Source organism: Nipponia nippon, unplaced genomic scaffold, assembly GCF_047370975.1.
Source record: "Nipponia nippon isolate SJK-2023a ecotype South Korea unplaced genomic scaffold, ASM4737097v1 scaffold_11, whole genome shotgun sequence".
NCBI classification, from domain to species: Eukaryota; Metazoa; Chordata; class Aves; order Pelecaniformes; family Threskiornithidae; genus Nipponia; species Nipponia nippon.
In genome coordinates this window covers 12,860,948-13,005,126 of record NW_028262302.1, presented here as the reverse complement: position 1 = coordinate 13,005,126, position 144,179 = coordinate 12,860,948, and the positions used below count along the sequence as shown (strand labels likewise).

The 144,179-nt window shown below is 42.0% G+C and overlaps 2 protein-coding genes across 3 annotated transcripts in view; both read right to left on the bottom strand.

The window, feature by feature from the left end:
* The window catches only part of PSMC1 (proteasome 26S subunit, ATPase 1), a 9,431-nt gene extending 1,490 nt beyond the window's left edge, over nt 1-7,941 (bottom strand). The window contains exons 1-9 of one of the 2 annotated variants that reach the window (XM_087747499.1): nt 7,827-7,941; nt 6,841-6,894; nt 5,890-5,986; nt 5,348-5,472; nt 4,632-4,817; nt 4,302-4,430; nt 3,279-3,375; nt 2,914-3,103; nt 1,324-1,475 (exon numbers count right to left, since the gene is read on the bottom strand). In XM_087747499.1, coding sequence (XP_087603625.1) covers nt 1,324-1,475; nt 2,914-3,103; nt 3,279-3,375; nt 4,302-4,430; nt 4,632-4,817; nt 5,348-5,472; nt 5,890-5,986; nt 6,841-6,894; nt 7,827-7,829 — 1,033 coding nt within the window. In that variant the 5' untranslated portion in view covers nt 7,830-7,941. Of the gene's footprint in view, nt 1-1,323; nt 1,476-2,913; nt 3,104-3,278; nt 3,376-4,301; nt 4,431-4,631; nt 4,818-5,347; nt 5,473-5,889; nt 5,987-6,840; nt 6,895-7,439; nt 7,459-7,826 lie in introns of those variants that run through there. The other variant, XM_087747500.1, reaches the window with a different exon arrangement.
* Nucleotides 7,942-68,711: 60,770 nt separating this feature from the next.
* KCNK13 (potassium two pore domain channel subfamily K member 13) lies at nt 68,712-138,621 on the bottom strand. The gene is made up of 2 exons (XM_087747496.1): nt 138,238-138,621; nt 68,712-70,129 (listed from the first exon to the last, which is right to left on the bottom strand). The coding sequence occupies exons 1-2, from the start codon at nt 138,572-138,574 to the stop codon at nt 69,237-69,239; spliced, it is 1,230 nt and encodes a 409-aa protein (XP_087603622.1). The 5' UTR covers nt 138,575-138,621; the 3' UTR covers nt 68,712-69,236.
* Between the last annotated feature and the right edge of the window lie 5,558 nt (nt 138,622-144,179).

Sequence of the window (144,179 nt, the reverse complement as noted above, 5' to 3'; positions counted from 1 at the left end):
GACACCGCACCTGGGAAACAGGAAAAGCCTTCCTCGAGTCACATATAAATATCAAAAAACCCGACATGTCATAGAACAGAAAAGTATTAATCAAATACTTCTGTTCTTGTAATAAATTTTATTCTACTTTGAGATTACATTTAGCTCTGAAGTTTAATTTTCTGCTGCATACACATACACGCACAAAATAAATCACTGTGGCAACTCGAAGAACTCTTCCTCCCTATATAACCAACCTCGCCCAAAAAACCCCAAAACAAAACCACAAAACCCGAACTGAAGAAAGAAGGTTTTGCATAAATAGTTCTGTCGCAAGTCCCTACCAGATGTTTCCTCTATGCCAGCAGGGACTTTGGATGTTCTGGTACTCATTGTTCCAACTTTAATGAGCAATCTTTTTAAAGATATTTTCCATCCCTGGATCACTCCTGTTTTTCTTTAGTTTTACAGTATCTTTCCTAAAAAGGGTTGATGGCACCACATGCGATATTCCAGACTACCACACACCATGGTAAAATCAGTCCACCGAGCTGCTAGAAGTGCCCTGCTTGCTCAAGCAACGGCTATAATTTAAATACCCCATAGGTGTAGGAAGTTTCCTTCCAACAAGTTTTAGATCACCTGAGCTTGTCTTTTAACGCTGCTATAGTATGACCCCCTCTGTACTCTAACAGCGCTGTTTCTGACTTGGAGGGGGTAAGGCTAAGATGAGGGCAAAACCAGGCTTTTTTGAAAAAACACAAACACACCTCAGCAACTTCGTACTGTGGAGGGTTTTTTTCTAAACTCCTGGAGTCCATGCAGTCTAGTGACCGTTCAGAGTAGTTCTTGGACAAATCTTAAACGATCTTTGCTCCCCCTCTTACCTCTGCTACTTGTCGGTAAGGAAGCAGACTGGTTCCCTTGCATCAAAATCCAGGCTCTCCCTGCTAAGGCTGAGGTTCTGATCTATGAGGCACAAGTGGTGCTGCCCTGCCTTCCCCAGCTGCTCAAGACGTTAACGAAGTGCTGCTGCTGCACTGCAGCTTGCCTTAACAATTACTTAAAATAGCTTGCCATCTTAATACAAAGGAAGAATATTCAAGTTTTTTATGTATATCTAAGAGGAATTAACACATCTCTTCTCTTCCATAGGTTTTTCTCCCATTTGGAAGCTTGTGAATGGGTTCTGATTTTAACAGACAGATACACCAACACAGATGAGATGGTGAATAAAGACAAGGCAGTAACTTGCAGTCTTTTTACCAGCCCGTGTTTGACAAGCTACAACAAGGCCTTTCACAAGAAAAGTGACTTAAGCATGCACAGCGGGAAGTCTCTTACCTGGCCGAATTAAAGCTGGGTCCAGTGTTTCTATTCTGTTTGTAGCCATGATGACTTTAACATCTCCCCGAGAGTCAAACCCATCCAGCTGGTTCAGCAGCTCCAGCATTGTACGCTGGATCTCTCGCTCACCACCTGAATTTGAGTCATACCTTTAAGAAAACAACGTAGTCAGAAAAAGCACTATGCAAATTTAAGAACATACTTCACATAACTGCCACAAACGTATAAACAAAATAGTGTGTGGTTGGTTGTTTTGGTGGGGTTTTTTTGGGGGGGATTTTTGTTGTGGTTTTTTGTTTTTTTTTTATACCCATAACAGATTTTTTTTTATTTAATGTTCACCCATAGAAAACAAGCGGGTTCTCAGAATCATATTGTGACGTCTAGGTAAGCAAAGAGACACTGAACTATTCTTGTAGCTGGGGAAAGTAACAGCAATCATGTGAAGGAAATGTGTCCTTTTTCCATGTTTGTTGTGCATTTGGAAATCTTTTTCCCCCCTAACAAAACAAACAAATGAACGTAAAAAAGGAAAACCCCCTAAATCTTAAAAGCACATGCATCCACTTCATAGGAAATACAGCTGGTCACTCACTTTTGCATTTCAGAGTTTTTCCACAGGCACACGCCCTTCAGCCTTACTAACGCGGATCCTGGTTTAACTCTGCTCTTCCCGAAACACAGGCACCAGTGGCTGCGTTTCCCTGCTCAGTAGCTTAGCCATTTCCTTTTGCTAACATCAGACCAGATAACCTACATCCAAAACAGCTCACCCATGTTTAGGAGCAGTCTGAAGCAACGTAACATTTACGAAGAATTCCGCATGTTCTGCACTTCACCATCAGTCCAATCCTTTCTATGTATGCTGAGGTACATGGGGCAGAAGCTGCCTGATACTGGGGCTTCAGGCCGGCAGCTGTGTAGTAATACGTATGGGCAGCTTTTTATTTGTTTGTTTTTTTGGTTTTTGTTTTTTTTTTTTTTTTAAACATTTGACTACTATGAAGACTATTTGTATCAGACAGTTCCAACCAGCCTATGGAGTTTTCAAAGTAATACAACTTGGATACAGGCTGCACAATAGTTCAGTGTGGCATGAGCAATGCTTCTCCATGACATCACACTCTAACTTACCATATACTATTCTAAGAACATATGTATTTAGCCACCTACCTAGAGAGGCAAACAATAAATGGGTATATTCTGTATTAAGCACACTGCTTTACTGTTAAATCATGAAAGCCAATTACTGTAGACTTGGGTTTGCGCTTAGAGGATACCACACGGACTTACGCACAGTGTCTCTGTTTAAGACACTGTAGTAGAGATGCTACCAGGTAGCAAGAGAACAGAGGTTAAGTCTCCAGTCGTATCTATTTAATACGAAAAGGCTGTGAGATATTTTAGTTTCAAATAAGTCATTTAAGTTTTACTTGTTAAAAATGCTTGTATCAAAAAGAGTATGACGAAAATGGCAGCAGAGCTAAGAAACTGAATATCAGTATGGTTGCAAAAGAAGTGTTTCTAGTAAACCTTTTATCGTCCCTGGCAATACGTGTGTGTGAAGCGGGAGCTGGAATACCGCACCTCTTTGTACCAATGGCATCAATTTCATCAATGAAGACAATCGAGGGCGCATGCTCTTCAGCCACACGGAACAGTTCGCGCACGAGCTTTGGACCGTCGCCCAAGTATTTCTGTATAAGTTCTGAACCAACCACTCTCAGGAAGGTTGCTGAAGTTTGGTTTGCCACTGCTTTGGCTAGTAAAGTTTTACCTATTTTTAGTTGGAAAGAAATACTGTAATTAGGCTGCAGGTCAGAAAAAAAAAGTGTTTTAACAAAACAGTCATATGAATTTTATGACAGACTTAGCAATGTTTCCATACTAAGCAAGCATAATTTACTTTACGTGTGTTGCCTCAGCACGGTTGTTACTGAACTGTAAGATACCTGTGCCAGGTGGGCCATACAGAATGACTCCTTTGGGTGGCTTTATACCCATCTCTTCATAATATTCAGGATGGGTAAGAGGAAGCTCCACAGACTCCTGCAGCACAAGAAAAACAAACCTGAGTTTTTATGAAAAGGGCGAGCGTTCTCCACAGAAGTTCTGTGGAGATCTCGAGAACAGCATTAATAAAAGCAACGAAAGTGAAAAGAACTTAACTAATTTCAAGACAGACCTTGAAAAATACGTGTCTCTGCCGCCTCCAATTCTAAGGCAGACAGCTACTCTACCTGCACAGGTCTTCCTATTGTTTCCACCTGACACGTGGAAGAGAAGCAGTGAGCGTTCCCCATCCACCAACCTAAATGCATCGTTCGGAGTGTAGAACCCAGGAGTTACTGACTCCCAAACACTCGTGGAGGACCTTGGGGCGGGGGGACCCTTTATGAAAGGCTGCCTTCCACCATGAGTTACCAGATACTACAGATCAATATTTTTAGAGCATTTGTGATTTTGGATGCCAACCCAAAGCAAAAAGGTTGAGTTTTACCAGGGTTCAGATAGAGCTCTGCTGGTAGGAAAACAAACAAACACAAAAAACCCAACTAAACAAATGCAAAACCAAAACAAGCCAAAAAAGCCTCTACCCACCAAATCCTTGGACTGCACGGCAACAGACACTCAAACCAACTTCTGCTCTTTTTACAATTTAACTCTCATCTTGCAACAATCAATAACTTCACATGTTGCAAAATAATAAGTTATTGCACTGATTTTATGAGCTCAGGCCTCTACAGATTCCACAGCAACTGTGAAAGGCTTCTGTGCGTACAGTTTGTGAATGGGTACGCTACCCACTTAAGAGATTTGGGTCCGTGAGTCCAAAATCAAATGAAGGAATACACTAGCAAGATACAAAAGAACACGACGCACAGCAGCTGGTCCTGCTGTTACACTTTCAAGCTCCCAGCACAACAGCTACACTGCTAGCTTACTTAACAGTGTAAATTAGTACAAGTGAGTACCTTGATTTCTTGAATCTGGTTGTCAAGGCCACCAATGTCAGCATACGTTTCTTGAGGAGCTTTCTCCACTTTCATCACAGTAACTAAAGGGTCTGTGTCATCCATCAGGACTCCTATCACAGCGTGAACCTAATTCAGGCATTAAGAGTTGTCAAAGAAAGCAAGCAGAGTCATTAATACAAGCTCAAGCCTAAACCCAATGCCCATCTGTTTAGGTGCATGAAATAAACAGCATTAGCTCTCAGACCTTATGATCCTGTGTTCTCAGAAAAAAAGGCCAGTTAAGAACAGGACAAGAACTTGTGCTTCATTTTATAAAAAACAACTCACCTTATGATTTAGCAAAACAGAGCAGCCTGGCTCTAGCAGATCCTTGTCCACAAAAGACAGGATACTGACATAGTGTTCCGATCCTACTGATGTGGACACGATAGCGTGGTTGTCATCAATGATCTCCTCCAAGGTACCCACGGACATCGGTGTTCCCCTCAGATCATCCACCTTGGATCTTTCTTCCTGTTGTCAAGAAGAATCCCAGAAACAACTCAAGAACCCAGGCAAAAACATTCTTGTACAACACTGGCTCAACAGCTCACACCAAACATAACGTAACCAGTCTTGGCTATTGTTGTTTCACTGCCCCAAAAGGCATAAAAGCATAGGCCAGTAACAAAATCCACTATTATTTTAGTCCTATCCTATGGACACTAGGATGGACACTATATGGACGTGCATAGCTAGAATATTCTTTCTTTCTTTATTGATGGATATCTGGGAGATGCACTTTGACAGACCACTAAGAAACAAAAAACCACTGTGGCCTCATCTGTAGCAACCCATCCTTGGACTAAAACCATTAAACCACTAGAAAGAAGTCCTCTGTTTTCTGGACAGTAATTGAGATTTAATGAAGAATTGTAATATACATAATACGTTTGTATTGACTTACACATTCATGGCACTTTATCTCCATTGCTTTTGTATGAAGTAGCTTACATTAGAACACTTATTGTAATATTAGAAGTAACAGTTCACTCAAACCTCACCTCTTGTTTTTCTTCCAAAGGTTTCATCTGTTCTTGATTCCTGATAAATTCTTCCTCCATTAAGAGGTAATCTTTAATTCTCTCCAATTTCAGCAATTTGAGCCTGCACTGTGTGTGAGGAGTCACTGTAATCAAAGTGGAATCACAATATTTTAGACCAAGTTTGACACGGTACCAACTATTCACTAATTCAGTACCAGAAATTCTGCTCTATTTTCTGACAATAACTCCTATATGAGCAGCAGACACTATTTTACTTGTCGCACTGTAATTCCAGGTAAAAAACATTTTGAAAGATAATGTTTCCTCTGCATTCCTCCTCATTTCAATTTCTCTCTCTCTTACCCAGGAATTCATGGGCTGCATCTTGCATAACGATAGTCTTATTTTGTATTTTTACGTTACCTAGAAATAAAATTACATTTGGCCTTCTGTTTAATCATTTGCGAGCTACGTACAGCCATATCCAGGGGAGAGGAGGGCTCTGCACTTCTTGAAGAGCGGACAGTCCACAGGACTGCCGGGGCAGGCAGAATGCTTACCCAGGGGGAGTTTGCTGGCAGCATCTGGTCCCTTTGTTTTCTTCTTCTTTTTCCCCACTCTGGTTGGAACTGGAGGTTCATATTTCTTCTTCTTATCCTTATTCATGAAAAGAATTCCATGGGAAAAAAAAATAAATCAGGATATTAACAATGAAAAAAATACACAGAGATGTTAGGCACACAGACAGAGAGAGCTGCTCAACTTAAGATGAATGGCTACACAACAAAATTGTCTCCTGTATGATAAATAGCGAGAAGCCCCAAAGGAATATTCTTCATATTTTTTAAGAAAGTTCAAAAATTTCTTATCCTGCTTATTTTACATCCCTTTTTATTTAGATTTCTGCCAATTTCCAGTGAATATAGAGCATAGAAGGCTGAAGCCTGAAGTAAATCACAAACAAAATTCATACATGAAAGGATGAGGAAAATGCTGAATCTGAACATTTCTATTGCATTTTAAATCAACAGGGAACATGCATGCAGTGTGCCAGCTTAGACACAGCTTGCCATGTACATTATACTTCCATCTCCAAAGAAAACTGGAAAGGTCTCTAAGGATCCACGACATGAAGTACAGACCTCATGCAGATAACAGCATAATGTCATTTTCAAACCAAAACCAGTTATTTAAGTGACAGCTTAAAGGCAACTACTCTTTCCTAACCCAGATATAGTTTTATTCTTTTTAAAAATAAATTACCACTGCCAAATAATTTCAGCATTCCATTACAGTTAAGCCCCCTTTTATATTTTTGAACAGCAACCCGTTTTCTCCAGTGTGCACCCAGAAGAGAGAAAACATTTCATCAAAACTAGCAAGAGTGTAATTTTATGCAGTTCTGAGTACAAGAATGAAAAAACCCTGTAAGATAAAGTCTGTTGCAGCCAGCCTCTGTACTAGCACACCTGCAGTTCATCCTACAAGCAAAAACATTTGGTTTTAGTTACCTTGTCATCCTTCTTGCCACCACCAGGACCATGTCCACCACTCTGACTTTGACCCTAAGTAAAAAGAAAAAAACAAAACCAAAACAACAGCCAAATATAATTACACTACTATGAATCTTGAGACATAAGGACCCTTCAATGTAAACAAATGCCATAATTAGACTTCTCCTATCTAAACAAAATACTAATATATTCCAATTACTTGTCAAAAGTCAGTGAATAAAGAAAAGCACGCACTTAGGAGGCAGGGAAGGCCAGGTTGGATGGGGCTTTGAGCAACCTGGTCTAGTGGAAGGTGGCCCGGCCCATGGCAGGGGCTGGAACCAGATGATCATTGAGGTCCCTTCCAACCCACACAGTTCTATGATTGTATGTTTATCGGTATGTTTTTGACTCACACGGCATTGCACTGTCTTGCTACACTGCAGTTTTAGCTCATTCCTTGCTAGTGTAAATTAATGAGCACCGCTAAGTACCGTGTACCATGAAGAGTTCTCCTTCACTCTCCGATCAGCTAATTTACCCGCCCCTCCTCCCGCAAGGACAAACCGGTACGGCTGTCGGCAGGGACCTGCCACCGCTCCCCGCAGGCGGCCCACCTCTCCGGGGCGATGCCCAGGCCCCGCTCCCGCCTGGCGGGGCCCTGCAGACCCACGGCTACAAAACCACCTTTCTCCTCCGACAGCGAGCAACGAGGCGAGCCTCCCGCCGCAGCCAGCCCCGCCTCACAGCCCTGCCCGGCCTCAACGTAACCGGCCGCGCTGCCCCCGCCGCTGCCCCGCCGGGGGCGGCCTAGAGGCCCAGCGCCAGCGGTGACTCCGCAAAAGCCCGGGCGGCGGCGGCGGCGGGATGCCTGAGGAGACTCGCGCCCCCCACACCCTCCCGCTCTGAGCTCGGCGGCGGTGCCGCCGCCGGCACAGCACGGCCCCCCCACCGCGCCGCACGGCCGCCGGGACCCGGCGGCGGGGAGCGGGCCGCTGCCTCACCATCCTGCCTCGGCGCCGCGCCGGAAATACCGCCCCGGCGGCGCCCGGCGACGGACGCGGCGGCGGCGTCACTACGGGCTGCGGCGAGGGCCAAACCCGGCCGGCGGCCTGGGCGGGGCACAGGCGGGGCGGCGGGTCACGTGGCGCCGCCGCGCGCGGCGGCCGTTGGCGGTTGCCTGTCCCCTCCGGCGGCCCGCCGGCCGCCCGCCCCCCGTCCTCCCGGCGGCCGCTGCCCCCGCGCCTCGCCGCCCCGGCCTCGGGCCCTGCCCATTTACCCCGCGTAGCCGCCCGGGCGGCGCAGGGGCCGTGCGGCGGCCGTTGGGGCTGTCACGCCGGCACCGAGCAGCAGAGGGCTCCGTGCCGCTGCAGCTGCCCGCCGGGCCAGAGCGGCAGCCGCGGCCGCCGCCGTGTGCGCCGCCCCCCGCAGGTGCGCGTCGGCCGCGGGGGTCTCGCTGTGTGCTTTGAAAGGCCCTCGATTCAGCAGGGCTCTGGGTGCCGGGTGGTGGTTTCCTGCGTGACGTTACACGTGAAAGCCGCCCGGCTTGCTGTTGTTCCTGCCTGCGGGCGGTTCACATCGTGTCTGAATTGGTCCTCTTGAGTGCAACGAAGCGTTTGCTGGAGCAAAAGTCATTTCTGTCCCCTTGGCAGACGCTCTGTGGTCACATCTCAAGTATTGCTTAAGTTGCAATAGCTGTTGAATACAATTTCAGATTAATAAGGCTTCTCACTTTTCTTAACAGAAGAAACACATTGTGATGGCTAAGCGGAGAAGACGTTTTCAAGAGTCTGCTAACAGCAGCTTTTGCTTCAAAAGTGTGAAACTGCCTTCTCTGCCATGGAAACCTAGAAAAAGGCAGAGTTCTTTCCCCAGGGGATATTTCTCAGATATTCCTACAGATATTCAGATATTTCTCAGATATTTCCACACATATTCCTATATTCACGTCAAAACAAGAAGCTCCTGATATGTATTAAAGCTCATAATAACCAGCTGCCACAATGTTAATATCCACAAAAACGATATTAAACCCTCTGAATATGCTGGGAAAGTATGCCTTAATCCTGGTAGTTCGAGTTACCTCCCTCAAGCACTGCTACTTAACCACCGAGAGATGGGTCTTCCCGGAAAGACCAAAACACTCTGCTTGTGCTGTGCCACAAGTGGAAACGTTAAAGCGTTTGCAGCTCTGCCTGCTTTGTGTGCCTGCTGCGGGAGGGCCCTGCTCCCGTCGGCTGTCACGGGAGGTTCTGTAAAGTACGCTGTCATGGAGAATTCATCAGTCACAACTTAGCCTTGCACGTCCTGTGAAATCTGCTTTTAATGTGTGCCCTGGCACTGTGGAAGAAGGTATGTGAACACTGTAGAGGATGGCAGCTTTAAAGCTCGGGAGAGTAGCCTGAAGTATGGAAAGGAACAACGCCATCGATGGAAGGATCTTCTACGGAGAGCAGGTCTGGGCTAGTGTACTGAGTACTCCTTGCAGCGAGTGGTTTCAGAGTGCTACTGGTGCTGGTTGTTCTCTACCTGTAGCGTGAGCTGCCATGTGTTTTGACTGTTCCGACAATATAAACGGGCATTCATTCTGTGTATAAAATGCCAGTAGCTCTTCTTCCAAAAGTTTGTTTTCCTGTAACATTTTTCCATCTGTGTTTTCAAAATAAATGAAGGCATCCAACCTTGTTTTAAAGTTATTTGCAGAGGGATTAACCAGAAAAGCGTCTCAGTAATGAAAGAATGGAAATACAAATCAAAGAATGTATGTCTAGAAATGAAATCTAAGCTTCGGGAGCTTTAACTGCCAGGAAAGGAGAGACACTGTGACCTTTCTGCTAGGACTTCTTGCTGTGAGCTGACCTGTGTGGGAGTGTAGAAGCAGAGCAGGAAGAGCGGCAAATATTCTTTGTGACCTGTGTTTAAAGTTACAGGGTTTTTTTTCTAGACCTGATGCTTCCTTCCATCTCTTGCATCAGCTAGTCAATATAAAAGCATGACTTTTTTTTGTGTGTAAGAATTGCTTTTCTTACAGGTAGCACTGTAAGAACACTGGTAAAGTTTTCAGGAGACCCCTCCCTCCAGCTAAACATAACATTTATACCTACAATGAGCTCTACCAATCTGTAATATTCCTGGGGAAATGCAGTAGAAACTTTCAGTGTCTGCCCTTGACATTCCCAAAGCTAAAGCACAGATTGAACACAAGCACGTGCTCGATCCAGAACCAAACGCCTGTTCTGGGTCAAGTCCGGTTTATGCTGTGTCCTTGCACCTGAGGCCCCGTCCTTGTTTGGGGCCCGCAGCGGCTGCTCCCTGTCAGCCCGCCGCAGAACCGAAGTGCCTGCCTCCTCTGCGGAAGTGCTGGCTGCATCGCTAATCAACGTGGGGATCTTCAGATGCTTTCTCTTCTTTGGGCTGAGAACTCTGTGACAAGATATTGCAGGGCTATATGGGGAGACGGTATGGAAGGACAGGGTCTTTTGTGAGCATCGCTGTCAGCAGAAAGGTTATAATCAAGATGAGGGTATAGCCTAAAAATATTTATATTCTGCTTTCACCCTATTAACCAGCATATTGATGATATTTACATCGGCCACTGTTTTCAGTGTAAAGATCAGAGTGTTCATGAAAAGAGCCTTCACTTTAGAGCAGTCAGTAGGATGTGGAGTATGTTTTGCTCTTTGCTTGGATGTTGTTTTTTCTTTCACACTTTCTCTAGAATTCATGTCTGAGTAGGGAACTTTATTAAATATTAATGTAACTGGCTGGGCTGTGTAGAAAGGTGTGAGGTTTTGATCATTTACTTTGGTTTGGTTCCATTTGTTCACAAGGGTTACCGTTTTGCACTGTGGATTTAATCTGAATTTTCTATTATTTTTATTCTTTTATGAATTAGCTGCATTTTTGTTATGGTATCAGCTGTTCTGTAACTTTTAAGGACGCTTGGAATGGAATGAAATGAAAACAGATGTTCTTTGCTTTAATAACATTCACTTTATGGAATTTACTGTCTTACAGAATTGCATCTGTATTTCTTTTAACCTTACAGTATCCTCAAATATATGCAATTTTTCCTCTCTTCAACCTCACTTCAGATTCAGACATACCCATATTTATTTAGAATTATACCTGTAATTGGTAGTGCTGGTTATGAGTCAGATTTCTTGTCACTTTTTTCTTATAAAACCCTGGTTTTAGTGGCTTGTAGCTTTGCAGTCATTTGAAGTGGGAGAATTATTCATTATATATTGCTCATAAGCTGACCAAAATGGTAGGGGTGTAGGGTGAATCTAAAAGCTCAGCTTTGCATTTGTGAGCTCACAAGACGTATCTGTGGCAACATATCTGGTTTTGTAGCCTTTATAAATATTAGGAAATTATATATGGGAGCAAAAGTAAAAGGATGTTGTCAAGATCGTCTCCCCGCTCATTCGGTTAAATATATGCTGTGGAACAGCTGTGGCAGAAAAAAGGAATCACAGAAGGGAAACGCTGCGGGTTTTGAACCAGCTTCCTGATTTGGGGCGATCTTGTTAATGGCCTCTGATCCTTGGGGTCAGTAATGCTGGGTAACTGTAGGTGCTATAGGAATGCGGTTCGGTAGCCTGGCTGCTTGTCTTAACTTTCCACGTCCAGATTTTTGGTTTGGTTGCAGAGTATGGATAATGTCAAATTAGGAAGTTTAAACAATAAATATCTTTAATGGTCCAAGTGACTCTCATTTTTTGTGTTACCTCACTAGAAAAAACCAAAAGAGCGAGCGAGCAGGGGTAACAGGAAAGAACACACAGTCCTTGTTTGCTAAAAATGAACATAGCCTTGGGGGCGTCAAAAAGCTTCTCTTCATATCAAAAAATATTTGTTCAGGGAGGGTGGGTTTTTTTGTGGTTTGTTTTTCTTAGTGTTTTCTACTCCCTCTTCTTTATTCTGAAGTAAGCTTACTGCTGATCTTCTAGGCATATCGTAAAGCCCCCATCTCTGTTCCCAGGCTTCTGAGGAGGAAGAGGGCAGCTGAGGGCTGGGGGAATATTGGGGTTGGGATTAGTACATGGCAAAGAGGTTTATTTTCCCTTTGCACATAGAGGAAATTACTGGGATTGCTCATGTTGTTGATGTTAATTTGTCTTTCTTAATATATGTCTAGGCGCCTAGAGCTTTTTATGTTTCCATAAATTTAAATAAACAAACCTACAGATAAGAAAAAGATTAATCTTGCTATTGTAGCTACATATAGTGGGTTACATTTTCAAAAGTTGCAATTTGGACTCCCTCTTTTCATAAGTGGGTTATGATCTTACATCCCCTTCAATAAATGAATAATGCAGGTTATTAAGGGCCATTTGGAAAAGATATTTTTTTGGTTTAAGTGTGTATGTGTCTGAGTACGCAATTAACCATTAAGTTTCTGTGCTGCTTACAAGTTGTTCAGACATTTTAGCAAAGGAAGGTATTCCCACCACCTGCTAACTGGCAGGGAACTATGTGAAGGGCAGGTATTGCCAGGGTACTTACTCCTTGTAGGCTCCCCACAGAATCAACTAAGAGAAGTTTCTCCCCCAGTTCAGAATAAAGCTCATCAGCTTCTGGAAGAGTCTTTTACTTCACATTGCCCATCCAGGGAACTAGGGACAAGGCTTTTTTTAACTAAGCTGCTCAAATAAGTGCCTTACGTCAGGCAGCATGATTACTTCCTCCTTCTCCCATCACCAGGACTCAAATATGATTATTTTAATAATAGGAATGTCACCTTCACCTCCATTCTTTTCCTGAAGTCTGTATTGTGCATTTGCACCGGTTCATTTTCCAAAAGGAGTGGAAGCCTGTTAGCTTTGGCCCTAACGACATCAATGGCTCTCAGCTAAAACTCATTTGGTTTGAACTACTGGGTGTGTACCAAGATCAGCATCCTCTGATCTGCAGTGACTCTGCTGCATCCCCAAGGCACAGAGACCTCTCACCCCGCCTCTCTTTCCCTGCACATAACCGCCATGCTATTACTCAAAAGAAAAGAGTGAACAGCAGCTGAGGGCAACTCGCCGATTCCTCATTTCAGTGGAGAGCCCCGAGATGGATCCCCAGCCTTAGTCCCGCTTTATGTTCGTGAAGTAGCACAGGCGGCTGTCACAGGATGGAGGATTAGGACTGCAACTACGGGCTGATCCCTCTAAAACACTAATGCGTGTTCCCACCAGTGGTACCAAAGACTCCAGTGAGACTGTTTACCTGCTCAAATTGAAGCAAGTGCCAAAGTGGATAGATTCTACCGTGCATTGGAAAGGAGATGCTAAAATAGAGGAGAAATCCTTACAGTCTGACTTCCTGAAGAATTAGAAAACCGCATTTTCTCTGCATGGTTAGGAATAATCTGGGTGAACTTCATGTTCTCGCATATGAAGTTCTTCATTCACACAACCTGAGCTAGCATTTATTGTATCCCTAAACATTCTTACGCTTAGTTTTCTGTTGCAAAATTTTATTTCTTGACCGCAACCACATTAAAGCAAAATTATATGTCTCAACAGCACTACGTATGGACTTGATTACTAAAGTTTTGTTTAGAAGAAGATCAGATAGGAAAGGTCACTGGGAGCACTCTTTAAAAGCAGCTGATAAGGTTTTGTGCGCTTAATTTTTGCAATAACCAGCTTAGAGATTTATTATTTAAACTTGGAGTATACTATAAAATTTTCTGTGAAGAGAGAATTAAGGTTTTTTAATGCTCATGGAAAGGCAATATCTTACTGGCCACACAAATCTTAACCCTCCGCCAAGAGGGAGGGTCATGAAGGGTTATTTAGCAGGCTGGCTGTTTAACTTCACTAGCCATCTTAACAGATTGTGTAAAAACAAAATAGTGCTGCACGCGTTTCTTTGGTTTTCTTGGCCGTACACTTTGGACCGCACTCTGCCATGGGGCCGGTGTCCGCAGCTCTCTGGAAGGCTGCGGGGCTGCGGAGGTGCGTGGAGGCAGGAAGGGCTGTTCCCTAAACACGGAGCTTCGACGCGGGGTGGGCTGAGGTGCTGCCGGCAGCCGGAGTGCCTCACACGCTGCGGCGTGTTAACCTGCAGCAGCTACCGCCACGGTCCCTGTTATCTGCTGGCTTTTCTCTAAGAGCTTGGGCTCGCCCCTTGCACCCACAGGTGGTTTTCTGGTCTTGAACCACTGCTGGTTACGGCGTGGTGTGTTACGGTGACTGCCAGACTGACCTTTCCTCCCTCCTAACCTGAGCTGGCAAGACGGGCACACCTACACAGAAACCTTCTGGGTGAGGTTTTCTGACTCATGAAAATTATTTCCGCTCTCACCACAAAACTCCATTTGCCAGTCTTTGCATTTATAATTCAAAAAATTTCTTTGTGCTACCAAAATTGGCTGATAGTGGCTTTAATCTGTCTCATTCTTTTAGATTAGGAGGTTACAGCTAATCAAAAACTCCTCTTCACTGAGAAGTTTTAAACCACTTTTAAAAAAATACTTTTTTTTAGTCAGAGGAAATCTATTTCTTGTCATGAAGTCTAAGGGCCTAGTTAACAATTTAAATTTCCAAGTTACTTATGTTCTTGAAATATGAGAAGTTTCAGATTATTCCTTGCTTCCAATAAAAGTGATGATAAATAAATTAGAAAAGCAGAATGAAAATTTAGAAAAATTCTTAAGCATTTATTTCATTTTGGCATGTTCATTTTTAACTTTTTAAAATAAGTTAGTTAGCTAAAATTTATAAACAGAAAGGCATCAACAAAACCCTTTTTATTTAAAAAAGCAAGTAGAATGGGTTGACAATGTTGAAGTTTTTCCCTAAGCTTTTCCTGCATAAAGAAATTAATTGCAACAAACCCTTTCTATAGTCTTACTTTTTGGGGGAAAAAAAAAACCCACAACCAACAAACACTTTCCAAAGAAAAATGTCTAACCAGATATTCCTAATTAGCTTTGGGAAGAAGTGACTAGCTTGTTCATTTTCCAGATCAACAACAACTTTAAATAAAGCTGAGCAAAGCTGGTTTTGGTACTGCAGCCAAAAAGACCAAATTTAATACATCAAAGATTTATTTGAAGGGCAAATGATGCCAAGTTGAATGGAGTAGAGGAAACAATTTCTCTCTGCAAAGGCCACAGTTCATTCCAACATATCGTTACAGCTGGAGGAAGGTATTCCACTTAGATGCGTATATTTGCAAGAGGGAGATCAGGAACTAAGGAAAAATTATCAACCACTGAATAGCAAGAATCATAAGGAAATATAAATATATGTTTCTTGTTTAGCTTAATAATTATTAAAGGGACAGCTGAGCAGTACAGCAAATGTTCACTCTCAGGAGCTGGATTAATCACACTGCATTTAACTACAGTGTAAACAGGATGCCATAATTTTTACTTCCCCTTTCTGTTCTAGGAGTTGAAGTGTGCTGGCATGTTGTAAAATATCTGTCCCATACCATTTCCCTGCTGGCTGCATTGGGGGTTGATTAATGCCACAACCGATATGTTTAAACCTATATTTCTGCAGTATCTGTTCATTTGGATAGCTCACCTGAGTTTCCAGCTACTGACTCATCTGCATCACTTTATCTTCAAGTACTTATTCCTCTGCACAACAGCTCCCACTGATACGTGTTGGTGTTGTGAAGTCTGTGTACCACAAAAAGCAGACTTCTTGGAGCAGGAATTATTTGGAATTGGACAAGTACAATTCAAAACATCCGAAGTGAGTGGACGCTTTCAAAAGTTTTGGTAATAAAATTCTTGGGAACCTTTCAGTGCTGTAGCAAAGTCTGACACCTTGAAGACTGACTCACACATGTTTACCGAATACTGCAGAACAAGTCATTATATTAAAAGTTATGCTTGTAATATACTGTGTCTTCATACGGTCTCATTTGGAAGTCTCAAAGCAACACACAATTCCCCTAAGTTAAACCTCATATTCTTGTAGGCAGGCAGGTAGGTGAAGGAGGCTGTCCAGGTCTTATCATCCAACAGCTGAAGTGAAATTACTTCTCGCTTAGGGTAAGCAGTATCAGACTCGCCTCATTTGCCTGGTGGCAAACGCATTCCCATAAGTGATGGTAAAGTTTGGCCCAAAGGGCTCCAATGAGTGAAAGCAGCACAAGAGCAAAGTGGCACCCTAAACCAAACTGAAAGTGAGTGTAAGAAGAAAATGCCTTTCTCCCTGTTTCTGAAGCAGTGATGGGCAAAATACTAGGTAATGTGGCTTATTAGTTCTCGTATTTCTGTAAGAAAAGATCGTGTAGTACTTCAGCAGTGAGCAAAGAACGATGTTGCTATGGTGACTTTTTGTTGCGTGGCAAATGTAATAATCAGTTGATTTGTTCATCAGGTCTAACATATTAGCCAGTCTATATTTTGTAGGGCTTTTGGTAGCATTATGAAAGCTGATACAAAAGACTGCCTGATGAGAAAACTACTAAATTTGGGGAAAAGAGAAGCGATGAAATACAGAGATATCGTCTAAATGAGTTCTTTACCTGGCCAATTAATAGTTGCTGATGTTGAAAAGATGCCATCAACCAGCGCTCCTCAGAGTCAACCCATTGATATACTAATAGTCTAGGATGGTTTTAACAAACTGAATACTTCATCATTAATTACATCAACATTCACATAAATCGAGTTTGTTCCAGAACCACTTTGCAGGACTCAGTCAACTGATGAAGAGACACTGAAATAATTTTCACGGAAAGAGTAAAACATGAAATAGGCTTTTCCCCTCATTTTACAGAAAGTAATATTTCTGAAGACACATATGAATGCTTTCTAAATATTATGCTGACTACTACTTAGGCTGTGAGTATAAAATCCTTAGACACTGATAGATGTTTGCCAAGTCTGTGCGCTTCATTGAATTATTAACTGCTAATGATTTGTATGTTTTTCCTCATGAAAGGGCAGAGTTGTTATAATTACTTATCTCATGCTCCAAGTGCTCATGCTTTGCAAAACCCAAGAAAGGCGCTGTGCCTGCTCCATGGGGCTTCTCCTCACAGTGCAGTGCAGGAGGGCGGCCAGAGGGTAAAGCACATCAGCGCAGACACACCAGCAAAGGGTTCGTCAAAGACAGTAGTTTTGAGGAGAGACCTGAAGTCAGAAAGCACTTAGGGACAGTCCTGAAACCCACTAAAGCGGATGGAAAGAACAGCTGAATCTAACAATGAATAGCGTAAGTGGACTGAATGCACTGGAGTATTAAAGGGAAGCAGAAAGTAGAGAGAAGGGAGAGAGCTATCACCAGTGTAGGAGAATGGGAAGTCATTGTCTGAGACATCAGAAAAACAAGCAGAAAATCTTAATGACCCTAGTAACCTAGGAGTCACTAGCTCACCACCTTGCCGCTGGAACTGAGACGAAGATATGTTGGTTTTAATTGCTCCTCGCTGAAGTACTGGTTCTGCATTAATCTGTTGGCTATAATGTAATCGCTCCTGTCTGTCATTTCCTGCAGCGCTGTAATCTAATACTGCACAAGCGTCTCACCATGTTCACATCCTCTATTGAATAATTGTGGCTTCGGTTTCATGATGCATAGTCTGTTCAATCAGCCTGTAATTGCAGCGCTATCTGGAGGTATGGTTGATATACCTATGTAATTATGTTTACTGTTAATGATGCAAATTGAATCTGTTGAGTTAGTGAAATCAGTCATCCTCACTGGCAAGCAGCGGTTTCTACAGATGATTTCTTCAGCTGCTGAGGGACTGTTTCTTCTAGTTCCACTTTGCTCCTTCACACAAAAAATACTCTTATTGAAAGATAACTTTGAAAATAAGAACAAAATCCCCATTGTGGAAGTGTCAGCACTTAATATAATTGAGGCTGTGCAGAAATCTTGTCCACCCAAAAGAGCTGGAGAAGGCCCTGAATTCGGTGGAATGAGTGTGGTACTGGCATGTGAAGTGAGAAATGAGAAATGCATGAATTCCTGTTTGCTTTGGGTATTGCTTCATACGGGCTTTTCTAATAATGGGCAGGGCGATGAATTCAGGAGTAATTGGAGATGCCAGCCTCCTCTGGAAAAGCATAGGAGACCTGCAGGTGCTGTGGCTCTGAAGCTGTAGTTTGTCTTCTCCCAAGAAGTCTGTTGAAAAAACTTTGTCCCTCCCTGATACAGATTCTTTCCCCCCAATCCCATATAAAGTCAGCCTTGGCAAAGGTTTTCAGATATAGGTTTATAGTTAGTGAAATTGCCCATATTCCCTGCTGTAAAAATAGCTCTCTACTTCAGTTTCCTTCTTTTTCATTCACAGCAGTTTCCTTCATACTGTATTACTCAAATGTTACGTCTATCAGGATAATATACTTCACATTCTAGTGTGAAGTGTTTAGAGACTGTATGAGTTTGATTTGTAGGATTATACTGTTTTTCAGCAACATCAAACTGCACTGGGGTCATACCATGATATTTTGGGTGTCATCTCTTCTTTCATAATCTTCTGTTTTAGAAGCTATGCTGTTTACTCTTAACTGCATTTGAAACGTGTAAAATCACCTGTTGTATTAGTGATTTCATGAATGCCAACATGAAGGCGTTGTAATGCTTTAACGACGGGCTGATACGCACAGTTCTTAATGTCAAAAGTTACACCAAAAAAATTACACCACATCACTGTGAGGACAGCAACTGTCTGTGCTGTGATTATTTGGTAGGATTTGTCTGTATCCCCTCTAACACAAGAGAAAGGCTTCAACCAAAGATACATAGAATTATACAAGTTAGAGGTAGAAGAGACATTACTTTTTGCAGAATATGTTTCTCCATCTGCAGAAAAAATTGATGTAACCTATGAGAGTACCCCCCAGCTGAGTCTGAAGTGACCTATCTGGCACAGGCTACACACGAATCAGCAAGATGAAAAAAATCCCTAGTCCATTTTCCTGCTTTGATCGCTCTTAACACCTAAAGACAACTTTCTGCAGCAGCAGTATATTGCTGGCAGGTCTCACATCCAAATAATGATCCAGCCCACACATGTTTCTAAATGCAACTGCATCATGGCACAACTGTGGCTTCGGGAACCTCATGGAAGTGTTCCAGTTAATTAAATACGAAACCGGAATAGTAGTTACAACAATGTCAACATATTCTGCTGTCAGCTCTTAAAAGGAGAACTCTTTAGCTCATGGTAAACCAAACCTCCCCAGCCTGAGAATGAAAAAGGCAGATGCCCACTCAGAGAAACAATGGTCCCTTGCAAAACTAAAAGAATTCCAGCTAAAATGGTATCTTAAACACCATTGTGCGCCATTGGCAATAATTATACAGGACTGTATCTGTCTTTGGATCTAAAAGTATAATTTAATTTAGAGAAATTGATGTCTTCCCATGACTGATTGTACTTTTATTATCAGTATCTGTGAGTGTATGTGCTCCATTCACCGGTGCTTCCCTGTGATCAGCTTTAGAGATAACATGGTGTTTACCATATGTCGCCAGGATTCAGAGTAGAAAAGCATTTGCAATTTCAAAAACTGCCTGGTGTTGAGTGTCAGATTTAAGTTGTTTCTAATTAATTTCCTGGAGGTCTGGTTAGAAGTAAAATTCGTTAAACGGTTTAACATTTTTAGACTCTCATTCTCATTTCAGTGATTCTCAAATAGAGATTGCCAGCAGAGATCTTCATGTGTATATGTGCTTTTGTCTTCATGAAGAGATGTGCTTTTTGCTCTAAGCTATCATGTTTTTCCCCGTTGTTACTCATTTATTGTTTGCTGTTGCTCTTATTGACAGTGCACATCCACGCAGTGGTCATACAATCTAAGTAAACTGTCTCCCTACACAGAAGGGTCACAGCTGCAGAGAAAAATAAGTGAGACACTTATAAAATATAGGCCAGTTTAGCTCTATCCTAGATACATGATAAAGTGAGAGACTAAACAATGACAGAGTGATAATACAAATCACCAAGGAGGAAATTCATTGCAAACCCAATAATAAAGAGAAAAAAACCCAAACCAACTAAGCAGTATCTAAATGTGTGTCTGGGTATACACATGGCAAGGCTTGAGAAGAACAAAATAATAGTTTGCAAACACTTGAAGCATATAACCACTAAGAAGGGAGAGGTAGTATGTAAATCAAAAAGAAGCAGAACATAATCTTAACTGCACAAAAAAAGCTGCCTAGAGATGAACCTGTGGAGTATTCTTCTAAAGAGAGCATTGGAAATCTAGATCCTAAAGACACGTAAACGGACAATGAGCCAAATGTCTGGGCACACACCATTGGCAATGGCTCACCCTGGCCCTGCGTGGCTCCGGGTACAGGGCAGGGACTTTCTGCTTCCCAGCAGTATGTGGCATGTCATTTCCTTCTGCCGAAGCCTGCTTTCTTGGGACTTCCCCATCAACACGAATTGCTCACTTCGTGGTCTTTTAAGGTCAGGATGCTCCTTTTGTAAATGAAGAATTGGTCATACAGTATGAATAACATTTGAAAATGGATCTCTTGAGCACATTTAATTGAGACTGAATACAGCACTGTTGCAATAAAGTAAACTCAGTTCAGCCTCCAACAGCTGGGAACACTGCACTTTTTATGTTACACAGTCCCAGAGCTCTCCCCCCTTTTCTGCATTCAGGTGGTTGTTGGAAACCATTTGTTGGTACTATATTATAGTTATTCTGGGCAACTGTATTGCCTACGGCTCTGTAAACTCCCTGAAAACAATTATAACGACCCTGCGTACAGCTATTTACATAATGACTGTGGAGTTTTCTCGGGAAGTGCCCTCTCAACATGCAAATCTCTCCTCATGTTGCCTGTGTGGTCCCTGAGCTCCAACTCTCCAAACATGACTTCAGGTTCTCATGTGATGCAAAAGTGCACAAAGGAAGAACTGTCAAAAATGGAGCTTTCAAGGGGTGATGTTATTTTCTTTGCACAAAATTCATGAGTACCCCTCAAGGCACACTCCCTCCATCTTCCTATCTCGCAGCCAGCCTGCTGGGCCCACAGGCGTGGGGCTGGGGCCAGACTGAAGAGCCCTGCCCAGCTGGTTGGAGTTGGCCTTGGCCAGCAGCTCTGCAGGGGGAAGAGCCTTGCTGGCTTCTGTGGGGCAGGATTACAGAAAAGATTACAGAAAACAATCAAGGGGAACGTACCAAATTTGCTATTTGTTCCTTAGCAGCACTATCAACCTGTTTTATACTTCATTCTTCTGTCCAGTCTAAGCTTTGAAGTTTCAGAATATTAGTAGGGACTTCAGGGCATTTTCCTAATAAATCCAGACTTGTGGCTTTTCAGACTGAAGCGTAGTTGCTACTTTGTAAATTAGAAGCACTTCCAAGTTGGTGTTATAGCAATTAAATGGGAACTATCACTGTTTCCCCAAAAGCTAGACAAGAGCCCTCTCCCGTTGTTTTTGATTTCCACTGTTATTCTACCTCCACTCTGCTCTGAACATGGGGCTTCGTATGGAGATAAACTGGTTTTCTTCTCTACATTCATTTGTCTCTTCATTACATCTTCTTGATAATGAGACACTATTTGCCTTTTTTCCCTAACATAAATGTCATTCCTCTGGAGCAATACCTGAGTCCTTGGAAGTGAGCATCCCAACAAAGGTGAAATCACTGCCAGGGCTTGGGTAAATGCAAACCATATTATTTACAAACTGATTTCACAACAGTGAAGCAGGGCACTCCTCTGAAACCTAGACAGCAGCAGTGTTCCCAGAAAGCCAGTAAGTCTCAGGAATGAGCTGTGATCATGGAGAGCGAAAACTTCTCCATTTTTTATGCTGGTCTGTTCTTTAGAGATGCCACACTTCTTCTATAGCAGATAGTACATAGCGTGTCTTAAACATGGCACACCACCTGTGGATCTTGTTCTGGAGGTCCTGACTTTTTCTATGCATTTCCCAGGGGAGCCCACACACCCACGTCAAGGCCATGACTTCTAAGAGGTGACAAGACACAATTCACAGTCATGTGACTCCAGAGGATTTTGGTGGGTGCCTGAAGCCCAGCTGGGCATTTACCCATTTGAGGATCTAGATTTATGGCCTTTGTCTCTATAGTAACTACAAACTGGCCTGTACTGGTATGAACCATACCCAGGCAGAGGAGAAGCAGGCATGTTACTGTAAGTAATTATGGTACCTAGGTAAAACTCTTAATATTAAATATCTGTTCTTTAGCCAGAAGAATCTGTAGCCTGTATAGCCTTGGTCTTTTTCACTTATGCTAGATCCCAAACTATTAATATGCTGTCTTTAAAATATAAGGAAATTTAAAAAGAATCTAATGTGACTCATTGCTTTGTAAGGAGACTGTCTCTCTTTTATTAACTAACTACAATCTCTGTCTCCCCAAGGTATGTGGAGCAGCTTATCTGTCTTTCACCTCATGACTGCGTTATTGATTGTATCACAACAGGATAAATGGTATTAAAATAAATGGTACACAAATGATGCATTTGTACAGTGAATGGCAACACTGACAATTATGGCTTGTACGGACTTCATTGAAAGTCTGCAAATTGTTCAATATCATAAGCAAGACAAACTAGAAGCAGGAATCTCTAGAGCAGGTGGATTTACTACCCCAACCAGATGTATTTTTCAGAGATCCTATTGCCAGTTAAAAAGTGATTGGCTATGTAATTACGGATATGATTACGAATATTAGATCAACAGGCTACAATAATCATGGTAGCCAGATTTTAGTCTCTGGCAGAAATGAGATTAACAATTGAGAAGTCCTCTCATGGAGACTAACCAGATTTCCTGTACAACATAAGCATTCTTTATTAAGCTTGTCGAACGAAAAGGCCACAAGACATCCTGAAATAGCAGTTCCAAGAAAACTATCATTTCATCTATTTTTCTTCCTTTTGAATAGGTCAATGTCTGATGTTCCCATCAGTTTGTTCTATAGACTACTCGCGCAGGGTGGAAGCGGAGCCAGGTTTGATGAGTGATCCAGACATGGCAGGGAAGGTAACAGAGCTAGATCACTGCTAGGTGAGGTATCTCATCTAAATCTGGAGCAGGGCAACTCACACGGGTTCTGGACAAGCAGTGGGAGGCTGGTGCATGGGCTGTTCAGGGCAGCAGCCAGGTTTGAATTGCAGTGTCAGAAGTCACCAGTGTCCATGCCAAGCAGGCAAAGGTTTTGTCTGAAGGCGGTGCAGCCCCTGGGAAGGCAGCCAGCACCATTCACTTGAGAGTCTGCATGTTCATAGCCCTGGGTACCTTCTGTTCCTGCCAGTTTGCAGAGCCCAAACACTCTCCCCCTCAAGGATGCTAAATCCCTTGTAAGAGGCTCTTCTCAGAGTTTTCTGCTGTCTCCTCCTGATAATTTTTCTGTGCAGGCTGCTGACAATCCAACCCCATGCTAACAACTGCTGGCTGCAATGCTTGTGTGTAACATTCACAGCACTGCCAACCCCAAATCCCAAAGCCACGCTGTAAACACCGAAGTGAGAATCACAATCTTTTCCATGATTCTTAGAAACACATTTCAATAGTCCCTCTGCCCTTCAGTTTTGTGACCTTACAGAGTGCATCAGAAGCTTGTGTTCAAGCTTTTCGTTGTGACCATGAGAGAGTACTTTCTTTTACAAAAGAAAGTGGAGATGCTCATGGATCACAGTAATGCAGGGGCTGGGAGTTCCAAGAAAAGTGTTCAATATCCTCAATACACCAATAAAATCAACAGTGCTGACAAAACCCATGATTACTGCTGATCGCTCCAGGAGCAAAGTGGAAACCTTGCAAGGCAATGATAAAACAGTAAGGACTGGTTGGCTAGACAGAGAGCAACAATAACTGGAGCAATGAAAGGAGAGGCAGGGGAGCAGAGCTTTATAGGGGTGTGCTGCCTGGCTGCTGGCTGAAGTACAAAAGGATTTCAGCTGATTCCTGTCACCTGTAGCCAGAGAAGGTATTTCTAGAAGAGGAAAGTGAGTCTGGAAGAGATGTGTAACAGTGAATAGAAAAAAATGGGACCATCATTTCTTTTTCATCATTAGCTTGTGGTAGGAACATTGGAAAGTCACTGTTTACCCCACTGTCACCCCAAATAAAAAAGGAGTGTTGGGCAGGCAGAGGTTTGACATGTCCTCAATTAAAACAAAACCAGAAGGAATATGACATCTCTGTCTGTGCTGTCAGACTCCTGGGAGGAGGAAAAAATTGCTGGAGGAACCCTTAACCTTTTACTTGCATTAATGTCCTGAGTTTGTAAACAATTCTATTCCTCCCATGGTAAAAGAGATGCAATGGAGGAAAACAATCCCGAGAGTTTCAGTTCTGGGGTGAGATATCTTGATAACACTACGCATCCTCTGGAGCCAGCCTAGCCAGGCTTCCCGGGGGCTCGGGACTACTGGAGAGCTCCTGCACTTGCTGCTGGCAGCTGAAAGACAGTGTCACACAGAAACATGAGTGGCCAAGTGGTCAGAAGGACCAGGAGGGCTTCTTTTTTCCTTCTCCTTCCCAACTCCATGCATCATGGCTGCACATACTCACTGACAACTTGGTGACTCAGGATTTCTATAGGTGCTGAAGACAGCCTGGATTTCATCCCTACTGTGTGACCTGGGAGGAGGGATGCACTTCTAAACTGGCAGAAGAGTTCAGTTTTCATGACCCTATCTCTCTTTATGCTTTCCCCTCAGCTCATGTGATGGCCAGGTGTTCCAGCTGCAAAATACCCTAAGGTATCAGGCATCAGCCCCAGAGGAACTGGGCATAGACAACTCACTCCCCAGAATGGCTGCTGAGGAGCAACCAGCTACTGAAAGCACCAGACCCAGCAGCCACCTGGAAACTTGTAGTGACTGGCCCAGAGGGAAAATCGCTGACTGCCACCCCTGTGCTGCCAGCCCTCCAGAACAGACAAGCAATGAGGAGGAGTGGAAACGTACACAGTATCACCCATGGTGTGTCAGGTAACTCCCTGCACATGCTGTTCAATGATAGGCATACATGCAGTTGGGTCATTTGCCATACCAAGGCACTAGCTCATTGATTTACTTTTCAGTGGGTGCACTGTTGAGAAAAGGAGAGATGAGACTTTCCTCCCACATGGCTTGTTGCAACTGATTATTGTAGCAACTCACTGTGAGACCATGGAAATTGTCAGACTAATTGTCAGATTTTTTGTATTTAAACACAATACCTGTTTGGAACATGTGAGCTGTTTTTTGCCTTTTTGGCCACCTCTGTGTTCTCTCTGGCACTGTGGAGAAGCTCTCAAGTCCTTTGTCTACAGAGCTAATTGAAAGTAAACCACCACTGTCTGAGCATGAATGCAACACTCGGGACCAGAACTGGTTTTGCTCGTTAGGCTAATTCAACTTGCTGAAAGTAAGTTTACACCAGGGCTGACTGTAAGAGTCTGCCTGCAGTAAGCAGCGTCCCGGGCTAAGAGCTCAGATGAAAGTCCAGAAGCAGGACTAATACAAATATTGGAAGTTTTCTCACTAAAAAAGTGGAAGTCTGTTACAGGCCTTTTAGTTAAGCTTAGGTGCATGGGACCAGAAGCATTTCATGCTGCTTGAGGATTATGTTATTGAACAGCTATTGTTGCAATTAGACTTAATAGAAAAATCCTCCTGAAAGCCTATTGCAGTTCATTGTCTGAACTCTGCCTTTAGCTCAGTTATTCATTTCCTATCTAATTACCAAGTCATATTTCCTCTTTGATACAAATCCCCTGCTATTTTATCCCTTTATAAAGAGCTAGTCTGAATTTTTACATCCTTACTCCTATATACCTAACATGTAAATTGCTTCAGGAATTAACTTGGGGCAGTTGGTTAAGCAAAGCTCATTAATTTACTTGCCTGGATTGCCTACACACTTCTCTGCAGCTGGGAGTGCAGGTGCAGACAAACACTGGTGACCCCATCCTACAAGGTGCTAAATACTCCTCTCTGCCACACAGCCCTGCTTTCACTGCAACCAACCTGGTAAGCACCACCACAGTGAGTACCTTCATTAGCAGCCTCTTCAGAGAAGGAAAATACCAAGTTAGCTTTGAAACTGGATTCATTTAGCATCAATACAGGTGTTTCTCCTGACTGCAGGATGACACAATGTTTGGGAACTATGGGAGGATTTGCACGACTGATGTTGATCTGCAAGCCAGCAGGTATCATTTGATGCTCTCCTTTCCCCTGCTCACTCTCCCTCTAAGTAACACTGTTGGACTCCTTTTCTTTGCTCCTTTTCCAAATTATAGGAACATGGGGTGTCTCTTTGTGCTTTCTGCTCCCTCACAATCTGTGTGGGAAATCCCTAAGTAGAAAAATCCCTGGAGGCTGAAAGACTGTATGGAGATACTGTTTCATCAAGCCCCATGGACTTCTGCTACTGACTGCTGTTGGAAGCACGACTAGACCTTTGACCTGACCTGACCTGGCATATCTTCATTAAGGTACCTTCCATGAGTGGGTTTTTCTTAGCTTTTACTGCATTGTGATATAGAGGCTCGTTTGTATACACAAAAATGTTGAAATGAGCATATACTGCTACTGCAGACACTCACGTGTATTTTTCTGTGCTCCATGAGGAATAAAAGCTCATTCCTAGCCACAGAAAGCATAGCACTATGCAATGAAGAAGCCTTTTTGTTCCATTAACATCTTTGTTTTAGGAAGACTACAAGGGATCTGTGTTGGGTGAAGTTGGTTGTTCAGTGAAGGGATGCCCAGGAATGACCAAACCCTGCCTCAAGAGGTCTCTGGTTTGCATGCTGTTCCTGAGGTGCAGAAGGCAACTTGTGGGACAGGAGACAAAAGGCGTTCGCAGAATGTGCTCAATGGCTTGGTTTCCTACAAAAAGCTTATCCTGACACAGGAGAACTGAGGGAAAACAGCACCTGCCCCTACCATGCAGGCTTATGAGGGGGAGAAAAATGGGTTAAAGTAATCTAATCCTTTCCCCCGCTGGCACTGGCAAGTGAAGCATGTGCTCCCTTAAATCACCAGAGTCTGCTCAGAGCAGAGCTGTGTTCCTGTCTCCTGGGCTGGCAGCCACAGCACCCGTCTGTCCTGAGTCAGGCAAGGTTAATTCCTGTCCTCAGGAATTTTAATTCTAGAGTCAAGCAAAACTTTATCTTGTGCATCAAAATCAAAGCACTGCCAAGCAAATAACACATTCCAACAAGTTCAAAAAGCTGGAAGGGGCTGTTTGGGTCATGAAACCCAGTCCCTACGATCCCGGGCAGCTGCACAATAGGCATTTAATCCACTGCATTCTCCAGAGAATCCCCTCTCTGCCATAGCTCTGGCCTGGAACTATTTCCCTATATCCTGTGGTAAGTGTAACCTCTTTTGTACACACTACAGACTGTGACATACTGTGGCAAAAAGGCACAGGAGATATGGAGAGAGTCAACACAGCCTGAGGTCCCTGCAGCAGTGGGGCTTTACTGGGTGAACATGCCAATCTGATCTACAAACTGATGGCAGCTCATCTACCCTTCAGTTTGGGTTTTCATCTACAGATTCTTCCTTTTGTCACTTGGGGACAGGGAATTTCAGTGACTGTTTTCTCCCTGTAAATTGCATGGATGGTTTTGTTATTGTGCCTGTTGCCATATTTGTGCTTCTGGTTAGAAGCTGTCAAACAGCTTCTTACCCGAGCACTTCTGATTGCAAATTCCAGATTGTTTACTTGCATTTGATTTGGTTTCTCACACAAAGCCACAGCCAGAAACCACGTCCACAAATGAGAGAACAGGGCTGTGTTGCTAATTAGCACCCTGTCACTTTATTATATTTTACCAAGCCTAAGCTCGCAGCACAAGTGGCCACATATACACTCTGCTCTAAATTTGCCCAAGAGATCAAATGGAAACTACAGTGGTTCTTTCTTTTTCAAAAAAGGGAAAATTAAAATTAAAGCGAATGTCAAAGATGCTCTGAGGCCTTTTGTCTCACTTAACAATACATTATTCCTATTGATTTCATCTAGAGTGCATGAAGTAGGTCTAAGCCGCAGCACAGAGTGAATCTGAAGTCTGTCAGGAGGGAACTGGTCTGTGGAAAGACAAGATGATGGGCAGATGAGCATCAGCCCCACGTTCCCCAGCACTGCAAGCAAACTGCAGGGGCACCCATTGCCCAGGCAGCTAACACTGGTCTTTTGGCAGGGGCTGGGCTAGAAGGCATGTGTGTGGAGGGCAGAGAGCCTGTCACAAGCAGAGGTGTCTATACAAACGCCCACCCAGAGGAAACTATATGACAATGATGAAGCACAAGGGCAGTGCTGACGCTCCCAGCCTTTCAGTTGCCTTTCTGCTTTATATGTTAGCCCCACAGAGATCAGCCTGAGCTTCCCGGGAACACACTTTTTCCCACAGCTGGGGTCAGGGCAGCCACCTCTCTCCCTGCAGTAGCTGGTTGTTTTCTTCTCATTAGGATGGAAAGCACGAGAGTGGTAATACAAGAGCTTTTATATTTTGTTGACCCCTGACTTTGCAGCAGCTATTGTTACTGTCCTAGCACCAAGGTGCAAACTTGGAGGTAGAGATGCAAGCTGAAGGAGTAACTCATTCCCGTAGCAGCAACCTCCACGCCTTCAGTGTGGAGTGAGGCACGAAGGAAGCAGCACGCCACAGGAGAGCAGCTCCCAGGATTTTGTAGTACAAGATGTTGGTGCATCTGCCTGTCCGTGGGAGATGCGAGAGGAGTTAACTTTGGGGTTAACTGCAGTGAACCACCTTATGTCTTTTTCATACCTCTAGAAATCACTCTGAGAAGTTAGCACAAGTACATCCTAGCAGGCGTGTGTGCTGCCGCTACTGCTTGTGATGCCAGCTGGGGAGAGCATTTGGATTTGAAGCATCTAGGAAGGACTGAACTGCCTCACGATTCTGGGACAGCCATGCTGTGAACATCCTGCACCCCAGGTCCCCAGCTGCTCTGCAACATCTGTTAATTCTCACAACATGCCACGGTGTTGATTTTTATTGCCTTGTTTTTACAGGAATAAACAGCTTGAAGAATAGGTGACTGATGCTAGAAAGACAGTTCTATTTTGTATAATTTTACTAAGTTTGTAGATCTTCTTCTTAAACATTGGAGGAAATTTTACATATTGGTGCAGAGCTCTGGAGCTGGGGTACAGACAAGAATGCCAAAAAGGGATCAGCAGGGTGCAACCACCCCCCGCAAAGTGTAGCTACGTTGCAGCTGGTAGCTAATGGTGCCATCCGTTGGCACAATGTGGAGAATGGAGGCTTTTAGAGAGAGGATTTCCCTGCTCAAAGGCAAAAGTACTCACTTAGATAACAAAAAGGAGCATTCATGTCAGTCTGATGCCATTATGTTTAATGGAGCTGAATGTGTGACTTCTGCTGAAATAAAAGTCTTACAGCAGTGGGAGAGAGAGACACACATTTTACATTGTAGCAGCCTCATGGGAAGGAGAACAAGGCTATAGATGCTGCGAGCCTAATGACAAAACTGTGGTCGTTTTGTGCATTGCACAAGTGAACATGGGATTGATATTTACATAAATTCTCTGGGAGAGCTGAGCAAAGGCGGAGTGACTGGCTTCCCCGCTAGCATGGCCCAACAGGCGCACGCGTCTCCGGCTCCCTCTTTCCTTTGCAATTTCTCTTTGCTTCCAATGTCATGCCGTTGCAGAACCCGTATTGTGAGGGCTTGGTAAAACTAACGTGCCCACCAAAACAACTTCTCTCCTAAAATTTCAGATTTTTTTAAAATGAATAGGTTAATAAATTATTGCTTGGATTCTCTGGTCAGAGGGGTAAGTATGAATCTTCCTTTTCCATTCCCATACACAGTCTACATTGGACTAATGCACAGTGGAAAAGTGGAAGCAGAGAGAACCGTTCCTCCTCCCCCTTACCACATGGTCAGGGTCTCACTCTCTGGCCCCACACTGGATCTTGCAGTAGTGTAAGGTTTGACTCTTTCTTTTCCCCACTGAAAGTTTATCTAGCTAACACTGACCCTCTGGTCCCAATTTTTCTCTCAGCCTTTCTCCACGGAGCAAGACTTGCTAGCATGATGAACAGTTAGATCCACAAAGGATTCATGTGTCCAAAGTCAAAAAAATGACCACAGCTTGACAATACAGAAAGCCTGAGGTGCTGAACTCTAAACACAGTTGCTGGCCAGCCTTGGAGGTGCACGGAGTCATTTCCATGGTTATGTCCTCAAAGTGGGTCCATAAACAGCTGCGTTTCGGCTGAGCACCTGGATTATGCCTTGGGACATTTAGGTGCTGCTCCAGCTGTTTTGTCTGCAGGTGTTTCTGGAGCATACCTGGTTGAGCTTGGGACAGAGCGGACCTGGGAGCAACAGGACCTCCCAGCTACCCTTTCTCCAGTTGTGGCAGTATCAGTAGCACTTTGCACACGCTATTAACACTGGTTTGCCTTGGATGTCAAATAGACATGCTCTTTTTCTGCCTACCCACAAAAGCATATACAAATTTGTACTCATAGAGGAGATGGTGGAGTAAGAACAGCTAAAAACAGCCTCTCATAAAAGTTACTCCAAATCCTGGTATTTATGGTCTGCAGATTATAGATATGCTGCTACTCTCCCAGATCAAAGTCCCATTCATAGCCCAATTAGCAACTGTAGCCTTGCTTTTCATGCCATGTACATGGGCCAGACCAGTCGTGATGTCGGTAAAGGGCAGGAAACATCCCAAACTAAATGCAAAATAAACATTAGCCTCTGGTCATCTTCCAGAGTTGGGCAGCTGGAATCAAACCACATGATTCGGACCATTGTCAGAGGAAATAACATAGCTACCATCTGGCTTTGTAGCATGGCTCACTGCAATCAGTCTTTCCTCAGTGCATTTTTTTCACCGTACCGTTCAAGTAAATTTTGGAACAATAGATTATAGTGTGACTGCCAGTCAGCTCTTTTCCTTCTCTTCTGTTATAATTATGGGTCTCTGTTCAGTGACTTATTACTCAAAGAATCTTTGGTTTTTCACGACTATTTAATTAAACCCATTATTTTCTGAATTACAAATCACATTTTCAATTTCTCCACTTATCAGGGTGGCAAACCACTCGATTAGTTTTACAGTACAGAATTCCCATAAGGTCTGATTATTATAGATCAGCTCTGCATCACTGTGTTGCATCTGTCATTTGAGGCTCAGTCATTTCAATAACCAGCAAGAAAAGAAAGCATTTTGTATTTAAATGACATCATTTTGGTCCCAGTTCAATAGAGCATTTAAGCCCATGCTTATGGGCTAGGAGGTCACCAAGACTCAGCATGTGTTTCAGCAAATGAGTGATGCATTGCTGTGTCAGGGAAGGCCCTGAAAGAGCTCAGCTGTATGAAAGCAGCATATCTGCCCTTTACAGCATACGTCGCACAGGAGAGCTGCGGTGCACCTCCAGCAAAGCTGCTTATCTTACAAGTATTACACAGATGCTCTCTGCGGGAGTTCGGGGATGCTGGTAGAGTCAGCAGCAGCATTTTCATCTGATTCATGTTTCTGAGGGTCTTGGCCCCAGATCAGTATAGCAAGAACGCACGCTTAAATCTCACTGCAGATAACTGGGCTGAAATCCATGCTGACCTGAAGGTACATGCTAGCTGGTATTGCTGCCTCCCACTGCAGCCCTGCAGGGCTGTGTGTTTGCTCTCCTGTACACTTCAGTGGGAGCTGCTGGAGCCCTACAGTGTGCAGTTGCTCGCTCCTACTCTATGGCTGACAAAACACATTTTTTTCAGAAATATATTTATTTCTTTGCTAGCTTCTGTTCAGAGGAAGAAGGGAGAGCCATTAGAAGCTGCTTTGTGTGTACCCTCCGCAGCACCATTTTATCCAAGTGAGGTGTACCATGGCAACCGCCAATGCAGATCTCAGGGTGTGGGAAATCCGCTGAGGACTGGCAAAGCATGTGAAAACTCATCTGTGCCAAAAGGTACCAAATGCCATTCAAAACCTACATATTACTGTGGCAACCTGTAAGAGACTCAAAGGTTGCCACCCAAATTAACTCACTGTTTTATTAACAACTGTAATCCTTGGATCTTACTCAGTTCCTTGCAGTCAGTAGACTAAAATGCTGTAATCGAATTAAAATCCCAAAATTCCTTTTCGACAGTATGGACAAGTTACTGCAAAGCAAGATACCATGTGAGTTTACAGTGTGGAAGCGTTGGGGACCTGGTTCCTTGACGGCAGGGGCTGAACAACCTTGCAGTCCCTACGGGCTGGGCAGCTGGGGTGGAGAGCCCCAGGAGGCTGCATGTTCGTATCCCAGCGTACTCCCTGGTGATCGGCCTGCTCTGCACTAGCTGAGCTGTGAAGGAACAAATGTGATGCTCATGTCATGGGAGCAAGCCTGGGAATGGGCTACCAGATCTCCTACCCAACCCTGCAACTCTCTCCTTTGGATCAAAGAGGACAGACATAAAAAGTTTTCTTCTAAGAGGATGAGAAAAATGTTTTTTGCTTTGTTTGTGTTTTTTTTTTCTGTTGGTAATACAGAATTCTAACTTTTTTTTTACTCAGGGAACACCTCACTCATCCTTGCCAGGAGGTACTGTATCAGTATAGCATTATGAAATTAGCTTGTATTTGATAAGATGTCTCCAGTTCTTCAGGCCACGGGTAAATGTTCTATCAAAAAAGGAAACAGTACTTTTTTTCCCTTCACTTATTTATTACTGGTATGACTTACCATGGGTATAAAGGCAGATGATCCACTGGCATGAAGACCTATTTAAACATTTAATCTGTATCGAGACATGGGTCATTCAGTGATTTCATCCCTATGGATCTCAGCTTGACCTTTCTTGTGAAATTCTGTGAGCTCCAAGGATCACAGTGTGCTTTGTCTGGGAGCTTGTTGCTCCCATGCAGTGTACTTGTGCCTTGAAGATTACAGTCAGATGCAGAAAATACTCATTTAGCGTACTGTATCCTGAGCCAGATCCTGCGAGGACACCACATGCTCCCACAACTTGCTGAGATTCTCATTTTGTAAATCTCTCAATGGAATCATGCAACAGCTGCAAATTTAGGAAAAAAAAAAGAAAGTCTTGTCATTTGGATCCCACTGTGAGCCTTTTGCAGGTCTTGGCTTCATTGGTCTGGCTTAACTCCCCTCATTTGATGAATCAAAGCATCCACTTCATAAAGAGAGGAGTCCTGGCACAGTGCCACCAAAGCAGTGAGATGTATTTGGGAATAACCGATTGGGAGCAAAGTGATCTGACTTCTGTTTGGTTATAGTCAACAGGTCAGTGTGCTGCCATCGCTTCTGCAGGACTTTTGGTTTTGTCCAGGGACTTTCAAAACTAACAACATTACAGTAGCAGCTACTATGAGAAGAGTTTTTGCCTCTGATGCTTCAACAACTAAGCACATTGATTCCTGAGTGAAATGCACTCTGCTGTTGCATCATGTAGGCTGTATTACCAGGGTTTCTCCTGGATGAGACTCCATTTCCTACTCTCTTCAGCTTTTGTATTTATTAGTCTTAAGAGTCTCAAAGTCTTCAAATCATCAGACAGAAGCTCAAGAACAGACTGGAATGGAGTAGAAGTTAATATACTGTCTCAATAATTATACTCATTTGGGAAGACAATTTGTAATTACTTTCAGGTCCATAAAGATAAATCAAAAGCACTTAATGCACAACTGCAATGCATAAATGCTGTTTATTAGCAGTGCTTTTCTTCTGTAGGTTTCAGTGCATCCTAGAGAAGTAAGTTACTGCAAACCATTCTATAGATAGGAAAATTGAATTACAGAGAGCTTAAGCTACCTTTCCAAACCACTGCTCTGAACCAACGTCATCCAGACAAAGTCCAGGCTTTATAATTCCGTATCTGATGCACCACAGTGCACGAATTACTAATCACATATAGAAAAGCAGCAGGGTTGTGGTCCAAGCCACAGATTTCACATCTCGGTTTGGAGCCCAGCCTATCTATTTCCCAAGCCTCGGATGAACTGGTCTGTTTGTGTGGGCGGGTGTGCTGGAAGTTCCCAACTGAAGGCCACTAAATGCAAAATTCAGTGCAGCTTGAGTGCCGAGGTCCAACTTTGCCGAGGTCCAACTTTTCCAAGGTCCAAGGGAAAATGAGAGTGAAACGGGTAGTCTGTGTCTTGATTTGGGTCTGGACATCTAAAAATGACCATCTAAAGCATCTAAAGACTCGAGATTCATCTGGACTGAAAGTGAGCTGGGATCAGAAGATACATCTAAGGGTGTGGTTTTGCACTTTCTCTGCTCCTCTCTCATTCACCAAGGCTCTGGCTCCCACAGGACCTTTTGGTGAGGGCCACCTGGGATTTCTGCTGCTCTGGTGAATAGACCTTTCTTTTCCGCAATGCTAGGAGCGTGGACAAGAGCCCTCCCTTCCTCTGGCAGCAAGCTGCTGTGCTGGTCTGAGTGGTCTTGTCAAGCTGTGTCCTGAGACAGCTTGCACTTCGACTGACTATGGTTTGAGGGTCTTTAGAACTGGATGTATTGTCTCATAATGCAGAATCAAGCATGAAGCAAATCACCGATCTGGTAAGAATTTACTCAAGTAGCTGAAGTTCCTTCAAAGTATTTTCACAAATAAATTTGCACTGGCAGGCTTGCCAACATTGTATTTTAATCTCCATGAAGTCATGAAGCCTTATTCTGTGCTCTGGCTAATTTAATAAAAATGCAGTTGCATGTATGTGTTGGTCAGTCCAGGGATGAAGTATTATTGTGTGATATATGGATCTGCTGTTAATGATTGCAGACCATGATAGTGGGTATGATTACAAGAATACTTCCTACAGTGTCTTCCAGCTGGATAATGCTGGGTAATACCCTGCAAGGGGATTCAACAGCTAACCTGTTAAAATTGGAGAGCTATTATGAACTCAGATAACCACAAAAAATGTAACATATTTTTGCACCCTCACTGAGGAAAGAACTCAAATAACTCACAAAAGAGAACCATGAAAAAGCTACACAGCCAAAACATGTACATTGATTTATTCATTGTACAGTGGGAAGATAAACATTTGTTTGCTTTTATACTTCAAGCACAACAAGCCTCATTAGAAGTCTGTTCACAGCTCATAGCAAGCTATAGACTTAAAAAGAGTCAGTGTATTTCAAGGGAGGTGTAAAGGCCATTGTCAGTCAGCAAAGCTATAATTAATCATGATCATATTCTCTGGTGACTAATTGGGAATTAAATTATTATATTATTCTTGTTTTTCAAACAAACCATGGCAGCTTTAAATTGCTGAAGGGAAATATTAGCTGTGATCCTAAGTTGTTGAAATGCTGTGATATATTCTGGTATTTAGTGTTATCATTTCTGTGTTTGAGAACATTTACTGCATATGGCTTACTCTTGAACAGATGGCAGGAATTTTTGTTTCTGAATGTTGCTCTGATGGTGGAGGGTCAAGAATCCCTCAGTTACAGCAAACCATTGCAAAGGGCAACAGCAATGGGAAAGCAAGTATGGTTGTTTTCCTTTCCTGCACAGGCAACCAACCAACTAACCACCTCCTCTCTGCACGAGCTGGAGTGTGTGCTTGTGGTGAGACAGCCACCCACTGCCACTGGCCGTGCACCTCTGCTTCCCCCCGTGGTACATGTGGAAGATGGAGGTAGAGTTAATGGGATAAATATGTTTTGGCTACACAAGTAAGATGACAATTCCAGCGATATTGGCTTCATTAGAGGCATCTTGTTGGGCAACACTTGTTTTTACAATTGAAGATTTACTCTGTCAGTCACAATAAAATCTTGATGCAGTCACGAATATGCCCAAGTATAGACCCTGAGAAGAGGATTCTAAGGCTTATAAAATGGGGCCCAACAGGTGACTCATTTGTCTATTTGTTAGAAAAAAATCAAAGATTTCTGTTTAAATAACATCCAGTATTATTGGTATTGTAGGAAATAATTGCCCAGACAGGCCCAGTGGTTTGGATCAATGCAACAGCCATTATATCACTGGGTACGTTCTGTAATTATTCTATATTTAAACAGTGGCTAGAGTCTCATCCCGCCAACCCCATCATCCTGATCAAAGCTACCTGCACATAATGAGCTCTCTCAGAGTCTCCCTTCTCCTGCCATATACGCTGCCGGCAAGCCTTGCTCTCCCATTTCTCACAAGCCCAAGTGCACTTGCTTTTTGCATCAAGTAAGTTTTCTGCCCAAACAGAATACAGCTGCTGCACTGTGGCCTCTTGCCTGAACGCACATGAGGAGCTGCTGTTCTCACACCCTTCAGCAGTGCTACACCATCTGACCTGTGCAATTCAGCTCCTGCTCCTGCTGCCTCCCTCCCTGCGCATTTCTTCACTGTACACAATCTGTCCCCATGTCCCAGACTGCCTCCGTTCCCCATCTCACACAACACAGCAGTTCCTGTACATTTTGGACCATCAGCCTTGCTTTTGTTCTCATGGTATGTTTTAGGAGAGGTCGTCCTCAGCTAGGCGCCAAAAGGGACTGTGGGACTTGCTCACGGCACACAGCCTGTGACACACATAGGCTGTTCCAAGGAACTGGCTGTCCTGGGAAGAACCCGTGAGAGTGATGCATTTTTCCTTCCCTGCACTGCGCCTTTCAGTGCAGGTCACCTTGCTCATCTCTCAACACAAAGACCACAGCAGAAGAGGCCACCATGCTGCTGCTGTTGTCACTCTTTCACTTCTAATGACAGGAAGGAAAGAGAGTAAGAGGGAAAGCAAACCCAGCTTTTGCTGCCTCCCACCAAGGAAGCTGCGCACTGCGGAGTGCCACCAGAGCAGCAGAAGGGCTGCTGCAGGGGAGGGCCGGAGCGGGCAAGCACAGATGCACATATGGCAAACTACGGGACCTGCAGCTGTTAGAGGCACTGGTCAAAGCACCTCGCTGAAGGGAATGGGGTCACTGCTGTCAGTGTAGGGCATTTTGGTGTATTTATCTGAGGACAAGACTTCCCCTTTTTCAAATTGCCATAGAACAAATTGCCTGCACAAAACAAGAGGTTTTGGAGGCTTTACTCAGAAGGGAAAGACTTGCTTCTTGCCAAGCACACATAGCTTTCACCTGCATTGCCTGATTAGCTTCCTACAATGCAGTCTGTGTTGTTTCAGAACCTGATATATCCCATATCCGACAAAGTCATTCCTGTTTCTATGCCATGCTTCAATTGCCCCAGTTTGCAGGAAGTATTTGGATGTTAAATTTGATTTAAGCCATTATGTTTCATTTTTATTGAGAATCTTTGACTCACCATTTATTTAGCTACTTCAGTTGCTTGTATGGCAGGTTGCCCATTGCCAAGGCATCTGAGCACCTCATCATCGGTTTAAAAATCGGCAGACTGACAAGCCCCAAATCCTGAGAGACTGGGCCAGATTTTACAGGCGGTGATTCATCTTTCAGTTGACAACTTCCAGCTGCTGATATTGGGAGGTTTAGTCCTCTGTATTGACAGCACAAATATCTCAGCCAGTCTTAGCCATTTTATGTGATATGAAAAGATAATGTCTAAACTAGCTGATCCCTGATGCAAAAGGGCCTGCCAGTGTTTTTTGGTAATATCACAAAGCCTATGTACTCTCTCTGGTGCCACTGATAGCCCTTGACGTCAGTGAGAATGGAGCAGAGGCAGAGGTGTCTGTGTGTGTCATTTTCTTCATCCATGGTATCAAGATTATGAATCAAGACTGAACGTGAGGTGTCTTGTAATGAAGCAGCATGGCTGGCAGCCGCAAGGAGGAGCATGCATGGGGCTTTCCTTACAGCCTCAGAGACCCAGAATCAGTGAGTAGGTTGTGGGAGATCCTGGGACTGATTTCTAATTATCCTGATGGCAGTCTACTCTCCTGACAGCGCTGTTGAGAAGCAGAATCATTTCACTAGACTGTAAAATGCATGAGCAGCAGACAAGATTTATGACACATGTGTGAGCAATGAAGTTGTTTTAGTAGTTACAAACATTGTCAGATACAATCAGTAACTGAGATTTTCCAAAATTAGGGTATTTTTTAAAGTTATCCTTAGAAAGCCTCACAGCCATTAAAAAGAACTGCAAAATCAAATTAGGGACTTCAGAGTAAATCCACAAAGCATAGTTAATGTTAGTTGTAGGCAACTATATAAAACATTTAGATTCTCAAAATGAATGTTCTGTTACTACCCAGCCCTTGAGGACATATAAAACAGATCCAGTAAACACACAGCCTATGAGCATGTGGACGACAACCAAGGTCTGAGTGGCATCCAGCCTCTTCAAGCCTATGAACTGGTGGTAGACGGAGCACTCTCTGACCCACGCCACTTGCACAACCTTCATCCAACAAGCTAAGAGCATTACAATTGTCAAAACACCACATGTTTGGGAAATGGTAGTGCAAAGCTTTTTGGGCAATGCTCAGGGCAGTCTCCGTGAAGATTTGCTACATCCTATGAGAGTGTACTTAACACAAGCCATAAAGCGTATGGGAACATCAGCGCCAAAACTGCTAAACACTCCTGAGGCATTGCCTGCTGTTTCTGGTGATTCCGGCTCTCCTCACCAGCTGCTGCGATGGCTGTGCTGGAGTGTCAGCCCCGCATGGGGCCATGATCTGAACTTGGGGCTGCTCCTGCACAGCCTCCTGACCCCACCAAATCTAACTTTTAAGACAAGGCTGACAAATAGGCACTAGGGCTGTGGATGCCGAGGGGAATTTGCAAGCTGCTATTCACATCTGTGCCTGCACAAATACCTTCGAGAATCCAGGCGTGAGGCTGTCCCCTGCTCACAGGGCAATGCACACCATTTCAGCCTCAAGAGTCAATGTCACAGAAGACAAAAAATCAATAGGATGACTGAGCTGCAGGATCTGTGTCCTAAGAGTTGCATAAATTTTATAGCACAAGTGACTACTGATGTAAACAGCTACTGAGTTGTATAAATCCCTGCACAAATGTTTTACAGGATTCGGCCCCCAACTGCCTGCTTAGTGCCAAAAGAGTTGCTTGTCGCACACTCTGACTTCTTTTCTGCACATTTTATTTTTCATCATTGTATTTAAAGTACATAGGAAGAAGATGCTTTAAAACTGTTTACATTACTCTTTGAAGCATAATTAATATTAAATTTGTGCAGGATGATGAAATAGAGCAGAAAGTGACTCTGATTTTGGATAAATTCATTTCCTAACACCTTCAGTTAGGGATGGAAAAACCAATTTTTTCTGTTCTACAATCTTTTCTAGTGTTTTATTCAAAATCCAATTCAATCACAGCTACATCTAGGCACACAGCCCCCACAGAAGCCTGATTATTGCTAACAAAAAGTGAAAATCTGTTTTCTGTCCCCCTCCCAGGAAGGGCTGGTATAATTAGGCTGCAGGGAAAGGATTTGCTCTTTCTTAAATTTGGTTCTTTCACTAGTTATCCCTAGGGTAGCAGTACAATTTTTTTTTAAAGTCCTAGCTCAAGGATATTAAAGTTACCTCAGGGAAAAATAATTTTATTGGATAACTATCCAACAAACAACTAAAGTGATTTTCTGCCTCTGGACCTGTCTGCTTGCCTTCTTTAAATTAACAGCTTCTCAACTCAAATCAAAATACTTTCTAGTGTAAAAACCACCCGTCCTGTTTAATCACACCTAGCAGGGTGAATAGTTCACTTAGTAGGCTCAATAGGAAATCATTGTAAGCATCATCTGCAGCTGGAGATGATGGTTGCTCCAGGGCTCTCTGAAAGTCTTTCCTGTCTATGTCTTTCTGAGTCACAAAGTGCCCAAGACAGCTGGAAGCTTTCTGGCAGTGGCAGAGCAGACAGGGCAGTGGTCCACGAGCCAGGAGAGCCAGGTGCTGCTTGCTGCAATTTGCCTGTTGCGTGGCCATGGCCAAGATACTTCTTGCCCTATCTCCTCCATGGGTTGTCTGCTGCTGGGACAGAGTGTTTGTGCAGCAGGGGCTGGATGCAGCAGAATGAGCAAGGATCCCTCCTGAAGCCATGGAGCAGAGGAACAGGTTTGTCTTATCTGTCAGAGCTGGAGGAGGCCTTTCCACCTCTTGGAGGTGTTCACAAACCAAACACTAGCTCATGAAGTGAGACTGGGGACAGCTTTCAATATCCCCTAAAGCCTGGGATGTTCATCTGAACAATTCCGAAGTTCTCAGCCTACAGGACAGAGATGGGCAGCACTCAGTGTAACATTGTTCCCCGCATCATGGTTCTTCCTTACTGTTTTCTTCCAAAATTCTTTTCTCTTTCCAAACCTAAAGTACAAATCATAAGGAAAATATAGTAAAGGGGGGCAGGAGGGACAGCTACCTGCCAGGAGTCAGGAGAGGAGAGTCCTTGCTCTGGAGCAGTAGCCAGGTCCCTTTACATACAAGGAAAATCATAGAATCATAGAATATCTCAAGTTGGAAGGGACCCATAAGGATCATCAAGTCCAACTCACTGGTCCTTGCAGGACTACCTAAAACTAAACCATATGACTAAGAGTGTCATCCAGACGCTCCTTGAACTCTGACAGGCTTGGTGCCATGACCACTTCCCTGGGGAGCCTGTTCCGGTGACCGACCACCGTCTCAGGGAAGAATCTTTTCCTGATGTCCGATCTGAACTTCCCCTGACACAGCTTCATTCCATTTCCTCATGTGCTATTGCTGGTCACCAGTGAGAGATCAGCATCTCCCCCTCAGCTGCCCCTCTTGAGGTTGCATGAGGCTGTCATGAGGTCACCCATCAGCCTTCTCTTCTCCAAGCTGAACAAACCAAGTAACCTCAGCTGCCCCTCCTAAGCCTTGCCCTTGAGGCCTTTCACCATCTTGGTCGCCCTCCTCTGGACACACTCGAATAGTCTGATGTCCTTCTTATATTGAGGCACCCAAAACTGCACACAGTACTTGAGGTGGGGCTGCACCAGTGCACTGTAGAGTGGGGCAATCACCTCCCTCGACTGGCTAGCTTTCCTGTGCTGGATGCACCACAGGATGTGGTTGGCCCTCTTGGCTGCCAGGGCACACTGTTGACTCATATTCAACCTGCCATCAACCCAGACCCCCAGATGTCTTTCTGCGGGGCTGCTTTCTAGCCTCTCGTCCCTCAATTTGTATGTATAAGCAGGATTACGCCATCCCAGGTGCAGAATCTGGCACTTGCTCCTGTTAAATTTCATACAGTTGGTGATTGCCCAGCTCTCTAGTCTTTCTGGATCTCCCTGTAAGGCCTCTCTACCCCCGAGGGAGTCCACAGCTCCTCCTAGTTTAGTATCATCGTCAAACTTACTTAATGTACATTCAATTCCTGCATCCAGATCATTTATAAAAACATTAAAGAGCATTGGCCCTAAAATTGAGCCCCCAAAAATCCAAAGAGTTTCTCATAACCACACAGAGCACAGAGATTTAAATAATTTTCCAGCTTATCTTAAGGTATTCACTTTAAGACAGTCTTTCTAAGCTCTGTACTAAGCTACCTCACTGATGAAGTGTCAACAGAAGATTCAACTTTCACAGTTTTCACAGTAAGCTCAGTTTATACCTGCTATGTATAAGTGGTCTGTCCCATTTTGGCTTGATTTGTTAATGCTTTTACTAATGTAATCTTCATCTCACCTAGGCTGTCCGGTTTACTTGTAAATAGGAAAATCTGGGGTAATAGCCTGTTCAGAGAAAATAACACTTACTCTTAGTGTAACTTGCAATTATTTTTATTAGGTAACTCGTGAAGAACTTGGAGAAGAGAACATACCTTTGTCCTAATATTCTTCTAATTTTCTTGAGACAGATTAAAAAAAATCACAGAAGGGGCATCACATTGTAAATGCTAAGAAAATGTTCCCACTTTTTGTGCCTTGGAGTATCTTTTAAAGGAGAATGTCTAACACAAATTCTATTTAAAAATACCTAACTGAATACCTACTGAAGCTGCTAAGCCAAGCACAGATCTGTTAGAAATTCTAGGTTATCTGATCATGATTTTCTCTCCTTATTCAGATGCATTAGGCTACAATTTTTTACTTTATATGAGTTTTGGAAGAGTTCAATAGCCCCGGTTAGAGTCCTATCTCTACAAATAAACTATCCAAACTGTCTATTAATGCTTATAAAAACAAAGATCAGGCCCGCTCCCCGGCTCCAAGCAGATGAAGCATACCTACATGGGTATGTCAACAACAAATTATGGCAAATCAGTGTAATTCCTTTCTACAAGAGGGAGAAGAGGTAGAGACCATATGTCTTTGCAAAGCTCTGATGCCATCTTTCCACAATATATTCATAACCAATCTAGGGAAATGTGGCCCAAATGAGACTGCTTAAAAGTGAATCAGAACCGACTGAAAACTGTGTCGGAGACACGTGCAGGAAAAGGGGCTTGGTACAATTCCACATTTTCATCAGTGAACAGGTGAGAGTTAACATTCCCTTTTCGGGATGAGCACTACAGAAGTCATGGGATGCTTCTGAATAACGCATGGCAGAAGCAGTCAGGAGCTGAGGGCAGAGGCACTGAGAGGGGTGGCTCCCTCAGACTGTGGCTCCCTCACCCTAAGTTCTCTGCAAATGGCATCATAAGGCTTTCTGTCTTACTGAGAGCAAAGGTAGCTGTTGCTCAACCAGGACAGACCTGCATTGCAGAAATAATTCTAAAAGACCATTATTTTATACTTTTCTTTGAATACAAGAAAATGTGTGCATCAAATGTCAGGAGTGATTACAGTAATTAGATGAATGATTAGGTCAGATCAATGATTGCAAAGCCTCACAGCAGCTTACTGATTAAATGGAATAAATTTTCGACCTAATCTTCCTCCATCCAGCTTCAAAAACACAGCTAATATTTTATGTAACTAAATTCCTTAAACTTAGGGGTTTGGAACCTAGCCAGCTATCTTTAAATGAGATGAGATTATCTAACAGTATCCTAGTACAGTTTTGGAGTGCCAAGTTTATATTGCAGAAGGAGCTGTGCATGTAATATTAATAGTGTGCAGAACACTTCACAGTGGTACATAGCTTGCCCTACACTGCAGAGCTCCTGTTTGTGACGGTACATAGCAAAGACAATTTGGGAACCCCTGGTGTAAAATTAAGGAGTTGAAGTCCAGAGTAACAGCCTGTAACACTAATGATGCTCATTAACACTTCTCACTCATCATTTTGCCTACAGTAAGCTATGACATACTGCAAACATGGGATTAAATTTTAATGAACAAGTGCCCAAAACTCCCCCTTCCCTCATGTTAAAACTGGAAAGCTGAAGTGACTATGTATTTGCTGGGGCTCAGGGGAAATATGTAACAGTATGTCTTTCCCAGGGACTGTCACATGAGCTTAAATTCTCCTTGTTTGACTTAACATTAGTCAACAGCCAATTTCATTACCCATCAGCAAAACTTGGAATTGTGCGTGTAGTTAGGGCAGTGATATAAGGAGACTTTTTATAGCACAGAACAAATAATGCAGTATTAAACTACAAGTATTTTTACCAAGAACTTTTTAGAACAAGAGCCAAAGCTGAGAAAACTTGCTTGAAACCAAGTACTGATGGCAGACTGACTGGAGCACACCAACATTGCAAGTGTCTGTGCCAGACACAATTTCCAAAGCAATCTTGTGCTGCCTTGGAGTGTCTCATACCACAGTGTCAGCCTTTCAGCCCCTAAATTACCCATACAGTGTATATGTGTGTACAGATTTCTGTACTTCTTGACAGTGCTCAGAAGCTACCTATTTGGTTTTTTTACTATGCCAGGGTAACACTGGGGAGGACAAAAAGACCTTGGCTTTGTTCAGTAGCAGGTTACATATGGGTTCCTCCAGGAGCAAGACACCTTCACATCCGTCTGAATGGGCCACCTGCACCCTTTCTCTATGTGTGGAACAGTGTCCTACTGCTACTCAACGTATGGCTTTGCCATACAGCTTTGTAATGCATAGAACAGTTTTTAAGCTGAACATTTTGCAGGTTCAAGCCCCGATAGGCTCAGATTGCATGTGACCCTGGGCAGCTCATTAGTGCGTTGAAGGCGCTGTTGACAGCCATAGAGGAGGATGCTTCTTCCCCCTCTCAAATGCTGTGGTGGCAACTGGCACCAAGAAACCAAACCAGGTGGAAGTGTATAAACATCAAAATCAAGTTCCAGCTTTCCCTAGCCACTTGCAAGATTACATAAATCAGTATATTGCTGCTTCCTCTCATGCTTGAATCTAATGGTTTCATGCCCACCATACTATTAATTTTAGGCCCGCTAGCACCTCTAAGTGATCTGAGCTGGGACAGAATGGGAGCATGCAGAAATGACTGTTTCAAAGCAATAAAACTATCCTTTAGATGAAGGATGTGCATCTCTCATACTATGAGAAATCAGAAAGCAATAACTGAAAAGCACAGTACAGTCAGACACCTTAAAATGAAATTATTAATAATTTAGTCAGAGTTCATAAAACTTAGGTAGTTTTTCATATGAAGGATGCTTTCTCAGAAGACAACAAAATGTCATTGTTCTTTTTACTACTGCTCTTATCACTTATTGAAGTAGTATCATATGTCATCTTGCCTTATAAGAAAAATGAGTGCTTTTCCACCAACTTTGCAAAGCATGTAGCTGAAAGGGATACAGGTGTTTACACAGGTGTAACAGAAAATAATTTATTGGAAATGAAAAATGTGTTTTCCCTGCAAATTTGAAAGGATGGGGAAACAGGCAAATCAGTGAGACTTTTCTGGGCCAGCTAGAATATTGTATGATGAGAGTGAAGATGGTGAAGATGGTTCAGTGCTTAAGGTCTTGAAGAGTTTTGATCAGGAACCTTTTCCACAGAAACATCCCAGTTTTAGTAGCACTGGCCTTATGCTCCATTGCTTTTCTTTTATGCACTTTGTGTAGATGTTTAAAATGTTACACTCAACCCATGAAACTCCAATGCATGGTTTCTTTTACCCAGAACAAAGTAAGACAGTAACATCCATCTGAGCAGGACCATTCAATATTAGACATGACAATTTTCTAAGCAATATCAATTGCACTGTTTCTGGACATAAGCTACATACTAAGTGAAAGACATTAAAGAGAAATTTCCCAGATAAGCAGATTATTTCATAGTTATTCGTTAATAGAATTCAGGCAGTCTTCTCTAAGGCATCTTGCACTGATTGCTGCCAGACACAGATTTGAATACACCATTCATCTGATCCAGTATTATATTATTCTCTCCCCATAAAGATAAATGATAGTCCCAGTTGTTTATTCTGGGATTTTTTTCAGGAGGTGGGTGTGTGGCATGAGACAAGGAGTTGGAGGATTTATGGTTTTGAGGTTTTTGCCTCAGGATGCTCCCTACCACCTCTTCAAATGCATTACATTTTGAATAGAAATAGTTTAGCTGCACTTTAGGGAAAAAAAAGAAAATTACCACCAAATCCAAAGTATTTCCACCTTAAAGGCATTGGAATTTGGAATTTAGGTACAGCAAAATAAAAGAAAATTATTACATTGTGATAACATTTTCCCTACACAGGTCTTGACATTCTTTAAAATACTGATTCTGAAAGGCATTATTTTAAAAGAGAGACTGACATGACAACAGATTTTGGAGCCAGACACACGCATGTTGGAGTTGGATGGGATCACCATGTGCAGGATGTCTTTATACAGCTTAATTGAGTAACAACAGAAGCAAAGCTATGACAGGCACCAGCACTAACTTGCACAAGCCTGCCAGAAAACTTTGATATTAACTCTCGCATCTAGGGCATGGCACAATGTTTATACTGAAATTGTTATTGAGACTCACTGGACTGTCACTACAGTGACTGCAATAACAGAATTGGTAGCAGACCTCAGAACCAGTGAACTGCAGCCCTTTAAGTATGATCCCGTAATGTCCAGCAGTGAATGAAAGAAAAGATAAAGCGCAGACAAGATGTCTATCGGCATTTTTCACCTTGCAATAACTAGCTCAGGAATAATTCAGAAAGATGCAATGGTTCTGAAGAATCAGAGGCCTGAGATATCCCATCTGTTGGAGTGTAATCTAATTACCAGATGACAGGCTACTCTAGGGCAGGTCTTTTTCTCCCTCTCTTTTATTGCAGCTGTATTACATATTAATATTTGTATAGAATATTTAAACAGTCACAGTGCAATAACTTGACTTCTTAGGTAACCTAGCAGGTGAAGTACCAGGTGTTCAGACCCTGTTCCTGTGGAAATAAGTGTCTATATATGAAAACTGGACTGTCAGCAAGATACTCATTGGGAGAAGGAAGAGACCAGCTTGAACACTTGGGTACATGTGCAACTTGAAACTAGATCTCTTGCAACCTGAGCTTATGCTGCAACCATAGGAGCTATAAGATCACTATCAGGGCTAGCAATAAGAGACAGATTTTATTGCTCAGTTGTGACCATTTGGCCAACATCTGAATTTTATGACTGAGACAATTAAAATGGGCATTTTTTTCTTGTCAATGTACTGCTCTGTTAAACTCCCATTACCTGAGAAGATAATTAAGGAAAAAAGTGAAGTACCAAGCAGTAGGTCACCATGATACCAGGAGTTGGCTCTGAGCAGAGGCAGGCTCAGGAAGAGCATTCCCACCCAGATGGAGCTGTGCGGCAAGAGCACAAACACAGCTGCAGAAGTGCCCAAATGGGGAATGAAGCTAGTGGGGCTGAAGGCTGCATATGACAAATGCAGGCAGTGTAACACACCTTACAGCTGGGAACACGACACTTACGTCACTAGTTCCCAGTCCATACAGGGAAGGGTAGAGAAAGGATTGGAAGTTATATGGTGAGAACAGAGCTGGCCTAAATGGCTTTTGCAGATATAGTCTGTAGTTGGCAAGGCCAGGGAAGGTTTGTTTAGTTCTGCATAATCCATAGCTCAAAAATGTCTCACTAAGCCCAAATGTTGCAGAAGTGTTTCTACATCCATTATGAAATGTTGGCACAAGTGTAGAGCACTTGAAGGAGAGAAGGAGATGGCACATCTATCCATTGGAGCAAAATGGAACTGAAGCAGACAGCTGCTGCTGTTTCATCCCAGTTAGCAGAAAAAAGTGTCTCCAAGTGACATCAGAGAAGAAATATTGTTGTTCAGTAAAACAGATTTTCAAACTCGCCATTCCAAGTAGCCTGTGTTAACCATAGGCAGCATAGCACTCGCCACCATAATTCAGCTGCCTCTATATGAATGCATATTTGAAGAGTCCAGTTAGTTAATGGGACATCCATAAGGAAGAGGAAGTGGGAAGCAACAGTTTCCTTCTGAAGTGTTTATCTGAGGAGCAGAGAACACAAATGGGTGATTTAGTGAGAGATGGAATTATCTCCCTCCCCTTATGGGCCCCATTTTGTAATCATTAGAGCCAGGTTGCTCTCTGAAGGCTCAAAGCACCACTGTGTCTTTTTCTCTAGACTCAGATAATTTTTGCCGAGAAAATATTCAGTTGAGCCACTTGAGATTGATGAGATTTCTGAGTCTTGTCAGGAAGAGATGTAGCTGCTATACTTAGTGAACAGATACTGCAGGATCTAACTTTGATAAGCAAAGACAGTGCAGACTGCTGAGGAAAAAATAATTTCTGTAGCTCATTGGCTTCAAAACACTTCATTAATAAATACAGTTTTGAATTTCACTTGTTTTACATTCAGAACAGATGGCCTGGCAAGGCCTAAGGATGTTTAACCAGGCCCTGTCTTTACCACAACATTTGCACTAGCGTAATGATTAGCACAAAGCCACTTGGCTGTTTCCAGTTCTGATCCTTGCACACATGACCTTTACTTTCAATGTCGTAGAAGGATTTTCTTCTTCCCTCCCCACAACCCAAACCCTTGTCCAGTCTCCCTACACATAGCCCACATTCGGTATGTCGGCTAGAACTGGAGTTGGATCTAATTACTACTTCTCTCAGATGGATCAGTTTGTTGGCTTGAATGATTCCTTACCAAACGTGAGCACAGGCCACTCCAGAGAAACACCAGTAAGTATGATGTAAATGCAAAACACTTAATACACTTTATCTAAGCATGGATGTAACCCATTACTGTGCATGGTTACATTTAATTCTCCGCCCTAAGAAGAGTGAGGTAAAGTGGACTGGAAACCAATGTTCTCAGAAGAGATTCATCAAGATAATCACTAGTGACAACAAAAGAGAAATGTCTTAAATACACCAGGGAACCACCTGCACTGTGGTGCTTTATTAAAACAAGTGCTAGTAAGGTGTCTAAACCGACTTGTCAAGAAGCAGAATATCTACAAATTACCTTGCAGCTTTGTGACATATTCTCAGAATATTAGAGCTATTATAGATCAAAGCTATTTTAAAAAAATGTGTGCTTAAAGTAGTGCTGCTTTGGAGATAATTGTGCATGTACAGTAGGTGTCTGATTATATATTTAATGGCCAGACACAGGTATTCTTTAAATATTGGAAAGTGTATTATTTGGCTTGCTCTTACATTTTTGCTGCAAATGGAATTGCTTGACTTCATGCTACATTGCTAAAGCTGGAGCAAAGTTAACTCCTATTGCCTGAACAGAAGGTAAGTGCTTTTGAAGTAGGATGATCAGATTTTGGCCACTGTCACTGAGAAATTTCAGATGACCATGACCTGTCGCACGGTGATAACCACAAAGTGCTAGATGGACATGGGTTTCTTAAAAGGCTTACAGTTAAATGAAATTCTCATCCCTTTTCCTACTACAGATACTCTGTTACTTCTATCTCCAGGCCATGAAATGGTAGAGTAAGTAATTTTAAGTATTTTTACCATAAAACTTGTCTGCTACCAAGTCATTAAGAGGCAAACAATTCTGAAAATTGGGAGGAGAGCTACACAGCAGTAAAAACAGGGAACGCATGAAAAATGATTATGCAAGGTGAACATATTAAGATTTGTTTAGAGCTAATACAAGGCACACTCATACATGCAAAAGATAAATCATGCAGTTTTTGAAGGAAGTTTAGCTGAATATGTCTCTGGGATGTATCTCAATCATTCCTCTTGCACAGTCTGGGCTATGAGCTTATACTGGGGGTTTCAGTTCAGCCTCATTTCCTAGACTGCTACAGATACAATATGAAAAAAGCATTGCCTTACATAATGCTGCTGTTTAATCTATTTAGTATTATCATTCTCTTAACATTTGGCTACCATCCCAGAGAAAGCACATAGATAAGGGAAACATTTGCAAAATAAAGGAGAGGCCTTGGAGGAGTTAATTCAAATAAGCTAAACTGGATTCTTTTGTGCAGGAATCTTAGAAAATCCACTTGCATAAATTCAAGCAACTTTAATATCTAGGAGCAAGCTGATGTTTTTACTCTAGGTATGACAGTAGCATATGCAAATAAATCCACTGCTAGTTTTTAAATTAGCTATCTGGACAACAATGGCAATGAGAACACAACCCTTAAATGTATTAGCAGATTGCCTGTACATACAGCAATTGCATGGGCAGAATCCCTAGGCACTTTGTGCTCTGTTTCTCGGCTCACAATAAAACCCAGACTGCCAGATCTTTACTCTGCAGTTTTCCCTACTGCAGTTATGCCTGAAACTTCTTCTCTGAACATACTCTGGATCTCGTCAGTGTTGTTACTTTTACAGTAACTTCCTCTTGGAGGGCAAAACCAATATCCATGGTTTTGAACTGCGCGCTTATAGACTTGCAGAGATGTGCGCTCCAAAACTGCATAGACATCTTCACCTGTAAAACTGGCAATTCCAATGAAAAATACTAAAGTTTTGTCTACGGCAAAAGACTTGAGTTAAAAACACATGACTCAATATAATTTTTTCCTGTAGCTGTTCCCGGAGAAGAGAGAATGAAGTATTCTGTATTTTCTGCAAATAAAGAATGGAAAGGAGAAAAATGCTTCCTTGCTCTTTTTGAGGTCATCTGTCCCATCACAAATTCCATTTAAACAGGCTACAAGAACCCCAGTGTAACAATCAGGGAGAAATGGAACCTTCAATCATCTCCTTTTCAATCAAACATTTTAATTTAGAAGCAGAAGACTGCAGTACAGGAAGATGTGGAAACTCATTCTGTTCCTGTATATCAGATAATTAATTCAAAAGGGTGCTACATCTGCTATATGCAGGGGGAAGAGGGAGTGCCATAAATGCAGAGGAAACTGCCAGCGTACTAAGTAGCAAATTTCCATGAGTGTCCACAGATTTCTATCAATCTGCATATGCAGACTTCCTCTGAGCACAGCTTCTGACATTCAGATCAAAAATAATGGTCAAGAGAGGTAAATGAGACCACTTACATTTATTTTCATCAGCAACAAGGGGTTTTACATTATCACAGTGGCACTGGCATGCTATGAAAACCTCTGGGTCAATCAGGAAGTAACAGGAAGTAATCAGTAAATTGCAGGAGTTTTAAAAGTAAAAAAGAGGACAAGTTTAGCAGGAAGGTCCATGAAACTTGACGTGAAGGACAATTCTCCCCCCAGCTGCTCTCAGTATTGGTAAAAACAACTCCATTCTCAAAAGTTAGTTTAAGGTACTTGGCTACCCCTTAGAGTAAGAACAAGGCTTTCAGAAATGATTAGAGTAACCAGACAAAGAAAACATAGAAATTGAAAAAAAAAAAACCCATCCAAAATCTGCCTCACTACTTCATTAAGACTATACTAATAAGCACTAAGAGGAACCAGTCACCCGATAAATGTCAGAAGTAACACTTTTAATTGGAAAAATGGTAGAACTTGTGGTTATTTCATCTGAAGACTGAGATTCTTAGAACTTAAAGATCGAAAACAAAACCCCAACCAAAGAGGTTACTCAATAAAGGAAGCCAAGTTAGAATGCAAACAAATGAAAAGTACAAAAACCATTGCATAGCCTCTTCTATTATCTTCCATTATCATGCTAGTGCGCTGGCCTCGTCCAAAGATCTAATCGTCTGGACAGGCTTTCAATTCTGACTCTAAAGTTCACTGGAATTCATGAAGATTCAGTGTCTGGAAGGCAGGATCCTAAACTTGGGATTTGAACATACCAAAAAGAGTAAGAGGACAGAGCATGAATCTTGGGTACCTGTAGCTTCCCAGAAGCTCTTCTAGTCTCATTGGCATTGATATGAGGGAAGGGTAACATCAGGTAATGACAAGCTAGCATCATGTACTCAAAGCTATTGACATCAAACAAGCCTGCTGCTCAATGTAGGGCACACCACATTCCTAACAGTACTTGTTGGTTAGTATCGATTGCACTGGAAATGAGGAACAGGGAGAGGAAATGAAAAGAATATTAAGTTCAAAGGCACTGACAGCCAATGAATAAAGAACAACCAGATTCACGCCGACATTTACATGCATTTGTCCTGTCTCAGCTTGCTAAGTACTTATCAGGCCTGCTCCATCATCAGTCCATCATGCCTCAAACAGTGCACTACAGTCAAGATGAAAATGGTGCTTTTTTTTTTTTTTTCCAGCTAGCACAGCAGAGTTCTTCACCACCCGAGGTATTCATTAAAATAGACCACATAGAATTTTATGCCTTAGAACAAACTCCCTCTTGGTCAAAAAAAAAAAAGGCAGTGGAGTAATGTCTCAGCTGTGACATTAGTTATTGCCTTTCCTCTGTATAATTGTGCTAGGAAGACAAAGAAACTGAAAGTGTGAAACATGCTGAGCAGAGGCTACAGGACTGAGCTCTTCCACAACCTATGCTGCAGCTCTCGTTCCCCAGCTTTCCCTGGTCATGCATCAGTGGCACATCCAGAGACTGGGCTTGAGACCTACACTTACCTCCAGGTTTCCTTCCAGAGAAAGTGGTGGTACCAGTGAAGGGGGCGATCTGAGCTGCTCTCCAACAAGCCTCCAGCAAGGCCTGGTGTGGAGGAAAGGGCGACCTGAACTGTGGAACATACTAGGGAGAGCTCTTGTCCCACCATCTAGACTCAGGCTCAACAATGATCACAGCAGTATCACAGAGGTTAGCTTTCAAATATATAAGTACCTGGAAGCACCCTTAACAGACCTTTGCCCCACCAGTTTGGCTAATTCTCCTTTGAAATAATTTGAATTTTTTTGTCACTTATTATTTGGAGAACATTTCAGGCCCATAGTAACATCTTTTTAAGACAGATATAACCCAAAGAAAGCAGTCCATGACCCTGTGACGGAGACACTAACCTGGGATATATGAGTCTGCTCTTTAGAAGAACAAAAATCAGGTGTGATCATTTGTTTCCAACAGGGATTTCAATCTGAATATTTGTCCTCTGCTTACACAAAGCCAATGCATTTTCCTGCAGCATTTGTTATCTTATACCAAGCAAAGCAGGAGGAGAGGCCTTCAGGAATCTGTAAAACACAAGGCCCAGGTTATGCTCTAACAACGTAGATCATTTACTTTCCATGTGGGAACTGCGTTCTCCCCCCACTCACCACTGATACTGTATTTGTCAGGAGCACAAACTCAGCCACAAGAATAACTTCTGAAAAAACAGAACTGAAGACATAAAAATTGTCTTAATTATAGTGAGTCAGTTTCAATGAACAGAAACATCTGCCTTTCAGCAAACGGCATGCATGGGAGCCGTATGCGTGGATTTGATACATCGCATAAAAAGGGACAAGTGTCTCATTTAGCTGTTTGCTGAGACCATGAGAGTGTTTTGACAAGCTGTGCTAACATACTAATAGACAAGGTTAGAGACACTCACACACAAAATGGCCTGAGTCCATGACAGGCAAATTAAATTAGAGAGCATTTAATTGACAGGCTCTCGTTTCGGCAGTGAGCGCTGACTGTCTCTCCTGTCACAGGACATGGCGGGGCCTTGCAGTGCGAGGAGGGAGGAGCCACGGCGTGCTGCGCCACGCCGAGCACATGGCTGGTGAGGTCTGGGACCATCACTGGTGGGGCTTCTCTGGGGAACCGAAACTGAGCTGAAGCAAACCACGAACCTTGTCATGCTCTTGCTGCCCCCTGAGAAGTTCCTGCCTAAAATGGCTGTTTCTCAGCTCCACCAGCTGAGAGACCCATGCCTAGGGGCAGCCCTGGAGCTCTCGCCCTCACCGGGGCAAACCCCACATGAGTCAGGGCACTGAAGGCCTCCCTGGCCCTGACCAGCCTCCCTCACCCTGCCCACAGCCCAGGACGCCATGTCAGCCCCCCAGGCGTAAAGTGACACCACAGCAGGGCCGGTCTCCAGCTCCCCACAGCCCTGCCCAGCCATGGGCCCATGTCCTGGCCTGGCCTTGGCCCAGCCTGAGCCCCATGGCCCTGCCTGGCCATCCCAGGGCCGTATCTGACCTTGATTCTCTTCAGCGGGGTCTCATCCAGACACACCTCACCCTCGGCAGGTCTCGGCAGGGATCTGTCATGGTGCCTCACAGGACTGGTTTTCCCTCCAGCCTTCCCCGCTGAGCGCAGCCCTGTGGGGCACAGGCCAAGGCATGCTGCTCCCGTGAGGGACCGGCTCACCGCTGGCTTTCATCCCAAGTGTCAGGGGATCGCCTGGTGCCTGGCAGCTATGGGGGGGGAGCAGGCCTGAGTGTGGGGCTGCTATGGGGGCCAGGCTGCATCCCCGTCATACGTCAGGAGCAACAAAAAGCCCTCTGGCTTGAAAGGCTTGAAATCGCTGCTCATACAGCAGCCTTTTGACTTGTGCAAACACTTTTGTGTTGTATTCCAAAGTGCCAAATCCCACCTCCAACCACTAGCCATAAGTTTCTGTGCCTTGTAGCAGTGCTGCTCATCCTGCCCTTACACACTCTGAAGAGGTGTTTGCAAAAAAACCATGTTTCCTAATGTCTGCTGGTTTGTAGTTATGTACTTGCTTAAGCAAGTAGTCATTTTGGTCAGTGTTACCTGAAAAAAAATAATCCACGCACATAATGATAACATTGCTATCTTTTATTGAATAGAAAAATATCAGTATCTTAATTTTTAAATAACTTACAAACGATTTCTGGGCACGAAAATAAATGGATTACATGCTATCAATACTCATAGCTTCTCATTTGCAGGAGCCAAACTCAGTGACAATAGTGCTTTTATAGGGTCAGATTTTACACTTCCTTATTGCTTTCAGCATGCTGCACCAATCTTTCTAATAGCTGGTCGATAACTGAGTATCTCTCAATGAGAAAGTGTCATCGAATGAATAGGTAATTCAAGAAATAGTGGGAAAATCACTTTGAAAGACTTGAGTCTGATAAAATGTGAGTTTTGAATGCTATATTATCACAGTTGCCCATCTTCATGGAACATTAGCCTAATCTCTGATGCTAAGCTTACGTACCAATTCCACCCCTCTGCAAAAAGCAAACAGCTGTTAAAGTAGAATAAGATGATGGAATGTAACACTTAAAATGCAATCTAAAAGATTCATACAGCTACATATATTAGCACGCTAGTATTCCTTACAGGTCTTTTAACATAAATGTACTTCTACACTGTACCCCTACTGTTATTCTAATATCTACCTGCTGCAAGAATCAGAAATGTGAGCACTCCAGATGGCTTCGGAGAGAGCAGTACATTACTTGAATGGGAAAGAGCTGGCCTAATATTTGGGCCCCACAGTGCCAAAGGCCAAATCCTTCCCTGGTGTAAATCTGTCAGTTTACCCCCACCTGAAAAATCTGTTCATGAAAGTGCTTCGCCCTTAAGCAGTTCACAGAATTTACCAAAGCTGAAAAGGAACTTGGTAGTTTGCATCCATTTGTAACAAACCTGTTGCTTTCCTGAGCATTTGTCAGTGGAGGAGAAAATCGTTACATGTATGATATGGTTGCAGTATATAAACATACATTTTGCTTTTTCAATAAATATTCTGTTATGGGATCTATATTGATTTTAGCACAGATATATTTCTAAAGTAAATTTGCTTTGCTCATGTACTTCCTGAGCAGTTTAGTAACATGGGAAACAGTGTTTAGGAGTCCTTAATGCCACCTGCTAAAGAGAAAAGTGTAAAACCTTCACATGCACTTTTTATAAAAATTCATGTTTTCCAGGAGAGGGCAATTTTTTCTTAACATTATTTGCCTGGAAGAATGATGATTCAGAAGCATTCAGATAGCACAATTATTATTTATGTAAACATCCATTTTTAAAATTCTGCTGCATTCTTCACATGATTATTGTTCTGCATTAACTAAACACAATCTTAAAAGTGCAATTTTTTTCCTTTTATTTGCCTTTTTTTTTTGGCATTTTAGTCCAATCAATTCCTTTAAAATTATTTCAATATAAATAACCAAATGGGTCCCAATATTTGTGCTATTCCTTTTATTCTGCAGGTGGTAACTCTGCTGGGCACCCTGGGACTTGAGAGAGACGCGTGAGCCTTGCTCCTGTCGTACCTGCGTGGGAAGGAATAGCTGCCCCCCTGAGCACCCGGCGGAGCTCGTGCAGAAGGACTGGCTTTTCTCCGTCGTGCCCTGTGCCCCTTGTTTTTCCTCTTCTTTCCAGTCACAGTATAAGCAAGACTCACGCTTACTTCATGACTCAGATCTGCAAATAGTCCTGACTTTCTGTTTTCCTATGTGCGTGCCTTGGAAAGAAACATTGAGGGACCTTTGATTTGAATATTTTTAATTGTTTTTCCTTGGGCTTTATTTTTTCTTGCTTTTGTAATCATCTTTTTGTCAAGCTATTGCAATAATAACCAGGATGAGGACATATATCTGATCTATATAGCACAATAACACATCTTAATACAGTTTAACATGCTACTTGTTTTTCACTTGCTTTGCACCTTGAGCAGATGTCATCATTCATCTGCCCTTGGAGATACAGGCAATAGCTTTTTTACTTGTCTCTATAAATATAATTCAGAACCCAGCTCATGCAGCTTAATGTTTTCCCTTTAAAATAGAATATACTCAAGTGTTTTCTGGTATTACATCTGCTAATAACACCGTGTTTCTGGAGTACCTCTGAGTTCTCTGTAGCTGTATGTATGCAAAATATTATTCTTTGTTCAGATTTTCCACTGACCCTGAAATATTCTGATATTCTTTCCTGGAATACTCTGATTAGTTATTAGAGTATTTGTGCTGGCAGCTGGACTGGGTCAGATGCAGATTCCTTTCCCCTCATCACTACACCTGTTCAGTATTAGAGGTGTGTCATGGTTACAGCCTCCTGCTCACCCTTTTTGTTGGTCATGAGCTGGGAACACAACTGTTTGGACTCTTTGAAAGCATTTTGGTTATTTTCAACCACATTTGATGCAGGGGTAGAAATATGAAAGAGATTAAATTTCTACAAATTTTGTGAAGATAAGTGCCTAGGAGAGAAGTGTGCCTGAGGGAAGGGCAGGGCAAGCTGTTCCCTGGCCTGTTAGCAGCCTGCCCCTCACCGCCAGCTTAGGGTGTGCTGGCCACTGGGCTGGGAGCAATGCAGGAGACAGGGGTATTAAAAATGTGGAAAATAATTAGGATATCATAGTGGGCTTGCTATGGCTACAGGAAGGAGCTGAGACTATCTGAATATTTGATACTGGATATCCAATAGGGGTATTGGATTAGGGTGTCATTGGGAATAGAAAGAAAGGGGCTGGATTGCTTTGCTGGTCGTACAGGGAATACGTGGATGTTACAGTCGTTGCAGGGAACAAGTTTAGGGGACATCAGTCATATGTATGCAAACAGGCATAGTTAGTTCCACTGCTCACAGGAAAACTTGCTTATGGTGATTTTTGCTGGCTATGTTAGTAGAGAGGCTTTTTAAGTAAAGGACTGTTTGAGCAGAATGTTACAATTTCATCCTAAAGCTCTCCTAAAACTGCCCATCCTTCTGAGCATCTGCCCCAGGAACGTGCAGGGGGTCTGGGCACCTGAACTGCTGGCTGGGCAGTGAAACCCCCATTGGAGGCTGGGCAGAGTACTTGCTGTAAAACAGAGTTACTGGAGGTACTACAAGGAATGGGTATTTTGAACACCGTTGTACCAGTTATAAACCTAAGTAATCCTCACGTGACAAGATGCTTCTATTCACATGGTTCCACCGATTCAAGCAATATGTATTTATTTAACCACTACCGAAGAGTTTCTTCCATTTAAAATGAATTAAGGACCTTTCAACTCTAACAGAGGCCCCTACACATGAAATAGAAATATGGACTAAATAGCAGCCTTTGCTGCTGCCACGGTGCTGCGGCTGGGCACCCTGGGACACGGTACCTGGGAGGCCCCCAGCACATGTGGCTGCCTGGCGGCCAGCCCACTCTCCGGGAAAATCAGAGCTGGGTAACCAGGAAAACAAACCACAAGAGCGGGGAAATGCCTTGCTACTGCAAACACAGCAGCCCTTGTGGGGTGAGGCCATGCGTGCCTTCGAACCCTCCAGGCACGGAGGAACCCCAGCTCAGCGTGGGGAGCAGGATGTGTGTGGTGGCCGTGTTCATGTCGAAGGAGGCATTTGGGATGACACGACCACATTGCCCACTTTCTGTGAAGCTGTGGTATAAGGGGACCGTCAAAGCAGGCTGGTGTTGGAAACATAGCCACTGTTTTAAAGTGGCCTATGGAACCTGACTGAAAATAACTCTAATTTGAGGCTCAGTCACCTAAGTCATCTGTGTCTTTTGGAAATGTTATTATTTGGGAGTGACCCGGTCTGTTTAAGATACTTAAGTCCTTCTCTTCCCTTTGGAAGAATACTCCGTTTCTTTAATAATAACGCAAACATGCTTTGATTACCACGTATTCCCCTGCTGTCGCTCACCATGGCAATAGCATTACCAGGATGCTGCATGCAGCGGGCTCTTTCACTTACACACTTAGGGACAACTTCTTGAAAAAGCAGCCCTAAAAATTTCCCACTTTACCATGCATCTGAGAGGAGACCAGTGCTTCCCTTTGAAGAGTCCCAACCTACATCTAGTGCTCATCAACATCCAGTGTCAATTCCTAACGGTAGTAAGAAAATGAGGAGTATGTTTAGTGAGTTCTCATCACTTTCCTCTCTGTGGCCCTGTTCTACATTGTCTCTGTTGTTTGCTATTATTATTAACTTATATTTCCTTCCAGAGGCCCCATTTAGGTCTGTGCTGTTCTGTGCTGGAAACTGCTTATTGCAGTTATTACTGTTGCCAAACAGCCGTGATACAGCTCCTCTCATGAGCCCATTCAAAGTTTATCAAAATCGAGAGTGATGGCTTCACTGTCTTGACCTACTTCCTACAAAGAGGATTGTGTATATTTAATGTCTAACTCTCTAGGGTTATGAGAGGGAGCAGCACAATTTCCCTCCAGCAAGCCTTAGCTCAGGCCAACTTCCCTGCAAGGAATATTTACCTATGATGGGTATCTGATGGGAAGGCAAAGTACATTTTACATGTGTTTTTTCTTCTGTTAGACAAGCATTTGCTAGTGGACCAGGAGCCGAGATGCCTTAGAGGAATAAACAATGAACTTGCTCACATTTGGCATATGCATTACAAATCCACAAGGTTTGTTTGGGAATTGAAGCAAGGAAGTTTCTGTGATCTGCTGGTCACACGGCTCTACTCCTGCTGTCCTCTCACGGAGATCAGTGCTTCACAAAGATAATTGACAGCCTGACACATCAAGGGAAAATTGTACTTACGATACAATGTCACATACAAAAAAAAAAAAAAGTTGTTCTGTGTTTCAGTACTTTTAGCCAATCAGGTTAAATATGTCTAGCATAATCTCACCTAAAATAGGATTTGATGTACAAACTTAACTTAAAATTGAGCTCATATTTATAGGAAAATGTTCCCTGCTGATGTTTGACTTTTTTTTAATGGCTTTTAATCAGTAGAACAGAAATACATCATGTGGAGGGAAAACCCCAGCCCAAATCCTACTGTATATTGCCAAAGTACTTTTGTATTTTTCAGACTGAATTCTTCCAGGTGATCTTTCAAGTAGTTTCATCTACTTCTGTAGCACTGGGAACACAATTATTTTATAAGATGTATCTGTAAAAGGACAGAGTGGAGTTTTGTGTTGGAGGTTTGGTAAATCAAGATTTCCTTTTGTTTGATTTTAAATTTTAACTTCTTTTTACCCTACTAATCAGTTGTGCAAATTCACTCAGATCTGAAAGCTAAATCTTTTCTGGCTCCTATGTCACGACTTGGAATAAAAATATTGCAATTGCAGCTTGCTGTCATTTACACTTGATGAAACTAAAACAAGATGAGTGCAAAATTGGTTGGGAAACCGTATTCAGACAACAGTATGTACAGAGTGATAGTTTAGTTTCAGACTGGAAGAAGGTATTTACTGGGTTCTGCAAGACTTGCCCTGGGTCAATATTTTTATTAATAACTTGGATGATGGAATAGAAAACACAATTTTTAAGTCTGAAGATGATCCCAGGCAGTCAGAGGTGGCAAAGATGCTGAAGGAATAGGATTCAAAACAAAATGGGTATGGGAAAGGGATCTCAAAAAAATAGAAGCAATTCAACAGCAATACATGTAAAATGGTAGATAGGAATAATCACCTGCATAGACTGGAGGCACTACAGTTTAGGTAACAGTTTTGCAAAAAAGAATTGGGCATTAATAGCACATGACAAACTGAAGATTAATCAACAGCATTTTAAAACAGCAAACATCAGCCTAGAACCTAAATGAAAAGGATATTGTATAGAATCATAGAATCATTTAGGCTGAAAAAGGCCCTTAAAAGATCATTGAGTCCAACCATAAACCTAACACTATTGGCACTGTTCACCACTAAACCATGTCCCTAAGTGCCACATCTGCCCTTCTTTTAAATACCTCCAGGGATGGGGACTCAACCACTTCCCTGGGCAGCTTGGTCCAGTGCCTGACTACCCTTTTGGTGAAGAAATTTTTCCTAATATCCAACCTAAACCTCCCCTGGTGCAACTTGAGGCCATTTCCTCTCATCCTATCGCTTGTTACTTGGGAGAAGAGACCGACCCCCACCTCGCTACAGCCTCCTTTCAGGTAGTTGTAGGGAGCGATAAGGTCTCCCCTCAGCCTCCTCTTCTCCAGACTAAACAGCCCCAGTTCCCTCAGCTGCTTCTCACAGGACTTGTGCTCTAGACCCTTCACCGGCTTCGTTGCCCTTCTTTGGACACGCTCCAGCACCTCGATGTCCTTCTTGTAGTGAGGGGCCCAAAACTGAACACAGTATTTGAGCACTTCTTTAAAAAAAAAAAGGTCGATCAACCAGACAGTCTGGAGCATAATAGTGCAGCTAGAGAAAACGTCACATAGGAAGGGGATTTTTCTAGTCTGGAGTAGCAAAGACTGAGAGGAGATATTGTAAAAAATAACTTCCTTTGGAAAAGGAAGGGAATATTCTGCTCTTCATATTCAGCATGGCTAGAATGCAAACAATGTGCCTTAGCTGTAGCAAGGGAGAGTGAAATTAAGCATTTGGAAAAATGTTTAAAAGTAAAATTAATGATGCTCTGCAATAGGTTGCCTGGGACAACTGTGGAATCTCTAACACTGGAAATCCATTAAGAGCACAACAAAAAGTTCTCTGTTTTCTTATCGTCATAGACTGTGGTCTGTGGATACTAATTCTCGCTAGACCTATTACATGGCGTCAAAGAAGGACCAAATCTTTTGCAAATATGGTGACACATTTCTGTACTTTTTTTTTTTTTAAGCACAGGGCCTTTAAGCCTTGGGCATCCAAAGAAGGTAACAGAGCTCAGGGCAGCTAGCAAAGCAGCTGATTGAGCTATAAATAAAAAAAGTTAAAATCCTGGCAGATTAAAGGGATCTTTTTTTTAGTGATGCTAAAATATCGCAACACTCTTTTTGATGCTTTGCAGGACCTGACATTTCAGGAATTTGTAGAAAGAAGGTCAGAAAATCTTACTGCTGAAATGAAATAATTTCTCAATCAAAGACAACTACTTTTACTAAAAGCTAGATACATTATAAGGCAAAAGCATAGATCTGTCTTCACTGGACCACATAAATCTGTTTTCCCTTTGGATCTGTGCTGTGAGTCTGGGGAGGTGTAAGCTCTGTTTGACACCTTCTCAGCCGATGGGACATTTGGAACATCATTCCCTCTTTGTGCCTCACTTTCTTTTCCTCCTGACCTGCTTTGTGTGGCTTTTCTTGTATCTAACAGGTTGCGAGCCTGCCTCTCAGGCTTTTTCTCAGACGGAGTGCTACCATCAAAAAGTGAAGGAAGTCGATTCCGTGTGAGACCTCTCCCCCTTTGGCAATTTTGTTTGAAACTGGCCAATGTTTAACACAGAGCAGAGGCACACAGACACATAATGTACAGTCTGATCCCATGCACTTCATTTCCATAAGGCATCAGGCAAAAATGCTTTAAGAACATCTTATTTTTGCCTCTGGTACCGGTGGGATAAATTCTACTCAAATGCCAGGGAAGTCATGGCCAAGAAGCTGATGAGTCAAAAATCTTCAACATCTATGCCATGGTTGTGTTTTATAGCAGCCGTGAAGACTAGTCCTTATCAGAGAAAGAAAATTGAAGTCAAGACTGTTGTTTCCCTAATACGTGGGGAAGTCTGGAGTGCTACCGATTGTTACTGTGCTCACAGAGCAATGCAGACCCATTCATTTATGAAATTTATTAAAAATATAGTAAGCCAAAAGCAACAAATATTGATACCATGAAGCCGAATCAATTTATCAGCCTTTACTGAAGGCATCCATAGAGAACATAAGCATCCATGCAAATTGCAGGCCAATTGGATTTACAAAAAGAGGCAGCTTTTGTACATTTTTGTCCCTTCCAGCTGCCAAGTCAAAGACACTTCTGCTGCTCTCCATCCAAGTACCTGTACGTGATACTTTAATTCCAACTTCCTAAAAACTGTCTCGCTACTTTCAGTGGAAGCAGAAATGAAAAATAATAAAACTACATCTTTATCATTACATTTAATGGATGAGGTATGGCTCTGAATCCATATTGAATAAAGAGGTGTTTGTTTTACAAAAATCCTTTTTTGACAGTGAGTCCACTTTCAAGTGCAATATTCAACAGAGGCAAACCCCACGGTATATTTGGCTAGGAGAAGGATTTGATGAACTGAGACAAAGATGAATGGAAAGAAAAAAGGAGGGAAGAGGATCTTGTGGGCATGGACTGAGGGAAGAAAGTGGAGGGAAAGAACAAGCTGACACAGGCAGTCAGCACAGAGCAAAACCTGCCCTTGCAGAACTGCAGGAAATTTCAGGGAAAATGTGATAATAGTCAGAGTTTTCCAGCTGAGGAAATGAGTGACTACCAAACAATTCTTAGAGATAATAATCTGGATACTTTCAATAAGTCTTCCTTATAAGTAGATTATTATTTTGTAGACCAAATAATGGTCCCTGGGTAATAAGCTGGTGCAGAACACAGTACTGCATGAGGAGAATTAGCATTTGCACAGCTGGTGGTAAAAGCAAAGCAAAAGGCTAGTCAACATTTCTTTGGATTATTTTGCAAAGTGAAATTAATTTTTGTGAAAAATGACAGATACAGAGCCCAGTAGCAAAGTCTCCAATGATTTCAGTGGAGCAGAATCAGTTCCTGAGCCAAGAACACAGCCAAATCCAACGTGCAGGGCCAAGCCAAGATGCCATGGCTGCTTGCCAAAGGGGTAATACCCCTGCCTAGGAGCCTAGGGCTGACAGACTTGAGTGACCTTTTCCGCCCTTGCCATCTCTAATAAGACCGCCAATAATAATGATACCTAGGGATCAAAGTACCCATCTGCTATGTATTAGGCTGAGAAAAGCAGCTGCCGAGATGCTATTTACAAAGAAATGTGTTAAACTTTGAGCTAAGTATTTGCCCAAATGCAATACCTGCAGAGGAAGGGTTGGGACTTCCTCTGGGTAGGGGGTGGTGGTCAATCTTTCATGAGAAGGGTGCTTTCAGCACGCTGTGAACAGTGTGCTACACGCAGAAGCAGCATCACCCAGCAAATTACAGGCATTTGCACTGAGATGGGCAGGAAATAGCTGGACCTGCTTTGGAAAAGGAGTTGGAGACTAGATGGCATCCAGAGGCCTCTTCCAGAGTAAATTATTCTGTGAATCTCTAAACTGGTGGCTCTGGACAGCATTATCTCTGTTTACTTCTGGCCCTGTAGACTAGATGCAGACAATATGACACCCAGAGGTTAATAACCAGCAATTGCTGCTACTGCAGCAATATTGACTCTCCTGATCACAGAGTGTCTCCCTGACCATTGCAGAGATGTGAGCAATGGTGATTCCAGGCTTTTTAACTCAAACAGACTTCGCACAGCACCCACTACTCAGACCATCAGCTAGCTTCCAGCATTTAGAACAGGTGAACAAATACAACTTCAAAGTTCTTTGATTTGAACGGTGACTATTCACCAATAAGACCAAACCTCTTCGCTGAGCTGGAGGAATTAAACTCTGATGCAAACTTTGAATTAGCAAAAAGAGGAGGACTTTAGAAGCTCCAAGCAGTACATGTAAAGGTTATGTAAAGTTATTTTCATTTTTCTTCATGTGCATCTTTTTCTTCTAAAGATATCAAAAAGCAAGGTTAAGTTTTCTCAGGTAAGACCACAAACAGAAAACAACACTGACAGTGTCCTATTGCTTTGACGGGGACATAGTTTTGAAAGACATTTCAAAAGATGAAGTTTGAAAACTAGGCCATCTTGCCTCTCTCTGGGAGCTTCTGCATGGACACCTAGTAGGAAATCCATTTGGAATCCAGAAACTGGCACACTTGCTTGGAAAGAGAGCCCCTTAATTCTAATTTTAATTAAACTTTCCCTTTATAAAAAGATATACATATAAAGCTTTCCCTTTATAAAAAGAGGAAAAGGATATTTCATTTTAAACAAATTCCACTAATATGCCTCTCAAAATCTTTGCAAATTTATATTCTTTATTCTATTATTGCAAATTGTTTCAAATCATGAAAACTGTAGGCAAATAGTAGAGCGGAACTGTAGAAAAACAGAATATAAATTAATGTCTCTGTTCCACAAGGTTGTTCTTACATTTACTAATGCTTTTAAAAGTCTGCAGTGACAGGGTTTTTCTCTGCTTTGATGTGAAGCAGCTCTATAAACATGGGCCATATCAAAATGCTTCTGCCTACTTGGACTTGAAGTGTCATTCTTTGTGTTCACACTGTGTTTCTCTTGAACCTGATCAAGAATAGGACTGTGTTGGTCCACTTAGATGAGCAATGGCTTTAATTTTCCTAGTGAAATGTGATCTTTTAAGCAGTGAGCACGGAGTACTGTATGGGCATTGTTGACAAGAGATGTTTGGAAAATAGGGAAGAGGGAAGGGGTTGTGTTCTTATTTCCTGGATTAAGCAAAACACTACTGTGAAAGTTCTCAAATAGACAGACTGTAGTGTGTGTATTTGGCAGTATTTTCAGCACAGGGGAAAGACAACGCTTGGTGATTCTCTACAGCTTGTACATGAAATTGTACAAAAGAACGTTACTACTTTTTGAAAACTCTGAGGAATTACAGTATTAGTTAGGTTAGTGACCTAACTCAAAACAACAGAGAATGCAAACTGTATTGATTGAAATGCTGACCCTTCTCTCAGCTAAGGCTCACTGAGCTGCTGTTCCCAGAGCGGGGACATCAGCAGGTCATAGCAAACAGCTCCACTTCCACAGCCGTTGGAGAGGAGTCATCCAAACAACTTAATACCCTCCACCTCCAGAGGAACTTTATTCAAATATAGTGTTAATCAGAAAACTCTTTCCCCAACTTGACCTCTTTCTCTCGATTAATTCAGTCTGAGAAATGGAGATGGTTTGTTTTTCATGCCCAGCCCAACCTTCTCTTTGTTACTCAATTTATGAATGTGTCAAATATAATTAGAACTGGCAGAGGCCAGGATTAAATCAAACAAACTGTAAACATTGCTTGTGCTATTTGGTTGATGCAAAGCTTTCACTGTAAAAGGCTTTTAAATAAATGAATTCAGCTATTACTGTGCTGCAGCACTGAAACCTTGCTCCAAGTGTTTGAACTTTTCAGGGACACTGTCATTTCAGCTTAGATTAAAAACCTAAAACATGGCTGGGATTTTGAAATTGCCTAAGGGAATTAGGTACCTGACTTCTACTGAAAGTCAATGTACAGTGGGAAGTGAATTGACTTTCAGCAGGAATTAGATGCCTTTGAAAAGCCTATACGCATCCTTGTAAACAGAGGACCATGTCCTTCATGGAGATAAATTAATGTAGCTCCTATGACACCTACATACCCAGCAAAGCATCTGATGATACACAAATTTTACAAAACCTAGGACTAGCAAAAAAACCCCCTAAGAGCTACCTTTACTTATTTGATTGTATTTTGGTTAGCACTAAATATTTCCTTTCAATGTGCAATAATTATATTGTATAATAATGATACTATGAAGGAGTGGCATAACTATAAGCCCAGCTTCCAGGAAATTAGTCCATTAAGGACTTCCAGTTTCAGTCTGCCAGGCTGCAACTTGCCGTTTAACCCACTGATTTTAGCGGTACTCCTGACCTGTTGGGTGCAGATTCAGAACCTCAGTACATCCAAGGTTTTCCCAAAAATATTTTTGCGTAATAAACCACACCTGTATCTCATTATCCATCATGCAAATTCATAGCAGGCAGGGGAAACTCAGTACTTTTGAAAACAAGTTTCTGTCTTGTTGACTGAGATTTTAGTGCTAAGCAACATGGCATTAAAATTTAGATTACACAGCTTTGAAAATAGATCCCTGACTATTTGACACTATTTCCTTTAATTCCTCATCACTACTTTAAAAAGTAATGCAAGAAATGCAATGTTGTCTGTATTTTTATTTTATTTTTCACACAGGATGGGCATTTGTCACTTCTATGCTAAATTCTGCTTTTTTTGGCACGTGTATGTTTACCTTTAATAACCTGATGCTACATTATGAACTGAGCTTTTGGGGATTTCTGTCCAATGCCTTTAGAAAAAACAACTGTAGTAGTACCATTGGACTGGAGTCAGAAATTTCCCTTTCCGATCTTAAAAGTCTTCTTATTGATCCCCAAATGTTCTCTAAGAATTCTACTGGTCTCCTAGGTAAAGCTACTTCATTCAATGTTCAGCATGGCTTCTAGGGGGGGAACTCAATGACAAAGTCAGAGGTGTTTTAGGGACAGGATGACATCATGATACAAGATGGCACAGTCACAGAATGTACTGGCCCTTCATCTCTGAAATGGCAATTCACATCTAAACAGAGATGATTAGACAAAATTAGTGCACTTATTTCCTCTTTATCTTCAGTGGACATGAAATCAGACCACAAAACCACTGTAGAGAGCCTTGCAACTGGCAGGCTTGGGTCATGAGGAAGCCAGTGCTTGAGAGAGCGGAAAATCAGGACTGGTCAACAAAGGCAGAGCTAGCGTACACCAAAGATCTCATACGGCCTTGCCCAGTCTGTTTGATCAAGACTACATACTAGCCCCTTGCTTTCATAACCATAGATGTTTTCAGATCTATTGCACATACCTGATAAAGATTCCTCTGTGGGGATGGGTAACCGAGGCTTGGTATCACAAAGCATGGCAAGGAGCAACATAACTGTCTCATGTCTTGGGAGCAGTTGAAACCATCTGAAGACCATCTTAATGAACTGTTACTGGGATCTGTCATATTCTAAAAGCTAAATAATCTCTGTTGAATTGACTATACAGATCGTAATTTTGTATCTATTTCCATCATTGTATATATGTTTTTCTCTCCTTCTATTTGCTTTCTCATCTATTTGCTATGAATATTGCCTTGCATTTAGACTTCCAGAACCAAATTTTGAAAGCTAATTAGATATGGAAGGATTTGAGTGAAAATCAAAGCCAGATACTTCATTAACGATGACACAGAACTATATAATAAATGAACTAAAGAAACTTGCATGTTTTGGTTATTTGTCTATGATAACATGCACTGCCTTAATCATCTGGAAAAAGGAGTAGTGTTGAGTAACTTCTGTGTTCAGTGCTCAGCAAAATCTGACATTTGCAATTAAGAGTTACTAACTGTCATAAATGGAGAAGTAAGCTGCAGTTTTCAAGACTGTGGCTGTTCTGCCCAGAATGAGAGCCCTGCTTAAGCAACGAGTCAAGTCCTAAACTATTGCTGCTAGTTGGCAGCATGAGGAACACTTCTGCAACAGTGAGATCTTGGGGTTACAGGCAGTGAACAGAGGCATTGCTGAATGAATTTGGAAAGAAGGCTTCAGAGCAGTACTTTTCTCTTTTTATATCCAAGTACTTTTATTCCGTGAGGTTAAGACAAAGAAGGTCTTGGGAGAAAAAAAAAGTATAACAAGGTAAGGGATCTTGGGTACTATAATATCCTCTAAAATAATTCAGTGGCAATTTTTGCTAATACATAACTGCCCCAGAAACAAGTCAGACTGCTTTTCTCACCAAAGTTAGGATTTGGGAGCTGATTCGCATTTTACATGGATGCAAATATGAAGGGATATTCCACTGCTATTATTAGGGATATTCCACTGCTGCACAGCTGAGTTGATATCAGAATTTGGACTAATGGCTTCAGCTTGAAGCTCTCCTTGTAACTAAGGACAGCAGGATTTAACTTTTAATCAGGACATTTTAGCTGCAATATGTCAAAAAGAGCTTGCGATACTTTTCACTAGTTAAGTACAGTTGTTTAATCTAATATCTGGTTTTACTTTATTATATGAAAGGATTCCAAGAGGTATGTTTTTGTTTTCAAATTCAAATATTGCTTAAAATGAGTATTAAAATGTTATCCTACAGTATTAGGAACCGAAATAAAAGAACGTTTGGCTAGAGTGAAGAAAAAGGATATGATATTAAATCCTAATACAAATTAAACTGAAGAGGCTATCTGCATTGTTCCAAATGAGAGAAATTAAGAACTGCATACTGGTGTTTTAAATTCCCTAAAATTGTAGTATTGTGCAAGATTTTCTAGCTATGAGAAAACATTTATTCTGATGCATGTACTGTTCTCTTCAGGGGGAATTGGATCAGGTCCTTTGTGACCAATTCTGCTTATTTACACTCTCATATACTGTTTAGCTTTAATGCACTGCATGGTTAATGGAGAATCAGGAATTCAGCCCAGTCTTCCTCAGATTCTTGCTAGACTTTATGTTAATTTAATCCCTTATTTCTCCAGTTACCTAATACAAAGCATGATTTTACCGTCATTAAAGATCACCTTGCTTCCTGCTTTCATATTCTTCTCACTCTTGTTTTTCTTCTCATTGAAGTCTCCTTTCTAGTCATAATGAACACTCAGAGCATTTCATTGAGAAAAATGAGGAGTTAAACATTTTCTATTTCCCTAATCAAGACCCTGTCATTATCATCACCGAAAGCCAGAAAAACAGGTTAAGAATGACAGAATTACATGAAAGGTAAAAAGGACACTGCCAAAGTGATTTTGTGATCACAGTCACTTATAATAATACACTGAATGTCAGCATGGCAGTCTAATTGCATACTAAAGCCTGTTGTGTAAACTCAGTTACTAGTTGCATTACATAATGCTGCCGCTCAATTGCATCAGTCACAATTGAGCATAATGTGAATAGAATTTGGAAAAGTCTCTGATTGTTATTGTGGAATAACTCATACAACTCGTCATCATGGCGGTTTTCAATTTAATTTGGTATTTTTGAAACAGAAAGCCACAGTGATTCAATTCTACAAGAAAAAGTAGCCTAGAAAAAAATCACGTTTTGCAAATGGAGAGAAGAAAACAAAAGTAAGATAAATTTTTATTCTATCACTTTTGACAGTATCCTTTTAAAGGGAAGACTAAATTAAATTCTGAAGGCCAAATTCTCTTCTCTTTCACATTACAATAGCGCCAGAGTAGTCCTACAAACTTGCATAGAATTACTCCAGATTTACACAAATATTAATGGCAGCAGAAGCTGGCTTTTCAAGCCTAGCTGTTTCACAATAGGAATACATTTTAAGAAGAGATATATAAAAGAAAATAGTTTGGTTTTTTTATTCCATTAAATTAGATCTGCAGTATCACAGAAAAAGGCTGATTCCTCTTTTGGTCTCAGATAAGCTACTTTCAGAAAACAGGTATGACAAGAGTATGACAGAAAGCTCAGAACAATCTTTGAAGAAGGTGTTCAGTAGACACACTTGGTTTCTTCCCATACCACAGATTTCTTATCCTGAAATCTGTATTTCACATAAATGGAGGAGAACAGGACATGGAAAGTTGATCTGAAGGCTAAATTAAACTTCTCCTGCAGTGACCTGTTGAGGAACAAAAGGAAGGGGGAGAAGGAAGGCTAAGACTGGTGCAATTCAAAGAGCAAAGACATTAAGTGACAGCCCCCAAAAAGTGTCAGATGTCTTCCAACAGGAGATACGCCATTCACATCCATCCCACCCTCTGGCAACACTCTCTCCTTAGCCATTTCCACTTGATTCACGTTGCTTCTACACTTGTTGAAATGATTCACACTGTTTCACTGTTATTACTGTTATTATTTTACCTATCCACACTTGTCTCTGCCAGTCTGTTATTCATAATTGCTAGGGCTCCAACCCCACCAGAGAATCCATTTTGCTTTGAATTAGAGCTCATTTGCCTTGGATAGCCATTAGCAGTTTCCGACAGCTGTTTCTGCATTATGGCCAGTGAGACTTTATTGGAGGCCAGGAAGTCTTTCATGGAGATCATCTCGCCTGACAGCCGGCGTCCATCTGTGTCACTCTCATTGATAACATCAGTCTCGATGGAGATGTTTCTCCGGCCACGCACATTTCCCGGCATTACCACATTCCTCCGTGAACGAAATAATTTTCTTTGGCATCTGTGGCAGCACCTGCAGTCCAGCTTCTTTAATATCCAGTTTATGGACTGTTTGATGACAATAGAGATCACGTTAAATAAGGAATAGATGCAGCACACCCCCATGAGTATGAAGACAAAATTGCCAAAGCGGTAAAGGCCTTGGCTCTCATACTTGATGTTCTGGCTACTGACCAGATCACCGAAACCGATGGTGCTGAAGGCCACGAAGCAGAAGTAAAGTGAGTCAAAGTAACTCCACCCTTCAATCGGTGTGTACATTGCAGAGGCACAGCAGGAAATGATGAGTGATGCTACACATAAAATCAGCATGACGTAGTACACGGAGGGCTTCCAGCCCGCCAGGCTGTCCACCTCGGAGGTCCCCGAGCCCCGCCGGCCATTGTGAGGGAGGACCCCTTTCCTCCTCAGCTGTCTTTCATGGCAGGACTTCATGACGTAGGCTATGACAGTGATCAAGCGCTCTAGGAACAGGTTGAAGAACAAAATGGTCCCTGCACATCCTATAAGGCCATAAAATATCAGAAAGATTTTGCCTCCGACGGTGGCTGGGGTGGTCATGCCAAACCCTGGAAGACAAAACAGAACAGTTGAAAAAAATAAACCTGTCGTTACCATGTCAGGAGTTTTGTCACAGAAAGAACTGGCAGCAAATTCCCGTGGCACACATCAGCTCTGGAAAAAAGTGAGGGGACACTCCCAAACTGCTACCTACTTGTGCTTGAAATTGTCCCAGCAGTAAGGGGAAGAAAACTCATGCCAGGATTTCCTCCAGAATCAGAATGAAACAAAAAGCAGAAGAAAACGCACTGGAAAGAAAAGAGAGTTTAGTGAAGGTCTGAATTTTGGTCTCGTTGCTAGGCTCGCTCCATCCCCCTTTGTGCCTTGGATCACTTCCAGGCTTTGGGATTATCGCACCCCCTTCCTTCTCTCTTCTGTTGCTCTGCACCATGGGTCTGATCCAGGGGTGGCTCTTACCTCGCAGGGGTCTGTTCCCACCAAATCTTTGTAACCCAAGGTGAAATCTTTCTGACCCTCACTTAGCTCCTGCTGTAAGCACGGGTGGCACATCAGCCAGCACCGAGCACCCACTGCAGCCCAGCCGGGGAGGGCCCCAGCCCCTCATGGGGGTTGCCAGCAGGCATCGGAGCCCTCTTTTAAATCAGCATTGCTGAAGTTTTCTTATTTCTCTGTGTCCCACTCCACAGCTCAAATCTGTATGTGAGTCTTAACGAAAATCTCCTCTGGTCTCATTCCCCTTCGTGGGATTTCTCATGTCAGAGGTGCTTCAGTTTTCTCTCAAATCCCTCCTTTCTTAAAGCCTGTAAATAGTAATTTTGTTTTGGTTACTTTAGTAAGATATTACTAAAGAATAAAAAGCATGTCCAGAACATCACTGAGCAAATTCGAGTAATACTCATGATAAATAACTTTGCTGCTGTTTTATTAGGATTAATAAGGGATTACATAACTGATCAATTAAACCAAAACAATCTTGCTGAGAGGACGGAAAAATCATGTTGGACAAGAGATGCTTTTGTTTGTTCCCCTCTCTTTGGAATTGTGAGATGCTAATTATGAAATAAAGACTTTAGGCTCTGGGAAATAAAGGAACCCATATTCAGTGTGATACGCTTGTGCTTGGAAGACAGACAACTGCAGTGTGAAGAGAGCATGTTTCCAGCAGCGCTGAATGGCAGTCATTTTCCCTTCATTGGAAACCTGCTACCAGCACAGATTCCTCTGTAACACTGCTCCTGCCTCACACAGTTAAGCGACAGCCCTCGCCTTCACCCCTCCGGCACGACCCCCTCTGAACGACAGCCCCAAGCGTGGGCTCTCCAGGGTCGCTGCATCTTCGCCTGCATCCACAGCCAAACCACGGCATCCAGAGGACCCACAGGAGGCACGAGCCTCCTCATCAAATATCTATGCTAGAGAGAGATGGACTGCAGCTCCGTGCGGTGGGGAACAGCACCACGAGACAAACCACATAGACAAAACATTCTTCATGGCAAGGACTTTTTGCCATTGTTCCCCTTGGCACACAAATATTTCCACTCGCTTTCTACCTTCCCCTTCTGCTCCATGACCTGATCCCCGATAATTCTAGATTTGATGTTTATTTTCTGTGCAGTCTGGCTTATGTGCAAGTTATGACCTCCACCCTGTGGACAGACCCGTAAAGACCGACGAATGAGGGGAACCTCTCTGCAGCTGGTGGGATCTGCCCGAGGCAGCCGGCAGGGAGGGAGGTGGGGGCTGCTGCGCCCCTGGCCCACCTTGCCCTTTGAAGAAGAGAAGTGGCTGCAGGCTGGGCAGAGGCCAAAAGACGGGGAGCCTCTGGCACAGGGTGAAGAGCAGTGGGGAGCGGCACGGATCTCTCACAGCATAAAGCAAACGTCCTGGGAAGAGAAATGCAGCTCAGGCTTACACCTCCAGAGTGGCAAGACGCCTTTGGGCTGCTTCCCACAGGCCCCTCTCGGGATCCTGCCACTGGCATCGCAGCTAGAGCCTGGGGTCCTCAGGTTCATTTGTTTAGTTGGCTGGATTTTATCTCAGAGCTCAGATCTGCATGACTAAAAACCCACTAGCAAAGGCTTTACAAAGGCACCCGAACAGGCATGACAGGAATTGCATGGTGAACTACAAATACCAAAAGATGCAGAACATTGATCCAGAGAGGCAGTGAGCCTGTGACTGTGACTCTGCACCTTGTCAGCTCTGCCTCTTCAGCACAGGCACTGTTTTGACCTCCTGGATAAATGTAATTTTTTGTTCATTTTTCTATTTACAAATCTCAATACAGTAGCAATCAACACTAACGTTTCCAAAGAAGCACTAAAATGGAAAATCCAAAAGCAGTATAAAGATATTAATTTAACAAGTAATTTCCTTCAAAGATCATTTGTCAGAAATGAGCTATAAGCTTTTACTTTCAGAAATCATTTCAATTCTTGAAATGCCTTGTATTTCCATGTATTAGGCCACACTATGCCTGGTTAACTTTGACCATCACAGTGTTACACTCAGGATTAACGCGGGATGCTGTATTTTAGACTAGGACTTGTTTGACAGTAAGTACATTTTTCTCCAAATGGACTCTTGGAGTGTTTGAAATATTCATAAATCCAAGTAAATTTGGTGAATTCTTTCAGCCAAGAAATGCAGGAGGGCAAAATTGTAAAAAGCTGAGACAGTTGAAATGAAACTAAATGTTCTCTTTTGTCATTTTTTGTGATAAAAATTTTCATATCAAAATATCAGTCACCTTTTGGTTAAAAAAAAGCACAGTTGGAAGTAAAAAGAATGGGAAAAAATACTTTGAAAAATCTTTCAGATTTTTAAAAGTTTCATAATCTTAAAATGGAACACAACATTTCACTAATGATCAAATTAAATCTATCAAAAATTTCATTATATTTTATCCTTCTGAAAGACCTAAAAAAATCTGTTCCTATACAACTTCAGGTTAAGTTTTTTTCCTACTAAAGAAGTGAATTCTTTCAAAAACCCTTTTCATACAACAGCCCTGCAAACACTAGCTGGAAGTAAATTGTTATCCTTGGTGGGATCTGAATCTTTTTTCCCCCAAATTTCTGTAAGGAAAAATGTGGCTCATTCATGGACAAAAAGGTACGGCAATAGGATTTGCTCTTGTTTCAGTAAAATTACTGATGATCTGCTGTGCAAACACAGAGGATCTATGGATAAGTCAATTCTTTCATGAGGTCAGTGAAACCTCTCACACCAAAACTCTCCCCTCTCACCTAAGGACACCAAAATAAGCCTGCTGTCTGCGTGCTGGGATCATACAGATTACTCAAGCATCAGAGGAGCCGTGAGCTGTTCTGTCTGAAAGCAAAAACAACGCTTAGCACAGCCATGTCTGTCCTGGGGGCAGGTATCCCCGTAAGTCCTGGAGGTATCTCCATATGTCCCTTCTGCATGCTGGACCTGGTCAGGGCTTGCGGTGGCTCTTTTGCGTGGAGAGACGTGAGCGAAGGCTGGTGCAGAGCCAGGGGACATCTCCATGTGAACCTGGGACGTGCACCCAGACCTGGTAGCTGCAAAGTGCACCTGTGTTCTCCCACAACAACACAGCATTAGTGCCTCACCATATATTTGGCAGAAGATAGATGAGGCACTAGCAAAGGCACTATTTATCCCATCTCTTCTGCTTCAGATACTCTACAGAGCAAGGGGCTAAAAAATGTAGATTCCCTACTTTGCTTGTAAAATGCCTTTTTTTCCTACAATTACAGAAAAGGAGAATGGAGTCTGGGGTGCCACTACAGCATTTAAAAATGGAAATATTGCACCATTTAATTTTTTTTTTGCAAAAATGTAATGTGAAAAAATGCCTGGCAGGTCTCTCCACAGCAGCTGAGGCTTTCTCTGGCACGCCACATGAGATGCTGCCTACCTGACAAACTGAACCAGAGAGGAACAGACCATGAGGTATCTGAATTACTATTGACATGCTTGCTTGAGGCAGCATTTTTAATCCAAAATATTTAATTTTGCAGCTGAAATATGTCAGTTTGAAGTCTTGGCACAGTGGTAGGACACCTATTGCTCTGCCTGGTGTCTTTCTCCAGTCCCTGCACCACCCCAGGAGAATCGTGCTTTCCCTGGTTCCTGTTGGGGTACCCCAGAACTGGGCCAGCAGTCCCAATTTCCATGCCCGTGACCTGTACAGGCAAACTGCCCTCTCTTTGTAACACAGAGTACAGCCTTACAAACAGCAGACTTTTCATTTCCAATCCCTTAAAATGTTAACCAAAGGCAGAGTCCTTATAACTTCAATGATTCCTGAAGATGCTAGAGAAAGACTGTGCATATAGACTTGTGAGTTCATTTTTGCTGTCTTCTTGAGATAGCTGAGAGTGTCACATGCAAGTATTTTTCCACTGTAATTATAAGATCAGGTTTATTCACAAACTGGACCTACATATCTGTCACAGCTGCAAGTCATGTTTATCAGAAAATGTAGCTCTTGGTATTGTCATTGTCAAATCAAACATGCAAATACATACTACAGTTGTGTAACTAAGTCTTCCTAGTTGTTTGGCTTTTCTTACAGCAAAAACGATGGGTTTAGAAGCAACTGCCATATTTTTGCTTTGCACCTACTGCAGGAGGTGGTCATCCACGTTCTATATGTGCCAGCTGAGGGGCGTCAGCTACCGTGGGATTAGAGACTTTGGGTAAGCAGGACCAAGCTGCAAGGACACAGAATCACCATACTGGGTCAGACCACCATCTTTGACAGTGAAAAGATATAAGAAAGTGTGAACAGGGAAGAAAATATGCACAGAGTGATCTTTCCCTGGGACATCCTCCCAGCTCGCAGAAATCAGCAGTTTAGAGGCTTTGAGGACATCATATTTAATAATTCAATCATCAATCTTGTCAAATTGTTTTTCAAATAATTTATACTGTTGGTCTTCATTAAACCTTAGACAGTAAGTTCCTCAATGTAATTATGCTTTGTGGAAAAGAAGTCTTCATCTAACCAGCTGCCTGACAATTCATTCCAGGCTTCCCACTTTTTGCAGTTAGCTGTAGCGATCATCATTCTCCACGCACACTCTCCCTTCACCTTCCCCCTTCCGATTTTACAGACTTCTGTTATTTCCTTCTTTCTCATTTCTTCCCCAGTCTGAGGAAGTCTATAACATTTAGTATCTAGTTTTCAGTCTGCTAAGACATACTTCTAACCAGCCCTATTACCTTTCTCGTTTCTTTTCTACCTTAATAGAGTCTTTCAAAGAGAAAGGAGCAGGACCAGAACTATATACAGTATTTGCAATGCAAAAGTACTTTGAATGGATGCGGGGCATACTCATCTGTTGTGTTTTGCTCTCTTTTTCATAGGAATTCCTGTTTGCCTTTTTAATTGCTATTGACCACTGAACTGATATTTTCAGCAGCCTATCCACAGCGGGTCTTAGCTCCCTTGCTCAACAGGTGATGGCTGTCTTGGAGCTCGTCAGTGTCTGGCTGTAATTACATCTATCTTCTTCCATGTGCATTACTTCACATTTGTCACCACTGAATTTCATCTATTTTTTCACTTAGTTATTCAGTAATACGAGATTCTTCTACAGTTCATTACAGTCAGGTTTACAGTTGGCTATCCTGAATACTTCTCTGTCCTAAGGAAATGTTGTTATCTATTTATTTACCTCTTTTCTTACATTGCTTCTGACTGTTAAAATGTGCAGGTGTCAGCAAAGAGCCTCAGAGACCCTGTTGTTAGTGTGCTTCCATTTTGAAAACTGAATATTGATACCTAGATTTCTATTCCTTTTAAACAGGTATTTATCAATGACAGGACTCCACTTTTCATCCCATTAGAGTTTTATTTCTTTAGAGGCTTTGACCAGGACATTTGTGAAAAGGCTTTTTGAATGTCCAGGTACGCTGTTATTTTTGTGTGACGTGATTTCCCTCTGCAAAAGCTGTATCACCTTTTTGAACATCCCGACTAATTATATTCTTGTTTACACTTTCCTAATGTGCCTCTATGGAAGACAGACTTACTGGCCTATCGTTTCCAGGAACGTTTTTGCCACCTTTTCTACAAATTATTGTTACATTTGCTACCATTTGCTACCATTTCCTACCATTTCTTCTCCGTGCACCAAAACTGATTTTTAACACTTAGTTAAGCAGCGGTTTCACGTTTGAGTTCTTTTATAAGTCCTACATGAAAAACTTCAGTCCTAGCAGTTTGAAGGAGATTACTCAAATAGGAGAAGTAGAGGAGAAACCAAGAAATATACAGAAGAGAAATGACTTAGTGAGCAATTAGAGCAGCAGTCTGACCCACGCAGCGTAACAGTGAAAGAGCAAGATGTTAAATTGGCAGACTGGGAAGCAAATACAGAATGAAACCATGAAATCATAAGAAAGAGGAAATAAAAGCAGTGGCTGACACTTGGGACATTTTTTGAAAATACAAGATTCCTTCTTGTGATAAAGAAATAAAAACAGGAAACAACTGCAGGAAAAAAATGCTAGTGGTAATTTTTTATGGTATGAGAGAATGCTGATGAAATTTAGTGAACTTTATAAGTTGGGCGACATTTCTTGAAAAAGTTATTTCAAGTAGAAATCAAGATTATAGTTAATCAAGTGGGTATCAGATAATTTTGAGTTCAGAAAATTTAATGTTTTTAAGATACTGAAAAGTGTTTCAATGGATTTGTTAGATATGTCTGCAGATACGCCTCTATATTATCACCATTGATACATATGCACGACAAACCCTAACTTTACCAGCCCAGCAATGAAGAAGGCCTCCTTAGTAAAAATTTCAGATTTCTACTCTGAAATCAGTATGATACTGATTTGCCTGTGTCCCATGATCCATTGATTACTGCAACCTGTTATTATCTTTCCTAATATTCAGCTGAACTGAGCAACTACATCCCTTGTAGTTTCAATTTTCCTTCAAGTATTGTGGGTTTTTTTCCACATGCTGCTTAAGCAAGGATTCAGATTTGTTTGTTGAATATTCATACTAATTCTGAATGTCTCTGTAGCAGAGCTACATTTTCAGAAGTTGGAAGGAATTTAAACTCCAAGTAGAGTCAGTAAAAGTTTTCTAAAGCACTGCACACCTCCTACGCAAAACAATTTTATCTTGGCAGCAAAACTTCGATCTTGCAGCTTGTTATTGCAAAGCGCTCTAAAATCCACCTCTGTGTTCAGGTTATATTGTATGCATATTCCAAAAGGATATAGGTTACTTATACAAAAGAACAATTTAAAAGTGTAAACACATCGACAGTGTAATATAATCACGCTTCCTGATTTCCTGAAGGAAGTACTGAGTATAATCAAAGAAAAGCAAGCAGCAGTAATTCTTATCAATAGTCAGTTTGGTATGAAGGACTGAGGACCAACAGCAAGTTCTCCTAAAGCAGAATCCTCTGACAGAAGGTAAATATTGACTAACATTAAGCAAATATTGATCTCAATCTAACAGTAACATGTTTCTATTGAAATCTAAGAGGAAACAGGCATCAACTTTCTACAATTAATCAACTCTATAAAAAAAATCTAATTTCTCTATTTTCTTTCCTCAATACTCTGATTTATCAGCCTCTGAAAGTCTAGGAAAGCTGAATTAAAACAAGCATCAGCCTGCAAAAGCCAGACCTCCGAGACGAGGCTGTGCAGCCATCCCACCCAGCCGTTCTGGCTCTGCTGGGGTCCCCCCGCCCCGTCACGTCCCGTTCCCCAGACACAGCCAAGGGGGCACAGCCCAGGGGACTCGTGCCACCCACGTCCTGGCGTGTCCTTAGGAGGCCAAAGGGCACAGCACACCACCTCTGGGAATCCAGCTGCCTATTCCAGGACACTATTAGGTCATGTCATCTTTTCTGTTGTAAGCTACTCCAGCGCTACCAATTGCTGTGAGCGTTTCTCCTGGATCATTACCCACACTCATCTCCCTCTGCCTGGGGGTACACGGTTCGGCACGTGTTTTAATTCTGGATGTCCTGACATTCACAGGTTACATTAATTAAACTTTCAGTTTTCATTTCCTGGTACACTTGAGGCTGTGAAAGAGTGTGAGAAACAGTTCATCAATCCTAATTCCTCATGAATGAAGCCTGGAGCACTGAATATAATGTGTGCAGGGGAAGACTAGGACCAGACATATAGATTCTACAGTTAATTTTGAATCATGAGATTGGGTCTTTCTATTGTTCTGCAAAATATCTCTCTTTTCTGAGAAGTTTCATTTCCTTTTTGAATGTGCACCGTTCGCTGCTCCTGCCTTTCCCACAAAGAGGAAGTGGGTAGAAAGAGGGGGTAACACTATAGCAACAATAATGAATCACTGTGATGCTAGAAATATAAATATCATCACGAAACAGCTTTCCAGTTTAGCCTACGATCAAATCTCTTTGTCTGTGATGTTGTGGCTATATTCCTAATGCATTTTCTATTTATTTGATTAATTCTTCTTCCTTGTTTTTCTCTATCAGTTATACTTTGGCCATGACCCACTGGGGAAATGATGAATTTCACCAGTGGAACAGTCACCGGAAAATGATTGAGGATCGTGAAAGGTGTGAACCAAGCTAAACAGGACCAAGACTTCCAACTGCAGTGAAAAGATCATCAAGAAAATAGTAATTAGGAAAGAGAAATACTGAAAGTCTTAGATACCTGCAGAGATGCTGACCCTCCTTCCCTCAGACACATTCTGCACTGAACTATCTACATAAAGACATTTTGTGCTTCTGAAAGAGAGGCAGAAGAAACAATTCTAAGAGAAGCTCTACTTCAAAGACTTTATTGAGAAAATGTACTGTACCGTGCACTGTTTCTACAGTGTGCAGACACTAACAATTTGGCAAAATTCACTTCTGCCATGATAGCCTATTCTGGTGCTGTTGGAGCCGAGTAAGTAGTCTAGGAGAACTCTAGTTCTGCTGGAGTAATTGTCACCCAGAGGAACTCCTGTAGGAAGAGCTAATGCGCTCTCAAATCATGTCACATCGCTCCCCTTATGACACTGCTACATCAGCAAGCTCCTAACAGAGTCCGGTTCTGGAAAGGAACAAGGACGTTAAGTCCTTCCCAGGAAGAGAAGAAGACGACACATTTCTGTGAAGACTTTCACTGTGTGAGAGGAGACGTCCATGAAAGCAGGCACGGTGCTGTCACAGCTACCTGACAGCAGTAAACTTGGACTTGGGTACAAATTCTGACATGAAAAAAACATGTCCTGTGGTTCATTTTGCTAAGTGTATGCCAAAAATCACACACATATGCACACACACCCCTCTGTGATTTCTCATCAGTGGAAACTCGGCATCTGAACTGTGTGGCTGTCTGGTGAGACGTACGTTCCTACATGTTGTCAGAACCATTCATTTCAACGTGTTGACCCTCTCTCTGACTACGAGGTGGAAATAGCTAGCCGTGTCCTGAAACTCTCCATTACTGCAACAATTATTTGACAAAATAATATTTTATCAGGGACAGCCTGGTGTGTGGTAGCATTTATTTCATTGGCAATGCTATTTTCTTGTGCAGATGGCTGGAGAGGGGCTCAGCCTACCCAGGAGGGCAGGGGATGTATGGCTATAACAGCACTCCTTAGTGCTCTATGCTCTTCTCTTTCCAGATCTGCCTGCCCGAGCAAGCTCTGCGACTCCCACCCAGGCATCCCAAGCACTCTGTGGTGCTGTAAAAGCTGGAAATGTCTCCAGGGCTATTAGAGCTGAGTCATATCTGCAGATATACCACTACGGTGAGTGACTGGCTGCTTGGTGACCTGAGACCCTGCCTTTAGTGCCATTGCTGCTGCTTCCTTCTGTGCTGGTCTGCACCTGCAATGTCATGCACGGGCAGGCTGAGAGAGATGTAACCTTCTGCAGAGCTCACAGCAGGGTTAAGTCTGTTCCTAAAGGGCAATATTGACGTTGAAGCTAATGATATAAGATGCTTTGATGAAACAATAAATATAGTTACCTAAGTACAGGCTACACTTTCTCATTTATATTGAGATTTTTCCCCCTCTCTAACCTGTTTGGAGAGTTCTCAAACCTGGCAGACAGCACTCTTGCCACTGTTTCACTGAGGCTGAAGGACAGGAGGGAGATGCTGCGCCGAGGACCGCACGACTCCCGTGCTCAGTCTGTGCCACCGCGGGCATACAAAAGACCTGTGTGAAAGATTGTGCATAACATTTCTTTGCCTGCGAACCCACTCTTGTAACACAGATGTAGGTTAGCATCACGCCGAGTGTGTGAATGGGACTTCGAGGGTAGAAATAGCAAAATCTTGGGGCTTTCACAGATTTGTTTTTGGAGAGCATAACAAAGGCTGGTTTTGTGTTAGTGCATGTGAGGCAATGTCTGTATTTAACACAGTGAAGTTCAGCTCACAGTGAGTCACTGTTAAAAGCAGTCTGGTGAGCTGGATACCTGTTACTGCCCTTCTCTCATTTCACATATATAAACAGCATGTTATGCCTTGAACAGAAACTTAGCTTAAGAAAAGCTTCCAATGTTAAGAAATCTAAAAGACATAATTAAAAAACTGCTAAAGGGATGACATTGGATGAAAAATATAATAAAAATTCAATTTTAATAGACAACATCTTTATGGGTCTGTGGACACTTCTGTTACGTCTGTGTAGCCCTTAAATAATACATGACTTTCTGGGAGAGAGAGCCTCTGTAAGTTTCATTACTCCAAGTTTTTCATATAAGATAATTTATGGAAACCTTGCCATTCTGCTTTATATAATTAAGGTTATATTTTATTTAAGGTTCATTCCAGGTCTTGTGTTAAGAAATGTACACAGCCTTGTTACAGCTCCTGTGCTATAAATTCCATGTATAAATACTTTACGCCTACCTTCTGGTTTTCCTTTATAATTTTTATGTAGTTTTTGAAGCCTGAGGTGTTATGTCCAATGCCTTTCCATCATCCCTAGATAGATTTGTAAGTCTGTACACCTTTTGTGTTACTATAGGCATAGAACAGGGCTCAGTTTTGAAAATACCTTATTATTATTTTCAAACTTTTTTGTGACTTGTTGAACAGTCATTTAAAGGTTTGTGTAGTTTTTATTGAGTCTTAAAACGTAAAAACATTTATCTAATGAAATAATCTAAATTTTATTAACACATTTGTATTTAATATTTAATTAAATATTAATTTTAATATGTTGTATGAAAAGGTACTCAAGCCCTATATATGGGTGCAACACCACATCTGGTCCAGCCTGAACACCCATCAAAGCCAGCCATCAAGTGTTGGGCAGGCTCGAAAAGGCAGAATAATATTGGTAACTCTGCTGGGGCTGCAGGAGCGTTCGAGTGCTCGATTCCATCTATACTAATACTTACCAGCCCCTGGGAAGGCAGCAAGGGTTCAGTCCCTGCAGTTGTTTGTGAATGTGCTGCAGACACCAGCTTCCACCTCTCTCCTCCATAGAAATGTCCAGCCCCGATGGTGACACCAAGCCCAGCTTCGGCGGGGCTCAGAGCCTTCTTTGGGTGCAAACCTGCACATGCGTGGCGCCAACACCACCTGAAACCCTGTGCCGAAATGGGCTTAGCAGCTGATACCTTGGTATGGGGACTGTAATAACAACGAGTGTTAGCTCTGTGGACAAGTAGCATCAACTGCAATTCAGCGAGTGAAGTTGTTAGTGCTCCTGTACCCCCACCTCAGGCCTCTGGCAGAGGCTGCAGCCCTAAGGCCACTCTCTGAGCCTCTTGGGAACCAGCTTTTCGCTATTTCTTTTTGGAGAAATGAAAGCCCTACATTTTACAATAAAAAAATGAAGTTCTATTTGATGCCTCGATAAAAGAAGGATGCTAAAGCAGTAGTGTTTCTCTTATTCCAAGTAAATAAATTAAAACTAATTAGATTGCTGTGTGTTGGAGGGATGCCCAGCCTGTGCCTCGAGGCGGGGGGTGCACCCGTTTGTCCAGCCCGACTGCACCCAAACCAGGGGACTCAGCTGACCCTGCCACTAACCCAGCGCATCGCCGAAGTCCTCTCCCCGGGGTGGATGCCAACACGCCTCGCAGAGATGGGCAAAACTGTGGTAAATAGGTGTGATTCAAATTCAAACTACAACAAAGTGTTAGACCCCCCGCAGTGGGTCAGCAGATTATTTAACACTAACTGGTTTTCCTTAAAATTATAAAAGCTGCCATATCCTAAACTCCAAGCTATGCACAAATTTATCGAAGGAGCAATAAAGAAACATGGTAGAACAAACTGATCCTTTCCATAGTTAAAAAAAGCCATGGCTGAGGAGGCAGTTTATATAATACAGTAAAAAACAGCAGTATCACCAGTTCCATTCCTGTTAAAAACACCACAAAAATAAAAATAAATCAAAATTTTAATCACAACAGAAATACATTCAGCTTGAAAGCCAAAGGCATACGCTTTTGGATTTAAGGTAATTGAGAAATGCAGTAACAGTCTGATTTGTGATGGATGTTCGGTTAACATTTAGCACCAAAGAAGTCCCTGTAAAGACATATTTATAGGAAAAAATGCTTTAAAATATTGGCCTTCTCTTACTGATCCCAGAAGAGTATGTTCAGAAGACAGGTATATACTGTATATACGAAGTGTCTGTGATGTGTTGAAGAATCAAAACCAGACCTAAATATCTTGAAGTGTGACTGAAGCAGGGATTAAAAAATATTTGTTTGTCTCAGTTTCTTACAGCAGAAGGAACTTAAGAGAACATGAATGGATTCACATATATGCAAAACTGAAAAATATATCTGTGTCAGATAAGCACGTGTATATATGATGAATACATACATATGTATATAAACTTTTTTTTCTGTTGAATAGTCTACCTTAATAACAATAAGCAGTTAACTTCAAGCCATAACTCATCTTGGCAGGATAATACTTTATCTGAATCATGAACGTAATTAACACTGTTTCAAAGGTTTGTTTTCAGTCAGTCAGTCTGTGTAAACATAGTAACTTCAGCTATTATGGAATAGGAACATAGTGTTGTGTATTAATTAAGCTATAGGCTCATCTACACTAAAATTTTCCTTTTAGGTAGTACAAATCTGCCTATATTTTAAGAGTTTTCAAAGGTTAGTTTAAATTTGCTTATTGCGAATTTTATTCTTGGCACGGATACATAAGATATCTTATTTTTCTTGGAGGAAAAAAGCATTTCTGTGTCTCCTGGATGGCATTCTTCATGTAATACTGTAGGAAAGGTACATATGTCTGTAGCTTCTGTGATTTGCTTTTTCAGTCCAAGATGTATTAATACAGCTTTCCTCTGGAGTAAAGGTCTAGTGTTTCTTCTCATTTTGGGGTAAAACTACGGGAAGTAAGGCAGGTTTTTTGGTTTCCCACAGTGGAAAAAACCAAGTGAGAAAATGTGGTGTCTGTTCGTATCCTCTTGGTAACATGAGCCTGGGGAAATGCTGTTAGTGGTATTTTAGTGAAGGGGATTTTGTAAAATTAAAGCTTTTCCCTGGCTTTAAATACCAACACAACCAGAGCAATTTTATGCAACAGTGTCACTTGTGTTTCAACTAAAGCAGAAAGACCTCGGCTGTGAGTGTTAAGCTCGAAAAAGTAAAGAAAAGAAAAAAATCTCCAGCATTACAGGCTGGAAGGAAGCTGGCCACAGATAAGGAAAGCTAATTTTTGGTAACGTGAAGAAATAGTATATGTGTATGTGTGCTTGTGTGTGATTACACTTTCCTAACCAATTTCAAGCCTTATCTTGATGGCAGAGAGGAAGGTTGGGAGCCATCGCTACCAGAACCACCATGTGCCAAGGGCCTCAGCACTGCTACCTCCAAGGAGCAGAAAACCTCACCCAGAAAATTAGGTTAGCCTGATGCCTGGATACATCAAACTGAAGGACAGCTCAAAGGAGCATAGCATAAAAGACAGCACAAACACTGCTTTAGTTCCTCAGAGACTGACAGACAGCCCCAAAAAGCTAAGAATAAAGACAAAAAATTCATAGTTCCCAAGCAGGTGCAGCAGGGACTGAAAATGCAAAGCAAGAACCATGAGCTCACACCATAGAGAAAAGGCTGTTGGTATGTAGTAAGGTTTTTGAAATATTCTGTATAAAAGCGGAAGCAGATATTAATATTGTGATTAAAATTACAAAAGCTGGCAGACAATGCTGATGGCAAACGTTATCAGAGATTTCAGTGAATATATCACTGGAGAAGTGGTGACGGAGAACTGACAATTCTGTGAGTGCTTGCAATGAGCACATGATGACGAATTTGAACACCTGTTTTATCAACTTTGAATTTCTTATCCATTAATCTGTGTCTCAAAAGCAAGGAGTTATGAAGGGGGCAAAGGCTATTTCTCATCCTTTTTGACTTTTTGAAAGCAAAAACTTATGGTGGGGGTGCTGATAGATGGACATTTGGGAATAAAAGCTGAGTTTGTGAAGTAATCATAGAATCACAGAATGGTTTGGGTATGAAGGGACCTTTAAAGATCATCTCATCCAATTCCCCTGCCATGGGCAGGGACATCTTTCATTATATCAGGTTGCTCAAACTGAATAATGCCAGGCTACTCCAAAGAATACATCACCTACAAAAGAAGCATTATTGCCACCAGCTGCAAAAATGTCAAGACAAACTTAGGACACCATAGAGAAGAAAAAAAAATCAAAGAAATGTGTCAGTAATAGGGAGCACAGTGAATTTTGGCTTGGAGAAAAGAGTAAGTCATTGCCGAAACTGTGCTGGTTGCTATCTGCACAATGACAAAGCGTATAGTTTTGTTTTCAACATGTCTGGCTTTTTCAAAAGGCAAGGACTTGCCAAGTCCCTGGCTCACGGATATCCTAAATGTAATGCACATGTCCCTTCCTGTGAAGCCAGAGATGCTCTTTTAGTGACAGGTCTAGCGGCATATGTCTGTAAGACAAGCCGAAGTCCAATGATCCGGCCTACTCATATGATTTTATAGGTCCAAACATTTATGTAAAAAAGGACCTACATGTAAAATAGGACAGGGAGGTTCACACTGCACTACTCCAAGTCCTCCACAGCAACTTTGGCTTGCTGTCAAAGTATCATGCCATTGCAAATGTTAAGAACAACACAAACACAATACCTACTGCAAGGACTGATTCTCTTCCTGCCTACCTGGATGATGACCAGTCCTGCTCTCTGTGCATCAGGCATACTCAAAATCTCAGCATCAGCTGCCTTACCCACGTAAACAATTAAAAAAAGAAGGCGGCAAGCATGCAGGGGAGGGTAGAATTATAAGAAGTTGAAAAAAATGGTAAAAAGCTACAAAGGTGGGCGTTTTCTGATATACCTGGACAAGTGGTGTATTAAGGACATCGCAGAATCCAAGGATGGCTGAGGTTGGAAGGGGCCTCTGGTGCCTGGCCAGTCCAGCCCCCCTGCTCAGGGCAGGGCCTCCCACGCACAGAAGGTGTCCAGTGGGATGTGAATTCATCCAGAGGATAAAAAGGATACCAGGCCTTCCAGTCAGATATTTATAGATTTGTGGAAATAAAAAATTCCAAACTTTAGTGATGTCTGGAAAAAGAGATGCTCGTTTATGCAAAGACAAAACTGAAGTGAATCCTTTCAGAAGTAAAATTGCGAAACTGCTTCTGAAATACTTTTGATTAAACTCCCAATATTGGCCTTTGAAAGACCCAGAGAAACTCCTCATTTGCTTTCTCTCTGCTTGATGAGGTTTCTCTCTGCAACTTTGTTAACTGAATTAACACCTTTTGTATGTCAGCAAACACCACACTGCTGTTGGAACCAGAAGCCATCTCAGAGGGGCTCTCCCCTCTGCCCACAGGTATCTGCAGCTGCCTGGCCCAGCGAAGGAGATTCCTACCGGAGCTCTGTATGTGTGAGCCTCCAGGACAAGTGAGCTCTTCTCTGAGCGATCACTTGAAGACAACCACTGAGTTGAAAACATAAGGCTGAAAAACGTAGGAGTAAAAACTTTGGGGGGAAATGCCTGCCTGAACTTTACAGCGATTACACGGACTTTGGAGTGCAACATACAAACGCACTTTCTGAAAGCCTGAAAGATCTAACCTAGGGCTACGTCCTGGCCTCTGCGCTCAGAAACAGCCACTTAAGAACGGCCCGTCATTTCAAACATTGGTGTTAAATGAAGGAAAGACACAAAGAGAAATTTATCACAAGAATCATCCTAGAGATTTCAGATTATTTTGGACGATAACTTTTCCCAGACTTTCAGAAACTCTTAAGCCTGAAAGCAGAGAGGTTCAGCTGTTGGCAGCCTGTGTACAACACCCTGTTTTGTAAATACCTTTTTCAGATGTGTCATGGTTTACTTGATACTGTGAATGCTGATCAGTTAAATAACTACAGTTAATGAAAATTATTTTTCACATTCTGCTTATGAAAATGGTGAAGCCAAGAAAGCTTTTACTACGTATGTTTATCCCAGGAACTGAAGTATCACTTATTTAGTTCATAATGTATTCTGCCAGGGGAAGAAGAAATGCACGAGTAACTCCAAATACAATATACTTCGTTCATTTTAAAACCCTTGAAAAAAACGACAACAGAAAGTTCTGGCTCTTTCTAGGAGTCTGGAAGATGTCACCTGTACTGGCAGCAGGTTTAAATGCTTCTAACCTCATAATTCACAGTGTTTATTCCCCAGCTGACCAGCATGCTTTACTTTGGAAAAGAAGCACAGAATTAAATGATAGGATTTCTCAGGACTGTAAGTGACCAGTGCCATGGCTAACTGGGTGAAAACAAATCTGAAAGTTTTGAGGCCATTTATCAAGTCCTTTCGCACTAAAAGGACTCTGTGCAGTCTTTTGTCTCTCTATAATGGCTCCCTGGAAGCCACGTCCAAAGCAGTTCGCTATACGTGAAAAGGAAATAGTGCTTTGATACAGCATACAAACCACATGCTGAAAAATAGGTGCAAAAGCCTGTGCCACAAAGGAATCTCTTTTAAAATAAAAAGCCTGTCAGTGAAGTAGTTGAAGAGAGGGAGTTTATCAGACTTCCATTAGAGGCTCGTTTTCTTCTGAAAACAAGGCTTGTGAACTACATAGGAAAAAAAATTTTTTTTCACCCAGCCAGGAGCTGAAGAAATTAATGGTTTCAAAGTCACAGCAACTTTCTTAACAGATAGAGAAATAAGTGACATTCTCCAAAGGACAGCTTTAAATGAACAGGAAAAGATTAAGCTTTTATGTTGTTGTGTTTTAAAAAAATTCTCAACATCTATGATGCAGAATGATATAGACAGAGAAAAATTAACCCTGTTTCAACAGAACAGGGAGACCATAACTGCCAAACTCCCACAAGTGCAAAATAAGGAAAAAAAAAACCCCAAACTACACCAGGCTGTTGTTAGGAGTATAGTATGATCTGAATATTTACTAACATTAAAATGCTAAACAACAGAAGTTAGCTGGTCCAGTACAAAAATATCTTGTGAAATAACGAAAGGGAGCTGTAGACCAAAAATCGGTTAGTAATTATTCCAATGCACTTGGCTTCGCTGAGGTTATCAGAGCTCCTGGGTATCCTCATACTTCAATGAAATCTATGGCTGAACTAGTGTTGAGTGTTGCTGCCTTCCAGGATCTCTGGGAACACCTGAAAATCTGTAAAACACACACACACACACACACACACACACACACACACACACTGGATTTGACCAAAAACCACCACTGTCCCTTCCTCTCTGAAAGTGAAAATTGGCTAAAATACTTTTTGCTCAGTATATGATTTTTTTATATTTTAAAGATGTGATTTTAAAGTTTGACTTTGAATAAAATTTTGCTTTAAAAGATGTTACAATGAATGTTTTCTGAGAAGCAGTTAAAGCAACATTAACAAAAAAATAAAACCAGCCACCAGCTGTCTTGCAGTCCCAAGAGCGATGTTTTACTTAGAAACATGACAATGACGTTCTTTACCAGATGCACTTCTGGGCTTGCTAAAACATGTTTTTAGCTAATCTTGACATGTTTATAGCTCTATGATTTATCTTTTACAAAATGCACCACTAAAAGTCCTCTTTAGAAGAAGCACTGGAATAACAAGCTTTAAGTATATTCAAATGATAAATCCTTCTGGTTGAGGTAAGAAAAAAGCATCCCATGCTATCCATGAGTAAGAGGTGTTTTAAGTATCCAGTGCAAAATGTAACATAAAATCCACTCTCACTTGAACATTTAATGACTATTCTGGAAGAGTATATACGGTTCAGGGAAAGAGGAATGATGTCCTGATGATTGAACAGCAAACTAAACCCCATCCATCTCTGTGAAAGTGCGTTGACAGATGAGTCCAAGGACATGAAGACACCCTACCAACCCAAAGAAATTTTCTTTTGTGTAAGATCTGTTAATCACTCATGTAACAGCAATGGCAAGGTGTCATCAGATGGAAGATCTGAATACATTCAGATAACCATTGGCTAGCAATGGCAGCTGTTTCATATGCATGTTATAGCTGATTCATGTTCTCTCCCTTGCATCTTCTGACCTCATATTGTGGTTTTGAATATCAGGATCTTTGCAACATCCACTTACAAGCCTCACAACTGACAGCACAATGCTTAAAGCTGAAGATGTTTTAGCAGACTTTCTACTGAGGACATAACTTTCAGAAAACCTGAAACCTAGCTTAGAGAACTACCTCAAGAATTGTACTGCCAGTAATTGGTCCAGCTGCTTGAACATCTGCACGTCACCACCGTATAACCCATGCAGTATTTATCAGTGAGGAAGGCCTAGCAATACCTTCCCCTCCTTCCCAAATCCTGGTGTGGGTGCAGCCTCTAGTTTACCATGTTTGCTTAGATTTTCACTAAGTGAGCAGATGAGCTTATTGAAAGTCATATTAGTTTCCACTTCCATGTCACTTAGTAAACTTGTCTTGAGAAAGACCTGGTTGTTGCTCAGGTAACTCGGAAACTCTATTTTTTCACTCTGACAATGAGTTTTACTTATTTCTTAAATCCTGTTTCTGATTGTCCACTTCTGCCGTTTTGTGTCACCAGATATATTTATAAAATAAACCAACAGAAAATTGTTAGGTGAAGTACTGATGCTGAAGTTAAGCATCAGTCTTTGCATGAGCAGTAGAGGCCACAGAAAATTTCAGAAAAGGAATGGCAATATTCCATTTAAAACCATATAATTTATGCAAGTCCCAGGAATAAAAATGTCAAACGGGATTCCTGATCAGCCTCTGTAATGCTAGGAGAGAAATTATCTACCTGTACTTGATGCTGGTCTGCCAGACAACAAACTGGAGCACAACCAGTTTGGAACTGGCAGACCCTTTAGAGTCACAGGGCAAAACCACACAGGTGCTAAAGGGTTTTCTTTTATCCAGGAAGCTCCCTCTTTTGCCCAGGCATCCTGTTAGACTTTCCTTAATGGCAGGTATGACAGCTTAAAGGATTCAGAAAAACTGGGGTGTCAGCATCCTCTCAGCCTTCATGTTGGTCAAAAATGACTGGGCAAAGTGATGCCCTATATCCTTCGCTATTTTGGAGATTCTGGTTTTTACATGGTTGCCATTCTCAAAAGAGCTATAACGTTGAAAGAAGGCATTGAATATTCCAACCAAACACACTGGTTCCAAGCAGCACGGGTGCAGGATGTGCCCAGCCTCTCCTTTGCAACAGGTCTCCATTTTTAGGATCTGGAGTCTGCAGCAACTTTGCTAAAGCAAATTCTTTAGCAAAATCTTTAGCAGATGCTAAAGATGCATCTGCTCTGCTCTTTTCTGAATGATGATCATGTCAAGGTCGTGTTTATTTACAGATGCAATGCAGTTTGCCATAAGAGTTTGCATGCAGTCTGGTAATGTATCTATTATTTATTCTTTAGATGGGGAGGCAATGAAGTAGGCTATAAAAAAAATCCTCTGTAAGTGGTTGTTACTTGATTATGTACAGAAACCACCAGTTTAAATCTGTATTCATTTTTACTGAAGACATTGGATAAGCCCAATGAATGAAATCAACAGATAATACTGAACTATTAGCTAATAATCCACTGTATAAGAAGCATCACAGCATTGAAGTCTAACCTTATGATCTCTGGGTTTTCTTTCATAGATAAAATAATGCAGAGATGAAAGGCTTCCCCACAACTGTTGTATCTATTGGATCATCCAAAGTAATTAATCAAGAAGCACTTTTAAAGGGCCTTTTCTTCTCAGCTGGAACATTTTAATCCCTGTCTTTTTTGGGGCTAAGTAATTCTTCAGTCAGAAGCAAGACCTGTTTTATAATCATTATACCTGTATTCAGGTCTCAATCTCTTGCTTAAGATATCATTCATGAAGAACAGTTCAGCAGTAAATATCTGTTCACAATCCTTTCAAAGACGCCTTTGATTATAGGAAGAAGTCTCAAATGATCTGCCTTTGAAAACAGGTTACAGACAGGGCAAACTGTCCTCATAGACCCTTTCCAAGCTCTCAGAAAATTTGTAGAGATATGTCAGTACATATGACAGGTGTTGGACAAATTTTGTGTTAAAAATCTTCAAACTCCAACAAAATACTTCTTAGCAAATGCTGCTGTGGATCAGAAAATGCTTCCACATCCTAGATGGTAAGCTTCATTTTGTTTCTATGATTGAGAATGCAAAAGCTTTTAACAAACTGCTTCACAAGTTATTAAAAATGTCACCTCTCTGTTTAAAATTTTTGGTATATGTGTCTTCTTCTTAAAGGACTTTGAAGAACTTGGGTTCTTCAGCAACTCTTCTGTGTTTCAGACCTAAAGATTGAGTTACTTAGAGAAAATGTCTAAAATTTCACTCAAAATTTCAAAAAGTGTATTTGGTGACCTGCCGCCACAGCTGCCTGTCACTGAACCTCCTTGTCTGAAACACTTTTCTTTTTAAGTGTGTTTGTGCTGGTGGTTACAGTGAAAGCCTTCTGGCTTGGAAACCGAGTTGCTATTTGCCTACTGTTTTAGTAAGTGCTTTTTGGCTGCTTCTAAAAAACAATATTCACTACTTCAAAATTCCCACTTCATCTGAGGAATGATATATTATCTTAAAAAATGCTTTCTGTATAAATGTGAAACACTGTCGACTAGTGAAGACATATTGGTTACACAGATTATAAAAATATTAAATAATACAAACAAAAATTATTTAATGAGGTGATAGTCTATAGTGTTGTACAGCTGTTTGATAAAAGCAACTCCTTTCCAAACTATGGTAATATGGTGTTTGAGATGATTTTCATATCATTTATTTCATACCCCGCATGTCCTTTTAAACACCCCTGTCAGGCATGACCAGCGATGGAGGGTGAACAATGTATTGACTTCTGCAGGACTGCCAGCATGTAGTTTCTAAAAGGCTTTAAAAATCATCATCCAGCTATTGAAAATACGTGCTTTTCATGTAGTTGATCAATTGCTCTCCCGGCTGCATGCTGCCTTTCACTTCTAGCCCCTTTTGCTGTTTGTTATCTATTTGCCCATGCGAATTTGTTCCTTGGTTCAAACCATTATATGGATTCACCGAAACATTTCTCCAACAAGAGTTCAGAACAAGAGTGGTCTTTCCCCTTGCTGTCTGGGTAGGTGTCACTGATCGATGGAGGCAAAGTGATGAATTGTTTTTAGGAGCTGCTTTCTAGACATCCACGTTTCATTACATTCCACCTCCTGGGGAGGATAACTTGTCCTTCTGTTTGAAAGCTGCTGCTTTTGAGTACAGCCCCAGCCTGAGCAACCCATTGCTGCCTTCTCTTCAAGTGACCACACAAGGAAGGGAAAGTTTGCCAACTGCAAAACGTTTATGTTGTTTTCCACAACTTACAAAAATACTTTTCCTCATCTTTTGTAAACCAGACCTAATCCTTATTCCTACCTAAAAGACTGTATAAAGACAGAACAACACACTTGGCATTCCTACCTCGTTTCTTATCACTGTGCATAAGGTCTCACACCCAAAGAGTTCTTATATTCTAGATAAAGAACATAATGTGATAAGTACATGCTTCCCATATTTAATTTAACAGAAACATCAATGTCATGGGAAAGATAAGTGAATTAAATAGGAAGACAGAGCATGTCTCAATACGACTATATGCATGTGCAAACCCTTCCCCAAAAACTTACTGGCAGTAAGTAAGAGAAGAATCTAGTTAAATCTTTCAATTCAACAAGAAGCTTTGGCATTAGCAAATATTTGCTCTGTGTTAATCTGAACACCAAGGAGAATTCTGAATTATTAGTAATTCCTTTCACATTTGCAGCCCCTTCCTTATTGAAGCATTTCCATATAAATTGTCCTTGCCATCTCCTTCCCGTCCTTGCAAGAAACACCCTTCCATTTCAGTAGGATGAAAGTCAGAGGGGGTTAATCAAATTGGATCTAATCAGTTGAGGCTGAAAATATGTTTCTTAAAATCATGTTAAATGCTTGAATTTAGTTGCTCATTACTTTTACTTCCAGTAGGCAGGAAAATCCAGTTGACCAAGCAGTAATTACACAGTAGTTTTAGCCAGATTTCTGTACCCTTTGTATATGACGGCGTATCAGAGAAATTCACTGGGCAATCAGATTTTGGCCTTGATACAAACCATATTCTACAAATTAGACATAAATCTATTAAGATAAATTGAATTATATTGGGTTTGCAGCAATAAGGGTAAGGTAAAATTTGATCCACAGCCCTGGGATTCATTGGGAGCTACCTATTTATAATGAAATATCTTAGTAGACAGAAGCATAAACGCTAAAAATATAATGGTTACTTTTGCTAGAATTTTATCTTGTCTAGAAATTGGGGTTTTGCCTGCTGCTATTGATGTGGAATTCCTGGAAATTGCTACTCACATCTTAGGAAGTGAAGCTTTGCCATTAATTTTTGTGATGAGAGCAGATATATCGCAGAAACAAACTATGGAAAACAAAGGAATAGTATAGACCGAGAACCATACATACAGATGTTGTGTGCTGCTCGTCTTTCCCTAGGTTTGTATAACCTTGCCCAAGATCATTCAGCTTCTTAAAACCTGACAGCTGATTCTGAGAAATGAATGAAAAAGGTACATGGCATCCGATTGATGATTTGAGGACTCTGTGTAAAGCAAGATAAGTGAGTTCAAAGATAAGTTTGCAATTGTATGAAGTTGTCTGTCTCGATATGTAGCAACTCAGCTTAGGGCTGACACAGACCAACCTCTCTGGAGTAAATGAAACAGAATAAAACAAAGAACTTGACTTCAATAACCAAATTTTGGGTAGCTGATGAAGTTGCCAAGAAGGGTCTAAAGCCAGAAAACGATCATTTTAATTCCTCTCCTTCTCAGGGAAGGAACAATGTGCGATGGTAGGTCCTGCAAAGGAACAAACAGAACTGTTTTAAAGAGAAAAAGGGAGCCAAAGGCTGTCAGCAGAAGAAAGGTCTTCAAGTCCCCAGCAAATGGGACTTTCTGGGGAGCAGAAGGAGCCCTGTTTCTCTAGAGGAGAAGCTGTGATAGCTATGAGGAAAGAAGTCTAAAGATGGGGGATAAAGGAAAGATAGTGGTCCGGTCCATCTTAGCAAACAAACAGGCGTATCAGATCAGTTTGAATATTTCTTCTGCTTTTCAGAAAAAGCCGTGGTTGATTTTGAATATTTGAAGAGTTTGTGTGGGATGTGCTTCAACGTGTTGTCCTGGAGAGGCAAATCACACGTCAGAGCTCCCTGGGGCTGGGGCTCTGGGAAGAGTGGTGCTTATGCTGACAGGGTGTCTTACGGGATCAGTATCAGTCCTGGAAGCCATGACAGCCAAACAGTAAGAGCCACGAAATGAAAAAAATCAGTCTTTTCCTAGAAACGTGCTAGAGAGACCAAAAAGGTTTCAAGCTCAACCTCAGGGAGCTAAAGCACAATATCCAGGAAGTTGGGTGCAAGCACAGAAATTTGGTGAGAATGCAAGGGAGGTCATTTAAAGAGGGACTACACAGATTATTTTTCTTGGTTAAAAAAAAAAAGAAAAAGAAAAAAAAGCACATAATCTTTTCATTAACATTCTCTGGAAAAAAAAAAAAAAACAGCTGGGAATTTACTTGCTGAAGTAAAAACTCCTGTGCTGTGAAGAGCACCTAGCAGTTGGATGTATGTCAAAGAACTATTGGCTGAACACAAGAGGATATATTGATTGTAAAGTAAATCTTTAAATACTTACCAAGGACCAAAGCAAAAACACTACATCAGCACCTAAAGTGTGTTTCATGAAAAATTTAGGTGACAAAGTCTAAGAAAGAGAGGCACAAAACCCCAGCTTTTCCTTAGGTATTGAAAAATCTGCAGGTAATTACGTCCCCCCCCAACACTTCTCTAGATGCTTAGTTTTGCCTGAGTGCCTATAGATGCTGTTACCTTCACTGCCCTGAGCACTTCTGGGAGGCACAGGCAAGGCACTTCTCTGTCAAGGTCCCCACAGTGCTTGAATCACTGGCTGTACTCTAAACGTGGCTAATGCGCAGCAGCAGGACTGCATTTAGCACAAAACACAACAGCTATTGCCGCTTCCACTTAACCCAGCTGGCAATGTCTGCCTGTTATAGGAAGTTTGAGATTTGGATTCAGTCTTCTTGACATCGCTCCCTCGTGCAGAGCATTGGGGTGGAAGTGTACGTGGACCTTGTGTAAAACATGGTAAGGGATTCCCCGCCACGCTGGGCAGAGCAAAGCTGGCGTTAGGAGGCACAGCATCCCAGTCCAGCTGGGATGAGAAATGCGTCAGGCTCCTGACATCCCCTGAACGTCTTGAATATAAGGTGCCATCAGATACAGCTGTACACCAACTAGATAGCTTTCATGAAGAGCAGCACACCAGGTGTCTCCATGGTCTTTAGGGTAAGCCAAGAATAGGGAAAGGAATCAATCACAATTGTTGTAACAAAGTATAAGGTTGCACACCTGATTAGAGGACTGGAAACCATATTACAAAAAAAAAAAAAAAAAGTCATCAAATATCTACTTGAAAATGTCTCTGTTCAGACTCTAACTCAGGGTTTCACTTTAGGTGTCAGAACTATGGACGCAGCCTCATAAACATTCTCCTCTAAGAGTTAATTCACATTCAAACTTTCTTTTCTTCTTATATTCCTTCTTTACTAGATATCAGTGAGTCCATCTCAACCTTCAAAGTGAAGCTGGATTAGTTCTTTATTTTTTTATCACTATGTCACTGTCAGAAAAAATGTAGAAGAGAAATTCTATACATTGATACAGACAGGAGATCTTCTGAATATGCCAATTCCTCAGGAATCGGTATTGGGAACAGTTTTATTTAGCATCTTCATCAATGAACAGGGGAAGGGAGCGCACTGTGAGATCCCCAGGTTTACAGATGACACTAAGCTCGTTTGGGTAATCAAATGCTACACTGAGAGCAAGGAAGAATTTCACAAAACAGAGAGTTTGCGGAAAGGTTGCAGATGAACTTCAGTGTAGAAATGTAGGGAAACATAGCAAGGGAAAAATAACCTAAACCATGCCTATACAATACTGCACTTAGACCTGGCCATTTCAGCATGGAAAGAAGATCTTGGAGTCACCATTGACATTTCTCTGAAATTATTGGCTCAATGTGCAGCAGCACTCAAAAAAAAAAAAAAAAAAAAAAAAAAAGCTAGCCAGAAAAAGGACACTGAAAATAGAAACAAGGGCATAATTTGGCTGCTATGTAGAGACTCTTGGTGTAGACATCTTGAACTGCATTCATTTCTGGTCTCTCCATCTCAGGAAGGAGATATTGGAGTTAAAGAAGGTACAAAGAAGGATGACTAAAGTGATTATTGGAATGGAGTAGCTTTTATATGAGGAGAGAACTTCTCTATTTAGAGAGGAATGTGCTGAGGATAGATATGATTAAGGGTTGCAAAATCCACGCAGTAGAAAAGCTGAATTGGCATATGGTATTGACCAGATTCTGAAATACCAGAACTAGCACATCATTCAATGAAACAAGTAAGAAACTGCTTTAAAAAGGAAGTTCTTTTATACTGAAAGGGTTTTGAAGGTATAGAATTTGCCTCCAAAGAGACCATAGAGGCAGACAGTACAATGAAACTCAAAAAAGAATTAGACAAATTGATAGGCAAGGGGTCCATGAGCAGAGAGGAATTGGAATGGGTCAGAACATACTTTCTAACATCCATATCCAACGACTGTCGATGCTGAGAGAGTACAATGACCTGCGACTTTGATCAGGCTCACATCCCCAAATGGCATCACCTCCTGCTGGAACCTCCTGTTGGAACACAACACTGGACTAGAGGTCTGGCTTTGTTGGGAACTTCTCATGTTTTTAGAAGAGCCTTGCTTTCCTGCTTGCCCAGTCAGGGTGTGCATGTTACTTCAACTCCGATGAAAATTTGGTAGGAAGGCTCATTCCATTCTCCTCCCACCTTCTCCTTTAGTTTTGGGTTAGATGTCACATTTCTATTGCACTCCTTAGCGAAAGTATTCAAGCTAGAAAATCCTTTTTACCTTGCTTCATTACTTAATAAAGCATATATATTAGAAAATAACTACTATGAAGACATCTTAGAAACATCTAATTAATCAGCTTCCAGCACTTCAGAGAGATCAAACACGATATACTTAGTGACACAATGGAAAAAAACACTGAGATGAGGGAGGCTGGGCTGACTGACATCATGCATGTGATTGAATTTTAGATACTTCCTTCCAACAAGTTTTAAGGTGAGAACTCATCTGTTTTCATCAAATTATTAAGGGATATTAGCAAATCAGGATTACTTTACTACTTGTCAATTTAAATTTGAGTACAAGATTCTATGGCTAAAAATATATAGTTTGAATTGCAAATCACTGTAGTGTCTCCATATGTTAAGGTACATATTTCCCCTCAACACAGAATAATCATGCCTACATGCACTTCAATTTTTGTTCACAACTCAATTATGAAAATACACAGTGCTGTGTAGATGACCTTCTATGTCTCTTGCCGCAGCTGAGGCCTTGGAGCTTGTGAGGAAGAGGATGTGCAGTTCTTGCATTCTTGTCTTTCCACAGAACATTTACAATTTCAGTTAAAGACTGCTATTTTTACCTTGGAACAATTGAGCCCGAGGAGATCTCTGATGATTCAAGCAAAACCACCATTTGCTTTGCAGCCCATTCAGCATGAGGAACAGTAACTGCTTTTTTCAGGGACTTTGCTCACTGCAGGTTTATTGAAAGCGTCGATGCCTATGGTATTCTCTTACTTTGATACATGACAAAATGCAAATTTAAAAAAAAAACCCTGCCACCTTTTATATATCCCCATAAAAAGCAAATGATAAAAACCTGAGTTCATCCTTTTAAGGAGGCTGTGCAATTATGTTTCTTATATTACAAATAAATATTGCTTTACTTTTTCTACTCAGATTAGTAAATTGTGAGTCTTTATTATGCCATCCTCTAATTAATTCCATTTTAGATAGGTTGAAGTGACTGTTTTTAAACTCAGCAGTGTGAGGACAGTAATTCAGCATAATCATAACTTAATGATGTGAGCAGGTGTGAGGAAATGACAGATTTATTCCAGTGCTGTATGAATAGGCACATGCTAAAGCAGCCTGCTCAAGGATCAGGTCTTCTACAATGTAACGAGACCAGCTGGTAGAGTATAGATGTCTTTAAAATGAAACATCCTTTACTGTTTTGGCTTGCAAGACGCTAGCACATCATTTAAAAACTTCTGAATTCCCCATTTTAGACAACCCTTTGTTGCAGCAATGCTCTCTTTGGAGTGAGGCAAAGCATACAGCACTGCCTGCACTGATCCCCTGAGAGCTGGATCAGGCATACAAACAATTTTGCAGGCTGAACTAATTTAAAAACTTAAAGCATGGGTTAACTGCTTTGAGTAGGAAGGTATCTGTAAGTATTCGAGCTTTTCTACCCACTGCACTGGCTAAGGAAAATCTAGGTTCCCACTACTGTTTCCATAAGCTTCTCCTCCATGATTTACACACCTACTATGTATTTTCCAAGTGTCTCTAAAACACATGCTTTACATAAAAAACAGAAATTGACTTTCAGTTTGAAAAGCTATAATATACTTCTGTTTCACTGTGTTTATTAGAGGTTTGCCACATACACTTCTCTTCTAATTTGTATTTGGGCATGAGAACAGCCATAGCTGTGAGAACAGAAATAAGAAACTCCTTCAGGAAATCATTACCTGTTAAGAGAAATTCAGTGTAATGCACACCAAATAAGAAAATGAAGGCATTATTGGCACTGGTGAGACGCGGGCTTGAGGATGTTGAAGCTTCAATGCCCAGTTTCGAGCTGCACCACTATTCTGCGTTACAACATACCGACTTCAGCAGTTCTTGCTCAGAGACCTCACTGTGTCAAGCCTTGCTAAATGCTGTTGCAGTTTTGCTAGTTAAGTAAAAGCAGTTTGTATAATCTGATGGGTTAAAAGCTACAGATCCATGGTTTCACATAACTGGCAGGTGGTGGCATACGTTGGGGAAGCAGGAAAGAAAGAGGATGCAGAACAAGCTTGGTGTGAGCTCGAATGACCTGGTGTAGAGAGTTTAGATCTGAGTCCAAACCTCCCAGCATTAAGGTTGAAAAAGACTTGGATGTCCAGGAACACAGGCTTGACAAATGCTGGATCTATAGCAGCATTGGGCATCTTTTACCAAATCATTTATACTTTCAGGTGATGGTAAATTTGAGTGCGGGACTCCAGGGCAGGTGGGTCCCACCTACCAAGTTCTGTCCGAGCCCTGTTGCTGTAGTTACACCAGCATTGCCAGCATAAATGTAGAAGTTGTCAGCTATACTGACAAAAACAAAAAAAAAAAAGTTGCTTTCTCAATTTACACTGAAATTTGACAAGCATTTATCTCAGTGGCAATGGCAGCAGAAGCAGCTCTTCCCCACTTAACCCTGGCATTGGCCGCCTTCTTGTGCCAGTGCAATCGTCTGTGGCCAAACACTGATCCAGAGGAGAGGTTAAAAATAACCCTTTTGTCATTTTTAACCAGATGAGTTCCTTGATCCAGCTAATTGCACAGCCCCACAAGAAGCAGGTAGGTGGGAGAGAGGAGGTGGTGCTGGGTGTTGGATGTGGAAGGGATTCGGGGCTACGGGGTGCAGCACTGCCTCTCGAGGACGATGTGCAGGGCTAGGGATGTGGTGTTTCCACCAGACCAGCTCCTAGTGAGTAGTGATTCACCAAATGCTTTTAGTTTTGGATATGCTGTACTCTCATTCCTAGAAACTGTTGTTTTCTGAAGGTATGTTTCCTTTGGTCCCTGCTTACCAGGGGAGGCTGAGAGCTGAGCTCTTCTAGTGCTGCTGCTGGTGCTGGCAAAGCTCTCCTCCGGAGGACCAGAGAGACAGCACTGGGGGCCTTTTCAAATGGGTGTTGCTATGGGCAACTGTATATAGGAGAACGTAGGCTAGAGGCAGAGAAAGCCAGGGGGATAAAGTAGAAAAAACAGCCCAGCAGGAACAGCTCTCAGAGCGGGTATAAATGCTGATATAACCACAACTCAAGCAGTCTGCCAGCAACTGCAAAAAATCACAGCCAATACACCACTGGGCTAAAAGTTATCACTCCTGGCAGCAGATGTGAGTTTTCGTGCTTCCTAAAACGAGGGTGCGGAGGTGCCTGTTCCTCTGAGGACAGGGAGCCGACGGAAAGGCGCAGAGACTCAGCAAAGTGGTGAGCTCTGCACCTTCCTCTGCTGTCCTCCCTCCTCTCATGGAAGAGGAGGAGCTGACATCTGCTGAGGGAGAGTCATCCATCGTGATCAATTTACTACCTTCCTCACATCTAGCTGGGCACAATTAAATTTTTTTTTTATTTGGAACCATCAGGGAAATTAGTGTTTAGTTTCTCTTCAGGCACTTGCAGCGTGTCTGACAGGCACTTATACAAGCCAGTTTAATCTGAGCAGTTTAGTTGCCCAGGAAAAGAGCAGGTAACCTTCTGTGCAACCCTCCATTGAAGAAAAACATTAGTTCTTTCCATTAACACAGAAGGTAGCAGAAACAGATATTATGCCCCTGAGTTTAAAAGCTGAGTTTCACCTCCAGTTGCTTTGCAATTGCATTTAGGAGTCTAAGATGGACAACTCCATGCATACCTCAGTTTTGGTAACCTTCCCATGACTGTATAGCACCAAGCCAGAAAGCACTGTGAAAGCCAGATACCAGGTATGTCAATGCTACTGCTGCAAACCCCTGAAAGAACTGTTTTTCCTCTGTGTCCTCCAGTTCACCTTCCCCTGCTGCCCTGCTCTCACCCTTGGATACTGGCACAGGGGAGCGAGGAGTGCAATACTGCCGCTTCCATCTCAAAGGCCGCCTGGACAATCAAGTCATTGATTTTTCTTAATTTAGCATCCCATCCTGTTGCTGTTGCCTTTCTCTTCCCACATCCAAGATGAAGTATTACCTTGCTTGCCTGTTTTACTTTTCCTTAGGTGCTTTGCCGATGGGAGGTCCAGCCAGCTCAGGAGAAGAGGGCTGAACCAGGACATTAGACAGCTAGGCTCCTTTGGGACACGCTTCTCCAGATTAGATTCCATCCACCTCTGTTTTATACAAAGGCAGTTCGGCTAAATCAACCTTTTTTTCAAATACGGCAAATTACTCACTTTTTAACACAAACTCAAATGAGACTGAAGTCTCCTGGAATCTCATTCAACCAAACGTTATTGATGCACAACTTCGAGTTTCACGCATTATGACATTTGTTTCTAAGGCAAGAAATCAATTGCAAAGATATACAAGAACTTACCCTGAAATTTGCAAGCAGCTTTTTAATTTCATATAATTTATTTTAGTCTTCTATTTCCCAGAGGATATAAGCAAGGTCTATGAAGAAGTGACAGAGAAATAGTCATTGCCACTTTGTATTTCATTGCCATTTTTTCAATGGAGGATGATTTTATCCAAGCCCAACTTTAATAAATTGAACTAAATCATATCAGGAACTGACACATCTTCAGGTCTCCAATTATTTTCTAGCATCATTAAAAAGGTACAGTAAGAAGTCTGCTAGGACCTCATGGAAAAACCTGAGACATCTTCTAATTAGGTATGATCCTATCTGAAGACAACATCCAGCTTTCCTGCCCCTGTTTTTGCTCTTCTCACATTTGATACAGGCATAGCTGGCTAGAAAACAACAATCTCACTTTCTTAAGATTTTAAGCTTCTCTTCCCTGCTATTTATGTGCACGTAAACTAAGTGGAACATTGCAAGAGAGAATGATTGATAGCTTTATATAGGAAACACAGAACAGGACAAGATTTCACTTTAAAGCAGATGTACAGCACATGCACAGCCACAGATGAAGCACGGTGTTTTAGCACACTGGATAAGATGCAATTGTTCACACCAATAATTAAGAAGTAATTTCTAACATTTCCTACTGTAGAACAAGTGAACAATTCCATTAATACAAGCTGCTAATTTAAAGTAACAAGATGCAGGGAACTGCCATATTTGCTCCTCATGGAAAGTTAAGCATGTCCACGGGCAATGGACACTTATGGGTCTTATTCCCGCACCCTAAAACATGTCTTTTTCTGACAAAGTTTTTCCTGCCTTCCAGGATGAATCCCACTGAATGTCAATGAGCAATATTGAACTGCTATGAAAAGATGTTTCCTTTTAGCTCGACAGATAGAAATTAGAGCCTTGCAATGAAATGTGCACAGATGTGTGGGGCTTGTGCCTCGAAAAAAGTGAAGTGGTGACGGGAAACAGGAACTTCAACTCTTCTAAAAAGAAAACATTTGTTGATGGCACATTCAGATAGTAAGTGAGTGTGCATTGTGTGCGGTGAGGCTGAGTCTCAAACACACAGACTTCCCCTTCAGTTTCTCAGCAAAAGGTGAATGACTGAAAATATTGTCACCGCTTTCAAAAACTTGCACATTTGCTTGGTTTATCCAATGGTGGGAAATTACAGGCTTGAAGCCATGACAAATTGGAGTGCATATCTTTGAAAGACAGATGAATAAACTGATGGATGGCTATTCAATCCCACTGATGATTTTTTAGCACACTTTCAGTTACAATAGATGGGTCTGAAAATTTCTTTCAGTTATACAGAAATCTGATGCTCTGTGCTTTTTTTTTTTTAATAGGTTAAGTTGATCCTGATAAAATCACCATTGGTTCTCCCAAAGATAAATTTTGTCTCTACAATTCGAATCAAAACCAACTTAAAAGTCAAGTATTTCTTTTTCTTCTTCAATGTTAATAACACAGTCATAGACTGCTGGAAGTAAGAAAACCACCACCACCACCAACAAAGCATTTCAGTAATTGCCATCTGTGGCCTTTCTGAGGGGTTTTTCAGTTATTTTGCAGTTAGTGAAAACAGGTATGAGTTCTGCTTGTATATCTGGGCAGATTCTCAGGCAGCAATATACAATGCCATAATATTTTGGCTGCAAACACTACATAAAAATGATGATTTAAAAATATTTCCATTAAATAATCACCATGCCTGCCACAATAATGTGTTCATCAGCATATGGAATGGTAATTAAAGGCTAGAAGAAAACATTAAATTAGCTTTCTTTCTAAGATTTAGACTGTCCCTGGAGACAAATACCTTCCACAGAGCATCTTCTCATGTATGCCTAGAATGGAGAAAAATATGGGAGGAGTCACTTTTTTTCCCATGTATCACATGAAGTTCAGAAAACATGGCAAATCAAAAAGGAAAAACTGTTCATATCTGAAAGGGAACGTATTATGTAAGACAGAAGGTTACATATGTAAGACAGAAGGTTACATTACAAGCAATAAAATTATTTTGTTTAAGAAAAATAACACATAGTTGTTTACTTTCAGTTATATCAAAATTCTTGCTGGCAATTCTTCTTGACATGGGAAGGTAATGAAATCTTCAGCAGGCAAAAAAATCTTTCTTCATAAATTCTGAATGACAGAATCCCTAACTGTAATGCTGATAGACAAATTCTGCCTTAACTCCAATAGCTAAAACAAACCATTGAAAACCAGAGCTGGCCAAACCTTACAGACCAAACTACCTTTAAAATCAGTTTTCTGTTCCTCATGCAGTCACAAAAGCATCACACACAGTTCTTTTTCAAAAACTAAAATAAACTCAAGACTTTCATTAGAAAACAAGTTTCATGATACTCTACTGTTCCCATGACCCTTTCCTAAAACTTTATCTTCTCCCTTTGAGAGCAAGGTTCACTGGCACTCAACACCGTGCAGTTGCAGTGGAGCTGTAACTTCCCTACCTCTCAATATCCTTGCTGAAACAGGTAAAAATAAGCCCTGGCTCTTTTAGTTGTAGAAGCCCACAGAGGCTGCACACCGAGTTGCTGATCATACTAACCCCCAGAACGGCTGAGGAGCATTTCCATCCTGCAAATACCAGCTGCAATGTTTGTTGCAAAATACACAGCATACCCCATTTGCCTTGACTGAAAAGCGTGCTGCCTGCTAGTGCTCATTACCCAGTAAAACCGTCAGATACTCAGGAACTAACCTGGTCACACGTGTTTCCACTTCCTTTTAGGAACACGCGTATCTCCTCCATCAAAGGAGGAGCCTGCTCTCCTCTTGCAGTTTCCCAGTTCTATGTAGTTTGAAGCAAGAAGGACAAAGCATAGACTTGACCAAGAGACAGAAACCCGGAGACGAGTTTACTAATACATCTCAGGTGTCCTATTTAAAAAAAAAAGATAAAGTGAAAACCCCAAGCAATGAAGCAGGATATTAAAGAGAGTCTGTCATAACAAATGACCATCCGTGCCCTGACATTACTTGCTCTCAAACCAGGTCAGGCCATAGGCAAATGCTTCTCTGTAACTGTAAAGCTGAATGGGGTAAGCTAACGAAACTGTTCCATTGGGTTAAATGCACAAAAACCCCCTGCACTTGGAGTAAAATCTCGGCTTCTGAATGGCAAAGCATCACCTTGAAAACTGAAGCAGCTAATGAAAACGATGATTAACAAGGCTTTAAAACTGGTATTTGTACTTTTCATAACTCATAAACTCAGATACTACATTCCATTACGTATGTGATTAAACTGAATCTTGCTGCAGTTGTATTAGATAATTAAACATTTTTGCCTAATTTGGCAGATGCTTAAATGGAGACACAGGAGAGGCAAAGCCTGTCTATCAGTTAATGGCAGAAACTCAAATAAATGCTAAAAGTTTTTGACTCCCATTTGTTTAAATAACTTACAGCACTAATTCCTTGACGAAGCAGCTGTCCCATGAGTGTAAAATGAATGCTTATCAGGAAAACAGATTAAAGTACTAAATGCAACAAAAAGACTCTGCAACTCATATCACCTAACAGATTAATCACACTGGTATGAGGCCTCTCATGGTAGCGCACAGCTGACCTCTAACTGACTTCCCACAGACAAGTTACTCTACATTTGACTCCATGTACCACTTCCATTGCTAAAGCTTCAATACACTGTTGCTGCGGCAGCAAGGATGAACTGCAAAAGGCCATGCTAGCAACGGCCTTGCATCTTTCCAGTCCGTACACTGTGATATTCCTGCACTTCCAGCCTCCCCGACAAGGCAGCACGTTAACCCTGTGCTGCACCCAGTTACGATTTCTGCCTGTCCAGGTTTGGAGGCCAGTTTCAGTGGCTGCCCTCACCCTTGTGTGCTGTTCCCCATGTCAGCATCACCTAATTACACCTGCCGTTTTAAAAGAGACCCAGGCATTGACGTTCAAATATTCTGCCTGTTCCGCAGTACAAGGCAATATACTTGGCATGGGAGCCCTGCACTGGGTCACAAACCGGAAAGGATTGTAAATGGCATTAAAGAAAGGCGAGAGCACGTTTTTAAAATTGCATTCGCGTCACTACTCTTGTGCTACTGTTTGGCTTCCCAAGGAATATAGATACGGCATTATGGTGTCTGCGTGCCCAACATAGTGTATCCCGCCTCTGAAAATAACCAGATAACTAGTCTTCAGAAAAGGAAGGGCTGCTGCCGATTGAATATAAGACAAACTGGTCACGGAAAGTCTCCTTCTGTCTATGTCAGTTAGAAAGCAGTTTAGACCCCAAAGCAGAACTATTTACACAGATTATTAAAAAAAACTCTGAAAAATTGTCTCTCTCTGTGTATATTCTCATTAGCCATGCACAGACATTCACACAGGAAAATTCTGCACTAGCCAAAGAGTTCGGTCTAGTGCTATGTTACTCCCTTCTTATGCCTTTGTAACTCCACTACAAAAAATCTGGGGAAACACAATGATGAGTCAGATACCAAGATAGCAAATTCAGTGACATATAAATGTGCTGTAAACAACAGATGTAAAACTTTGCACAAATGACTCAGCATCTAACAAACAAAAGAAATATTATCTGATAGGGATGACAAAAATTGGGGGGAAAAAAACATCAAAACCCCCAAATCATTTTAATAGCCTAGCTGAGTAATAAGCTACATAATATTTCAGCTACCTGACTTTTATGTTACATAGAAAAAAATCTGAAAAGATTTAGTATTCTGGAAGCTACTTGTTGGGCATAGCTTTTCCATTAAAATAAAGTTACATGGTATTCCAGAATTTAAAGTGAGATCCTTATTAAATTGGCTAAAATATATCATGTAGTAGGATCTGCATAACTTCTAATAAAATATTCCTCATTGGTTCATAACATATTCAAAAATCTTTTCCTGTGCAAGAACCACATTTTACTAGAAGAGATGTTTCACAGGTGCTTCTTCTACTTGTGACTGAGCACGTCAGTTCCTTCAGCGTTTGCAATCGTGGTCCATCCCCATGACCAGCTTGGCACAATTGCAAACTTGGAAGAAAATAATAAGAAAAGATTCACAAGACTTTTAACTGCCTTGAACACAACTTAACAGATCAAAGTAGCTAGAACACCTCACAGCAAGCATCTTCTAGACCACTACTTATTCAAAACCACAATCTGACAGCTAATGGTTAATAAAATTTCCAATTTTTCCCCCCTGATATTCATCTTAAACTTTTTCTTGCTTAATTTTACTATTTTTTATTATTAATCATACTCTTTTTCATGCTAGTATGTTTTCCTCCCATATGTTTACATTTTCAAATATTTATAGATTGCCACCAGTTTATCCTCTACTATCAAATATTTACAGGCTGTTACTTAACTGCCTCTTACCATGTGATTAATATTTGCCTTTTTTAATCCTCTCTCATCTATCTGCACCTCGACCCGCTGGAAACTTGTGTTGCTCTCCCCTAGACTCCCTTTATTCTGTAAAAAATCTGCTCACAAAAAAAAATAATATTAATTGTAAAGGTCCAAAAAGCTATGTGTGTTTACCCAGATGAAGTTGTGAGTAAGCACTTCAGGGCCCCAAAAGCCTCCTCCTCTTGGGCCAGGCGCGGAGGGACTGGTCCAGGTGAGGAGCTGCCCCAGCTCAGTGCCCACCCTCCGGCGCCGTTTGCCTCTCCTCTGCCTGGTCGTGGACAAGGCTGGGGGCAGACAACTCGTTTGCTCCGCTGCCAAACCCTGTGCAGCCCACCAATACCCAAACGGGTTTCTAGGAGGCTTCAAGAGGCATCAACTTGACCGTTTTCTAGAGAGGCTCAGTGCTAGAGAGGCAGTACGAGAGCTGGCAGTACCCTGCTACCAAAATAACAGAGGGTAAGAGGTGCTCGAGGGAGAGCTCCCAACCGCAGGCATCTGCAGAGCAAGAAGGACATCTTTCCTCTAGCTCCTCGTCGCCTCCAGAAACTCAATGAATTGACTAAGCAATAACTGAGTTTTCTGGTTTCTAGAAGTACAATGGAAATACATAGCCTGACTTGCAAGAAGCAATTGTATTTTCCTTGCCACTAAAGCATTTATCATGAGGACATGCTATTACTGTTTTTAGTGTTTGTGACTCAGAAAGGAAGGGAACTGTTGGGTTGTTTTTTAAAGAAAATAGTTGCTGGAATACTTTCTTAGAAGAGGGAGGGTTTCTTTTAAAAAGCCTGTAAAAGTCACTTAGATTCCTTGCAGTTCTTTCAAAATTACTGAAATGTGTGATATATTCATACCTACAACAATCGCATGAATATATTTATTAGGAAACTCATGCTGTCTGCAGCCTAATACCATCATTTGCTCTAAAACTCAATTATTTCCACTGATGTTCATGTTCTGAACAATGATCTGTTAGCAGAGTTAACTCAGGGCAGCTCTAATGAGCACCTAGGAGAAAAGCCTGCATGTAGGTCCCTGTTAAAGCTTGTGGTGACTCTCCAAAATCCAAACACAGCCTCATGATAAAATGCAGTTAGCAGTAAATTTATCCCTCAAGGTGGCCTGTGGTTTAGACTAAATAGCATTTTTTCAGTTTTTCTCTGATGAAGACAGGCTCTGAATTAAAACTTTATTTCCAAGCATCGACTTTAAACCACCATTCACATGTATGCACTACAACCACTATCAAGGGCTACTTTAATAGGCTGTAGCCTTTCTGATTTCATTATATATCCTGGCCAAGGGCAAAGTTAAAAGGCATACCAAATGCTAAAACGGCAATAATACGAAGTATACAGAGGCTGTTAATTTTACCACTAGCAATTTTGCTGTTACTATGGCAAGTGCGAAAGCATTCCTGTTATTTAAGGCAGGATTTTGCAGTGCTGTAAGTCCTCATGCTGCTATCCTCCCAGTTCTGTAAGAACAAACAATCCCAGGGATACTTAAACCTGTTTTTCATATACGAATCACTTCTACATCCACTTCTGGCTTTTCCCTTGTGGAAAAACATTGCCAGCCCATGTCCTCACATGTCGGTCGCAGCTCTGAGGCTTTCACGACAGCTTCAACACAGCACCTGGATCTGATCCTGTCTGAAACTGCATGCATGCACTGCCTCTCCTCCTGATTTCATCCTTGGCCAGGGAGACCACAACTGGGCCTTGAATTTTGCCAAGGCAGTAGTTCAGTAAAGAATCTCCCCAGAGAAACAGAAAACATCATCAGACTGTAGAAAAAAATACGAAAATACATACGGAAGAACAGGCATAAATTAAAATAAGAGAAGAATGGTTAATGAACGGAATTAGTCTAATACGAACCTGTCTAAACTAGTCAAATACACGCCTCTGGAAGGAATGGCAAGAGAGGACACAGCCTTCCGCAATACAAAGAGATGCTCATTTGCCACACCAAACTATTTTATCTTTAAAAAGATGTAGAGCTGAGTAACAATCAAGATAGCTAACAAAGGCTAGAACATAAAGAACACGAGATAAGATTCATCTAAAATATGGTACAGGCTAAGGTACTATATATATAATTAAAGTTAAGCACTTATGTGAATTGCTGGGGTAGGGGAGAGTCAGAGTGTGCAGCACTGCAAAGCCCTAGTCCACATCACTGGTGTGATCTCATTGCAGTTATTATCATCAGCTTCTCTCAGTGTAGGAGAAAGAGGATTCAGGGTAATAACAATAATGATGAAAAGCACGGGAAAACTGCTGAATGAAGAGATTGAAAAGGCTCTGGCTGTTAACTATGAAGGGAAGACATACTATGACAAAAACAAAAAAGATATTTAATGATTTAAAGAAAGTGAAGCATTCTTGCTTATGTTTTCTAACCCAAGAACAAGAGGGGTTTTGTTTAAATACAAATACTGATGAAGAAGAGAAAATATTTTCACAGTATATAAATCACTGGGGATGGCAGTTGCACTTTACCACGCACTTGCACAAAGCAACGCAGAAGTGCTTTGTATGAGAACTCTATACACTACTGCAATTTAAATATGAATAAACCTCATCAGCAATAATAGCAATGATATATCACAGAACAATATCATTAAAATAAACAACAGTCACACTGGTAACACTGCTGGAGTACTCACTGCTTTATGGCAACATGAGATTAGCAAGAATCCACGAATTGTATTTTTACTGAAAAAAAAGTCCTCTTATGAAAATGTTGGTAAAAAATGTAAAGGTTAGATAAATTTCAATGCTTTGAGGCACAAGCAAAATCACAGACCCATTGAAGAAGAGAAAATAAGACTGGAAGGCCCCAAAAGGTCATCTGATCTATTACTCCACCCAGAGCAAGGCTAAGTAAGGTTGTCTAATTGCTTAGTGCATTTCTGCTACCATCTAGTCTGAATCTTTCTCAGTGCCCCTAACACATCTCGCCCTGCTCACCGGACAGAGAGCAGACTGCTCCCTCTGCCTCTCCAGGTTCCTTTCATGTAGTGGAAGACTCTTATCTCATTTTCCTTCCTCTTTCTTTCTTCAGCATAATCTTAGATCTTCAGGGTTTGCTAACAGACGACGTTTTAAGGCTCTGATCATTCTCAGCCATCTCCTCTGGACTCTCTCCAACTTAGCCCCACTTCATTCTCGAGGTGCAGTGCCCAGAACTGAGGAGTACACCAGTAATTGCAAACAGGGTCCGAACAGATGGCAGTGGTTGCTTTGCACACCTTACCAGCAATATTCCTGCTTATTCGCCACAGAGGGAGACCTTCCTTTTTTTTTTTCAATCATGATACTGTCTTCTTAAGTTCAGTTTGTGATCCTCTATAACGCCCTGGTGTTGTTACTGAAGAATTTCTACAGGACCTGTTGTCCAGCTTCTGTACTTGCATACTTGGTCATTCTCCAATGCAAGACTTTGCATTCCCGTGTATTAGATTTCACCCCATTCTTGCAGACCTTTCCTCCAATTTCAGTTCTCACCCTGCCATTCGAAAGGCTTGCACCCCTCCCGCCATTGTGACAGCTGTGAGTTCAGTACGTAAATTATCTCCTTTTTCATAGAAAGACTTCCAGCAAAAATACTGAATAATTGCACTGGGAGCAGACTACCCTGCCTTAGGAGCACCATCTGGTATATGAACACACACTCACAGTGATGACTTCTCTCTGAACAGAGTTTTGCAACCAGTTTATATCTGCTTTACAGTAATCTAGACCATGTTTATGCAGGATGTGCATAAACAGCCATGTGAGACAGTATCAAACTTTATGCTAAAATGATGACCTCTCTGTTTTCCCACTGAAAAGGCCCATTACCTTGTCATGGAAAGAAATTAATTTACACAGGCCATCCCTCATACACCAGCTCTCATGGTTTTGCACCTCATTTCCTTCCTACTCAATTTTTCTCAGCTTATAGGAAAGAAAATTATTTTCTTTCTTTTCCATTTACTGTCAGTATTTCAGCATATATATATATTTAGCCTGAAATGTATTTCTGGTGTTCTGTATTCCATATTATAAAAAGAGAGGAAGAAAGAAAACGTCCAGTTCACAGAGGAAAGATTCTGGCTGTGGCTGTAGCTGTAGTCCCTGTAGATGCAGGGATCCAAACTTCAGGCTGCCCTTTCCCCTGACTTCATAATTACAGTGGACTAGGAACTGGCAAGACAGCTCAGTAAACCTGTTTTTTCTTGAAATGGTCTAAAATTGGAAATATCTAAAATTAAAAATACTGAAGTGTGACCAGGCAGGAATTTCCAGGGGAAAAAAAAAAGTTCAGAGAAGCAAAACACAATTATTCACAGAAAGCAAACGAAAAGACCAAAAAATGGTTAACTAGATGAATTGTCACCTAGCATGCCCACCTCACCTGTCTGATTCTCAGATCTGTTCTTTCTTCTTCCTACCTGAGATTCATTTTTCATAAAAAAAATCCAGCAATTTTTTTTCTATAGAAGAAACTTACTTTTTAAAAGGATATTTTCTGATTATTTCAATGGAACATTTTCCTCAAAAAAAATCTAATACCAGTAATTAAACAGCTGTAACTTTTCAATAGTTGTAACCAAGCCATTTGAATCAATGAACATGCTCCAATTTATTCCAGATATCTTTTCAATCAATAAAAAAATGTCCCTGAAAATTTGGGATTTTTTATTTAAATGGCTCATTTTTTTAATACTTTGGTTGCTAATTGGAAAGTGTACTTTTTACTTCATTTGTTTCTTTTTATTCCAACGGGACAATGAAAATTTGCTTACCTGTCGTTTAAGGGCATACCGTGAAGCAAAACGCTTCATCACTGCATGGGAAGATGTGTGACGACAACCTCATGAAGGTGAGCATTTTTCTCTTGATTGCTTTTTACCCTGGCAGAATATCACAAATGATTCCGCTTTGGTTAGAGAGCTTCTTAGGGAAGCAGGGAAAGCAGATCATAATTCCTATTGCAGTAAAGGCCTAGAGGCTCAAATCAACAGCACTTATGCATGTTGCAAAACAACATGAAGAATGTGTGTATAACACCAATGTGTTCACCCTCACAAATACTTGATAAACACTGTATATATATATATACACACATATATATGTATACTTATCTTATATATCTCTTATAATATATGTACACATATGTTATACCTTAAAAGCATGTAAGCATTTTTTCTTTGTATTTGCATTATGTACTTGGCTGATTCATAAAGTATATTTTCTGACAATCTCTGACCATTTGGAGTAGCATCTCAGGTGTGCTCAGGTCTTGCCCCTGTGCAGAGCCAGACCTGGACCCACGAGCAGGAATCACTGCCTGATGCGCAGTTCAGCCACAGCCGCCCTGTCTCCTCTGGGAGACTAACACAACTCCCCCAGTTCACACGGCCGCTACTGTGGTGATGGTGGGACATATCAAGACCATAAAGACAACTACTGTCTTCATTTTTAGCAGAGATATGGGGGGGGGGGGGGGGGGGGGAGAGAAATCTGAGAATGGTTCCTGTTTTTCACTTCTAGAAAAACACCCTGTTTGCTTAAATTTCTATGGCATCTTTTTTTGCATACTCATCTTTGCCTCCCACTGACAGTGGACTTTGTACTTTCTCCCTCTTAGTTTATTTAACCCTTTGGGATCCCATGCTAGCCAAATTTTGCATTGACAATTTTGTTTCGGCAGTATTAACAGGATGTAATCACTGAATATTTTGGCTCTGTCATAATTTGTAATGGAAGGATTATTTTGCTAATAAACTCAGATTTATTCAGCTGCATGTCAGCCCACAAAAAATGCGCTAAACTTAGCCCTTTTCTTTTCAACGATATTATTGCATGGAACAAACTCAATTTTCTTTCCTTTTCCTGCTCACATAGATAGGGACAGATTGTATAGTGCAGCACGCAAGATCTTTATGGTATGGCCAGCTGACATTATATAGTAGCAAAGAAAGACAGCAGTTTCTGAGCTGGAACCATATGACAGGCTCTCCTTTTTATGCAATACAGTTAACAACTGCCTATTGAAGTAACACCAACTACATATACTCTTATTAATGAGGGCATAATCTGGCGAGCTTTAAATGACGTAGCAATGCAAAGTACGGTGTAGTGTGGTATCTGTGACTGTGAGTACAAGTTTCTCTTGCAGGATTTGACTACGCTGTTCAGCTGACATATAGGAAGAAAAAGATATCAGAAAATCTTGGGTTTGAGTGGCACTAGCACAACTTTCCTATGTGATGCAGGTATACACAGGCCTCGGTTCTTTGCAAAGAAATCTTTAGGCAAACAAGACGTTCTTCCAGTGAAGTCAGTCTGCCTCTATTTCTGTTTCTATTTTGAATTATTCCTGCAAGGAAAGACGAGCAGTGCTTATGTAAGGCCAAAAGGCAACAAATGCTTCTCCTCATGCTAAGACATTAAGCCAGCGTTTCTTTTATTCATGCACGTTGCTGTGGAGGTGGGATGTAAAGATCCCACAGGATTTAAAAAGCACAGGGAAGTCCTGCAGTCCTAATCATATTCCCATCTTCCCACCTGCCAAGGCACGGATCCCTTTCACTCTGAGACAGGGAAGCCCCAAATATCACCATAGTAGAAGATCAAATTCGGAAAGACAGAAAGATCTGCAAGAAAACATCACTTCAGAGGTAACTAACCACTAACTTTCAGTACCTTGCAAATCATCTCTGACTTTATATAAATGGGAACTCTGAGATATCTGAAACTCAGCTCATAGCATAGTCCACTTCAATTTTAATGTTCAAGATCATCTGTAACAAATTGACAGCAACACCTTGGCTGCCACATCTGCGCAAGTGTGAAAACTAATTTCAGGGTCTAGTCTCTTGCACTGAGATAACCAAGTCCATATAGTCAAAAAGGACAATTTTATTCTAATTTTCTACTTAAAATACCTTGTCAAGGGAGGCACCTTTGCAAGGTGACACTGTTTGCAGTGAAGATCTCAGTCAAGTCATACCTTTGAGCACTACCTGGCAAGCGTCCTTGCTGATTTTTTGGCACGTTTCCCATTCCAAAGCACTGAGCCAATCTTACATTATTCTGGGATTAAATACAAATCACTACAACTAACACAACTGGATGCATCATCATGAAAACACAAAATTATCCATTCCTAAAGACATTTCTTTCCTTCCAGATCACATGTTTATTTTTAAGAACAAAGCACCACTTCTCAAGGAATATATCCAGTAATATAGAGTTTGGAATAAAGCAAAAATACATAATCCAAACTTCTGTAGGTGAAAAACTGTGATATCATTTCCTTTTCCTTTCTTCCTTCCCTATTATGAATTGACTACCAAGAAATAAAAGTGTTGCTAAGTTTCCAAATTCAGGACTTTCTGAACTTAAGATAATTACCATCAGGCTCTAATCTAAGACACTAGACCTGTGGCTCAAAGCACATTCAGTTCCCCGCAATAATCAGTGGCACTGCCTCTATCAGTGAGGAACTAAAATCACCATTAACAGCGAGTTTCGTATCCCAATGTGCCAAGCAAGAACATTAGCATTGTAAAATGTGCAATCACCAGTTTTTTCCTAATGGCAGAGCTACTAATTTCATTGCTATATGGCTCCTGAAGTGAGGACAGAAGGCTTAGGATGATTTGCATTTCAATATGGAAACCAGAACAACTTGAGAGCTGCAAACCCAGCTTCATAAACTCATATTGCCATGGGTACAGGACTGCATTAGCAGTGATATTTTCCTAGCAACTAACAAACATTATCAGGACAGCAGGCTTTCTCGCCTATGCCTGCAATACTATTCTTTCTAGCTGGCACTATATGTTGGTTCTAAGTGATGTGTCCATATTTTTAAAGTTGTAAATACCTGGGTGAATCAGTGACTGGTTTCCATTCTTTACATTTCAAGGTTGATTATTTGTCCTGGATTTTCCCTCCTGGGTACTGAAAGCTCTGATAATTTATGAGCCCCAGGATTATACTGGGGGATGGGAGAGTGAAAATCTCCCCCGCAGAATTTTCCTCAACTGACTCAAAGGCTGCTTTCTCCAGTAACTCTTTTCTTACAGCTGCTGAGGAAGAGCCATCGTGCTCTTGATTTTCATTAAATGTGATTATGAGCAATGTGTAAGAGTCAAAGATGATTCACTGGATTTTATGGGGGGAAAAACACAGCTGTTCCATTTTTACCCAGCAAGTTTTTTCATGGTCCCATAGCAATGAGGAAAAATGGCATTTTTCAGCAGAAAAAATGGTGGAGGTGTCAATAATGGTGTCAGATGATAGTGTCTGAAAGATGAAAGTAAAGTCTTCTCTTACTCATTTTCATAAAAGATTTCAGTTTTGTCTTAATCCTTTTCATTTGCTGCTCAGAAGTTGCTCAAGTTTTAATCCAAGTGTGTGTGAACTTCCACAGTCTATATCCTTCCTGCTCATGCTTTACATTCTGGTTTATTTTGAGACATAGCATGTGCTGACTTTTGTGAAATTAAGGAGATCAGAAGACACTTAACGGTTACTGTAGAGTGGGTTGGCTGAGGGAATAAAAGGAACAAATCAAAGGACACTGAGTTCAAGTAAAAAATTTAAATAAAAAAAATCAGATAGATTTGATACAGTCTTAATTAAGTTTCAATACATCCTCACAAACATCTAGGCCATGTGGGATGTTACAAACTCACAGTTCAGTTGAAACCTAACCTCAGCTTTGCTTCCTAAGGTTATTACCAGATGTGTGAGTGCATCAGGTACAGCTAGAACCATCTCCAAAACCATCCCTAAACTCAGTTCCTCTGGGTGGACTTCACAGTCATCGCTGGTCTCCCTATAACTTTCATCAGATACACAAACTTTGGTATTCAATACAGGAGTGTTACTCCTGCATTTCAGTTGCCTACCACAGAGGTCAGCTAAATAACGTATATACTTTCTACATGAAAACATGCTTTCTGAAAACAGGAAAATCCCATATCAAACACTGATAAATTTGAGGAAAACTTTGTGGATTTGATTCATTTCTATTTATTACTTCACTTGTTTGTGTGTAGGCCTGTAAATGAATGCAGGTCTTCTGTGCCATGGCGCGTGTCAAATATACATTCACATAGAGGTGTCCCAATAGCCTGGGCAGCCCTTCTCTGTAACTTCTGCAAGGAAGCATTCTGTAGAAATGTAGAAATGAAGAAATCTTCATTTCTAAGCGCTGATGCACTGAAAAAAGTAATTTCAACCCAAGTCTAAGCAAATATCACAGCCCTGCACTTGCAGATTAGCACAGCTTGTAGGCACAATGGCGCTGGCAGTCAGGCTCCTGGCGGCACATCAAGGCAGTCCTTGGCAGTGCGGCATCTTGTGCCGAGACCTTGTGATTTAAGGGCAGAAAGCCACACAGTTTAGGCTTCACACTTCATGCATACAGTTGACTAATGACCATGAAACTGTTATTGCCATGGTTCATTATGTTATGTGAAAGGAGACAATGACTGTTTTTCCAACAAAATGCTCTTAATTCAGTGAAACTAAACTGGTATCAATTACAATTCAGAAAGATTCAAAGGAGATAATAATCTCTAAAATGCTGCAGGGTTGTTGTTTTTTATTGCTAATTTGTGCATGTTTTGACAGTAATCACTGAACCCTTTGATGTTTCCAGAGGTTCCCATGGTGCTCCTATGAGAAGTTTTGGCAGATTCTGCAGTCCTCAGATCAACAGCAGGAGGATTTATTCAACAGCAAGTATTGGGTTTATTCTTTTATTTCACACATCAGAGCTTCAAGCCTACATATTCTTGTCATACTTTAAAAAGAAAATTTTAAATGTAAAAGTAAATGGATACTAAAAACTTGAAATCTAATCAATCTAAAAAATAGCTACCTTTTTGTCCTTCTGAGATTGTTTGTGGTTTTACAGAAGACTTCACTTGCTCTTCTGTTTCACCTTGCTGTAAGAAATGCCAGTATGAAGAAAACTAGCTATACTTCACTGTCCTGTGAAGAAATAAATGGAGAAAAAAAAAAAAGCAAAAAAGACATTTCAACTACATTAATTATGTTTTATGTGTAATTGCAGAAGGAAAATTTAAAACTCATTTCTGCAGAGACCTGTTTGTATGTATTACTTGCCCAGAATAAGAAAGTAAGTAGTTCTGTTACTTCAGGGTGATTGCTGAGGATGTGTAAGACTAAGCATCTGCATAAATCTGGACTGTATTTCAGACACTGTCTACAGCACCATTTTTTTAGGCACATTTTCAACACCGAAATTCAAGAGTGCTGTTCAGACTCTCTCCCCTTTGCAGATACCTGACTTAGAAAATTCGTAGAGCTTCTCTCTTCCTCCAGAAAGTACCCAATGCACCTAAATGAGTTGCCACGAATACTCTACAGCAACTTAGCCTGACTATCCAAACCTTGCGTCCAGGAGTCATGCAAAGAGAGGTCTAAACTCTCTTTGCATCTCTTGACTTACATTTGTCAACTTTACTAGGCACTGGCAATTATGAATTCTGTTCAAAATCACTAGCGGTGGTGCCTAATTTTATTGCATATAGTGGGCAATGACTGAAGTAACCAATCATCTGGGAAGTCAGAAGCTTCAACTCTAAGTCCTACTTGACCACAGGGAGGTTTCAAGCATTGCTCTCATTCCCCAGAGCAGTATCCAAACCAACAACTTGACCACAAAGCTGGAACAGAGCCTTTTCTGTCCCTTCTTAGGGAACCTGGACCACAGTGCCAACTATAACAGAAGGAGAAATGGAGCATGGACATACAGGTGCCAGAGAAGATGACCATGTCACCTCTACTTTCTTATTTTACCATCACCTCTACTTTCTTATTTTACCGGTATAGCAAAATCCTGACACTGATTGTCACCACTTATGAATGCTGTTAAGGGGTCATCTTTCATCCCTGCCCTAGGAACATTAGATTCTTCAGAGGAATCTGCTCCTGGAAAAACTGCTCCTGTCCGCCCCTTAGCTTATCACACCAGACAGCTGGCTCAAGTAGAGGTCCCCGAGGGCTTCTCCAGAGCTCTGTCCTAGAAGAGCACTCTTCAGAAAAGACAAGATCCAGTCCAACGCAGCCTGAAAGCCTCAGTCATGCCTGTGTTGTCATCAGGGACAAGGTAATGGTCAGGAACGAATGACCAAGTAGACAATAAGGAAAGAAGAGGGAAAAAAAGAAACATCAGGTGCAAAGTCTGTGATTGTTGAAAGTGATTTTATATAAAGTGGGAAAAGTAACCGAATGAAACCATTCACCGCGATGTCTGTTGGACTCCTGCTGTCATCAGACCCCACAGCTTTACTAAGTCCTGAAACAAAAAACAAGACCCAGAGAGGCTCTGGGAGGGATACGCTTCTCTGAATGGACTAGTTGTAAATACTACGTTCTCCGTTTTAGAAATAAACTTCTGAAATTAAAAACCCTACTGCTACTGCTTCTATTTGACCAAAACTGAATTCATGATCTTTGAAAACAACACCTAACCAGTTCATGGTATTTCAGGGTCTGACCCATCTTATAGCACTAATTGTGCAGCGTTTAATTATGCATCTACTCTGCTGAGTATCTTTTTCTTTTACATTGCTTAGTTTTGTGGCATCTTGCATAGATTTACTGTTTTGGATATCCTCGGAAAAGGAAAGTGCTAAAGACAGTACATTGATAGAAAATAAGTAGTCATATGGTTTGAAAGTCTTTGCCCATTCTTTTGAAATGGCTGTTATTCTAGGTACTTAAAAGTTGTATTTGATGTAATGGAGGCTTTTGCTTCTCTCTATCTATAGATCTTTTGATTACCTCCTAATTAATGAAGTAATGACAACCAATTATATTTACATCTAACACGAAGCATATTGTTAAAGTTTGTCATACCCACTTAACTTTCCTTTCTTGCATGCTAACACAATGTTGTAACCGTAACATTTTCTGCCTTTCTGCCTTACTGCTGCTGGGAGCATTAATCAGTAAAGTTATTCAATTTTAACATTTTAATTAAGTGGCAATTAAATATGAAGAGCTGAAATGTCTGCGTAGCTCTCATCTCTCAGGATGCTTCTTCCAAGTGAAGTCTACAAAAGACTTAAAATGCATTTGGATTCTGCTGTTTTGTTATGGACAAAGCCTCATTAAAGCTATGAAAGGGAGCTACACACCTCTCTGCAGGGCTAAATCCATGTTTTATCACTGATTTGAGTTATCTCTTCTCTGAGTCGGAGCCCTGCAAGAGCACAAGCCTCAGAAATGGTGGGGAAGGCCCACTTCACTTTCTTATGTTCACATCCATCAGCACTGTCGGGTTTTTTGCCAAGGAGAATTTGAATTTGGCTCTGTGGATAAGGCAGAGGTTTCTGACATCCTCTGTGGAACAAAAAAGTTTGTTTGTTTTCCCTGGATTCAAGTAAAATTCTGTTGGCCACCACAGATGAACTTCACCGGGCAGAACAAACTGACTTCTTACCAAGTCCCATAATAGTTCCTTGACGTGAAGAAAAGCCCATGTTGCCAGATGCTTGATTCGTTTCTAATTTTAAAAATAGAATATCTTTTAAGAAATAAAAAACAATATGGGAACAAAGAAAGAAAATTACTTATATTCTAATTGTTTCTGTGTAGTGGAATTAACTAGGAATTTTCTAACAAAACATTTTTTCATGGGGAAATAACAAAGCATCAAACCCAAGCGGTTCACAGAAACATTTTGGTTTTGACATATGTTTCCCAAAACAGAAACAGGATTCTGACAACCGAGAAGCCGTCTTCCTTAGTGGTCTGCTAAAGAGCCCCGGTTTCCTTGTGTATGGCTGAGAGACAGCCCTGCTCTGTGGGTTGTCTGGTGACAAGTAACTCGTAACCCCAAAACAACCTGTCGCAGAGCCAGAGGTTCACGACAGCCCAGCGGTGCTGGCGGCTCTCGGATGCACAGCGCTCCCTGAGCTCCCTTCGGCATGGGGAAAAACTACCCTTATTCCAGGAAAAGGCCTCCAACTGTTCCAATGCCAGAAACTTTCCAGAAACAACTCTCCTTTTTAGATTCAGCAAGTGGAGTCCTTGGTGCACTTGGCAGTGTGCAGAATCCCTGACATTACATATCTGGCTGCTCCATGCTGCTTTGAAAAATGAGGGGGAAAAAAGTATTCCTGCAGACAACTTTTTGTGTATGATCTGTAGATAGTTTTGGAGTCTCCGTGCAAATGGTATTGAGCCTGAACTAGCTCCATCAGGTCCCCTGCTTCCCCTAACTCCTCTGAACACACTGCTATTGCGAACTGTCCTCTAGCGCTCTAATTGAGCACTAACGCTCTAATTGAGCACTAACGCTGTGTCCTGGGACAGCTCCAGAGTTCAAGGGTTTAGCGGGCCAATTGCCCATTACTAGCTAGCTCCTTTCTTAATAAGTTGAGCATCTGTTTTGTAAACAGTTCTGCTAAGAAACACATTTTCATTTTATAACGTGGTCTGTAATTCTGAATTATGCAGTAGCGCTGCAGAAATGAAGTCACAGATATCCTGCAGCCTAATTTACTATTAAAGGGTAGATAAAATGATGACCAAATGTGTGGATTTACAAGAGCTCAGATAAAGAGGAATACTCATTATTCCAGATCAGAAGATGACATTCAGCTGGAGTCAGGAGGAGGTGGCCCCCCTTAATATCCACCTCTTCTGAGCCGGTTATCTGCACTCCATGATTTTGGCATTACAGCAGAATAGAGGGGCAGGGCTCACTAGGTATTACATGGACAATAAGACTTGCAGAACAGAACAGAAGAATGAGGAAGAAAATATTTTTGCAGAAAACAAGTCCTTCCTCAGGACAAGAGGCATAATCCCCTGGCAGCTGGGCAGTAGTGGGCTGGATAATGTGGGCCAGATCCCACAAGCCTGGTTACAGGAGACTCTTAGAGCAGCCAGTATTAGATAAAGGTTTCTACATGCTGCTTTGTTGAGAGCATCTTCCTTCTCACAAATCGCAGGCATCAATCAAGGCACGAGGGTTCAGTTTTTCCAGTTGTATCATTTGCGCACAGCTCCAGTTAATAGACAGGATAACAGTCAAAGCAGCACGGGGGGAGAAAAGGCGACTGCATTTTCAACTAAGGTGCTATTTAAGATGAGAGGTAAATAAATGATGTGATTGTAATGTTTCAGCCCAATCAGACAAGTCTCCTCTGCTGTGGATACTTATTGTTTTCCTGTAAATTCACAGCCCTTTACATTTATTCCTTTCTTCCACAGCTATTTTAACGTACAGCTTAGTCACCCAACCTTTCTAATATCACAGCAAGGCAAAAGCTGGCTTCTGACCCCTGCAGCCTCCTTGCTGCAGAAGCTGCACCTGGGACCGCTGGCCTGCTCTAGGAGCAAGTGCTGGGACGTGCTTACGGAAGTCAGAGCAGCTCTTCTTCTTACCCATATTTCTTGCCTTGATTTTTCTCTATGCTGATCAAGTGCTGATTCTCTGTCAACTCTAAGATATCTCAAACTAATACTTAAATGTGTTTCACGCTTTTTTTTTTATTACTCATTATGTCAGGAGTTGACATGATTTTGTCAGGATTGCAAACACTTGCCAATGCTCCCCCTTTAATCTGCCGGGGAGGCAATTCTAGGTATGAGACTGTTGTATCTCGCAGCTCTAGCAGCAAATAAACACATCAGAAACTGAGCTGATATTTTTGCATGCTTCTGAGCTGCTCATTTTCATGCTAGATTTGGGCTACTCCCTATTACTTCCTTCTTGTGCCACATGTTCTGTCATGGAAAAAATGATCCGTTTGCAATTGAAAGTGCTGCTGATATAATGCGTTGCTCTAAGGAAAAAAAAAAACCACAGCATAGATTAAGAAACACTACTTTAAGTCATTTATTCTAGCCAGCAGTTGATTTACGCTAGTATGTACAGTTATACTCCAGATACAGTCAGAGAGATTGCTCTACTGTGAGGGAATTTTCTCCTGAGCACCTTGGGGGGCAGGGGGGAATGGCAGCAGGATCACCCCAAGGACCCCACTGAATCAGAGCAGTTTTGAATTCCAGCTAGGATTGCACAAGAGACTCTGAGAAAGGGTTCCCTGAGAGTATGCAGAATCAGTGGCAGTTAACACACTTCTTGTGCCCTTTGCCCTTTCCTCATCAACTTTGGTGACTGCTTAAACACCAACCTAACTGTCTCGGAGCATTGTGACTCCTTATCCTGCAGGAGAATTTTCTGCCACCAAGGTAGGTCCCGTCAACAGCGCTCACAGCGCAGCTATAGTGGTGTGATCTAGATCTCTGCAGCAAGGATTGTGCAGAGATCTGCATAATTTTTCAAATCCTTAGGAAGGTTCCCAGCAGACTGGGACAGCACAGGAGAAGGTTCTGAGCAGGACTGCCAGGCTGAAGCTGAGACAGAGGGAAGCGATGTAAAGAGATCGATCATTTTTACTCTGATTAGGCTCCTGGTTCACGTTAGTCCCTTGTTCAGGAAATTCTTACAATGGTCACAGGATGGGTCCCATCCCTATCCATACATGTAGATTAAGTTTTAACTTCTGTGCTCTTGATTAGGATGAGATTACACAAATTTTAAGCCTTTGCCACAGGTAAAAGAAAACACCAACCGTACACACTCTAAGTGACTATATTTTCTACAAATGCTCTAAAGTGATTAAAAAGCTTCCCAGTGAAGTGGTGAGAAGAAAAACAGGCATTCCCTGTGTGAAATCAATGGACAGACACCATTAATGAATGGATCCTTTCACTATGTTAAAGGTCTTCTCTCTTCAGGAACTACAGATATGCCAGTCAGCAACAAAGCCGCAAGCTCTGAGTCCTTAACGAAGAAATGAAATGTTGTAGGAACAAGGACCTGTGTGATGCCATAATTGTCATGTGTAAGGGACGAAATCTATCTTAGGACTCACTAAAGCAAGCAGTCCGGCAACATGCCAGCCAAAAGAATTTGAAGCATAGCTTCATCGTTGAAAGACAAGTGTCTATATTCAACACGTTCTTTAGCCAGACTTATGTCTTCAAAACATATGGAATACCTGCGAATGAGGGACAAAGGCATTTAGCCTGAATAATATTCAGTGGCACTGAAAGACAGCTGGATCACTTCAGTTTGAGCAAGGGGTAGTGAGTACCCATGCTGCTGCTGAAGCTCAGCAGGTGACTCTAAGCCTGTGATCCTCATCCTAAACATTTGCCTGCCCACTGGCCCTTTACAGAGAGGTCCTTTTTCTCTGCAGTTGCCTTGATCACTTCTACAGGCCACCTCCTCCTCATTTCTGCCTGCTCACTGCCCAGGCACCTGCTTTAAAAGGAGTGGTGATACCCAGCTGACTGCAGCTCTGCCTTTGAGCATGGACAGGGGATTAAAAGCAGGATTTACATTTTCTTTTCTGATGGGGTATTTAGGTTAATGAGCCTCAGAGGTAATGTGAAAGAACTTTAGGAAGAGCAAATAGATAAACTAGTACTAATGGATGATATTTGATGTTTTTTATTCAATGGGAGCAAAATTTGATTTTTAAAGTGCAAGTCTGCTCTGAAACATGACTGTAAAATCACCTAGTAAACAAAGCAGATCTGTTCTGTGTGTATTTTGAGTCATGCCAATGTTTTCTTTAGGGTGAGAAGGTTCTGCAGAGTGGTTGTATAAAACATTGAATTTAGCCCCTTGGATGCTGGTAAGATAAAAAATGAATCTTAAAATTATCTGCCTTTCAGTGCAACAGCCTCTCCAAGATATGAGACAGATGTGTAGACTAAATAAAATGTTATTTCAAAACACAGTATTTTGTCCTTGATTTGAGTAGCAAACCACTTTACACTTTGCAGTGTACTTTTATACACTTTACTGTATAAAAGTACACTGCAAAAGATGGCTTTTAAACTGATGGCAGACTCACCCACCTTGTTATTTACATGCTCAACTTTAAACACATCAGGAAAACAGTTCCAAAGTTTCTGCAATAAAACCTCATCCAGTTAATGTCTTTTTCCAGTACCCTCCTGAATCAGCTCTTGAAGCAGGAGATAATTCATTCTGGGGGAGTGACAGAGAAAAACCATGGCTAGCAGGAGCATTTCTCCTTATAAATGGATAATTTGCAAAGCAGTAACCCAGCTCTTGCTGCATAAATTACAAAATATTTAGTATCTAGTTATGCCTAGCCTGTTACATGCTACCTCCTATTCCTCTGCTCTTTTGGACTCCAGACAAAGAAATGGGAAGGAACAAATGTGGGGAACCTTGAAATTGTTGCTACTGGCCCTCAAGAGTAAATGAGGGCGCTCAAGAGTAAATGTTTTATTTCTTTGCAATACTTCCATACTAATAAATTCTGAAATACATTTCCTTCCAAAATTATTTTTTTTAAGATTATATAGGGGTGTTTTGTCACCGGCACTGAACTGTAGCAGTCCTGCCATGAAACAAGGCTGTAATGTAATCGCAGACAAAAACCCACGAGGTATGAGAGAACAGCCAGAATACCGTGTCCAGCTGAAAATGTGGGGAGAGTTCCTTTTATGTACCTGTACCGGGAGCATCCAAATTAAAATACGGGCAAGGCTAAAGTCTTACTCTTGCAGAGGGTGCCAGGACAGTTCTAAGGATCAGGGGCTTTGGTTTACAGCTCACCTGGAAGGCACTGTCTGTTTCAGCACAAGGATGTTTGAATTTGTGGTGAAGCAGCACTTCAGAAGAAGGAATGGCCACTCTGCTCCCTGCAGCACGCAGGGCAGTCTTAAGAACTTTCTCATTAAGCCACAAACCAAGCTTGCAGCTGCTTACCCAATGAACTAGGAACAGTGCGGCCTACTTAAATTCCTACTTAAAGCATTATACATAAACGATAAAAGGAAGAAGGGCAGTCTGTGTAACAAAATTAACTCCTACTTAGAAAAAGAGAGAAACTGGCCATGACGAAATATATTTTTTTCTTACAACAAACAGCACCATGGTGTCAGTGCACAGCATACAGGGAATGGAAAAGAGATGTGATGTAGGGAGAATACAAAAGGAAAGAATAAAGAAGAAAAGAATTAATCTGCAATATGAAAAAAAAGTTGTATTTAAAGAGAAGGTTCTACCCTAACAGCACAATCCTATTTATATTTTTATAGAAATAACTTCAGAAAAAAATCAATTTCTGCTTCTAACTGGACTATAACATTTCCGTATTTTCAAAGCAATTCACGGAACATGATGGTTTTGCTCTAACTAGCTTTAAGATTTTTGAGCGTGACTACATAAGTAACTTTATGTGTGTGCACAAGAACATGGAATTCAATATCATGCCTGTTTGGTAAGCGTTACCCTCTAGCAGACAGAATCAGCAAAGCTCAGCTGTCTGTACAGGCTGCATCTATGTTGCTGGCCTGAATAAGAGAATCATAAGTACAGATGTACACAAGGAACAGTCTATTTTAGCAAGAAGGCTGGACAGCTGTTGCTGTGAAGTTCTGACTAATTACTGCGAAAGAGTATTGCAGAAAAGTACAAAATGGATGCAAACACATGCTTAAAATAGAAAACTTTTTTTAGCCTGCATCTTAAAGTACATTTAAACTCAATGTTTTGCTACTTGTTTTGCTTTTTTATAATGTTACAGTTTTACACTGAAGCAATATATACTTTCCACTTCTTTAGTTTTCTAATAACTGAAGACTATCAGATTTTCAGCAGAACTGCTTTCTATTAAAAAGCGTCACACTTACAATAGTAATCATTTCTTCTGTGTGAATAAAATCACATTTAGGGTTGTATTAACATTCTTACTGTGAGGACAAAACCACCTCAAACTCAACATTGGTTTGAGGTTGCAAAAAGCCTGGGCTATATTTGCAATCAACAGCACCTTCTGATATATTGAATTTTCACAAGTCAAGAAGACTGTGTTGAAAAAGCTTTAATATATTAACTGTTGGTGCATCAATCACCTGAGCAAATGCTTCACTTTAGCAGCTGAAATAATTCCACTGAATAAACAGTACTATCCATATGAGTAAACATAAATAGTAATCAAAGCCTTTATTTTCAATATTTTATATCTTGACTAAACTATTCTAAAATTCAGTTAAGACAGTCAGCTAACATTGGGATTTAAGTTTGCAACCCTCCCCCCCTGCATTTATGATTTAATTAGCACAACTTTCCTATTCTTTTTATATGTGGGCTAATCCAAGTCAAAATAATTATTTTATATTAATAACTGTAATATAAATCATTATTTGAACTGACTTGGTTTTAATCACTTTAGTCAGAATAGTCTCTCTCTCTTTTTTTTTTTTTTAACTATCTCACTATTCGGTATACCTAGACCCTCTTTATTCCTAGAATTCATCCACTGGATAAATTAAGACTGCTCCTATAACCAGCAAGTAATTTGTTTAAATTAGTGTTTTTCTTTTCTCCATCCAACTTCTACCACTTCATGGCATGTCTAACGTTCTCAGCCCTGATTAGGCTTTTGCTTTCCATTAAAAAGTAATTCTCCCTCCAGGAAACAGGAAAACTTAGTACTGCATGTGTCACCACTCCAGTCAGAAAACCCTCATTTGCTGTGTGCTCCGATACGTAGAATTAATCTCCAGGTCAGCCTGCAGCATGCTCCTCAGGAAACTTCTGGCTTGGAAAATTATACATGCCTTAGAAGTAAGTATTAGGCAGAAGTAGTAGAATTATAGTAGGGAGATCTTTTCACAAGGTGAGTAGGCTGGAGAGTGGCCCGTCTGGAAAATGGACCCATTCTCCAGTTGGTCCATCTGGAGAAAGCCAGCATCTACCAGAGCTTTCCTTGGCCTGGTATTGGTACCCTCAGCCTTTGCCAGGGAGCTGCAAAAGCAGCCATGAGCATGGTGCGTTTCCTGATCCACTCACCTTTCTGCACAGGGCTGCAGTGTAACGAGGTCGGGGATGGAGGCTGGGCAGCCCAGCGCTGGCCGCAGTGTTCCTTCCAACGCTCGCCTAGCGAACTCGCAACATTGCCTTTGGACACACAGACCTCCTACAAAGGTCCCTGCTGCATGTCACCTGAAGGACTATGTTCCATTTTCAGCAGTGTTTTGTGAAAAAAAATGCCTTGGCTTGCAAGTATATGGACTTTTAGAACATTTAATTGTGTTAAATCACTCCTGAATATAGGATTTGGCCATCCCAATCATTTGGGCCTTCCAACAATTTCAGGTATCTAAGAGTTATTATCTGTCTGTGTTTGAAAAGTGGGATCCCACAACAGCGGCCTGAGCCATGTCCCACCCGGACACGAAGGCAAGGTCTGGGCATGCCCAGCCACCCTTCCTCCCTTTACTTCCTCCCATCCCCTGGTTTCTGCAGGAAAACAATGCAAGTGGAGAGCCCCAAGGTGAGCAATGGTTTATTTTGCTAGGTCTCTCTTCAACAAGCGGGAGATGAAGGGAGCAGTGGAGGGCACAGTGGAGAATAGCCACTGCTCGGTTTAAATGGAATTTAATTGCCTTGATTCTTCATCTGTTGAATATGGATAACAGTACTTTCCTCACGCTCTTTGTCTCCAAGTCATACCAGTATATGTAACACTAGCAGAAGGAGGTACAATTAATTATCAGCTGCCAAAATAGAGACTTCCAGCAATGTCCTTAGCTCCTTACAGGACCAAGTTCTTCAAAGTAAAGATCCATTTATTTTTTAGCTGTTTTTTGATGAATATTTTTCCATTCACATTTTTTTTTCATTCCAGCAGCAGTGAAGATATTGTTATATCTAATTTCACTGGTTTAATTAAGTAAGTGCTTCTCAGTCCATGATCAGTTCTATTTTACGCTGTTTTAAAGTTTATTTAATTTGAGATATATACTAAGCAAGGTAACATAATTGCACGTGTCAAAGCCTGCTTCACCCTAATATTAAAATGTTGCTTTGATTTCCTGAAGGTTTTAAAAAAAATAAATCTATGAAGTTGCATGTAAATTTGTCAAAAAATTCTTTTTATCTGAATTCTAAAAATACAAGTGAAAAATTGCCAAAGAACAAGATTCTATATGCAGTGTGTTGAACACCTTGCTTTTTTTTTTTTTTTTTAGGATAACAGGGATAATGAACACATACTGTCATAGAACCTGGGGAAAAAAGCTCTGGCAGAGGCATAAAAAACATCATCTTGTCCATTCACTGCCCAATGATGGAATTAAAGATTCCAGTGTCATTCTTGTGGGACGTCTGGTTAACCTGCTTGTAAAGGACTCTGGTGACAGAGTCTGTACAGCATTCCTAGGGAGCCTGCACAACTGCTTCACTTTACTTAGTGTTAGGAAACTTTTTCTAATGTATAACCTGAATCTTCTTTGTGGCAATTTAAGCCCATTAACCTGTGTCCTAGCTGCCATGCACTTCAAGAATAGTGTTCAATCCTTCCTGCGTCGGATTTTCATATATTATGTTCTCCCTCACTAATTCCCTTCTTTCAGCTGTGCAAGTTCCTTGATTTCTTCTGATTTTTGCATAAGCTCTGTTTTCTAGATGACTGATCATACCAATCATTTCCTTCTAGACCCTGTTTCTAGAAGTGAAGCAGTCGAAATCTGAAAACTGTGTTCCAGACAATGCTTCCCAGTACAGCATATAGTGGAAATACTACGCTGCAATCTTCCTCATATATTTCAATGTGATTTTTAAAAAAATTTTTTTTACAAAGGCATAGCAACAGTTCTGGACCAGAGACAGCAGTAGGCCCCTGCAGAACCCCATCTGATACATCCTTCTCTTCTGACAATGATCCAGTGAAAACTATTCAGTGAATACAATTTCCAGCTGGTCCCATTGCAAATTCATCACAACCACATTTCCTCAGGTTGCTTATCAAATGTGAGGCAATGTCAGAAGTCATGCTAAAGTCAAGATATCTGATATCAGTTGCTTATTTCTTATCCGCAGGGCTAGTCACCTTGTCGTACAACAAAATAGACTAAATTTGACCATATCTACTTTTGGTAATTTCATGCTGATCGTTACTTCACTCCTTGTTTCCATTTTGATGTTTACAAATAGTTGATTACCCATTGAAGCAATTTTCAGTGAATTAAGGTTAAGCTGTTTGGGCTATAATTTTCTTTTTTAATTCCTTCCTGTCATCGTCCCTTTTTTAAAGACTGGCAAAACGCGTGCCATTATAAGTTGCCTGGAATTTCAGCCCCTTCCATGAGTTGCCAAAGGGCTCCTTACTGCTTTAGTCATTTCTTTGAATATTCTAGAATGAAGCTGAGTTAGCTTAAATGATTTGAAAAGATCTGACAGATTTAGGGATTCTAACCCATTCTTTCACTTTCTCCTTGATCACAAATGTTAATTGTACCACACATCAGTTCAGAGTTGACCTTTTCAGGAGATGGGTGCAGAAAAAGGCATTAAACATTTCAGCCTTCTTGGAGTCATTTGTTGAGAGCTCTTTCTCTTTTCTATACAGCAGATCAAAATTTTTCTTAGTCTTTCTCATCCATATTGTGTTGATGAATGAGTTCACATCACCCTTGATACCCCTTGCTAATAGCATCATGATTTGAGAGGCTGGACTTTTTATTCTGTTCCTGTATTTGCATATCATTCCTTTTATTTGTCTTCACTGATCTCACTTTCTATGTATTTTCTATATGCTTCCTTCTTGTGACTGAAATCAATAACTAACTTAAAATTCAGGTATGTTGGTCTTTTACTACAGTTCCTGTCTTTCTACATTTGGATCACTTGAGCCAGCATCTTTCACATCTTTCGTCTGAGAAACTGCTAGCCTGCCTTAGCTCATTTTTTCTTTAGTTTTGATTCCTCTGAGATTGCATGCTGCAGATCTCCGAGTTCATGAAAAGTTTTGCTCTTGAAATTCCATGGTTTTCTATTCTTCCTCCTTCTCCTCTAAAGAATAATGAACTCTGCCACTCTGTGGCCACAGAAGCTGCCTTCTACACTTCCATTGATGCTAGGATAGAGTCAAATCCAGAAAGGTTTCCTCTTAAGTTGCCTATATGTTTCAAAAACTTGCTAGAGAACTTGTGCTCATCTCCCAACACATAAACCACTAAATAGATAAATCCCCTATTATCATCAAGTCATGCCCTGGAGAATCTTGCCACCTCCTCACAAAAAACCTAATCCCAGTCTTCTTGAGAGGGTGCAACTGATAAAATTATTTCCTCTACAGACTTCAGAGTGCTTTTAACTACTTACTGATCTTGTTTAAGAGAGAGAGAACCTGTGGCAGAGAAATTATAGTCAGTGTTGCCAACAGAGGTGTGCTGTTTTGGTTCTGCTACTGCCTGGGTGTCCATCTTTAGATTGCTAGGGTGGGATTTATTTCACCTAAATTTCAACACCAATAGTATACATATCTACCTTTGCACTTGGCACCTCAGCTGTTTTTTTCCAGTCGGGGAAGAGGAACAGACACACATATTAATTCATTTGACCTATTTTAGATATCTTCTGTAAAATTGGATGACTTGAAGATCACTTGAAGACTAGCAATAACAGAAGTAATAAAATTTACACAGGAGAACTGACCTGGCCTTTCCGCTAACTTCGTGGGTTACAGCCACGTGGTTTAACCTTGTGTTTCAACCAGTGTCCAAGAGAGAACATGCTAGGCTATCCCTCCCGTACCTTTTTTAGATCTTGCTTGTAAAAGGATTTCCACGTTGATTTAATTTCATACTTCCTTTCTATTACATGGTTTGCTTTGTTTGAAGATTTCTACTTCATTCTGCATACAGCAGAGACTGGTGGCCATTCTGTCATTATAACCACCATTCTCCTTTTCACATTTTTTCCTACATCTTTGCTTTATACAAATCTGGCATATATTACAGAAAGCTTTCAGTGAAAGTTACAGTGAACCATTCACTTGAGCAGGTTAAGTCTGTCAAAGGTGCGGAATGTTCTAGTTTTATTAACAGATGCAGTCCTAGGCTGGTAGCAATTAAAAGCTAAGTGAAGTGAGTTGACAATTACTTGGTAGTCTCTGTAAAGCATGTAAATGGCCTCAGTTTACCTGCAACTTCCCTAAGGCATCAGCCTAAGCACCCCTTACTGGCAAACACAGAACCAAAGGGGGGGGAAGAGGAAGGATGGGAATGGAAAGTGAAGAGCCTTTTGCTCTAGAGATGCCTTTGCTGAAGCACCCTCCCAAGCCCAGGGGAAGGGAATCAGTCCCATCCTCACTCTCAGAGCATGCATGTCTTTTAGGCTGTCAGGGCTATCAATGCAGGAGTATTACAATGCATTTTTAAAGATGACCTATAATTAGTGAAAGACTTTTTTATATACACTAGACAAAACTTTCTTCTCCAGGTATCAAAATGAGAGAGGAAACGTTCTTCCCTTGTTTGGGTTTTTTTTTTCATTCTGCCAGCTTCCCGCATGTCAAGTAAACCTCCTTGTTCTTTGCTGCTTCTAATGTCATCATTTCTGGGTGCTACCTGCTTCCTCTTTTTGGCACGGAGTAAGCCTTGTTGTTCCTCTTTCTTTCGTAGCTCCACTTTCAAGACATCTATTGAGCGAGATATTTTTTATCTTTAATTAAAACCCTCTTCGTGGTCCTCTTAATGCAAATGCTACATTATTTGGAAAAAAAATAAACCCTTTTCTGTTCTATTTACACAACGAAGGCCAGCAGGATTCTTTCAATACCTTCTGAAAAAACAGCCTCCAAAGCAATCAGTGTAACAATATTTTTTTTTCATTTTGTTTCTTGTATATCTGTGAAATATTTCAAAGCAAAATGTTCCCTTCTACATTTCATCTCCTTGCTCAATGTTACTTACTCAGCCAGATGCACTTTTCATTTTTAAATTATCACCATACAGTTGTTGATACATTAATTACTGCAATGACATTTTTATGAAGCTGTTTCTTGTATACAATTTCTGCTCATCAGAATTCCTAGTTTTCTACACTGAAACTATGAGATCTTTGAATATTTTATCATCATGGAAACTAATTATCATTTTTAAAGTACGCCAAAAGGAAAAGGACAGCAGACATGACATTCAGTAACCTGTATTCCACCTTTTCAGGATACAAGTGAAATATGCTTGTCAAGTCAGACACTGCAGGATGTGGTAGATTCAAAGGGAAAGAGAGAGTGAGTGTCACACTAACTCAAGCAGTCATGACCTGCATTGACATTTGGGGTATTCCTGTCCTTCTGGCCAGTCTACAACAGAAGAAAGCAAGGATGCCATCAATGTTACCTTCAACAGAGCTTGTTGGAACTAAATGCTTTATTTCTAATTGTTTATCTGAAAGAGAATCTGAACAGGCTGGTGCAATCTTTGCGCTTCTGCTGATGAATATGGCAAGATGATAAAAAGTACTTTATACCCAGAAAAGGACTCAGAGGCTTAGTGGCTCCAGGAATGTAATCTAGTCCTTGCATGCTCTGGTTCTGCAACGTACCAGGGAGAAGGTAGGCACCTCAGAAGGGTATCTGAAACAGCCCCCACGCCAAACAAGGAGTTCTTCATAGGAACGTCTCCATCACTGAGAGCAGCCTTGGTGAAAAGCATCTTGGAATCAGTAAAGGATCCCTAAAACTGAAAATTATGTACACATTGCCCTCCACTAAATGTAGCCTTCATCAAGAATAGCCAGAATGTAAGAGCTGTGGTCAAAGCAGGGAACTGAAACCCAAACTCCCCTTCTTGTGGCAGACCTTTAATCACTGTGCTTTTATTCAACTAACAGCTGCATGCCACTGTTTTTAAGGAAAAGAGGGATCTCTTTAAAAGAAAATGTATAGGGGGTTGCATTCTGGACAGGATTCAGGACATGATGGTGTCTTCTGAAGTTCACAATGAGGCAACTGACATTTGGGGACAAGAACAACAATACACTTTATGGGCACGAAAATGAGTGTAGACTCTCTGAGTCAAAGAATAGCTTTATTCTCACTGTTGGGCTGGATAAAGTGAAGCAGAGATGACACATTTTATTAATGAATGAGGGGCACAGCTAGGAGCATAACTAAAAGCACTGACTTGTATTGCTTTCTTCTAAATGGCAGGACACACGTGCCACGTATGCACAACTTTCTTGAAGTGTCGGCTCACGAAGAGGAAAGAAAAGATCATGAACCTATAATTAGAAAAATCCAGAAACTGAATGAATCTATGAAAAAGAAAATGCTAGCTCCTGTGAGTTTATCTCATTGTCCCACCTGGGATTACAGAGCCCTGGTTATTGCTCAGTGGCTAAAGCAGGTCATTTTGAATTATTAGGGCTGCTTGCAGGCTAAACAATATTTAAAGAAGAAAAATGTTATCTAGGAGAACAACACGCCTTGTGCTGTACAAGTTCAAATATTTCAGGCGTGGTACACTTAGGTAATGGCGCGTCCTGTGGTCTCTGTGACACCAGGAGTAAGCTTGGCCCTTGGCCCCAGGTGGAGCATTCGGTGCAGTTGCAACCCTTTGTTCACTCTACATATGGTAAAGACAGGGTGATCTGAAGGCTACAAGCAGCAGCCCAGCTCTCTGGTTTTAATTACCTTGGTGGTTTGCTGGGCATTATCCCCCGCACACACACGTCTTTTTTGCACAGCTGTAACTTCACTCAGTAGCAGGTACTGCATTTACACAGGTGAAAATGAGGAATCCAGCACTTTCTCTGACATTGATCAGCACTCCCTCCTTCACTCCACCACAGACTGCTGTAAGGTGGACAGTGCGGCTGTCTCACCTGATGCAGATTTCCCCATTAGTAAATGATGCTCCCATCAGCATGCTACCCCTTCTGTACAATACGCTGTGGGGTTGCTTGTCACTCTCTACTGTAAAAAACTCACCCTTCGCTCCAGGAAATTTTATCTCTTGGGCCTCAGGTAATGCATCAGTGGACAAATCTCTCTTCTCACCTTGCACCAAGACTTTACACCTCCAGCCCAACATGCTGCAGCTTCTCGCAGAGAGGAAGGATGCAGATTTTGACAATTTCTCCAGAAAATGTACCTCATTTTGTGAGGATGATATAATTTCTTCCTTTGCCTCACTGCTTATAAACAGTTCACACAGAAAAGACAAGAGGCAACAAGCACAAATTGACATACAGGAAATTCCATTGGAACAGGAGGAGAAAACCCTCTTTTACTGTGGGGGTGGTCAAACACTGGCACAGGCTGCTCTGAGAGCTTATGGAGTCTCCATCCATGGAAATATCCAAACCCCGGCAGTACGCGGCCCTGAGCAGCCTGCGGTAGCTGACCCTGCTTGGAGTATGAGGGTTGGACTAGATGATCTCCAGAGATCGCCTCCAACCTCCACCAGCCTGTGCAAAGGGCAGCCATATCATACGTCAGTTTGAGGAGTTGCTTCAGGCTGTGCCTTTATGACAAGATACATTTTATTCCCTTTACAGTTAAAGTAAACAGCTTTTAATTGAGATCATAATACAGGCTGGGGTGGGCATAGGTCCTTTTTTCAAAAAAGAAAAAGGAAACAAAGTCCTTTCAATTTTCTTAAGCTATTCAAAGAAAAATAGCTGTACATGAGATAAAGGTGTCTTGATGCGTTGATAAATTCTTCATTTGATGCAACTGAAGTCAATAAGAGTTTTTTCCAGTGGTTTCAAAGAGCAGAGGAGAATCTAGATGCTGCAAATATCCCAGTATGCTAACCCTCTGTACTGCTCAAGGGTAGCAGTGTCCACCTATTTCCAGTGGAACTGAGGGTGCCCAGGTGTCTGTCACGAAAGATAAGCAGTGATCCAACGCATAGATCTTCAAACACCTGGGCAGCAGCTCCCTACCTCTTGGAGACACTACTGTCCCAAGGTACCACAGAGGTCCCTAGATATCAGAGTTGCCTGCTGATGATTGCAACTTTACAGTCTAATGCTGCTGAACACTCAGAACCTATCAAATGCTGTACCCCCCTGTATAAACCATATAAACATTCACTGAAGTGCAAATTGGGACTTAGATCTTGGTTTACTTTCTGGTCTGCAGAATATTTTATTAGTCTATGAAAAGTGGAAGAGTTTCAACAGAAAACACCGAGAGTCCCAGCTTAAAATTATTCCCCAGACCAGTGGTCAGGGCACTCTGCTGAGACACAGGGATGCTGCTTCAAGTCCTTGCTGAGACAGAAGTTGCTTTGATCTCTCACATCCTGAGACAGCACTACTACCACCTGATTTCTAGGCAAAAGGGACACTACGTTATGTGACAAAGGGCTGACTGGAAAGCAAAGTGGGCTTATGGAGGAACCCAGTACACACATGTGGGCTCCTCCCTGCGGGTTGGAGTTAGGCACCTGCCTTCATGGGATGGAGAGGCTTTGACCCCATCTTCTTCCTTGGGATCACAGAATCATGGAATCATTTAGGTTGGAAAAGACCTTTAAGATCATCGAGTCCAACCGTTAACCACCACCGATCACCTCCTGGCTACTCTAGGTAGTCTCCCAGTTGGGCAGGTATTTTTGGTTACCTTCTTACATTTCAAATGTTTCCACTTACTATATAGGTAACCTTAGTGCTGGATCACACTAAGCAAAAGATACATCAAAATTAGGAGTTACAGGCTGAGCACTGGTAGGAATAAACCCTTTTATGGAACAAACTCTAAATTACTAAACGGAGAAAAGACAACTTGGGTTTTTTTTATTAGTTCAGCTCTGTTTAGCTTTGTATTTTCTTGACAAATTAAAATAAGCTGGTTATATTTAATTTTGACCTCTTGAATCAATGCACTGATATCATGCTCCGATATCTATGTGACAAACATTTTATGTGAATCTTAATTAAAAAGACAGTATTATTCCTTTAGATATTGCAAAACTCTCGTCTTTCTTCTGAAAGCCAAAAATACATGACGGTATTTCTTTCTAGCTAAAGTACAGGAAGCAGTTGATGTTATAGGTGATGTTTCAGTGATGCTTTAGCAGTATATCAAAGTGGCTACTTTCGCCTTATTTACTGCAGAAGAAATAAATTTACCCTGGTGGAGTAGCAAAATAACTTCCACTATGCAAAAGAGAAAAAAAAAAACAAAACAAACCAAAGGTTACAAAAGAAATAAAAGATGACTGGTTTTACAACAATTTACCTGCTAAATCAAAAGCTTCTATACCAGCACATAGTACTGAGTGTAGAAGGTTAGCTGGTATTAGGAATATGCCATAGAAGCACCTATTCCAAAAAAAGTGTTTTTAACTGAAGGCACCACATTTTATTTAGCTGTAGAAATGTATATAGCCACCAGAAGTATAGACTGAAAAACACATGAAATAGTCCTTCCACTTTCCTCAGAACTAGCAAGGTCACAGCTGGAGTAATACATTAATTTTAGGGCACCGTACTGGGGCATGAAAGAAGATGTGGACCATTTGGAAAGGGCTGAGAAGAGAGCAAAAGTATTGATTTGAGATGCGTAAAACAAAATCTGTTGTTAGGATCCCAATATGGTTGATGAAAACGAGTGTGCGGTTGCAGAGCCTGCAGGAGAACGCTCCTGCGTGGCACAGCTGAGGGATCTGGCCGAAGCACGAGAGTCTTGTGAATGTCTGGAGAGCCCAGCGCGCAGCACAAGCTAAGCTAAAAAGCTGAAACGCACAATCACTCTCACAAAGCAGCAATGCTACTGAGAGGACTAAGAAAGAGGGATGCCATTGATCTGACTGAAGGAGTGCAATGCCACTGATGGGATTAAGAAAGAATGATGCAATCGATAAAACACACTGAGAAAGTGACACCACTGATAAGACTGAGAAAGAGCAATGCCAGGTCAAAAGAAGGGGCAGGATGTAAATCTCCAGAGTCTACAGACCATACACAATCTGAACGAAAAAGGGTTCTTGAGGACATTTTCTGCAGAAACATTGATGGAGCTCTAAACGGTGGGCAACGGAAATCAGCAAGCCAGAGAAATTACCAGAAAGTGTGAGTGGATAAGTGGATGCTTGTGTCTGCAAGCAGCTACAGTTAACAAGACCACAGATACCCTTCTCTCCTTAACAATCTCATTTATATAAGAGAAATATTAATGTTAAGAACTACTGGCATCAGTTAATACTTGTGAGGAGTAACTGTATCACTGGAAAGGAGAGTTACAACATTGTGGCTTTCTGAATTGAGAGAAGACTGAAGGGACACATGGCAACGGTCTTTGAGTACCGAAGAGGCCATTCTCTGGGTATGAAGGATGGTAAGACAAAGATAATGCAAGTCACTGAACTGCAGTAAGGCAGACATCAGGAAAACCTTTTTTTCTGGTGAGGATAATAATGCACAAGGCTAGATTCCTTGTGGAAGCTGTGGGATCTCCAACAGTGCAGGTTTGAAATTGCAGCTTGGACAAACATCTATCAGGAAAAAAAAAGTCACATATAATTGACCTCCTCTAGGAACAGAGGTGCAGCAGGTGGACTGGGGAGATCTGGTCCCAGCTCTCTCTACTACGATTTTACGGCTGTAGCAAAGGTTAGCATCACCACTGTATTTTGATCATACAAGAAGCACGCCTGAATGGAGATGTTACAATGGCAAACACACTACAGCAGTTTGCAGAAATGGGCTTAACAACGTTATAAGTTACTTTAAATTACCAGTTCAGCAGAACATTTAAGCATAGTTCTTGGGTCTTACAGACTTAAGGTCTAAGGACACAAAACCCCCAAATCTCGATGCCCTGAGGAAATGTAAAACCAGCCCAATGACATCTTTCACAACAAAATTAACTCCAGACGTAAAAAACTCGGTATTAGGGAGAGGCTGAGCAGAACCACCAGAAAGCGTTAGGTATTCTACAAACCGCGGGACAGCACAAACTCTCACATGTCCCACATAAAGCAAGACACCTCAAAACTCCTCTTCAGGGAACAAGTGTTAACGGAGGTTTCCTGAAGAATTGCTGTTGGTAATTAAACAATCACTCCTCAGTGTGCGTGTCACACGCGGAGGGAGACTGATGTGAATTGGAGATACCAATACGAAGATTTATTGTCGCCATTTGTCACAGTGGTAAATGCGCACAAGATTGCCGGTCTCTAACTAAAGCAAGCTCGGTTTCTCCGGGGCTTTTAGCTGTCCGCAGCCGCCTGAACGAAGCCTTTCTGTTGACACCCGTGGGCTCCCTGGGGCGCTTATGTCAGTTCCTGGTGCTGTCCCTTTTCATCTTAATGTACTCTCGCCAGCCCCCTCGGAATTTCTATTCAATATCACCTTCGCCCGAAGGCTCCCTCAACCTGAATAAACTTGGGTTTATTCACAAACGAAATAAGCACTGCCCACCGACTTGTTGATTCTGCCTCAGAGAGCCAGAAGAGCAAAAAGCCGAGTGGTTTGAAACCCAGCCTTTCCAAGTTGTACACTCTACAGCCGGTCACTAAAAAAATCTATCTTACGGTTCTTGTTAAGACCAGACTAGAGTCTCAGAAAGGTCCCTTCCGAGCTTACAGCCTATGAAGCCACCTACCTCCAGACCTAAGATTTGCTGTAATGGGACTCCCCAGAATTTAAAGACATACAGCGTTTGTTTAAAGCTTTCGGCTCGGGGTGCGACTGCCCTCTCACAAACTCTGCCACCGCACGCCGAGGCCAGGTTCCTCCGCGCAGGCAAGCGCAGCTCCCGCGGAAGAGCCTGGCGGCCTCTGCCCGGCGCCCGGGGCGAGCAGCCCGCCGCGCCGCCGGCCGCACCCGGGGCGCTGAAGAGGAGGGGGCGTCCCGCAAGCGCGGTGCCTCCCGCGGCAGTGCCGCTCTGACAGGAGGAGGGAAAAAAGGAGCAGCGAGGAGACCGGACCGTGCCCCGCACCGGCACGAAGCCCGCCGTGAGCCCGGGGAGCTGGGGAGGGGAGAGGGGGCTGCGCACCCCCGGCCGCCCTCGCCCCGCCGCCGCCGCCGCCCCGGCGCCCGCCCGCCCCTCCGCGGCCGCCGGCGGGTCCCGCCGCTCACCGATAGTGGAGACGACGGTGCCCACGAAGTAGAAAGCGCCGGTGAAATCCCATCGGGGCCGGATGTCATCGACGCGGATGCCGGCCCCGCTGGCCTCCTCGTACTCCCGGAGGAAGTGCCGGAGCTCGGCGCGGCTGAGGTTGTGGCGGCGGGTGAAGTTCTCCAGCCGCTCCTCCCAGCGCTCCTTGGCCTCCCGCTCCGTGGGCAGCTCGATGGCCGAGAAGACGGCGGCGCCGCACAGCATGTACAGCACGATCAGCACCGCCAGCAGGAGGAACCGCGCGTTGTCCGCGTTCAGGCGACCCGCGCTGGAGCAGCAGCCGCCGCGACACGCCATCCTCCGCCCCGCGGGACCGGGCTGCCGCGCCCGCACGCTACGTCGGGGCCCTCCCGCCGCCGCCGCCGCCGCCGCCGCCGCCGCCGTCGCCGGGCATCACGGCGCCGCCCGCCAGGCGTGCGCCGGGCCGCGGCCGCGGAGCTCAGGGTGCCGCGGAGCCCGGCGGCGGCGAGCGGCGCTCCCGGGAGCCGGCCGGCACCTCCGTCCCGTGGGCAGAGCGCTGCCCCGCCGCGCCCGGCACGGCCCCGCGGCGGACGGGCTTCGGGCTGCGGCGCATCCTGCGGGCGAGGGAGCCGCCGGTCCCGGCCCGTCCTGTCCCGCAGAGCCCCTCAGCCCCGGCGCGCCCCGCGCCGGGCTCCCGCCTCCGCCGGTTTCATATCCCCGTCCTTCCCCCGCCCCGAGCACGTCGGAGCGGGGCGCAGGGACAGGCGCCGCCAGGCGCCTCCTGCCTGCCGGGGGGGCGAGGCGGGACCGGTGGCCGCTCGCCCGCCGCCCTGCCCCCCGCCGCGGGGCTCCTCCGCCCCGGCCCCGGGCCGCCCGCGCCATGGCCGCCGGGGAGGCGCGGGTCGGGCGGCGCCCCTGAGGGAAGCTCCCCTCAGCCGAGGCGCGGCCGCCGCTCGGAGCGAGGCCGCCGCCCCCGAGGGTCTCCCCGGTGCTCCGGGCAGGGCAGGGCAGGGCAGGGCGGGGCGGGCCGGCACCTGGCAGGGCGGGCCGCCGGAGGGCGGCTGCCCCGCAGCCTCTACCCGTCTGAGGGGCGGGGGTGCCCCCCCCCAGCGCCCGCGGCCTTCCCGCCCGCTGTGGGCTGCCGGCCGCCCCGGCCGTGGCCCAGGCCCGGGCCCTGGGGCTGAGGAGCGCCGTGCCGCCCAGGGTGCCGGGGCCTCTTAGGCAGACCGTGAGTAAAAATCTGCGGTTGATGGTATTCCCCGGCTGCCAAAGCAAGAAAAATTACTCCCTCTTGCCAAAAGAGGGCACCTTTTTCTCTACAGGCCTGGTTGCTGATTGCCGTCTCGACGACGGGCGACATCTCCATCCTCCAACACCGGGCAGTCGAAGGGAAATGTTGTGCGGAAGACAGAGGCAGCTCTCCCACTGCAGTGTGGTTTAAAAATGCATCATTTTCGGGCTCGAAGAGTTCTCGACCCAAACCTTCTGGAAAAATCATTGTTGCTATAAAAAGAAAAAGCTAAACTCAGCAATATCTGGCAATTACTACAGTGCTGAATTCTACTTTAAAATGACTGGGGGCTAGAATTCAGCTCTGGAAAACATATTAGTATATAAACACTCTTCCTTTCCAGTGAAAGACAACCTACATATATTTTATTTTAGAAATCAGGTTAATGAGGCATTACTACACCATTTACTTCCCCCCCACGCCCCCCATTTTCTATTAATTATGTTGCAGTTAAAATGCAATGGGAACTAACAGTAAGATCTTAGTAATTACAAATCTCCCTTAACGGTAGATAATCGTATACTTAGCATAAGAGCCATTGATGGTCTCACAGCCTGAGGTGTATTTGCATCTTGGGTATTGGTCGGACTCCTGGGGGTGGACTGTGGGCAATTCCGTGCCGATGTTCAAGAGGAGATCACCAGCTGCGTGGCAACGCATCTGGACAGCGCAGAGAGAAGCCAAGTCCTTTTCCCACATCGCACAGTAAACCAACAGCCAAGGATGAATGGGAATCATGCTTCCTCTTTGTTTTTCCCTATTTGTTGTTATTCATAGATGATACGTAATGCATCATGTTGCAGGATTTTATTCCCTCTTCCTTAGTCTTCAGCATAGACTGACATATGGCAATTAAAATTAGCGGCAATGCTGGAAGACATTAAACAGCCAAAAAAAAAGAGATGCCAGTCAAACTAACCAGACTCTGTGCCAAGTGCCAAAGGTAACCACACGCTTCCATAAAAAATGCTGGTGTATCTTTAAAATTATCGATAGTTCCTATTAGAGGAAAAAGAACCCCTATATTTCCCTGCTTTGCCAGTCTTTGCCAGCCAGAAAGAAGATGGATCTAAATCCGTGCTCTGCCAGCCAGCAGAGGCAGCAGAACTGACCGAGCACCCTCAGTCCGCACTGAAGTCTCCATCCATCGAAGTTGTTCTTGGGTGGCTTGGATTAGCACAGTGGGAACAGGAGCCTTTAACTGCTTGCGACCATGACATCAATGTGATTCCCCAAAGGAACATGAAGAACAATCACATTACCCAAAGAATTATCCAAGGAAAATTATTCAAGGATATTGAGTTCCTCCTATTATTTACATACTAGTTCGTTAGCGAGGAATAGTTATTTTTGTGTTGGCCTTGGGCATAGAGGGAGCATTACATTAATGCAGGTAAGAACATCTGGCATGGTTTTGAAAGACAATGAAGTATACTACTGTCACTGGGCATCAAAAATTGCAAGTTCCCTTAATTTGTCAAACCTGATCTTCACCAAACTAAAACACTGTAGAGGACATGCAGTGATTTAATCTCTTGAGAAAGCAGCTTCTTAAGGACATGCTCCCTATTAGGGGACAGAGCAAGCGTGAGTTGATATTGACTGGAATCCTGAAGTAGAAAATGAGAAGATGGTTGACAAATATCACAGGTGTGGCAACTGTTATTATTTTAAGCTCCTTTTCTTCCTTTACTTCCCCTGTTTTAATTAAGGTACTTATTCTAAAGAATACTTTCTTGTAAAAGAGGTCACTATTCCCATTGCTCTTGGGTAGATAGCTGGAAAAACTTGAGTGTGTGGAGAGCACGAACAGTGTAATGATGCAGTCACCCATTCAGAGCATTTAAGCAAGGTTGAATAAAGAAATGCAATGTGTTCACTGGCATAAGGAAAAAAAACCTTATCTTTTAGTTTCAGGTAAAAAAAAAGGGTTAAACATGTTGCTGACATTTAAATTAACCCCGAATTGAAGTTAACATCTTGTGAGCCCAAACACTGAATGCATTGTGGTTAACCTCAGTACAGTCGCTTGTGGCAGCATTCTCGGGAAACCGGCTACATTTGCCCTACCCCTCAGCACTGCAGGCACGCAGCTCCCTAGTGTCTATATCTGCAGGGATTTAGTGACGAAAAGAGCGGTGGCGGTGAGGCTCAGCACAGTTGTAAATAATAGAAAAAAATCAATGTGTTTACTAGTTCTGTAGATAATGTTAAATGATAACCCTGTAATTAAGAAAGCTGCAGTCACTGAGTACCCTAGTAATGATTACCAACAAATGTCCGGTCAGAACAGAGCTGTTATTAATGCATCAGCAAATTAATTGGAAGACTCACGCAGAGATTTAGTTACTTTCTCTCGTTGACAGTGTCTGTACTTTTTAATTAAACATCTCCTTTGGAAGTGATAAGCTGGTACACTTAACTAAAATGCACTGCTTATCTTTGGAGAAGCTATGGGAGAGCTGCAATTTACTCCTGAGCAAATTTTATACATAATGAAACATCTTGCTAGAGGAGCAAAGAAACCAGCCTTCTGTTACCTCTGATGCTGAACAAAACTTCTTCTGGAACTTAATAACCTTGATGTTAACAAACTAATTTGAAAAAAAATCCCCAAACTTCATGAACATGTGACTCTTGGGGCATCCAGAGTAGGCTAAACTTCTCAACATCCCTCTTGCTTTGCAAAGAGTTTCAAAGAGATTGCATCTCTGGGGGAGTCCTACTGAATGTGAAGTAAGGAATCACAGAATCATAGAATCATTTTGGTTGGAAAAGACCCTTAAGATCATCAAGTCCAACCTTTAACCTAGCACTGCCAAGTCCACCACTAAACCATGTCCCTAAGCACCACATCTACCTGTCTTTTAAATACCTCCAGGGATGGGGACTCAACCACTTCCCTGGGCAGCCTGTTCCAGTGCCTGACCACCCTCTCGGTGAAGAAGTTTTTCCTAATATCCAACCTAAACCTCCCCTGGCGCAGCTTGAGGCCATTTTCTCTTGTCCTATTGCTTGTTACTTGGGAGAAGAGACCGACCCCCACCTCACTACAGCCTCCTTTCAGGTAGTTGTAGGGAGCAATAAGGTCTCCCCTCAGCCTCCTCTTCTCCAGGCTAAACAACCCCAGCTCCCTCAGCCGCTCCTCATCAGACTTGTGCTCCAGACCCTTCACCAGCTTTGTTGCCCTCCTCTGGACACGCTCCAGCACCTCGATGTCCTTCTTGTAGTGAGGGGCCCAAAACGGAACACAGTACTCGAGGTGCGGCCTCACCAGTGCCAAGTACAGGGGGACGATCGCTCCCCTAGCCCTGCTGGCCACACTATTCCTGATACAAGCCAGGATGCCATTGGTCCTCTTGGCCACCTGGGCACATTGCTGGCTCATGTTCAGCCAGAATGTTGATTCTTGCCTTTATCTAGCATACCCATCCCTCACAAAGCAGAAGATGCTTACCAATAAAGACGGCTGAACTTCGCTGTATGAAAGAGATTTTCAGGAATGAGAAATGTGAAAACTTTTTCCATCTCTTTCAGGTTGGTTACTAAAGTGTGGCTGATAGAGATAATTGTATTCCAGTCTTCTTGGGGAAGACAATATTTCATTTATACTTAGAGAATACCCTATAGGGGTGTTCTTATTCAAAGATTTTTGCAATTAAATTTTACAGTTGGGAAAGCGAGGCAGAGATAGACAGGGCTTAAAAGTCCCTACGAGGGACACCTCAAGAGCTGTCCTCAAGAACAACTTCCACTTTTGGAAGCCACTTTGCATTTGCATGCTGTTCGTCTTCCAGCATTTCAACAGGTCAGTAAAATGGGGTGGGGTTGACAGCTTAGTTTTCCAAACTCTGTAACAACCACCCACAGTTCAGACCCAAGTTTTCTGTTTGTTCATGCTTATTGGTACCAGAACTCTGTACCGTAGTGATTTGCATGTTAAAGGAGAAACAGAGACCCAGGAATCAACTTGTGCAAAGTCAGAACGGAGTCAGAAGAAGAGTTAGTAAAGGAATCCAGGAGCCCCCTCGCATTCCTCCGTTCTAAGCAACAGAAAATACTTTCAACTGAAGGATGAACTTTTTACTCTGGTTAATACAAGGGGGTCACAACACCTTGAAAGCACTGCAGCGGCATTTAGAAAGCAGTAACTGGGAATTAGTTTGAGTAGAGATAAAATTTTGATAAATGGAGAAGCAGAACAGCTAGTATATTACAAAAAGAAAAAAAAAGCCAAGGATATAAAGACTGTAGATTAACACAGGAACTTATTTCTCTGAACTTACACAGCTCCTTTCAGCCTCCAGTACTTTTTGCTATGTTTCTTTCTTTTGTCCTTCAGGATGCCAGTTACAGTTGCTCAGATTAAAAGAAACTCGGAGGTAAGAGAAAGGGAATGGTGTGACTACTGTTGGTGTTCGGCTAAAATTCTGACATCCTGTGTCACAGTGATTAATTCCACAGCTGTAAAATGTCAGCAACTTTCTTGATGTCGGGAGAAATATCTGTGGGATTAGGTAGCATCTAGTGTTATAAAGAACATACATCTCCACTCTAGCTTTTCAAATACACACATTGGGTAGCCAGAGTATGTCATAATGAATACCTATATATTACATCAATTTACTGATTTCAATATTCAGTTCTTGG

Coding starts and splice junctions, on each gene's coding strand:
- KCNK13 (XM_087747496.1), bottom strand. CDS start 138,574: ATGGCGTGTCGCGGCGGCTGCTGCTCCAGCGCGGGTCGCCTGAACGCG. Junction 70,130..138,237: donor CACCGTCGTCTCCACTATCG/GTGAGCGGCGGG, acceptor TTTGTCTTCCAG/GGTTTGGCATGACCACCCCA.